The sequence below is a fragment of the Crinia signifera genome, chromosome 3 (assembly GCF_055691185.1).
Source record: "Crinia signifera chromosome 3, ASM5569118v1, whole genome shotgun sequence".
Classification (NCBI taxonomy): Eukaryota; Metazoa; Chordata; class Amphibia; order Anura; family Myobatrachidae; genus Crinia; species Crinia signifera.
The window spans coordinates 226460705-226582600 of NC_139219.1; the positions used below are offsets into that span (position 1 = coordinate 226460705).

General features: G+C 42.2%; 2 protein-coding genes across 2 annotated transcripts; one reads left to right on the forward strand and one right to left on the reverse strand.

The window, feature by feature from the left end:
* Positions 1-66786: 66786 nt before the first annotated feature.
* Positions 66787-96799, forward strand: OSTN (osteocrin). Its single transcript, XM_083174737.1, has 4 exons — positions 66787-66873; positions 72294-72508; positions 91251-91347; positions 94640-96799. The coding sequence occupies exons 1-3, from the start codon at positions 66787-66789 to the stop codon at positions 91333-91335; spliced, it is 387 nt and encodes a 128-aa protein (XP_083030863.1). The 3' UTR covers positions 91336-91347; positions 94640-96799.
* Positions 96800-106636: 9837 nt separating this feature from the next.
* On the reverse strand, positions 106637-120644 carry UTS2B (urotensin 2B). Its single transcript, XM_083174738.1, has 5 exons — positions 120513-120644; positions 113029-113130; positions 111773-111810; positions 109193-109286; positions 106637-107073 (listed from the first exon to the last, which is right to left on the reverse strand). Exons 1-5 carry the CDS (start codon positions 120613-120615, stop codon positions 107048-107050), a joined length of 363 nt encoding a protein of 120 aa, XP_083030864.1. The 5' UTR covers positions 120616-120644; the 3' UTR covers positions 106637-107047.
* Between the last annotated feature and the right edge of the window lie 1252 nt (positions 120645-121896).

Genomic DNA, 121896 nt, shown 5'->3' on the forward strand with positions numbered 1-121896 from the left:
CCCAGGATAGCTGTGCCCACAACATCCCCCCTAATGGCGCCCCTGCACAAATGCACTATTGGCTGTGGGAGTTCTGGTATATGAACCAAAGAGGCAAAGTGATTGGCATTCCAGACGTGGCAATAGAAGAGAGGGTGTGGATACTAACTACCCAAGCCACACAGAACCAGCTTAAACAGTAATGTACTTTGCTTGTTTTATAAAGGGGCATTGCCAGATCTCCTGGATTGCACCACATCCCCTGTTTATTGGGGCCTGGAAAGCTTTCTACAGTCCTGCATTCCAGTACAGTGTATGGGAGGTGGCCTGAAGAGAACAAGGTAAATAGGATGCTGTTTAGGGGGCTATTCTGGTTCATTCGCAAGGCTTTGAATGCACAGCCTTCCATGTTCACCAAACCCTGCCCGGCGAATGCTGGACTAACATAAACATCCATTCATAGCTTGTGGGTGAACACCCACATCATTCAATGGTCGCGGACCATCGAATGATGTGGAACGTGCACGCATATAGAAATGACTCTCAGGTCACTTAGATTTGTGTGCAACCTTTGGGACAGACACAGCGTCATGGTCAACGTCACGGGCCGATTACCATGGAAACACCCACCGTTTACATGGGAACACCCATGAAATACTGGGCGTTCCCATGGGTGTGACTATACACTGCCTGGTGCATGCGTCGTGGTCGCACACACCTGGCGTATACAAGTGCGCAGAAATTACCCTGCACATGCGCATCCGCCCTATTCGGTCCCCTTGAGAATGTTCTGGTTTGTGCTCACGGACCAGAATAACCCCCTTAATCTGAATAAACATATATACATTTTTTAATTCTGAAGCGTGGAGATTTAATTTAAAATCAAATAAAAATGTCACACAATTGTTTAAAAGCAGTTGTTTACCCAATAAACAAATTATTTGGATGACTAATTATTTTCGGTGACTTCTATATGTTTTTACATTTGTGAAGCTAGAAATACAGTATTTCCCATTGTACTTGAATCCTGAAAACAAAAATAGTTATCCTAATGGTAATATACAGCAATAAGAGATTGCTGTTCATTTTAGGCTTTCTGGAAAGTTATGTCTGGAAAACTGTTTAAATGACATTATAAAAGTGCAGACAATTCATAAATCTATTTAATCATCTCTGTGGAACTAATACAGTTTGGTGATCTTAAGGAATATCCTTCCTAGAAATATCTCATGGGTTTTAGCTGCTGAAACTATTTCCATCAACAAAAATGTTTTTTTTTTTTTTTTTCGAAGGAAAGAGTTTTGACAAAAAAATGCTCAGAAGCCGTGATTCAGAATTGGCACTAATGCAGTGAGGGCTATGAATTTTGTCGCAGACCCTCATACATCTCTACATACTACATCTCTACAGTGTCTAGGTCTACGTCGACAGTCAAAAGGTCGACAGGGTCCAAAGGTCGACAATGAAAAGGTCGTCAGGTCCAAAGGTCGACAATGAAAATGTTGACAGGGTCAAAAGGTCGACAATCAAAATGTCAACAGGGTCCAAAGGTCGACATGGTCAAAAGGTCGACATGGTCAAAAGGTCGACAGGGTCAAAAGGTCGATGTTCAAAAGGTTGACATGGGAATGGTCCACATAAGTTTTCCATATTTTATGTCTATGTCGACATAGGTTGACATGGACACTGTCTAAGTGCACCTCGCTGAGGTCGGCACACTATTATATTCTCCCTCCATGCTGTAGTGGATGATAGGGTATGAAATACCACCTGTCGGTACATGTCAGCTCAAAATTTTGTTAAAAAAGGCATGTCGACCTTTTTCATGTTGACCTTTTGACCATGTCACCCTTTTGACCATGTCACCCTTTTGACCATGTCACCCTTTTGGCTGTTGACCTATTGACCCTGTCAACCTTTTGATTGTCGACTTTTGGACCCTTTCGACCTTTTGACCCTGTTTACCTTTTCATTGTTGACCTTTGGCCCCTGTTAACCTTTTGACCCTGTCGACCTTTTGACTGTCGACCAATAGTGGTCGACCTTATGTCTGTCGACCAATAGTGGTCGACCTTATGTCTGTCGACCTAGAGACAATCTATCATGAGTCCAGATACCACAGCCGATGGACATTTCTACTGAGATGCCCAATCAGCTGCTGCGACAATCTGCTATGGTACACAAAGAGTCGCGCCATCGAGCGGGCAGGGCTGCCAATAGGAATTTTGGGGCCTGGGACTGATTTCCAGTCCAGGCCCCCCTCATCTCTCCCCCCCCCCTCCCTTCACTTACCACACTTACCCCATGCCTCCTGCTCCCTCATCCCCTCCTGCTGAACGCAGCAGGTCCCGAAGCACAGGCTTCTTCAATGCAGGATGCCTGCGACCAATTAAAATGCAGTACCGGCTGTTGAGCCAATCAGAGCTCATGTACTGGCAGCCACTTTAATTGGCTAACGGTACACAAGCTCTGATTGGCTCAAAAGCCAGTGTAGCATTTTAATTAACCACCGGTGTCCTGCATTGAAGATGCCTGTGCTTCGTTCAGTGCACAGAGGCAGTCGGGGGGTTGCGGTAGGCAAAATGAGCGTCCCACGGCATACAAAAAATGATGGGTATAGATTGACCATTGCGCTGGTCGTTGCTGGTGGAATACACAGGAAGGTATGGATCACCTTTCCATACAAGGGTGAAGTAGACAAAAAAAAAAGGTTTACCAGGGTTACCATACCCTGGTAAACCTTTTTTTTTTGTGGCCCACAGCATACCCCTATCAGCGGCCCTGCGAGCGTATCAGCTACACCATTGGACATTAGAGCAAACTTATGGTACAGTACATGGCCACCACTGCCAGTGGAACTGTGTCCCTGACACCGGTACATCCCTGACATGCCAGCCAACATGTGGAAAGCTACAGCCCAGGAACGATTGGATCTCAATGCAATTATGATATGCATCCACTGGGGAAAGCCATAGGGATACATACTACTGTATGTTTTACAAGCGTTCAACTCTGAATCAGTCATATGCAAAAAAAAATATTTTGCCATCCAGCTGCATTTTACACTAAACCTATAGACAATATTGTACATGATACAGGATGTTCCGCGATGGTATAAAGATGCCAGTGTTAAAGACGAACATACAGTTTTTCATAATGAGAGAACATTTCAAATGCAATATTCTTAAAGTACTCTGCCGACACATGTCGGCTAAAAAAAAAGTGAAAAACCCCATGTTGACCTTTTGACTGTTGACCTCAATCAATTGGTCCACACTGTTCCCCTCCCTTCCTCTCTACTTTATGCCACCCAACTGCTTTAGATTGTAAACCCCTATTGCCATTGTATGACATTGTATGACATACCCAACAGTTGTTACCGCTGCTAAACCCAATCCGCTCCTGAATTCGGTACGTAATGTGTGGCTGTACCCAAAAATGGAATCTTACAGTGCGCAGTTGCACCATACAGAAAAAGCAATTCATGTCTTTTATTTTACAGTTTGGTAGATGACCCTACTGACGTCAGCTAGGGAGGAAATACACTTTATTATTCAATCCATTATGTTTATTTTCCCCTGTACTTTTATTCTGAAGTGTTTACTCTTATTGAGATGGCAAAAGAAAGAATTGATACTTCTGAAAACTAGAAATTTTGCTGACATTTATAAATTATATTTAACTCTGATCATACACTATAACCCATGGTGATATTTACATTGCAGTCATGAACTACAATTACCGTGTATCCATAATGGCCCCTTTGTCTTCCTAATCAAAGCTATTTTATTTTCAGATCCTTTCATAATAATTATAGAATGATTATAAAATACTGGTAATAAAACATTCTGGCAGCTCAGGAAGCAATTCTTAATTACTTGGGATTACCACCTTGATGATTACCTCATTGTATGAAGTCACTCTGAAAATGAGACCTTTCTTAGAATGCCACACAGTCTCCATTCACTTATGTCTTGTTTGTAAAAGTGATCAGAAAGAACAACGCAGTGGCTGCATAGACAGGGAGTAGTTTAAACATGATAGGCTGGGTGTGCAGCTCAAGGGTCATGTGACTCGGGGACCCTATCAGATCTTGGGTTTGGCTGGTTAGCTGGGAATATCACCTCAGGAATGGGAGGAGTCTGCCTCTTTTTCCTGTGAAATCTCCCGCCCTCCCTCCCTCTTAAACAAGGTTCTTTAGGGTGGGGCTAATAGTTTTCTCTTCTTAATTGCGTTAGCTGTAGGCGGGAAAGAACGGCTTGTTGATAGGTTGTAAGATTTTCATTAAGTTATGTTTGCTGCGTATTGGTTGGTTGCGGTGCGCTCGCCTCTCATTGGCTTAGGCATTACGCTGTATCACCCGCCCGGGGACAGCGTCCCCATCCGGCTGGGTGGGGTAGTCATAGTAGTAGGAGGAGTGGATACCGTGTTGAGTTAGGCCAACCTACGTATGCTAGTTTGGGGTGGAGTTTAGTTTAATTTAGTTAAATAGCCGTTCTTTTCTGGGCCACCATTAAATTAATTAAATTAATTAAATTAATTAATTAAATAAAATAAAACATCAAAAATTAGCTTAAAGATTTACAAATAAATACAGCTAACAGCTTCTGCCAAACCTAAGTCTCCGAGTCTTCATTTCTATTAGAGTGTTAAGTTGATTGTCTTAAGGTATGCACGCCAATAAAGGCACACATCTGCCATTACAATGTTTAGGGAAATGATTTTACAGAACTGGCAAACAGTATGTTTCAATGTGGACATCAAGTACATATTGCTTAGATACTGAAGACGGGAAGGTTCTTTCCGTCATTTTGTTTCTGCTTCATATGTTCCTCTGGAGACTTGGATCTGTAATTTAGAAATATCTCTAGCTCTCTGGATGTTAATCATTTCATTTGATATACTGAAAAGTTGTGGAGAAATGACCACAATACTGTGCAGTCATTTATTTGTTAAATGAATGCATCACCACATTCTAAGAGCTGTAAAAAGAAAAAAAAATCTGTATTAGTTGCTCTTCATTGCCGTACAAGCATTCTACAAGTAAGGAGTTTCTTTTTTTTTTTTTTAAGTTATGGAAACTTTTGTTGTATATTTCTGAATTTACTAACTGTGTCCAGCTGTAATTATTCTCTAAATATTTATTGTGCAGAATCTCAGTTTTGTACATGATAAATATTTACAGCCTATGTGAGTCATGTCATCCTGCAACAGTTATACTGATACAGTATCTGTACATGTCTGCAATGTTTTTGTTGTCAAGGTTACGTTTTTCTTGACACTTGTTCGATTTCAATTATTTTTTGGCACATTTGACTGCTATTGGTACCAACCTAGCTTTCCCCTATTGCCACACTACAATTCCGATTGTGACTGATTTTGATGGCAAATTTAAGAATAAACTGGATTTGTGATGCTTAAACTGCATTCACTGGGACACTGGGGCAGATGTATTAAGCCTGGAGAAGAGATAAACTGGAGATAAAGTGGAGATAACATGGAAGGAGATAACGCACCAGCCAATCAGCTGTGTTTGAAATATGACAGTTGGGATCTGATTGGCTGGTGCGTTATCTCCTTCCACTTTATCTCCAGTTTATCTCTTCACCAGGCTTAATACATCTGCCCCAGTGTTCTCTATATGGTGGCTGGATAATGCAAATGTACTCACGGGAGGCTGATTTCCAGCAATCATTTTCCGCTATTGTTGTCTGTATTGAACAAAATCTGTATATTCTGCCATATGCAGAGTTGCATGTATCTTGCACCTTTATTGGCAGATTTGGCTAGCCATGGGCTGACTCGCTCGCCACGCTTCAGACACAGTGCCTTGCTACACTCAGCACACTATTTTACTCTCCCTCCATGCACTAGTGCAGGGATGGGGAACCTTTTTTGTGCCAAGGGCCGTTTGTATTGGGGAAAAAACCTTCAGGGGCAATATGTAAAAATTTCCCTTACAAATTGTCCTGCTGCAGCCGCCCCACACTCCGGCGGCTGCCGCTGAATAGGACTAACAGTCTCCAGCTGCTGTTGATTAAGAGGAATCTTGCGAGAACTACCGACCTCTCACAAGAATTCCCCTGTACTTGATTAACGGCAAAGCAGCCGGGCGGGTGGGAGGGCCACTCAGACCGGCTACGGGGCCGCATACGGCCCCCGGGCCTGAGGTTCCCCACCCCTGCATTAGTGGATGGAAAGACATGAAATAATGCTTGTCGGCACATGTCGGCTCCAAAAATAAGGTGAAAACCCCATGTTGACATTTTGACTGTCGACCTTCCCCTATTGTCCTAATGCTTGTGTGGACCTAATGACCCTTTTGACCTAAGCCCATGTTGACTTTTTGAGGGTGTCGAACGAAGGCCTGTTGACCTAGTGACATACTGTAATACCCAATAAATTAATTCAGTTAAGTGCTGGATATATAATTTTTTTTCATTGTAATAGTAATACCCATTACAAGAAGTTTGTGCTCTTTGGAAACACTGCTAAGCCCCAAGTAGTGCCACCTTTTCTTTCCCATCTCACCAGACACAACAAAATGTTCTATCATGGATGTTCTATCATGGTCAAGAAAAATATAAGAATAGCGTCCTAAGACGTTATTCTTCTCCTGGCGCTAATTACACTGATTTCAATAGGACATAGGTAAATTTAGATAAAATTGGCAATAATAGTGTTTGTGTCACGAGGTGGGTGTGTGGAATCAGTCGTGACTGGAGTGGTCGGATGGTGGATGTTGGATGATCACGATGATACTGTGAATGATGTACCGGAGTAGTGAATGACAGGAGCAGATCACACAGAGTGACAGTAACTTAAATATGCCCACTTGGCTAAATAAAACCCTGGGGATAACTGGAACTTAGAATAGCTTAATTGGCTTTTAACAGCAACTAGAAGTGAATAAATAACTTAAATAGGCCGACTTGGCAATATAACAGAATCCAGGGATGCTGGAACTAACTAAAGGCAACTGGCAACCGGATTATGGATAATGCGTTAATAGTGACCAAATCTGGATAGCGACTGGCACACTAAAATCGGATGATGGAGGATTCGCTGACAGAGGCTGGGATCCGGATAGAGCTGGATAACCCACAAAGAATTACTGTAACAGGAGAGCGATTACTGTGGCTGGGCTGGATAGTGAAGCCAGTAGCAGGGACTGTAGATCGGCTAAACCCGGTAGAGCAGGTGGTAGGTTCTGTAGCTGGACCGGAATTGGTGAACTGTAAAGTACTGTAGAGCTGACCGGAGAATAACCAGAAACTGGACCCCAGTTGGAGGACTGCACTGTAGCAACTGGTGAGAGTCTGGATACAGTTGAATGGCAGGATTACCGGAAGCTTTTCAGCAGAGACATAGCACACAACAAATATATATCTGGAGGCAGCTTTTAGCAGACAGGTCAGGAAAGGGGACTACAGCAGTGGTACCGATGGCAGCAGAAGTTAGTGGCAGCTAGAGCCAAACTGTCATGGATACCAGAGTAATGGCTGAAAACTGTGGAATGACCATACAGGGTGCCTGGTATCAGAACGTTATAGCTACTTTGCTTAGAGCAGCCTCTTAGCCCAGGAGCTGAATCTATAAACCCCTTGCCTTGCACTGATTGGACGAATAGCCAGGCAGCAACTGCAATAGCAGGAATGGACTCTGAATGGGATAATCAGTGCATAAGAGGAGAGCTAGCATGACTTCACCAAACAGGGAACCAAGGCGTTAATGGCTGATCAGAAGTTTCTGTGGCTAGCTAGGGTTCTCACAGGTGTGCAATTAGCAGCACACAGACTTTCACTGAATGTATGGCAGCAGAAGAGCAGGCTGGAATACCCTGAGAATACAGCAACTGGAGACAACATGCTTAACAAATATGCAGAAATAACTAGGTATGTGACAGTTTGACATAAACCGTGAATATTAATGGCTGTCCCTGCTGCGTGTGATTTCGGGATTGGCCGTCCCCACCAATAGGTGAAAAAAAGAAGAAAAAGGAATTGGGTTAGTTCACAGGGACTGGGAGAGAGCCAGTAATTGTAGAGACAAATAGGTATAAATAATGGTATAGATAACCGCTAGAAATAAGCAGGGGTGATTCCTACAGTGTGTGATCTTAGATAGATCTTAACAGGTTGTTGGTATTCACAGTATGAGGAGAAACCATGCATAGTAAGAAAACATTTATTAACACCACAAATAATTGCTCTACAAAGGCGATGAATAGCAATAATGAGTATAGTAATTACTTAATAACACATACATAAAATAATAAGATAGTAAATACAGACAGTGGGTTAATAAAAATAATTGATGTTGGTGGATAGCCACAGTGGTGTCCTTAATTGTGCTGATGCTGTTAAGAGGTAGTAAGCCGGCATCCTGGCAATTGCTTCAATTTAAAAAAAAAAACATTTGCAGGATGAAATTGCACTCACAGCACTGGGCACATGGATCGTAAATGCTTGTAAGGTACAGTAGATTGATGCATCGATCCTTCAAGGTCCATTCGTTGTCCAGATAGTTCCCTTTCACTTTATTATTTATTTATTAATTTATTTATTAACAGTTTCTTGTATAGCGCACACATATTACGCAGCACTTTACAGAGTAGAGCTTACAATCTATTACCTAACACATGTACATGCACAAACATTCACTTGGGTTAATTTTGTTGGAAGCCAATTAACCTACCAGTATATTTTTGGATTGTGTGTTAGAAACCGGAGTACCCGGAGTAAACCGATGCAAATACAAACTCCGCTTAGTTAGGGTCATGGTGGGAATGGAACCCATGACCTCTGCGCTGTGAGGCAGTAATACTAACCATTACACCGTCCGTGCTGCCCCTTTATGTGATCTTATGCTGTCCCTGCCACAATATATATTAAATTCCCATGGAAATTTAGCAATGACGTGGGTGCGGGGGGCAGGCAGCTGACTTCAGCAGATGTCAGCTGCCCGCCCACTTTCCACACAGGTCACCCGCAAACATAAAACATCACAGAGGTGTCTTAGGTCTGCGAGCGCTGTAGAAATCATCCGATGGTCGGCAACCAGCCTTTCGAGTCAACCAGAATAAGGTCCTAAATGTCATGAGGTCAGCAGCTGTATCAGAATTGCTTTGCACTTTATAAGGACTGGTACTGTAGCATCAAGCTTGTTTGCGTATGTGATGTCAGTATTTTTTTTTTGCAGAGAATGACAGATTTTTAAAACTTTAAATGTATTCATTACAAATGTATATTAAAATGATATACAGTAGCTATATCCGCACATCAAAAGACCACAGCATATTGTAACAGGGTAACACTATGCATAATCTTTTATTTTACATATGAAATTAGAGTAAAGTGTTTGGTTTTTATTTGATATGTTTCTTTTTCAGTGACCACCAGCACACTGGTTTGGCAATCTGGTATTTCTTTCAGGTGTGTTATGAGAATTTAAGATCTTTTCACTGATGAAAGAACCATCTTGTGAATCTTGTGTTTCCACTTTGGCTTTCAGCATTGATTTTGGCTATATTTTGTAATTGTTGCAACAAATAAATGTACATATGATTATTATTACTAATCAATTTGTCTACGGTATATCCCGACATATAAGTGAAATAAGAACCAGCTCTTTTCTCCCTTCCCGAGATACCACTTATGGGATGTTATTCCTCTATACCTCAGAGTACTAAGTTTAGTAAAACACATGCTTGCTCTCTAATTCCCTTAATTTATACCAACCCCTAAACAAAGGGTTACAATTTGGACTATAAAGACCCCGATAACCTGTTCTCTGCATCCACATATCGAAAAAGTCACTTATGTGTGACGAAACGTGTCTAGGAAGCTGAACAGGTCAATCATCCACCACTGGTGCTATACGGCTTATTATTTGATTGTCTTTATTATTTATTTACAGATATATATCTGCTATTTCGTTATAGGTTTTATTAAATATCCTAATTTCTACACATTGTTGCAAATTGTCGTTAAGTTACCACAAATGTGTTGCTCAAATGTGCAGTCTTTTTCCATAAATACAGCAGCTTCTCTCCCAGTTCAGGGGAACCCATACAGAGATTCCCACAGACAGCGGAAGTGAGCTAGAGTTTTGTGGACATCTCAGTCTGTAAATACCTTTTTAAATATATACCCTGGGATATCATTACCTAACTTTCTCTAAGCGCCTTAGTTTTAGTTTTTTTCTGTTGGACCTCTAAGATTTGGCACATTGCTTCTCCTTATCCCTGGAACTCTCTTCTTGAGCCCAACAGACTTTCTTCCTCTCTACAAAACTTCAAACAGGCTATCAAGTCATATTACTTCTTCTATTTCCGCCCTATGTCTTCATAAACCTCTGTTCTATGCTCACCGTGTAGACCAGGCATGTCTAAAGTCCAGCCCAGGGGCCAATTGCGGCTCGTGCTGTCCCTTCAAGCTGCCCGCAGGCTCCAGCCGGAAGCAGGCAGAGCATCAGAAGTAAGATGCACAGCACAGGATTCTAGAGCTGGGGCCCCGGCGAGCGCATCTTTACCTTGCTGGACTGCTGTCTGCAGCAGTGAGGAGGTGCCGGCCACCACTGTGAGATGTGTTTTGCATCTTTCAGGTGAGTATGCATCCAACCCCTGCTGTTACAATCGCATATCACCCTCCACTGTGATAACAGTGACAGCCGTGTGTGGGGAGGGGGGGGTGTCGGGGGCAGCAAGGGGCAGCTTACATGCGGGGCAGAGGTGGGTGGTGGCAGGAGCCCAAGCATCTGTCTCCTGTCCTTGATGTGCCAGCTTGGCCACTCCATCCTCTAGCTCACAAGAGGGGCTGGTAGACATGCATAGAAGGGGGATCAGGCAGGGGAATATAAAATGAAAGGAGGCAGTATGTGGAACATACAGTGAAGGAACAGCAGGCTGAGGGACACTCAGTGAATGGGGGCAGAGTGGGGGGCATACAGTGAAGGAGGGTCAGACTGGGGGACATACAGTTAATGGAGGCAGAGTGATGGACATTCACAGAAGGGGGCGATGGCTGGGGGAAATAGAGTGAATGGGGGCAGAGTGCGGTACATACAGTACAGTGAATGGGGGACATACAGTGAAGGAGGGGCAGGCTGTGGGACATACAGAGAAGGGGGTCAGACTGGGAATATACAGTGAAGGGGTAGAGTGGGGGACATACAGTGAATTGGGGGCAGGCTGTGGGACATACAGTGAAGGAGGTGCACACTGGGGAACATACAGTGAATTGGGGCACATTGGGGGACATACAGTGAATGGGGGCACACTGGGGGACATACAGTGAATGGGGCAGAGTGGGGGACATACAGTGAATGGGGGCACACTGAGGAAAATACAGAGAAGGGGGGGTCTGGCAGGGGAATATACAGTGAAGGGTCAGGCTGGGGGACATACAGTGACTAGGGGCAGAGTGATAAATGGTTCAAAGAATGTCAAGCTGAATGTTTTTTTCACCTCACCAAATTTGACCCTCTTTGCGAAAAGTTTGTACACCCCTGGTCTAGACAATTTGTGTCCCTCCTGTCTGTCCCTCCCCTTTAGAATGTAAACTCTCAGGAGCAGGGCCCTCTCCCCTCATGTGCTTCACCTCCTTTTAAGAAAACTATCTTATGCTGTGTACACACGGGGGAGATATATTGCTCAGCCATATATGGCTGAGCAATATATGGCTGAGCAATATATTGCTCAGTTTCTACTTTACATCAGCGACCAGAGATGGTCGCTGATGAAAAAGAAACTGCCGGGGGAGCCCGGCAGTGGTAATCAGCTGGTCGCAGGAGCATGTTCCTGCGACCAGTGATCACTACAGGGGTAAAAATGGGAGCGCGCACCCGGAGATATATCGCCGGTGCACACTCCCATTGCAGGCAATATGGTCGCTCAGCGACCATATTTCCCGCGATTTTGGACAAAATCGCCCCCGTGTGTACGCACCTTTATACTCCATAGTCCGTACAATGGCACAGGTTTTGCAACCTAAAGAATGTTCCCTAAGACTATGGTAGCATTTTGCACAATGCAATGGCTGTTTATGGCCTTGCCCATACCCCGATCTGCCAATATCACAATTTGCTATTTTTTGCAGATTTACATCTCATGCTGAATTGGCTCCATAGTGTGTATGTATATACAGTATATATGTGTGTAAAAGCTATATACTGTATATAGCTTTTATATAAACTTCAATAATAATTTAGCCCTCAAGTGACCAAGTGTCACAAAAATGACTTATGTGTACCTACCGAAAAATGTATTTAACATTAGAGAGAGCTGTCAGTATGAGTATGGGTCATTGGGTTGACCCATACTAGGTCAACATGCATGCGACCACTGAAGGGTGACACATGAAATATGTCAACACGGCTAATGTCAACAGGGTTAGAAGGTTGACACAAGCATTAAGTCAACAATATAAAGGTTGACATGAGTTTTTCAGGGGTTTTTTCCCCAAATGTCAACATAGTCGACATAGACACTGTTCAGCACACTATTCTATTCCCTCTCCACGCCCTAGTGGATGGTAGGGCATGCAATACCGCCTGTTGGCACATATTGGCAAAAAAAAAGGGAAAAACTCATGTCGACCTTTGACTGTTGACCTTTCCATTGTCGACCTAATGCTTGTGTTGACCTTCCAACCATGCTGCACTTAACCATGTTGACCTATTTCATGTGTTGACCTTCAGTGATCGACCTAGCGACCTTATCCCATCAGTGTTATCGAAGCCACTATTCAGCCTGTGAAGTAATCCAGCACTTCATTAGAGAGCCACAACACTGGTGTGATCCTGCAGTCTCAAAACTCCATCAGTTAGAGCTGAAGAACCTAATCACATTTCATATATAGGGTGAAATGATATAGGATGAGAGATTCAGAAAGTGAGAGATTTGGTAAGAAATCTCCAGTGTAAAACCAGTTTGATTTTGCAGTGTAAATGATTGCCTCTTTTAAAAAACTGGAGGTTTCTTACCAAATCTCTCACTTTCTGATTCTCTCATCCTAGTACATTTCACCCATAGTATCAAGCTGAACACTATAAAATGATATGATGGGAAATTAAAGGAAATGACAGCCATTGGCATATCTTTGTCCATCCTCACATAAACAATTTGTCATAACATTTTTAATAAAAATAAGTCCATCTAAATTTGAAGCGATATACCCCCCTCTTGTGGAAACCTATATACTGTATCATATGCTATAATGTTCATGTAATAATAATTTGGAATGTAATCAGTAGTCTGTTTATAGGATACAGAGTATTGTCAAGGTTACTGTTAGGAAAAACAATAGTTTCTGTTTTTTTATTTAGAGGATTAGAAGGTCATGGGGCAGTGGAAGATCCGATACTGTGTTTTTGGACAGATCAGTAATGCATCTTTGAATCAGATCCAAAATTGGTACTGTATGTACAGTATGTTGCATGTCTGTATATTTTTTTTTCCACAAATATGGTGACATTTAGTAATGTTAATGATACAACACAACTATTTGTGCACATACTATACACTCTTTGTACATGAGGTGGTACTTGTGTATTATAGCGGCGCCCCCGATTTCCATCGCGCAATGTTTTAATCGCATCGCATGCCATGCACCCGATGGCATGCGATGCGACGCGATTTCTGCCCCTATACGATGAAAGATTGTATAAGCACCCTAAAGGGTGCTTTTAAGCACCGTAATGGGTGCTTACAATGTTAAATGCACCCCCACGCCACCCCCCCCACTATAAACGTGAACCCGAACCGTGATGAGCGCAGCGAGCCCGCGAGGGGCGGCGGTATGCGTCCTCCGACCTTTTCATACCCCCACTATCCACGTCGGCGTGGAGTTGAGAATAGAAAGTGTGGCGAGCGCAGCAAACCACCGTGAACGAAGCATGGCAAGCGGACGCGGATACCTTCACAGGTATCGGAGTCCCCTTGCGGCCTTCACAGGTATCCGCGTCCCCGCTTCGGGCTCGGTGGCTCGCTGCGCTCGCCAAACTTTCTATTCTCAACTCCACGCCGACGTGGATAGTGGGGGTATGAAAAGGTCGGAGGACGCGTACCGCCGCCCCTCGCTGGCTCGCTGCGCTCGCCATGCTTCGGGTTCACGTTTATAGTGGGGGGGGTGGCGTGGGGTTGCATTTAACATTGTAAACACCCATTAGGGAGCTTATACAATGTTTAATCGCATTGCATCGCATTGTATGGCATTGTATGCCATATACAATGTCATACAATTTTAAAATTGTATGGCATTGTACAATATCGCGCGATATTGCGTCGCATCGCATACCATCGTATGCCTTATGGTATGCGATGGGCGCTGCCAAAATACACAAGTACCCATGAAACTTACAGCATATAATTTTGAAACAATATTATATATTACAATGTAATGTAATTAATATTACATACCCTAATTTCCCTATGCACAGAACCCACTCCCCCCGTATATTGACGAAAACATTAAAAAAAAACAATGGCTCCCGATGGTAAATAAAAAAATGTAGAGCCTGTGGCCCCTCACAGTTATACTGCACATTGGTGCCCACTGGAAAAAGTACATTCACCTCAAACAAGAAAACACGCACAATATTCACCCCAACAGAATAAAAAAAACATTGGCCCCTGAGAGAAATAAAGACACGTTATATATTACACTGCCCGGGATCACACAATTTCATATTGGCTGTGTATTCCTTCATGTTCCGACAGTAGTGGTGCCACCCTGGCAATATATCAGCATAGATGCCCATTGTTTTACACCAACATGATTCCTAATAAAAATTAATCAAAGACTGATACTCATCATGTTATATCATTTAGATTTGTAGATCACATCATACAAACAGAGAAATAACACATTACAATATAGTGGTAGATATCCCAAAAACAGGAGTGTTTCATTTTGAGAGCTTTTGGGGTAATGTGGGAAAGCAGACACATAGGGAGAAGTTTCTAGAAGCTCCTCATTCTCATTCTGGCGGAGACAGAGACTGAGCTTGCAGGCCTAATAACAGAGCTCCGTGCCAGTATTAGTTATATTAAGCTGAGCCAGGTTTTGTGATGGATAATAGGATGAGATGAATTTCTTGGGGGCCCAGCCAAGGGCCCCTTGGGATCTGACAGGACCTAGGAGAGCACCTAGGTTGCCTTGTGGAAAAGCCAGGTCTGGGTACCAGATGTTGACATGAAGGACATAAATAGACTGGCGTGGTACTGATCAACAGAATAATGATTACAGGTTGAGTATCCCTTATCCAAAATGCTCGGGACCAGGAGAATTTTGGATAAACGGATTATTCTGTATTTTGGAATATTTTAATTATGTATTTTGAAGTATCTTACCTTTTTGCTGTATAACTACATCAACTGCATAAAATAAACACAAACATATTTTATTTGTGCATAAAAACGAGGTTTCAAAACATGAAACAAAATTTGTATACTATCTCAGGCATTGAATTTGAATGCCAAGCAATCATTGTCTTGAACATATATATAGTGCCAGTTACATATATCATGTCCTCAGTAGTGCTGTTACAGATGTCCCCAGTAAGTTTTTAGCAAAAAAAAAACATTTATTTTTTCACTTTCTGGAATGTATGGTTTTCAGAATAATTTGGATAACGGATATTCGGATAAGGGATACTGAACCTGTAATAATAAACAGATATTTAATGCAATAAACTACATACTTTAATATGAAATGTTCAATAAACATATTAGATTCTATATCATAATATGATATGATAAAAGTAACAATCAAGTAGACCCATGCAAACCTATATCAGCAATGTAAGGATGTAATTCCCACATATCTGACAGCTTTTAAATACAATAGGTCCGCAAAGAAGAGTCCCTGTGTTCAAATTTAATACTATATTAGTACCATGTTTCCAGTTTTTCACCCAAAGATGGTAAATTGACTGATTAATGGCTGCTGAATTGTTACAGCTTGAGGTGTTCAGTTATGACCATCGAATTCCATCTATATACTGTACAAGCTGGTGATGGGTAGAGTAGGGGTAAGGAAATTGAAGATTAATGGCGGGATGTATTAAAATACATCGCCGCCCGCCGCGATGCCAGTGCATATGTACTAACATATGCGGTTGGCATTGCGATGCAGTGACGGAGACCCCCCGTGATACTGTGGTGTGCAGGGGGAAGTCTCCGTCATCTCCCTGCCGCCTGCCTCTCCCCTCACACCTGGGAGAGTTAAACAGGCTGTCCCCGGCGCCTCCTCCTCCCCCCTGCAGCCGGAAGGACGCCCGGCTGCTTTACTAGGGAAAGGAAGGGCTTACCTTCCAGGTCCAGGAGGACCTGGACTAAGGTAAGCCAGAGGGAGGGGGACAGGGGGGTCGGCGGGTTTGCGGCGGGTTTGTGGCGGAGGCATCGGGTGGTGAAAAGAAGCCCATAGGCTTCTATAGTTTATCTCCAGCCAAAGGTGGCGATACCCTACAATGTGGTATTGTGGCGGCGGCATTTTAATACATAGGAAAATGCAGTAAAATGAGGGTTTTACCGCATTTTCCCCTAAGTACATCCCCCCTAAGCGTTGATTCTGCCATCAGAAGTTTGTGACTCCAATTGTGGGCTTGAAAAATGTCTTATCGACTTGCCCAAAAGTCAAAATGGGACAAAGACCAAGCAATCCCTTATTGCCTTTCCCTGTGGGAGCCTGCAGTTTCCTCAGATATAGGGCCAGATGTGGAAAATTGGAGAGTAATAAACAACCAGCCAATCACCTCATATCTGTCATTTTTAAACCCAGCCTGTAACATTGCAGGTAGGAGCTGCTTGGCTGGTTGTTTATTACTATACATTTTATCACTTTTCGAAGCTTGATACATCTGGCCCAGAGACTGATGGTAGTGGGCATTGATGAGATTCCCTGTGGGCAAAAAATCTTGAATCTATGCAGCAGTGTTCCATGTATCATATAAAATAAACAATTAAAGTACCAATCTACTTGAATGCTGCTACACTGGACTTGTAATGGAAATAGAGTTACAAAAGCATCAAGTCTATACAATATTGCTACTACCAACACTAGGGTTTTCCAGCTAGCCAGGACCGGCGTTTGCCAGGAAGGACCTTGTGCTCAACCAAGGCTTCCTAGCACTGGGATGTATTCCCAAGAAAACTGGGCCTGGAAACAAATTGACCAACTACCACAAAAAAAGCAGATGGATTCTTTACACACCCTTGGGTGTGGGGTAATACATGTTTAATAATATAATAAATGTGTTTTATTAATGGCAAACTCCAGGCCCTAGCAAGTGCTGCTAAACCCAAATTTCATGAAATGCCAGGGTATGATAGTACAGGTTGGGTATCCCTTACCAGGCTGTCCCAAAACCAAAATATTCTGAAAACCATAGGTGCCAGGGATGCCGCTGAAGAGGAAGCCAATGGCTATCATGGATGAAAGGGAACACCATGGATGTTGGGGGACTGTCAGGAGACTGCCAGGGGACAAGGTGAGTATGTAAAGGTGAGTATGTAAAAAAAATATATTCTGAAATCTAGAACAATCCTTTATCCAAAATGCTCGTGGTCCCGAGCATTTCGGATAAAGGATACTCAACCTGACTACTATAATCAGGATGGACATCGACCATCAATGATCAGAAACCATTGATGAATTATGGCCAATGTTGAATACTTTTGCCATCAATCGGGGAGAACCAGATGGTTTCACTCCATCGATGACACAGCAAAACCAATGTTTTTTTTTGGGGGGGGGGTTTAAAAGTTTCTAAGTGATTTTCGCCGTCTCTCTCCGTGTAGCAATTCTCCATCTTTTCATGGAGAGCTGGAATGTGAACTTTTAAACTAAAAGTTTTTTTTTTTATTTTAGTGTCAAAAAATCAGGATTTTTTTTCTGTGAAGGGGCATGTTATTTTTATTCATGTGCTTATAGCACATGAATATATATTTAATTAAAAAAAATATATATATATATTTTTTTTTTTTTACACAGAGCAGCCAGCAGGGGGCCGGAGCTCTCGAGCCGCTCATTAGATATTCATATATTCACTGCATCCGATCATTACATATGCACGATCGGGTGCAGTGAATACTGGGTCCCCCGCTGGCTATAGGTTCAGGTTCCATCCAGAAATCTCTTACAAGTCAGAACCAACCTTGCAGCCAAAGCTTAGCCGGTTCCAGCCCAACATCTACGTTGATTAGCCAGCCCCAGCCCAGAATCCGTTGCTTAGCTGGTCTAAGACCAGTATCCGTGCCAGCTAACCAGTTCCAGGTCTACTCCAAAGCATTTCCAGTTCCAAATTCTGACACAGATGTATCATTATATTTGCAAAATATATCGGCATCTGCCGGGCTGCATAGACACTGGGCGGTAATCAATGTGAATACCGGCGACGTGCAGCGAATCCTGTTTAGGATTCGCTGCACATTCGCCATGGGTCGCCGCGTTCCGGAGCCTCGCCGGCTCCGGTATTCAACGAGTCAGGGGCTCGCTGCCCCTGACCGGCGAATATGAGCTCCTGCGGCGAACGCCGCAGGGAGCCTGAGGACGGTGGCAGGCAGGGAGATGGAAGTCTCCCTGCCTGCCCCACAACGTTTGTGGGGGGGAAGGTGGGCTCCCCGGGTGCCAGGCAGCACAGGCTGGCCCCCGGGGGTGCCAGCAGGGGACCGGGCATATTCACTACACCCGATCATGAATATGTAATGATCGGGTGAAGTGAATATATGAATATCTAATGAGCGGCTCGGCTCCGGCGCCCCCGGCTGGCTGGTCAGTGTAAAAGAAAATATATATATATTTTTTTAAATTAAATATATATTCATGTGCTTACAGCACATGAATAAAAATAGCATGCCCCTCCTCAGAATAAAATTCCTGATTTTTTGACACCAAATGTAAAAAACAAAACACTTTATTTTAAAAGTTCACATTCCACTTCACCATAAAAAGATAGCGATTGCTACTCGGTGAATCATGGCGAAAAAAACCTTCAAATGTATTCTCCATCTGGTCATTGAATAGGGTGATTCACCGTTTTAGTCAAAAATTCGCCAAACAGCACAAATTCGCCATAAAAACATGGCGAATCAGGCTAATTGAATACCGCCCACTATGATATATCTGTGATCAATGCTTTTCACAGACATACAGTATCATGTATCGGCTGTATGAAAGGTATATAAGCAAGTGTGTTGTGAGCATAACTGCACAGTACAATTCCTCTTATGTGTACATGGTCCTATTCCCAATACCCTTTTCCATTTATGGCACTTATAAGGGAGCTATTCTATCCGGAATTCTGAATCCCGGTCCGTTATCGGTTGAATCGTCAGTAACTGCGGGTTGGGATCATTTGGTCTACAGCATGATGGTTGACACTCATTAGATCGACACCATTAGGTTGACATGGGAAAAGGTCGCCATGGGAAAAGGTCAACATGGGAAAAGGTCGAAAGGTCATTCGTTCGACAGGTCATTAGTTTGACAGGTCATTAGTTCAACATTATCTATGTCAACAGACAAAAGGTCGACATGGGGGTTTTCGTAGTTTTTTTACCTGAATGTCAACACAGTTTCAAGTGCACCGCTATGCTCGCAATACGTCGGGCACGGTGCCTCGCTGCGCTCGGCACACTGTTTTATTCTCCCACCATGCCCTAGTGCAGGGGTGGCCAACCGGTCAGAGGCAAAGAGCCGAAAAAAATTTGTAGTCAAGCTAAAGAGCCGACAACATGCGCGCCAAAAAAGGGGCGTGGTCTATTTGCGTGGAAAATTTCCAGGCATACCACTAATCTAGAATAGGTGCGCGCCAGTTGTGTCCAGGTGTGCACCACTGGCGCAGTACCTCAAGAGCCCCCCTCCGTCACAACACCCCCCCTCGGAACTGTGCCTAGTGATAATAACGCCACTTTTTAAAGGCGTTGTGCAGAGTCAATTTGCGATAAGGCTGTCTAAAGAAGCCTCTTACAGCAGCTCCCTCCCCCTCCTCTCTCCCCTTTTGTGTTTGCAAATTTACCCAGGGGAATAGAGACCTTTCATAAGTTTTTTAGTTTAGTGTTAGCACTGCAGTCTGATTTATGAAGCTCTGTCTCTCCCCATTCCCCCTCCCTCCCTCCCACTCATCACTGCTGCCAGGGACAGGAATATACAGCAGGACTTGGGATCACAGGCAGAGTGATTCTACAATAAATGGGGACTTCTTATCTGTGCTCCGTGTCTTGCTTTATATTCCATTATATTCAGCAGTGACGAGGGGGAGGGAGGGGGGACGGGGAGAGACAGAGCTCACCTGCCCCAAACAAAGTGTAGTTTAATTTATAAAAATATATGAGGAGCATACCTTCTTCTCGCTCCCTTGCAGCTGACACAGCTCCTGCTGCTTTGATGAGGGAGACGCCGGCAGCCGTCTGCCCAGTGTGCGGACTATGCTGATAAGAAGAGAGCCCCGGGGGATGTCAGTGGCTGCTGCAGATTCGTGCAGCCAGGACAAGTAAGCAGCAGCCCCAGGGGTGTCAGTGCTGCCAGGACCCGTGTGCCAGCAACCATGGGAGGACACTAGGGTGGCCAATCCCGAGATCGGTATCGGCGGGATCCCGGGATTTGGCCCCAAAATTGCCGGGATTTGAATCCCGGGATTGGAGCTTCCAATCCCGGGATTTCGGGATTAGATTAGTCTAATGCTGGGCAGTGTCTGAGCACTCGCTCAGACGCTGCCAGGCTGCTTCGTTCTGTCCCCGATCATGCACAGCTCAGACGCGCAGCGTGATGTGGTCAGAGGTCACGCTGCGCGTCATACTGTGCAGCCAGTAAAGGCCCCCGCACCGCCGCTCCCTACTACCGGATGCTCTTCGCCGCTGCCTGTGACCAGAGACTCCCTGCCGCTGTGACTGTGTGTGGCCGGGAGAGGTCGGGCAGCGAGCGAGTTGTGACACCGGAGGTGTAGCGCTGCAGCCTGCGCAGTGTGACCCATTGGTCACGCTGCGCAGGCTGCAGTACTGAACCCGCTCGCCGCCCGACTTCTCCCGGCTGCACAGTCCAGTGACATACCGGCGCGTCACACCAGCAGCCTGCTTCCATTCTGCTGCCGCCTGCCCCTCTCAAAAGTAAGGCAATGTGGGAGAGAGGGGGGTGGTTTATTTAATGCCCAGTGATTTTCCTCCCCAAAAATGGCATGTGGATGCGCAATGCGCATATAGTGCTTGTCTGCACCTAGCTCCCAAGTAGGGATGCCAATCCCGGTATCCCAGGAATCCCGGGATTGAGCATTTTTCAATCCCGAATCCCGGGATTGAAAAAATGCTCCGGGATTGGCATCCCTAGAGGACACACAGCCTCCTTTCTTGTGCGGTCCCCCCTGTCTGTCCCATCAGTGCCCGGCATAAGCATAACATAACATCAAAGAAGAGCACCGCGGCTCTCTTCTTTGATGTACTTTGAACAGCGCATGCGCAGTACCTTAAAAATGCGAGATGGACCTGCAATAAAAGGCAGGGGAGGGGACAGGGGAGGCTTCCAGGAGCCGCAGTTAAACAGGGGGAGAGCCTCATGCGGCTCGAGAGCCGCGGGTTGGCCACCCCTGCCCTAGTGGATGGTAGGGCAGGAAATACCACCTGTTGGCACATGTCGGCTCAAAAAAGCCCTGTCAACCTTTTGACTGTCGACCTAGACATTGTCAAACTAATGACCTGTCGAACTAATGACCTTTCGACCTAGAACCATGTCGACCTTTTCCTATGTTGACCTAGACCCATGTCGACCTTTTCCCATGGTGACCTAATGGTGTCGACCTAATGACTGTCGACAATCATGCTGTAGACCAAATTACCATATCCCAGTAACTGCACAGCCTGTATTCAGTGTTCTGGCTGTCGAGTGTTGGAAGGACCACAGATCAAAGAAAACAGGCGAGGATTTTCAAAAAGTGTCCATGAATTTTGACTTTTTACTTTTTTAAAAGTTGGATCTGACACCCTTCAATGCTATCATTAATGGCAGCATTGAATAGGTGAGTGCCAATATTTCTGTGGCAGGAAATTTCAGCACAGATTGAGTATTTATATTTTATTATTATGTAACGTCAAAAATACAATAATGATTTTAGAATTGTGTCTAATGACCATGACAAGGGCTTTGGTACACAGTGCCTGCTCAGGGAGTATCACACATAATATCATTATATGGACTTACTGTACTCAGCAGCTGGAAATTATTTTAATATGTTGGCAACTATTAGCCAAGGAAACATAGAGCTAAACAATACATATATATATATATATATATATATATATATATATATATATATATATATATATATCTATATATATATATATATATATATATATATCCGTGTTATTATATCACACTCGGGTGAAGCTGTGGACTAACCACATTTTTATTTTCACAAACCATTTTTCTATAAAATTGTCCACATAATCCCTTAATATATGTAATTGTGTGATGCTTTAACATATGATCTGAAGTCATTCAGCACATGAAGCTCAGAGTAAATGGTAAAAGTGCAGGCATTGGCTGACCACAATTTAAAAATATCAGCACTATTATAAATATCAGAGGTATTACAGATATCAGCACTATTATACATATCAGGGGTATTACAGATATCAGCACTATTATACATATCAGGGTATTACAGATATCAGCACTATTATACATATCAGGGGTATTACAGATATCAGCACTATTATACATATCAGGGGTATTACAGATATCAGCACTATTATACATATCAGTGGTATTACAGATATCAGCACTATTATACATATCAGGGGTATTACAGATATCAGCACTATTATACATACAGTATCAGAGGTATTACAGATATCAGCACTATTATACATATCAGGGGTATTACAGATATCAGCACCATTATAAATATCAGAGGTATTACAGATATCAGCACTATTATACATATCAGGGGTATTACAGATATCAGCACTATTATACATATCAGTGGTATTACAGATATCAGCACTATTATACATATCAGGGGTATTACAGATATCAGCACTATTATACATACAGTATCAGAGGTATTACAGATATCAGCACTATTATACATATCAGGGGTATTACAGATATCAGCACCATTATAAATATCAGGGGTATTACAAATATCAGCACTATTATAAATATCAGAGGTATTACAAATATAAGCACTGTTATACATATTAGAGGTATTACAGATATCAGCACTATTATACATATCAGAGGTATTACAAATATCAGCGCTATTATAAATATCAGGGGTATTACAGATATCAGCACTATTATACATATCAGAGGTATTACAGATATCAGCACTATTATACATATCAGGGGTATTACAGATATCAGCACTATTATACATATCAGAGGTATTACAGATATCAGCACTATTATACATATCAGGGGTATTACAGATATCAGCACCATTATAAATATAAGAGGTATTACAAATATCAGCACTATTATAAATATCAGAGGTATTACAAAAATCCAGAGGCGGATCCAGGATAAAATACAGGGGGGGCACCATGATAAAAGAGGGTTTGGGTTTGTTAGTGGTGCCAGTATACATGCTAAGAGAGCTGCAGAGAGAGGGTGGGAATGGGATTAAAAATAGGCCCTGGCATTTAAAGTATGCAGACGCACCATGGAGACAAAAGTGAAGGACGTAGTTGTGCGCGCGCCGAAGGCACGCTCCGGGAAAGGGGGTGTGGCCACTCAACAGGGGGCGTGTCCTTGAGTGTAGTGTACCACACCATATACAACTTCTACACATTATGCAACAAAATACTAGACCCCATTATACTTGACCCTTACACATGATGCCAAATGAAATTAGCCAAAATTGTGTCAAAATTCACATAATGCCACACGGATTGAGCCAAAATTCACATAATGCCACACGGATTGAGCCAAAATTCACATAATAACACACGAATTGAGCCAAAATTCACATAATGCCAAATGGTTTGAGCATAAATTCACATAATGCCACATGGATTGAGCCAAAATTCATATAATGCTATACGGATTGAGCCAAAATTCACATAATGCCACACGGATTGAGACAAAATTCACATAATGCCACACGGATTGAACCAGAATTCAGATAATGCCACACAGATTAAGCCAAAATTCATAATACGTTTCATAAACAGGGACATTGTGCGCCAAAGGCGCGCATTAAACATTTACACCATAATGTCCATTACACGTTAAATTACACGCCATTATGTCCATTACGTATTATGCCAAACACCATAATGCCTATTATAAATTATGCTACATAAGTGCTGCTTATCTACATGCTCATTGCCAAGGGTTCCATGCTCAATGCCAGAGGTTCCATGCTCGTTGCCATGTGGGATTACATGCTCATTGCCAAGGGGGAATACATGCTTGCGGTAAATGGGGGACAGCCGCTGCCAGGCAGAAGTGACAGCCACTGACAGTGGCAGAGTATGGCTGTATTCAGAGCACTGCAGGTCCCGGCTATTTGAAATAATACCCCTTTCACACCAGAAAATGCATTCCCGGGTTAGTCCCTTTTACACCAGCCTAGACCCTGCATTTTCTGGTGTGAGGGGGAGAGAAAACCACCCCTCCCCCCCTTAACCAGTTTTCTCATTTAACAGGCTATATCTTCGGAACCAACTGACCCATTTACATGAGACAAGTATCATATTAAATAACTTTTGAGTGGGCTTTGAATGATTTTGGTCCCGTGAAACTGGTACATTTGGTTCCAGAGTAATCTGCCCTCAAAGAACAGGAACAGCCATGAAATGACATTTCAAAAATAAAAAAATCGGTTTACCCACAATATCTCTGGAACCGATTGACCGATATGGACCAGCCTGGTATCATATTGAAGGCCCAGCGATTTGGAATTGAATGAGATTAACTACAAGCTTCTGTGATGCTAAGGGGGGAACTGGCAGCCGTTACAACGTTACAGATTTGCCAGGCGATATCTCTGATTCTCAGGGGGCTAGAGACACAGGGCTGGGCTCATTGGAAAGCCCTGGTCCTCAGCTACAAAATGAAATGACAGGGCACATGCCTGGGTGCCAAACCCCCCCCCCCCCCCGAATCCGCCAATGCAAAAATCAGCACTATTATAAATATCAGGAATATTACAAATATCAGCACTATTATAAATATCAGGCGTATTAAAAGTAAACACCTTATTAGAAATGTCAGCCCTATTAGATGTAGTTTTGAAAATACATTAATGGAAGTATCAGCTCTTTTTGTTACCAGTACCAGAAGTATCAGCACTATTTGATGTATCAACGTTATTATTAAGATCAGTTCTATTAGAATTATTAGTGTTATTGGAAGTATAGAAACTGTTAGAAATATCAGCTCTATTAAAAAATGATCACAACTATTCGGAATATAAGTGTTATTAGAAATATCTCATACATACTGTAGAGCTCAATCCAGTTACTTGCAAGTCTGCTAATGTTTATTACAAGAAACTCGTAGACCTCACACGAACGCATAGACGTGAGAAATGCAAGATCCAATTGAAAATGCCAATTTGATGTAATCACGGAGAGGGGGTGCAGATTTTAGACAAATGCAAACTGGGCGAAGTGCATGCAAAAGTGAGATCTTCCTGGACTCCTAAAAAGGCCAACTTTGTTATCAGAATCAAAGTGAAGGCTGTTAGTGGGACTATGGCAATAATGGATTTAAAAGGTATCAAATGGCAGATTTGTGAATTTTGATGTTTTAAATACTGAAAAGCAATAATTTTTTGTTGAAATTAATACTTGTTATTGTTGGTCCAATGAAGCTAATTGAACATTTCCAAATGACTATCATTTAGAATTTATTAGAAGGGCAGAAGCAAGTCCTTAAAGAAAACATCTATTACAGTAGCTATTATCTCAAACTAGCAAAGCTTTGTCTCCCGTTTCCCAATTTTTGCCAACTATACAGTAACTCTAGGGAGATTTTTCTTTTGAAACTTGCAATCAATGTTTCATGATTTTATTGACTACATAATGATTATGGATTCACTTTATATTGTGCTAAAGTCTAGTGTATATAGTTACTTATCTAGCCAGCGGTCTAGGAACCAGCACTTTTAGAGGACACAAACCATAAAGAGTCAACACAAGTTTGTCAAACTAAAATTTGGACCTGCAAATGGCTAATTTATTCTGCCCATTACTTTTATTTTTCATTCATACATTGCTAGACCTTTTGGACATTAATGGATATAAGTTATCTGGAATTGTGAGACCATTGCTCTTGCTCCTCTTACTCCCAGTTCAACCCATTTAGACCTAGACCTAGATACTCCTATAAATTTACCAAGTAATAACAAGTTAGTGAGAGGGTAAGTGTAAGCCCACCTGCACTTTTAATTTGTTTTTTAAATTTAGTTAAAACATTTGAGTTATTTTTTATATAACATATTGAGTTGAATGAGCCTGATTTTGTGCTTCATAACACAATACTAAAGCTGTGTACACACTACCTTATAAATGCTGCAGATTCGCTAAATGCTCTGACGTAACAGATCAGTTATCAGATTGATGTACAAGTTCTTTCTGAGTGTGTACTTTCTTTTCCTCGCTTTTCCACTCTATAATGAGAACGAGAGGTTGGGAAAGATATAGCATGTACAGCACACCAGATCCTGACCACCCGATCTGACTTCAAAAGCTCTAATACGCATGCATACACCCTATCTAATTATGGATTGATTAGTTTGATAATTGGATATTGTTTACCTTACTTTATATGCAAAGGGAAATGAATGTATTAAAAAATCAGTGTATCTTTTGTATTATAGGATTGTGACATATAGGACAATAATAAGTTTACTTATAGACCTCTTTCTCCAAAAAGACTCAATGGGTCAGATGTATTATAGCGGCGCTTATCGTGCCGCTATAATACTTCCTGCTTCGCCTCATTAGCGAGGCAAAGCAAAGGCGAGGCAGGAAGGGACATCGACAAGATGTATTAACATCTTGTCTGCTGAAGCGGGGGAGTGCTAACTCCCGCCCTCCGGCAATGTCCCCTCCTGGAGATAGCGCATCAGTTTACACTGATGCGCTGTCTCCTGTCCCCCGGTCGGATCAACTGGGCATGCGCGGGATCTCGCTGCTCACTCGATATCCCCAGCGCAGCCCAGACCTAACAACAGGGACAGCGCTGCCTCAGTTTTGGTGGTGTTCAATTTATGTAGATTGTTTTTGATGTCTGTAAAGCACATTGGGGCAGATGTATGAAGTGTCGTTATGGGGGAGAAGGGGTATCAGCGCATGTTATGTGCACTGATACCGCTTCTCCCCATGTATGAGGGAGCCGGTGTGCACTAGGGCCCTTATTCTGATCGGTGCGGACTTTCCCGAATTATTTCGGTGCGGTCCGCACGCCACGCTGTGCGGCGGCGTGCGGGCTTCGTCCGTAGAAACGCCCACGTGTCCTCCGCATTCGGACGGACTCACTCTTTAAGAACAGGGCGTGTGTACGGACGACATACAAACCGTGCGTGTGCGGTGGAAACATACAGATTCTTGCACGGTCTTCCCGCACAAGCACGGTCTTACCGCGTCAGAACGTACGGGAAGCTGTCCGTACGCCCCGATGCGGAGTATTTACGCTCAATCCCACACTTTTTTACTGAGTACACACAGCGATCACATGACCCACTTAGGCAATTAGCCAACCTCCTGAAAAAGGGATTGTTATCAATTTCAATCAATTAAATGCTCATCTATACTGACCTACATTCCTACTACATTCATGACACACATTAACCCTTACAGCATGTGACCCTAACATACATCTAGATACACTATGTACATTTTGCTTCTTTTAAAGATTTTAAACAAGTTACACATATACTTTAGCATGTTAGAAAAAAACACTGACAACTTTGAACTTTAAATAACGATTTATTCAAAAATAACTGGCCCCAACCAAAAAATTAAAATTCCCCATCAATTATGCGGTCCATCTCCACAATCATTTGGCTCATCAGGCCTCTCAGTCTAAGGAGGGCCCCACGGCGACCCTCCTCTGCTTGGGCAGGCTCATCTGTGGAGGAAATTCAAAAATGACTAATGATATTCATGCATACATTTAACATAGTCAAACCTACTTTTTAAACATGCATTGTGACAGGTGTGTGTGTATATATATATTTATATATATATATATATATATATATATATATATATATATATACACACACATATCTAACTATATATATGAGACATACACCTATACATACATGCATACATACTACATGGAAAGCCTGATTTTGGCCCTCTACCCTTTACTCTGTCGAACACCTCACAGTCATACTGCTCCTTCTCAATCCAAACCCACCCATGACTAAGCTCTGAGAAGCATGTCACGCGCTGCACCAATCACAATTCGGCAAACAAAGTTCAGTGTCTCTTATATGATGGAGCCTGGCAGGGGAGTTACACAACTCTCAGGAATGCTCAGTACATTTGTGCAATCAAGCATGGCTTGCCTGCTGATGGTGTGCTCCAGAAATCATTGTCAGAATGCCAGTTAGGGAAAGCTGCAGCACTAACCCACTCACATGCTCAAAAGCATTACTAAGACCAAATACACACACAATTATGGTGCAAAACATACATGCAGGCCGCAGGGGGTGGTTAGCTAGAGGAGGGCCCAGGGGCACTGACCACTTGTTACTCCAGTCTAAGCCACGCCTGTCCATACTCCATTTATGCCATACTGAATCTAGTTTACAAAGATCATTCACCAGTAAACTCTACTTACCTATATGAGGCTACAGATTGTAGGCAAGCAGCAGGGACATGAAACACTTACATTAGCAAGTCATCCCTTTCTTCCAGGATACAGATTAACTACACAGGTTCAGTGGCACTTAAAATCGAGATGAAAGACTTCCTCACAACCTGTGTCATTAATATGTGTCCTGGCTGAAAGGGATGGTTTGCCCACCCTATCTAACCCCAAAGTGTGTCTGTTGCTATCCCGTTTGTTTTGTCATTTTATAGTATTGTAAAAATCAATTGAATCACCAGTGCTACATAGCAAATAGTACATGCCAAACGGATAAATTAATCCTTATGTATACATACCAATTCCGGCCGCCTGGACAACCTCATCGGCCTCCACCTCCTCCTCAGGGGCCTCCAATGCTCCATCCTCGGCCTCGATGACGTCCTCCTCGGGTGGCAGTGCCTCCACAGCCCACCCCTCGTCATCCTCAATTTCCTGGGCCCCCTCCTCCGGCCTCCCTTCCTGCGGCTGGTCCTCCAGGGCCACCGCTGCCTCCTCCTCCTCCATTTCCTGCGCCCCCTCCTCCGGGCTCCCTTCCTGGGGCAGGTCCTCGAGGGCCACCTCTGCCTCCTCCCGGGCCTGTCTTGCGCGAGCACGTGCTGTGTATGTGAAAAATCAAAAAAGTGGCAATTAGTGGTAATTACTATTAAGCCTTATCAAGCTATAAATGCAAAGGTTAGAAGTACAGATAATTGTACAGGCAAACAGCTCCTTAGTGGCCTTTACAAAACACAGCCTGTAACATGGCAGGTATGCTGTGACATTTGGCCCATTGTAAGCATCACAAGCATTAATCCTCCCCAATAACATATTTTATGACCATTACAGGGTGTCAAACAGGAAGTAGCACTCATATATTGTATGCCATGTTTAACTCATGGATCAGGCAGGTTACCTTATTGGTTGAAAAATGGTCATGTCAGCAATATTGTACAATTGGGCATTTAATGGGTAAACGCTTACATCGAGCAATGCTGGCCCGTATTTGCTGGAGCTTATCAGGCTGGCGCCGCCTAAAATCAGACCATCGCCGCTCCAGCTGTGCGATGGTCCTGCGCGCGAATATGCGCCTGCGGGCCGATGCATATGCCTGGCGCTTCTGCCGGTTTGTAATAAAAGGGCCGGCACGCCCCAGCCTGGTCTCCATAACGGAGACCAGAGTTCGCAGCTCCGCGGAAGAGAATGGGGCTGCTCTCCCATAGGCCGCCATCTTAGCAATGGCACAAATCAAACAATCATGTGCTGTCATTGGTTGATCAGAGTGATATTTGGTATTAACTTTATTGTTCATTTTTACACTAACAGCGTGTATGCGCCAGACCAGACGGCTAACCCATTGCATCGCACACCCATCCTAAACAGACAGTGTAAAATAAGATGGAAACACATTATATATAATCGATACCATCTACCAAACATGGGTAGAAGCACCAGGTGAAATAGTCTGCATCAGTAGACACTTACACCTAACTCCACAAGGTTCTAAACAGCTATTTTATAATGAAAGCTATGCAGCAGAAACATAGCAAATAGTGGCAGAGCTTTTACAAAAATTAGCCCATGCTGCCATGTGTACACTTACCTTCTACTGGCCCCTACTACAGAGGTGGAATGAAAAGTAGCTAGCATCCAACCTGAATTTGGAGTGCTTTCACATGTGATTTGGATGCTAGCACTGATTACTTGTGGCTAAGTGGTGGACTGGATTGACATATGGAATGGGTAGTGTCAGTTGTACTACATACCAAACAAGTGCACAGTACAGATGTACATTCAAATATACATTTCATGTGTGACCTCTGTTTTATTTTGTAATTGGTGTTGGAATCTGCATTTAGCTACTAAATCTGACTTACTCAGTTTTCCTGGTTTTTGAGAAATATTTTTCCACACCAAGGGGCGTCCCGTATGCGCCGCACGGTTGACGCTGGCGTACGGGACGCGGCCGTACGGAACGCAGGTTGCAGCTGATTAACGCCAATTACAGAAATAGTATTTAAAGTGGTCCTAGAAAGGCAAACAGTTGTTGCAAACATGGCTGGCTCAGAGTCAGAGGAAGAACAGGTGGTGCAGAACCTCTTGGCCCGCATGGAGTCCAACACCACCTATGTCCCCCTCAACCCAGAGCAGCCAGATGGGCCATCCACATCTGGCCAAGCTGCAGCTGGCCCATCCTCAGCATCAGCAGAATCATTGGGAACACAGCAGGTGGCTTCCCAACAGAGTAGCCAGGCCAGCACTTCAAGTACAGCAACCGGTGGCCGTGGCCGTGGCCGTGTCCGCAGTCGGGCAACAGAGGAACCAACCACAAGAAACATGGCATATGAACCGCAGGAGCTTGACATCCTGGTGACCCGGGCACGTGATTTGATAGAGTGCCCAGCGGTAAAGTTGACACACACAAGGAGATGGAAGATCTGGGAGGAGATAACGGCGGAGATTAATGCAGTGGCTCCACAAGTTCGTGAGACGGAGCACGTTAAGAAGAGGCAAGTACATGTGTTTTACATTTGAGCAGTCAAAGTCCAGTAATGTTTACATTCAATATTAGATGGAGTTGGTCAATGGGTGGTCACGTTGCTTGGAGGCACAGAAATGTTTGCCATGATATTGATTTGATAGTTATTGTAGGGTGACTGTGGTTATATCCTCTAAGGGTTGTTTTTCAAAAAGAATATAATGTAAGTTTGGTGTCAGGAGGCACATGTTGTATTATGTTTCACATTGCAATGGGTGCTACAGCAAACATGAGGAGTGACATGTATTAATATGTACACTTTGATTGCAGGTGGCACGACTTCAAAGGCAACCTCAAGAAGAAATTGACCGAGCGGTGGCAACACAGCCACACCTCTGGGGCTGGCCCCATGCCTGCCAAGCTGAAGCTCACCCCCCTGGAAGAGATTGCACAGTGCTGCATAGCAGTGGAGGAGGTCCGGGGGGTGAGCACTATAGACAGCGAGTCCCCAGCGGAAGTGATGGCTTCTACGCTTGAAGGTAATTATTTGCCAGGCCATAAGTAGATGTTTTGAATTTTGCATGGAATGTGTGGTAATTGGTATTTTCTCCTTCAACAGCATCCCCACCGCTTGGTCAAGAATCTCTTGAGGAGGTTGTGGAGTCTGTGCCACCTGGCCCCAGTAGCAGGCCCGTGCAGCAGCAGGCGCCAATGTCCGCGGCTGAATTGTCCACGTGGGGCCGTGTGCTAGACAGTATTGTGCAGCAGGGAGACTCGGCATTCGAGCGGGTGCGTAGGGCCGAGGAGGTGCTGCAGGGTTTGACCACCAGCCAGCAGAGTATCGCTGGGAGCCTGCAGGCTATGGCTGTCACCCAGCAATCCATTGCTGCTAGCCTGCAGGTGCTGGCTGATCAAGCCCTGCGGCAAAATGACCTCCTCCTCCGCCATAATGAGCTTATGGTGGAGCTAGTTACCAGCAATAGGGTCCTGATAGCATCCGTTTCGGGTGCATTAACAACATCATCACTCCCTGCTGCCAGAGGGGGAAGAACATCCCCCCCCCTCCCCAGCATGTGCTCCACGTGACCCTCCATCTGAGCGTGGCCGTGGGCGAGGCCGAAGAGCTGCTGCACGTGGCAAGGAGCCTGCCAGGGGCAAACGTGCTCGCAAATGAACTTGTGTCCCCATTAATCTCCACCGTTATGTCTTCCCAAATCTTCCATCGAGCTGTGTGTGTCAGCATCCGCTGTCAAATTCCGTGCCGAGGGTCACCACATTTCCCCGCGGTTCAAATGTCATGTTTGGTTCCCCTGTTGCCCTGTTTGGCCTAGCATTACTGTGTGCTGTACTTGAAGTGTTGTTGCTGTACTTTTGTTGTGAAGCCACCTGATGTGTTCCTAATGATTCTACTGTGGCTATTTTTTATATATTATTTAATTTTTGTCCTGTAATGGTACCATTTATTTTGTGATGGTTTTGCAAATATTTTCTTTGTTGATTTAATAAATGTTATTTTTGGCCCCAAAATGTCTGTATTAATTGATACATGCAGAAGTGACATGTGTATTAGTATTAGTAATATGAAGCTGTGTTCATTATTTGCAGTGTAAAAGTGTGTGCAAACTGCAGCATATATGTGTGTGTTTAGTAATGGTCCATTTAAGGTGCATTGCTTTCAATTGAAGCAGTGAGAAGCGTGTAATTTACAAGTAATGAGTAAATTAGGTGATTGTATTGTGTTCACCTGACATTGGTTGAGGTGCGTCCGTCCTGATTAGGCGTTCCGATTGCCTAGCGCATGACCGAGTGGTGTCCGCTAAGCAATACTAGCCTTTTGGACACCGCACATTTCTTCCCTTTTTGTGCTGTCCGAATGCACGCCCACCAAAATAAGTGTACTCCCCCGTGTCCGCCCATGTTTCCGCCCAGTTTAGCCCACTTTGAAACTACGCCCCTGTGTCATTCCGCATGACGCCCATAACACACCCATATTGGCCGACTGATTGCGGTGCACATTTCTGTACGGTATTAGTGAGAACAAGTACGGAGACCATACGTGGCACATGCGCATAGTGTTCCCCACGCATGCGCAGACGGCTAAAAAACGCGATCCGAAAGAATTCGGGAAAGTACGCACCGATCAGAATAAGGGCCTAAATGACAGGGGCACCGCTGACCATTCCAACCCTATAATACATCTGCCCCCAGTTGAGGTAGCCATCATTAGATGATGCAAAATGGGGTGGTTGCAGCATCTGAATGTTCAGAGTAGGATCTAAACAAAACCATCAGGTATATGTATTTTCATCTCATGTACAAGCGTACAAGATGAGGAAGCCATGTTGGGGGCACTACGAAATTCACACTGTGAGAGGTGAGCCATATAAGGGCCCAATGCAGATATAAGAGAAAACTGACACTTTTTAGTAGTATGATATACCCTGTATGGAAAGATCCAAGTAAAGTACATTCTGTCTGCGGAGTAATCATCCAAAATAACTATAACATAAAAAACAACCTTTACGCCTGTTTATTCCACATGTACAATTTGCTTATAGTATTCTGAATTGTACTTAAAAAAACAATTATAAAAAAAAAAAGAAAACTAATGGCAGCAATCAATATCAGTATAATGGGTGTACACATGGTTCGATTTACTTTCTATTAGACAGGGCCGGTGCTAGGGTGTCTGGCGCCCCCCTGCAAATTAAAATTTTGCGCCCTCCCTTCCATTACCCATAGAGGGATAACCCGTGCTACAAAACATTTTTTGTTCAAGTAGCTCTTCCCATTTGATTTGTTTTGTTACAGTATCCCTTTCACATGATTTTTAATGGTTGTGTCAGTATTTTGGAATAAAAATTGCATTTTACTATGAAGAGCCCCCCTATAAGTATATCCACCTCCAGATATAGACAGACAGACAGACAGACAGATAAATAGATAGATAGATAGATAGATAGATAGATAGATAGATAGATAGATAGATAGATAGATAGATAGATAGATAGAGGTAAATAGATATAGACAGAGAAAGATATAGACAGAGTTAGATATAGATATATACAGACAGAGATAGATATAGACAGAGAGAGATATACAGACAGACAGGGAGATATAGATATAGACAGACAGAGATACAGATATAGGTAGGCAGACAGACAGACAAAAACAAACTTAGAATCAGCCAGTTTCTCTCAAGTCGGGTTCCGGGCTGTCTCTCTCCACTGATAAGGGCAGAGCTCCACAGTGGGATCAGCAGGGGGCATCTAGTGGCTCCTGGCAGTACTGCAGTCAGCAGTAACTCCGGAGCTATCCTCTGCAGATCTCATCACGTCTTTGCCTTCATCGACCCTCACCGTTTGCTGCTTGCGAGACATCAGCGGTGGGTAAGTGCCTCATGTTGCCGGTGCCGCTGTCTGTCATGCATTAGGACAGGCAGCGGCAGCCAGCAGGAGCAGGGTGCAGAGCAGGGAGAGCGCCTCTACTGGCCAGCGCCTACCTGCTTTGCATCCCTCACTGAGCAGGTTCCTCTGGCCCTGCTATTAGATCTTGATTCGATTTCCTTTATGTGCCCTTTAGATTTCGCCTATTTAACTTCCTTTTAATACAGTCTTGTCTGCACAGTCTATTTTTCTATTCGATATAGATTTTCTATTAGATTTCAATTAGATTTACTTTTGGTCTCCTTTAAATTTGGCCTGTTCAACTTCCTTTCGATGTAGTCTTGCCTGCACAGTCTATTTTTCTATTCAATATAGACAAAATGGGTGCCCTCATCGTCATCAAATAAAGATTGAACACGGCTGGAAAACATTTGCTTTCTATTCGATTTTTACTATATAAGCAAAATCGAATAGAAAGTTAGTCAAAATCGATTAATTATTTTACATCCCGAAATGCAATCTTTTAAAGTTTATTTTCAAAGTACAGAGATGCATGTTTGTTTTTCCCAGTTCAAGAAACACTGATTTCCAACTTAACAGGAGCCACACCTAGCAGTCCCCTCCCTGTCATGTACCATAATTTAGGGTTTACTTTAGTTGAAGTTCAGATCTTAAGTTAACATGGCCACTAAAATTGAACTATGAGATCCAGATATTTTCTCATTGCCAGCAGCTGTTACTATGGGCACAAGCTATTGGAACAAACAGAGAGTAAAAGGGAGATTAGGATATTAAGATAATTGCAGTGCTACACTAGAAATATCAGTGAAACATAAACTAATTTAGAAATATGAGTATTTTGACTGGAGTCCTACACTGGGCCAGAAAACATTAATGCTTCAATCCAAATGTTCCTTTGAAACCACTTTTAATTCTTGGAAGTCATTTTATGAAAAACTGGGTGGTTTGGGAATAAGAAAAGTCAGTATACAAATCAGCATCTACTTCAATAAAATACATGTCAAAGATCCAGATGAAAAAAAAGAAAGGGAAAGAAAAATAGGCCACAATCGGAACTGTGACAAATGATGAGGTATTAGGATTTTATAGAAGTAACGTGTACAGTATATTCAGCTATTAGGATAAGTAGTCTCTTACTGCACAGCTTCAATTGTTTTCTCTAAGTGCACATTGATTCAATAAGTGATTGCTGCATATGTACCTTATATCATGTGATTTGTTTAAGGATACATTGGGAGAAATTTACTAAGATGTGTATTCTACTTCACTTGTGATGTTGCTATGGGCAACCAATCAGAATCTGCTTCTTATTTATTTAGCACCCTCTAGAAGATAATAGACAGGATCTGATTGGTTGCCCATAGCAACACCACATGTGAAGTAGAATACACATCTTAGTAAATTCCCCCCCATTATCTTCAAAGTAACCATTCCATCACTATAGGGACTATTTTCTAGTAAAAGGGTTGGTGTACATGGCATGTTTCTGTGCTGGTCCTTGTTAGAGGAACATTAGCAACTTGTTTCAGCGTACTAGTGCATATAATCATATATCCTATTTTTGTTAGGAGATTTAAAAAACCTGGAGGGTGATAAAGTGGAGAGAGATAAAGAGGTATATTTACTAAGCTGTGGAGAGAGACACAGGGGCTAATTCAGACCCATTCGGCCAGTTCAGAATAAAGACGCTGGCCGATGGTTGGCTGCAATGCGCACTGCCATGTTAGATGCTTGGTTTGAAAAAAGTCAGAAGCTGATTGGCTGGTACTGTATCTCTGCCCATTCTATCTCTCTCCAAGACTTAGTAAATAGAACCCAAAGTACCAACCAATCAGCTCTCAACTGTCATTTTCAAACATATCCTGTAACATGGCTTTAAAGAGCGGATTGGTACATTATCTCTCTCCTCTTTTAACTCACCAAGGCTTAGTACATATGCCCCTTAGTGACAGAAGCCCTTGGAGATAAATAAATAGATCTAACTACATGTTCAATATTGAATCTAGTGCCACAAGATGTACTCCCCCACTTTCTAGCTACTGAAATATCTAAATCTGCAAGGAAAAATATTATTTTATTGTTTTTACTCATTGTTAACCTTCTCATTGTGCATATGCTACATCTTGTCCACAACACTTAGGAATGTTCATGTTCTGCAAAGATCTGCCAAATTTATTGTCATGTGTAAAATTGACTCTGGATTTCCCTATGTAGTGACTGAGTTTATAGAACAATTACGCAAGTTGGCCAGTTTTTGTATAGTTAGTCATTTCTAAAGAAAAATGTGCAATGAAACATTTTAAAAAGCTGGCCAAATTACGTAACTGCTTTGGTTTTGCCAAAATGCTGTATTTTATACTTGTATTGCGGAATCCCAAACATTGCAATTGCATTGTATTACATTTCAATATTTCTTCAATAAACAATACAATAATACCATTTGTGAATATTATTCTGAAAAACTACAATTAAGGGTGTACTTTTTTTGGTTTGCTAAAAGCACTCTTGGAGACATCTGTAACAGCAGTACTGGGGACATGATATGTAACCGGCACTACTGGGGACATGATATGGAAACGGCACTACTGGAGACATGATATGGAACCAGCACTATGATGATGGGACAGGCACTACTGGGGACATGATATGGAACCGGCACTACTGGGGACATGATATAGAACCGGCACTACTGGAGACATGATATGGAACCGGCACTACTGGGGATATGATATGTAATTGGCACTACTGGGGGCATGATATGTAACTGGCACTACTGGGGATATGATATGTAACTGGCACTACTGGGGACATGAGATGTAACTGGCATTACTGGGAACTTGAGATGTAACTAGCACTACTGGGCACATGATATGTAACTGGCACTAATGGGGACATGATATAGAACCAGCACTACTGGGGACATGATATGGAACTGGCACTACTGGGGACATGATATAGAACCGGCACTACTGGGGACATGATATAGAACCAGCACTACTGGGAACATGATATGTATCCGCACTACTGGGTACATGATATAGAGCCAGCACTCCTGGGGACATGATATGGAACCGGCACTACTGGGGTCATGATATGTAACTGGCACTACTGGAGACATGATATGTAACCAGCACTACTATGTGACTAGCACTAAAGGGGATATGATATGTAACTGGCACTACTGGGGACATCTGTAACTGGCACTACTGGGACATGATTATGGAACCAGCACTACTGGGGACATGATATGGAACCGGCACTACTGGGGACATGATATGGAACTGGCACTACTGGGGGCATAATATGGAACTGGCATTACTGGGGACATGATATGGAACCGGCACTACTGGGGACATGATATAGAACCGGCACTACTATTTGACTATCACTAAAGGGGACATGATATGTAACTGTCACTACTGAGGACATGATATGTAACTAGCACTAAATATGTGTAAGAAAATGATTGCTTAGCATTCAAGTTCAGTACCTGAGATAGTACACATACATTGTTTCATGTTTTGAAACCTTGGCCCTACTCTGGTTGACTCAGTCCCATATGTGTTCGCATCGGGGGCCGATGTTTCTGTCCTGTGCATGAGCATAAGTGCTTATGCGCATGTGCAGGGTTCTGTGCGGGTGCCTTCAGAGACTTGCGGGCGTCTTCAGCTGCCCACCCCCGCATGTCTGTCACAGCCGTGTTAGCATGAGGATGCCCAGAGTTCTCATGGGACAGCCCATGAAATTCTGGGCATTCCCATATGCTAATGGACAAAGCCCGCTGCCACCCTGTGCCCCCTCTGCCCACAAGGATGGGTGCATGCAAAAGCATATGGGCTTGCAAATGGACCAGAATAAGGTCTTTATTGTGAGTTTATTTGTATTCCCACAAACTTTAATCAAGGGGGCTATTTAGCAAAGTTTGGAGAGAGGTTAATTCGAGAGATATAAAGTACAATACAAATAGCTCCTAATTGTCAATTTTTAAACAAAGAAACATATTTAACAAGTGATATTCTTGTTATCACTTGTTACTAATCTTAAATTATGCTCTAACCAATAAGCTCCTAGCTGTCATGTGTTTGAAAAATGATAGCTATGAGCTGATTGTTTGGTTTATTATTAAGATAAGTAATGAGTAATACCCGTAACATGGAAGTTATTAGCTGATTGATTAGTACTTTATCTCTCTCCAAGCTTAGATAAAACTCCCCCTAACTGTAAGCTCCATTGGGTCAGGGAGTGAAGGGAATATTCTCTATAGAGCGCTGCAAAGAAATGTGTCCCTATATAAATAAGTTTCAGGTTATTCTCTTTATTCAAACTTCAATATACGTCAGCTTAATTAAGAAAGTATTTAATTAGTCTTAATATTTCACTGATTATGTAAGTCATGCTAATTACACATGCACCAAGTGAGTAGACACATGTAAAAGTTACAATGAAGTAACACAACTTAAAGTGATTACAGATATCTAAACACAGCACATAGGGCCTTATTCTAGTTTACTATTAAGCCCCTTTCACATTGCAGTTTTAACACGGCATATTGCCGATTTTTAACTGCTTTAAAACGGTACCAGCTGCAATATAAAAGCTCCACAATCAATTTACCGGTTACAAAATACCGGTATTTTGAAACGTGTTAAAAGCAGGATCCTACACGTTTCAGAGCCGTTTTTCCTGCAGTCTGAACAGCTCAGAAACGGTATTTGCTACAAATGATAACCACACTTGATCCCCGCCCACAAGCATTTAAAAAACATTTAAAACGATATTGCACGGCTTTCTATGGGTAAAACGGGTTAAATTTGAAGGTACAAAAGCGGTATAGAAACTGCAATATACCATTACAGCATGCAATATGAAAGGGGTTTAAATGGCTTTTGACCCATTTAAAAAAAACGTTTACAAAAACGAGTTGAAGAAGGTTTTTGCAATGTGAAACCAGCTTTAGAGGCAAATTCCTTCTCAAGTGGACAAAACCATGTGCACTGCAGGTGGGGCAGATATAACATGTGCAGATAGAATTAGATTTGGGTGGGGTTTTTCTTCAAAGTGAGATCTATATTGCAGTGTAAAAATAAAGCAGTCAGTATTTTCCCTGCACAGAAACAAAATAACTCACCCAAATCTAATTCTATCTGCACCTGTTACATCTGCCCCCTGCAGTGCACATGGTTTTGTCCATCTGAGAAGGAATTTGCCTCTAACAGTGAACTAGAATAAGGCCCATAGTGTCAGATGTATTAAGCCTGGTGAAGTTGCAAGGTGATAATGCACAAGATAATAAACTCCTAACTGTCATTTTTCTAATTCAGCCTATAACTTGAAAGGTAGGATCTGACTGGCTGGTCCATTATCACATTCCACTTTATTACTTCACCAGGCTTAATACATCTTCTCCATTGTCTCTCTCCAATCAGTTAAAATAATTTAAGGTTTTACATTTTTATGGGACATACTATACAATTTATACAATCTTTGTAAAATATGTATGCCACCGCCCTCTAGTGGTATCAAAATCGAATCGATTTTCAACTATAATATATCCAAACCAAAATGGAGTCACTGTATTACAACACCACTTTTTGGCAGTGGAAGACTTAGTAGGATGGTAATTCTCTACTAATATCTTCATAGAATCCTCCATCAATAGATACTTTTGCACCAGTTTGACACTGTGCTCTTTATAATATCTTCACTAAGCAATTATACAGCAATTATACAGCATGCTAAGTAATACGATCACTATGACGAATAACAGTAATATTATAATATCTATAAATGGACAAGCAGAATGCTATAATTATCATTTAGCTTTGTGCTCAAATATTCATTTGTAAGAACACTATTTCCCCTTACCTTGAAATATGTTGCATTCCTCTCCCCTTTCGTCACCTCTTTTTAATGGGAGTACAAAAGTCTTTTATCATAGGAAATGCTCAGTGGGTAAAATGGTTGTAGCCTTGGGCTTTAACTCTGGGGACTAAATCAATTCTAGACACTATTTCACCTGAACCCTTATTAAACTTCACATGTTAATGGGCAGTGCACTACCTCACAAAATCTGTGAAAATTGCATGGATTTGTGTGTTAACAGAGCAGCAACGCCAAATAACCTCATAGTTATCAGGGATTTTTTCATCAGACATAGCCCCAAGGATCAATTAGCCAGTGGTAAATTTCCATGGCTAACTGAATTACCCATTATGGAGGAAATTTACCAATATGGATTCTTAAAAAATAGGTGTATTCGTAGGCAGAAATACACCTATTTTTTACACATTTGTATTTTCGGGATTTACTATCCCGAAAATACAACAATTCGTATTCCTAATGATGGGACATTCATATTTGTATTTACAAATAGGAATGTCTACACCATCGATAGGTTACGACAGGAATCACCATTCAAAAGAATGGTGGTTCCTGATTTACTGAGCAGCCGTATTGATAATACGGCTGCTAATTGGTGTAAAACAGGCACGCAAATACGACAGGAAAATACACCTTGTTGTTCCTGTCGTATTTGGCTTTAGCCTGCACGGATCAGTCAGATCCGTGCAGGCTTTAGTGTAAAAAAAAAAAAAGGAAAATTAAATAAATAAATAAAGGCTGAAAGAGCCAGGGCCGGTAGTTAAAAATCAGGGAACCCGACAAATAGGGGTTCCCTGATTTTAAAGCCAGCCCCAGGCTCGAGGTCCGGGGCTGGTTCCCAAAATACGGGGGACAAAATGACTAGGGGTCCCCCGTATTTTAAGAACCAGCCCCAGGCCAAACCAGCCAGCAGGGTAATGCCACAGCCGGGGGGAGACTTTTTATACAAGTCCCCCCAGCCAAAGCATTAACCCTACCGACCAGTCAGCCTGGCCAGGGGTCCTGGGGGAGTGGGGGACCCCCCCAATAAAGGGGTCCCTCCCTCCAGGACTTACCTGACCAGGCTGAAGCCTGGTACTGTCCTCGATGCCCCTGGGCGGTGGGCATCGAGCTGATCTTGGTGTAAAAAAAAAGATGAATAAACTATTGTTTTAAACTGTGGAACTATGAGTCCCAGCAAGCCTCCCCTGCAAGCTGGGACTTGGAGAACCACAAGTCACAGCCTGAGTGGCATTAAAGGGCCCGCTGGGTCTTGTAGTTCCACAGTAAAAAAAATAGTTAAATAAATACACACTGACACCTGAAAAATAAAAGTTTGATACATACATTACACACACACTGATACTTACCTATCTTGATCCCGTAGGTAGGTCCCAGAGTCTTGATCCGGTGCCTTGTCCTGGTTCCGGATCATGTCGTCATTTTTCACCATGTCGATCTTCATATCGGCATCAGGTCCGGGTCCGAAGAAATCCATGGTGGACCTGTGGAAGGAAATCCAACTCACCCAGGTCCTCCATGGAAGTTCTTCTGGCTTCGTCCGACGTAGTCCAGGGCTTCTTCCTTCTTCTTCCATCTTCTTGCTTCTTTTTCAAGCTGCCGGCAACTCCAGCAAGCTCCCCGACTGTCAGAGCCGCAGAGATCCTTCCTCCTCGGCGTCTGTACTCAGAATGAATTCTGGCCAATCAGGAGCCGACTTTCCTGGCTTTTTTTTATTTATTTATTTAATTTTCTATTTTTTTTTTACACCTTGCAGCCTGCACGGATCTGACTGATCCATGCAGACTGCCTCTACTAATTCTTATTAGCGGCCGTATATACGGCCAGCTAATACGAATGGTTACACCATTGGAGGGTTACAAAGCAGTCGTATCTGACTGCTTTGTACATTCCCCTCCGGAACACGACTTTGCATACGACTGAAACAGTCGTATGCAGTCGTATGGAAAATACTAATACGAATAACTAGGTTTTTCATATTAGTAAATTTCCCCCTATATGTCATTAATGATGAAAAGTCTTTTCTGATGTGTGACTTCTCCCGAAAAAGGGACATCACTTTAGCTGAAAATGCTAAATTGTTCTGCAATGACAATAATCAATCAATCAATTATTAAGAAATAAGACACATTTTAATGACTTTACATAAAGGAAGATGGAAAGTTTTGGACAAATGTATAGAGTCAGTAAATAACAAATGAACTCACTCAATCTGTAAGCAATTAATAAAGCTAGTTATTCTTTATATACTGTATTATGGAACCAGATAAGACATGAGCAGCGGTGGCTGTAATGTTGTATAGTATGTAATATATGTGCTAGATGCCTTACCTGGAGATCAGCAGTGCTGTGTTTCACTGAGCCGACACTGCACCTGTGACACAGCACTCATCTAGCTTGTCTTTCCACTATAATCCTGCCCCTGGACTCCCGTGAAACTAGCCAATGGGAACCTGGGGGCGGGCTTATACGGGAAGGAGAAGTCGAAAGCTGTGTGCCAGGTGCACAGTGCTACTGATCCCCAGGAACAAGCAGCCATCACATATATTACATACACAATTACATATATGTTTATATGTGTCAATCAGCCACCTCCCATGCACCTCCCGAGTCTTAAAAATAAACTTAATGCACATTATTAAACTAATAATATAATAAATAAACTAAAGAGCTAGCCATTTAATAAGGAACATAAAACACCTTTACACCATGACTACAGCACAATTATTGTCCCGGGTCAGCAACTGAAGGACAGGAGAACGTCACCAGGAGAGGCGAGAGGACGACAGGAGAGTTACTGCTGGTGCTCACTTAGCCCGGCGCCGGGACTGGGTGAGCAGCAGGAGGACGGTGCCGGGAGGCAGGTGGATGGTGGACAGGATGCAGCAACGGTGAGCTGCTGCTGCTCACCCAGCTCCATTCGCCCCACCTCATCACTTTAATCTGACATTTTTTTTTTAAGTCGGATTGAGATGGTCAGAAACAAACCAAAACCTGATGAATTTGGCACCATTTCTGACAAAAGCATGTGGATGGTTGGCTATTCCACCAATCCACATGCTTTCCAATAGGTCAGAGAATTCTGATCTGTTGGAAAAAAATGTAGTAGGTCAAATCATGGATTCAATTTAGATTCTCTGCACACTTGACACCTTCTGACATCAGTGCAACTGAGCAACATGGTGTATAGTTTCTTTACCTTTTCTTTTCCACTATCTCTAGCAATGCCGTTAGAAAATAATTAACCCTTTAATGGCTTTCTCATTGGGTATCATTTAAATCCAGTAGCAGCTAGCCCATTTGTTATACAGATGTTGCCCCTCTCATTTTTCTTCCTTAGGCCATGGCTCAGCATGACTAGCCATGGCTATCCTATTGTTCTCAGCTACAATACAATACATAGAACAATACAGTAGGGCAGTGCCGGATTAAAGCAGGGGCGGTAGGGGCGGTCGCCCCGGGGGCCCCCACACATCAGGGGCCCATGCCCCCCTCGTGCCACGGCTGCCTTACCCCTATGCTTAGCAGGGACCCGCACATCTTCTCTGCGATGCGGTCCAGGCTCCCCCCTTGCCTACAGCTGCTTTGGAAATGAACTATCATAAAATGTCCGCCCCATACAGCAGACAGTTCTGTGAAACTGTCTGCTGGCGGGGGCGGACATTTTGTGATGGACCATTTACATAGCAGAAGCAGGAGGGGAGCCGGGACCGCACAGAGAAGATCTACAGGTCCCTGCTGAGCGGAGGGGTAAAGCGGCACGAGGGAGGCATGGGCTAACTGGGGGAGGGTAGCTAGCTAACTGGGGGGGCGCGCGGCATCGTCGGCATGATCTGGGGGGGGGGCGGCATCGTTGGCATGATCTGTGGGGGGCCGCCACAAATTTGTTGTCCAGTGCCCCCACAGACCTTAATCCGGCCCTGCAGTAGGGGAATAGCAGATTAATCCTATTAATCACTTAATCCTATTAATCACTTAATCCTATTAAAGGAATAGATGAGAGTGGCTCCATCTGTACTGTCAACAATTGAATACAGAAAAATATGAGACTGTTCTGTAATTTAAAGAGGATATGGGAAAGCTCTGCACTTGAATCCCAGCAAGGTATATTCTTGTATACCTGACAGTATAGTGCTCACACAAACATTTCACATGTAACTAAATTAACTGAGACTTGTTTCAAAAGTTGCTGCAAGTTTAACCTATCCAAGATGGAGTCACTCTTTTTTACAAATCCCCCAAACTGCTAAAACACATTGAAATCTTACCCCTTTACTTCCCCCACTATCGTGAGCAGTACTCTATTCAAAAAATTGGTTAAGAAAGATCTACATTTTAACTGTAGGATGGAAACGCTTGTGGGCTCATGCTAATTATATGCATGTGCATCCAAAAATAACCTCTAAAAAGTTGTATCTAAATATAGCGCATGGCCATATGCTGAGTCAAACACATGATAAGGTGTATCCAACTTTGCACCAGTCACATGACGGTTTTATTTTACATTTATTTTGTTTGCTAGCAATGCTTTTGTATTAAATTTGATTAATTTTAAATGAATAATTATAGTCAACGTCTAACTTTTGTGTATGCAAGAAAACTACAAAAAAGGAATTGTAAAATGCAGTAAAAATACTTTAATAATTCAGCTTCAGAATGAATTCAGAATCAGATGCAGCATTTTGGTGCACCTTTAGCCATACGAGATCCTGACAGGCATTTACCCGACAGGCATTTACCCAACGTCGGGATCCCAACTGTCAAAACACAGACAGCCGGGTTCCCAACGGCCGTCGGCTATTTTCCCTCGTGGGGGTCCACGACCCCCATAGAGGGAGAATAGAATATCCCCGCAAGGGGCTTAGTTGCGCTCACCATGCTGTCTTGGTCCGGCCAGTCGGGATCCCGACATCGGGCTAATGACTGTTGGTATACTGACTGTCAGACCCCTGTACCACACCCTAGCCATACAGAACTTCAACCAATAAAATTAATACTTTTTAACACATATATGTATAGCTTTAGGTGATTTTTAACAATGTGTAATTTTCCGATCATGTGACTCTTTAATATATGTGTGCAATCTTCTCCTCAACTGACTCTTTGCTAATAGTGAGCAATCCTCAGTTTCTCTGCTCCTAAAACCCTTTACTACCCATGTGCAATCCAGCTCTCCTACACGAGACGCTCGATCGCCCCCTGGGAAACAAAGCCTTCCTCCAGACCCCGCCGTCGCCAACCACCGCCCTCAATGCCCCAAGTGCCCCCTAACCCTGCCCGTCTCCCTGAAGCGGAGACGAGCAGGGACAAGCAGCGTCCCCGCCAAGAGACTGGGTGCGCACGCGCGTCTCAGTTCAGTGAAGCCCCTGCCGCCGGCGCTCGCCAGCAGGGAGGGTCTGGCGAGCCCCGGCCAAGGATGGCAGGGGCTCCATCTGTATGACTCTTTGCTATGCATGTGCAATTTTTGCTTAACGTAATGCCAGCAATAGGCATGGAGTGGATTAAACATTCAATGCTGTGTGTGTGACCCTTGGGAAGCATGTGACTCAGGGATCCAATAGGGTTAAAGGGAATGGCAGAGTTAGCTGTGATATTAGGGCAGGAAAGGGAGGAGTCTTCCTCTCTTTCCTGCTGGATTTTCCCATTCTCCCTTCCCTCGGTTAATATTAGGGGTGTGGGTGTTTAATCGCATTGGCTGATAGGCGGGAAAGAACGCCATGTTAATAGTTTTAGCCTTTATTATCTAGTTATGCAACGTATATAGATTGTTTTTTGGTGCGCTCGCCTATTCATTGACTTTGGCCTCTCGCTCGATTACCCGCTCGGGGGCAGTGAAACCACCTGGGTGGGTAGTCAATGCAGTAGGTTGAGTGGATACCGCTTGGTAGGGTAGTTTTTGATTACGTCTGCTATGAGTGGGGGTGGAGTTTTAGTTAAGTAGCCGTTCTTTCTTGGCCACCATTATTTAATTAGTTTAAAATTGATAATAAATACGCTAACAATTTCTGCCAAACCTATGTCTGAGTCTTTATTTCAGGTTTATTTCAATAAGTTAAGTTATGTTTAAGGTTGAACATGCTAGAGGTACACATATAAGGTGCTAGGACGTTTATGTGCCTGTGATTTTTTTGGGGAGTATTCTATTACCCCAGTTAAAACTTTGGGAGTGTAAAGCAGAAGTTTTTCTATTTTTCCCAATGTTATTCAAATTTCTTTTATCGGCCCATCCTATTGGATAGCCCAATAAAAAGCCCTGCTCCTCATGAAAACCATACACAGGTTTAGTGAAACTTGTATGTATGTGCCCAGCCGCAAACCTGCTGCATTAGGGGATTATGCATCACCTGCACTATGCACTTTGTGTGTGTGTGGGGGGGGGGGACTGTTAATAAAGTTGCATGTGGGCCCTTATATTTGTCAAAATGCCCCTTGACCATGCCATAGCAATACATTTGCTGTATGACCTTTAGAGGCAATATGAAGCAAAGGGGGAACAAAGTTGGAAAAAAAAGGGAAATAACTAAAATCTATAATATTCAAGAGGAAAGGAAACTTAAATTATCAGTATTCTACAACCTGGAATGTTTCGAAGCTTTAAGTTATTTTAATCACTCTTTTAAAAATGGTATTAACTATACTGTATTGTTTTATACATGTACATCTAGAATCATAGTTCACTCTTTTATTGGGTAGCAGCAATTATAATTGTAAGATAGGATTATCTTGAATATTAATTATTACATTTAATAGGGCATGGTAGATAAATAGTCACAATATCTTATCGGTTGTCAGCATTACTAGTGTGGATTTATTAGTTCTTGAGCACCTACTAATAACTGTAAATATACAGTATATAGATGTGGCAACATCTAAGTGCATATAACTCTGCAAATATGATAAAGAGGTTTAGTTGCTATTCAGGCTAAGGGGGGTATTCAATGTCAGGGGTACGGCTGTCGAGCAAGCTCGACAGCCGTGCCGCTGTCCCATTCTCGCTTTGCTCGCCTGGAGCTCGGCAGTCGGGATTCAATGTCCCGGCCGCCGAGCTGCGAGAAGGGGGCGTGGCCGCTAGCTGAAGACGGAAATAGACGAGCTCCGGCCGCGAGCTCGCCTATTTCCGGCTTTTCTCGGCAGAACGAGCCCGACAGCTTGTGATGTCGGGCTCGTTCTGCGGAGAACCCCTGTTCAGTGCTGTCGGGGAAGACAGCATTGAATAGGGCCCTGCAGCCATCTCCCCCGTCGGGAGATGGCTGCGGGAGGTTAACCATCATTGAATACCTAGTGGGCAAGAATCTAAGATCCAAGTCATTTCCTATTTGCAAAACTGTGACAATGCATGATTGGAATTGTTGTTTCACAACACCTGGAGGGCCTGCTCTAGAAGATAGTAGACAGGATCTGATTGGTTGCCCATAGCAACATCACCTGTGAAGTAGAATACACATTTTAAAGTAAATTTGCCCCATATAATTTTATGGCAGCCAGTTATGGAGTTACCTAGTGGCTGTAAGTTCCCCTAATTATCTCTACATAACTCTTTAATTGATTGTTCAGCATGGCCAATTGTATGCTAGGGAGAACGTTGTCTGGAAATTTATTATAGATAAATATTTTAAGACTATCCACTTATAGGGCTACATAATCTTATCAGTGGTTCCTGATTTATTCTGAAAAAGGCAGGTGATTCTTTAAGAACCCATCATTGCTCAATTGCTAATAGCCCACTAATTGGTGATGATTGTTTCATAATTGAAGTTCATCTGTGATTATTTTGCAAATTTATAATAGTTCAATATACTCAAAAGAGGAGACTACCAGTGCAATTTTGCATCTTATCTGCAAACATCTCACTAATTTAAGGTTATTTGGAGATACTTGGTAATAGCATCCAATATTGTGAGCAGACGTCAGTTATTACTCAGCTCATGAGGAATGTATACTATTGCAACTTACGTTTTGGTCTTTATTACTGATTTGATACAAATGTGTCTTTTGAGCAACAAAGTATCTACAAATGATACAGTATGTGATTACTTTCCTGTAGATTTCGCAAAAATTGCCTTTCTCTCCTTTGCTTTCACCTAACTGATACAATTTTTGGGAAAGAAAGTATTATACTTTTTTCTCCCTGTGATAGGCGCTAATAAAACTGTGATACTTTTTTAAAAAAAAAATTTTATTTATCAAAATCTTAATTAAATGTTGTAGCAAGGATATTCTATTTATTGAGCAGCAGACTAAATGGTGCGATTGTGATCTCGCACCTAATCAGGTGTTGGGTGCACCTAAGTTTACCCCACCTGTCCAACCAAAAACCTTTTATATAGACTGCGCTTATATAGCAGGTGCACGTGGGCTGAATCAACAATCACTTACTAAATTATAAATAAATATATATTTATTAGTATGAATATATCAATATATAAAATTAAAGAGAATTTTATACACATTTATACATAAAAAACACATATAAACTAAACACAATAAAAATCGGTGGCCACCTAAAAATGATGAATAAATCAATAGTTAAATATTGCTTCACAAAAGGAAGCTTTCCTTGATAAAGATAGATATCGTTTTTCCAGTGGAAGAGGGGACAGTGTTAGCAGCCAATTTAGTAATTTCCAATCACCGCTTGTGGTTTTAATATGAAATTGTCCAGTGCACTTTAGATTAATCTCATACTCACAGGTTCCATATAGATGTAACGTTGGGCTGTAGCATAAATTAGCAGGGAGGCAGGAGAGTTGGTAAATCTACTTTAGTCTGTGACTCTCCGTTCTACACCCGCAAAGAACTCCGTCGCCGTGACACTGACCCAAAAACCGGCAGTTGAAGTCAGTCCAGACGCCGTGTCTCTCACACACGGCTGGGGTCACAGTCAGGCGTCAGGCTGGCCCGTGAAGCTGCAGAGTCGCGTCTCTCACCCGCTCTCTGTCAGCTGGAAAGTATGGATCTGCGGTCTCTGTTTCTGCTGCTGTTTGCGTACAGCTACAGAGTCGCGTCTCTCACCCGCTCTCTGTAAGCTGGAGGGAATCAATTTGTGTTGCTGTCAGCAGATATTGGCAGTGATTGTTGGCTGTTTAGAGGTCCCTTCTCTGGATGTAGACACCGGGCAGTTCTCCTCTAACGCGTTTCGCTCGGATTGGAGCTTTTTCATCTATATGGAACCTGTGAGTATGAGATTAATCTAAAGTGCACTGGACAATTTCATATTAAAACCACAAGCGGTGATTGGAAATTACTAAATTGGCTGCTAACACTGTCCCCTCTTCCACTGGAAAAACGATATCTATCTTTATCAAGGAAAGCTTCCTTTTGTGAAGCAATATTTAACTATTGATTTATTCATCATTTTTAGGTGGCCACCGATTTTTATTGTGTTTAGTTTATATGTGTTTTTTATGTATAAATGTGTATAAAATTCTCTTTAATTTTATATATTGATATATTCATACTAATAAATATATATTTATTTATAATTTAGTAAGTGATTGTTGATTCAGCCCACGTGCACCTGCTATATAAGCGCAGTCTATATAAAAGGTTTTCACCTAACTGAGCCTTTGCGGTTTGTGATTCCCACCAATACCACATCATTTTAAAATGTTGGACAAATTATTGGGCTGCAGCTGCACTTAAATATATGCTAATTATATAACTCATTCTATGGTTTTGTATAGGCAATAACAGCCTGTTTCTATATACAGTATACCTATATACTTTTCACTACACAGGTGATCATACCATTCCATTCTTTCTTCAGAATTTCAATGAATTCTCAAACAATTTGAATCCATTGAGGGTAATAATTTGAACCTATTGAGATATCAAAACCTTATATTTGTTGCTTGTTGTCTGTCTGTTTGTAATAAGAAAAAAATAATTTTAATGATATTTAAGTAAAAGTTACATTTGATTGCAAATCACATTTCAATAGAGTGCTCCGAGCAAAGAGTCTTCTTTTCTTCCCATGTTGAGAGACCTCATCACCCACCACTCATCTTGATTGATGGATCTCGGGGGAAGGCTACAGTGCTGTGCCACTAAACTATAATTTACTACATACACGAGTAACTAAGGGGGTAGAACTCCTATAAAATAGTTTTTATAAATTAATATTGGTCATTTGCCTCACATTCCCATCATTCCACCTGAAAAGACAGGCCGCAGCAGCAGTGTGACATCACACACAGCTGCTGCGACCCAAAACAAGGCTGAACAGGCTGGGGACTGCCCTTACGATGCAAGCGCTACGCATCTGTGGGATGCAATTGCAAAATTTAGCAGTCCCATACTGGGGAGGGACCCAGTATATGGGGCAGCCTTGACATCTGCTGGACGGCCCCCCACATGCTAGTGACAGCAGTTGCACTACTGCAAATCTTCACAAAACTAGAACTGATGCTGAATTATGTCTAGAGAGAGGATGCAATTTGTAGCTCAATAAAGGTGTTCCTTCATGCTGGGGATCAACTAAAGCTTTTTGTTAGTGTTCACCCCTCAGATGAATGGGCAGATGTTGGGAGTCAATCAGACTGGATATATACATATCTATAGATATGGTCAACATTTTAAAGCTTTTGTTTTAACAAATTTCAAACTTATTTTCATGGTGATAAGAAAGCAGATGTCTGTCGTAGAGGGGGTTGGAAGCAAGCTGAGGGAGCCTCATCATAAGCAATATTTTTTTATAGGAAGATCAGAAACATTAAATTGGAACTTACAGTAGGGTTTGGTTATCCACCCATAATATTAAGCAACCATCTTACATTAGGCTTTATAGGACAGCTAGAAAGTGAAGTCCTTCCTAAGTCAGATTTTCCAGCATATTTGATAATTCATAGAACCTTCTTTTATTAATTATTTAAATCAGCATTTTTTTCCTCTAAATTTTAGTCAAATGTCTCCAGGGAGAGTCACCAACATCAATCCACCTCCCTCTAACTGTTAGCGTATATGGTGTAACAAAAATATATTTTAGCAGCATAAAATTGCTTTGGCTTTCCTCGCTTAAAAGAATATCTGGACATAAAATAATCACTGTAAGTAAATAAAAAGCATAAAGCCACAATTCAGAATAAAGATTGACTCTAATACTTTTGTTTTACATCCAACAGCTAACCCATTTCCTGAGGTCTGGATATGTCAAGTGGAATGCAAGGGTAAAAATGAAATAAGCATTGTAATTACAGATTATTTACCATCAGGCACTGACACTGTTGAGATGTTTCCAGCTTATGCCACTGACACACTGCGGAGAGTTTTACAGCAAGTGACCTAGATCTACAAAAATACATATCAAATGCAATATTGATATGTGTAATCTGCATATTTGCTATTTTCCAAAACAAAGGTATAGATAAGACTTGCATGTATTGGGATTGCAGTAAAGGACCACTGATGCTGCCCAGCACATTATTTTACATTCCTGTTGTTATAGCGATCATCTGTAATAATAAGAATACAATAAAGGTAAATAGGATAGTGAGTTGCACAGAGGAAGTACAGTCTTAAAGATCAGTGGAAAATCTCTAAAAATGATGTAAGAGAAACCTAGGCAGGGATTTGAGTGAGGAGGCTGGAGCAGGGTCTATAAAATCCCTCACAACAAGCTCAAAAAGTGAGGATTAGACAGGAGGAGGAGGAGGAGACAGGAGTACACCAAACAGACACAAACTCTCAACCAGCTGAATTATTTGCAAGGTAAGCAGACAAGGGATAGGCAATATGCCAAATCATCTCCTATTCTTTATATATATCTATGAAACTTTATTTAAACAGTATACCTTATAAATTCAATATTTAAATGACATACTGTAGCATCTGTTATGGTCAAATAACATATGTTCTATTTAGGGAGGAAAGTAGCAGGTTGTAAGAGTAACCAAATACAGCTTGATAAGTAATAAGAAATGTGTTTTTAAACTGTTCAGGTATCAATAATAAACTATATAAAATGATCTATGGTGGTAACTTTAATTTCACATAAGGTTGAATTACACCACTATAAAAATTATGATTTTTATATTAGAGACAACTTCTCTATTTTTTGTTTTAATGTACATTGGTTTATATACAGGATCCTTTGTGTTGCTATGAAACCCTTTTTACTATACCATTTATTCTAAATACATTATAAATGCATATATGTAAGTTCAGATGTAATAGCGTTTGTAGAAACAGATTCATCCTGGTACTATGCTGTATTGTCTACGTGCTGGTCTAAAGTCTGTTCCTGGGAACTCACACAGGTGCCATTTGTGGTTCTTCATATATGTCAGGTAGTTAGATATAAATATCGTAAAAGAAAATCTAAATAGCTTTGTCTACATCCATTTCCTCAAAACAGTGGTTTATAAGACATCTTCACAATGAAATATGCATAAAGTTGCCCATACACGGTACAAATGCTGGGTGTGATGAGATGTGCGCTCTGGTCACAGATCTCATTGCACAGCTCTAAAAGTAGGTGCTGCAAATACTTTTTGTACTAGATCTCATCTCATTGCAATCTCTTTGCATTGCAAAACCTATGCAATGCAATGCGATGCGATCTAGTCCAAGTTGTATCCAATGATTGTACGTGTATGGACACCTTAAGACAAAAAAATCAAAGAGACCTACATCCTTTCATTCAAAATTATTCTAATATTGTGTTATAGTTTTATAGATATATCTACAGTATATCAGCATATGACTGTAAGCTCGTTAGAGCAGGGCCTTCTTCCATTTGTCTTTTCTACATAATTATGCTTACTACACACTGCAGGTATCTCATGAAAATGTATATACTGTATATATCTATACTCTTTTATCGTCCTGTCAATTTTATCCTCTTGTACAATGCTAAAGAACCTTTGTTTAGCATTAAACATAAAATACAATAAAACTAATATATAGCTGTCCGGGTTTAATAAATGTGAGACTCATGATTATAATGCTTTACCTTGTGCTGACTATACACAGGCATAGTTATCATCCACAGTCGTTACTGCTCAATCTGTTGTGTATGATCATAATTTACTCTCAGAAACAACTGCACATACTGTATGACAGAAGGGTACTTGTGAGTTATCCGGGCGTCCGATTTTTTGATTGTATGCCTTAAGTTAAGGCATACAATCAGATGCGATGCGATGCGATATCGCATCGCATCGCATCGCATCGCATGCGACCATCGGATGCGATGACCCGATTTTTCCATAGGAATCAATGTTAAAATGATTCCTATGGAAAAAGGGGTCCTTTTCATACCCCTACTATCCAAGTGGGCATGGAGTTGGATATAAACCTGTGGCGAGCGTAGCGAGCCACCGAGCCCGAAGCGTGGCGAGCGAAGCGAGCCCCGCGAGGGGACGGTATTCCGTGTCCCCTCGCGGGGCTCGCTACGCTCGCCACGCTTCGGGCTCGGTGGCTCGCTACGCTCGCCACAGGTTTATATCCAACTCCATGCCCACTTGGATAGTAGGGGTATGAAAAGGACCCTTTTTCCCATTGAATTCCATGTTAAAATGGACTCAGTCCATTTTAACATTGATTCCTATGGAAAAATCGGGTCATCGCATCGCATCGCATCGCATCGCATCCGATGGTCGCATGCGATGCGATGCGATGTCCCGATCCGACCCGATTTCAAAATCGGACGCCCGGATAACTCACAAGTACCGACAGAAGCATTCATAATGATTAGTTACATTAAAAAGAATAGGACAATTCAACATAACATTAAAAAACATTAAACTAAAAAATTGTAGTTTTAACTGTATTAGTAAACATTTGCATTTTCTTAAGATTCATAACTTATTACAAATAAAGAAACAAAAATAGGTGCTATGGTCGTAGGCACACTGTGATGCTGTCCTCCTGTTCACTTTTGTATAATTGCCCAGCACTTCGAAGACAGTTTGAAGTAAAGCTTAGTAAATTACAATGCCGACTGTTTTATATGTATATATATATATATATATATATATATATATATATATATATATATATGTGCTGGATGACTGGCACTCAGGTGAGGGAAGGTTTCAGCTGCCTTGGTGCACTGAACCCCTGGTCTCTCAGGTAATGCAAAGGGTGAAGTATAATTAAGCCTGATGAAAAGCGAGTAAAGCTTGAAACGTTGCTAACTGCAAGACCCTTGTGTCCGGTTGTCTCCTGTTATTGCTAAGTCCGACAAGTGCCTGCTATACTTCACCCTTTTTATATATATATATATATATATATATATATATATATATATGTAGAGGGTACCTCAATCCGCTCTCAGTGTATATATGAAGCAGCACCTCTGAGGGATCCCCTGTTAGACGGACCCTAAGTTTAGAAATGAGAAGAAAGATAGTTGAGAGTTGACAGATATAGACGACTGTTTATATTAAATATTTAATAAAAGAATGCCCTTCGGGCATAAAACTGTGTAAACTATTTTTCAATAGAATTCAGTAAACCATTAGTATAAGGTTCTTTACGAAGTTTGACGGTTGCGATCATCGAATTAGCATACGAGGCCTTTTACTCCAATTTGGTGATTGTAACCGTTAGACTTAAAAAACCTTATACCGATGCTTTACTGAATTCTATTGAAAACTTGTTTACACGGTTTTATGCCCAATGGGCATTCTTTTATTAAATATTTTATGTATACAGTTGTCTATATCTGTTAATTCTCAGCGCCCTCTGAAAGTATCTTTCTTCATATATATATATATATATATATATATATATATATATATATATACACACGGACACACGTACATACACAACCAAACAAAGGTGGTAAACTTTATTTTGACTTAAAACTTACATTTTATCTTTCATCTTCAAAGTGGAATTGCAGTAAGCAGAATCTATACCATTACCTAATGACACTAAATATTTTATAGTCATTTAAAATCATGATGTACAGTACCAAGTGTCAAATTACTTGCTACATCTTTAGAAAAGCATTGTTTATATGATCATTATAAGCTTATCTGGGTCTTAAGTTAAATGTCAATTAAACATGATTGACTAACAGAATAAACTCATAAGAAATTACTTTTCAACATGAGCCTATGGTAACTACAGTATTTATGTTATCTAAACAAAGCATTAGTCAATTAAGAGCAACTTTAAAATTGTATCAATTTAAATTTAAAATTGCATAAATGTGCAATGTGCTATATAGTAATTAGCTGTTCACTCTGTTTCCATCATCATTATTACATATACATTATTCAGAAATACCTGTGTACTACAAGGTATATATCAGATGTTGAGTCTATGACCTTAGATTACAGCAGACATGTTTGATGAACATAAATGAAGTACTGTAGAGTTCTTCGAACCTTATTTATTTAGGAGCTTGTAAAGTGTTATGACTTGTGTAGCAGCCAGATAAATATACAGTTACTATCATATCTTTTTAAGCAGCATGTAAAAATGTGCTAAAAATAATGATGATGGCACATTGCACATTTATGTTTACTACACTACAGGTAATGCAGGTAACACAGTTCAATATTTGCCTATCAGCCAGTGCTGCCGTGGATTTAAAAAAAAAAAATGACCTTTTGATCATGAGCTATTCTAGCTGCTGGACAACAATAGAATCCAATATGTACATATTCTTACCTCGCATATAATATGTTGATATTCAAAACAAAATGATCATTATACAATTCACTACAGCCTCCCATTATTAGTCATAATACACCCGCCAAATGTAATAGGGTGTGAAAATCAAAAAGTTAGAGATTTTGAGAGAGTTTTTCAATTTTTTTTTTCTAAAAAACTGCAATCATTTACATGGAAAAAACAGGTTGATTTTGCCATGTAAATTAATTATTACTTAAGAAAAATAAGGAAAAACTTTCACAAAATATCTCACTTTCTCATTCTCACAACCTATTACATTTGGCTCTATACAGTGTGAGAACTATAAAGCATTTACATTTGTACTACAGGTGTAGATATATAGGTGTGTGTGTGTGTGTGTGTGTGTGTGTGTGTGTGTGTACTATTAATCCCACTTGAAGCAAAAGCTTTGAAAGCTAGTCTGCTACCTTCTGTGTTTGCGCATGTGTGAGGAAGAGATGTAGTTTCACTCTCTGCCAGCAGATGGCGGTGTTTCGTAGACTCACGGAAACGAGACATATACATAGATAAGTGTTGATGTAATTTCTAAAAATTGTTTTGTGTAAAGAATATCATACATTCAGGTCTAAAATATTATAGACATTAAAACCCTTCTCAGAGATCTGTGACCTGTATGAGAGCATTTTACAATGATCTACTAGTACTAAGATGTGAGAACACTAATCGAATTTCATAGCAGAACTGGATGTTTCAAAGAGATGTGGCACTAGATTAAAAAATCTTCAAGGCTGGCTTTTAATTCACAATTTTTCGTAATGCCATTCCTAACCGTACTTGTAGACTCCACATCAAGCATATTTTCTAGACTGATGATAAGTCTGGGATGACTGTTTTCTGGATTTCACTAGACCTGGGAACACTTTAGGAAAATTCTGTGGGCAAAACATACACAATTTTAAATTCCCCATTATAAAAGCTTTTCAAATAAATTAAAATAAATATGTACTATAGGACTTGATTAGTTTTATACAGTATTTATGTCCTATAATGAATAGTAATGAAAGTGCGCCAAAAGCTCAAAGGATTTCATTTTTTTGTTCATTTGTTTTTCATTTAGTAATTTTGTTGCCTTTTGCCTATTTAAACAAACTCCATTTCCAGAAATGCGGCTGCTATAGTTATATTAATTTATTATTTATTTACTTATTTACAGTTTCTTATAGAGAGCAGCAGATTCTGTTGTGCTTTACAATTGTAGACAGGTATAGAACAAACTGGGTAACAACAGACAGACTTGGAGGTAGGAGGGCCCTGCTGCAAGCTTACAATCTATAGGGACATAGGAGAGAAACACAAGGACAGGCATCAGTAATAGCATAGCAGTCCCACCAAGTTACAAGTCCAGAAGGGAAGCTATATAATACATAAGTGCCTCAGAGGGTTATGCATGTAGAACTTAAATATGATAGGCTTGCCTGAAGAGGTGAGTTTTCAGGGAACGTTTCAATGTTTGGAGACTAGTGGAGAGTCTTATTGTGCGTGGAAGGGCATTCCATAGGGTAGGATCAGCCCAATGAAAGTCCTGTAATAGTGAATGGGAGCTAGTGATCCATGAAGAAGAGAGACGCAAATCTTGCGCAGAGCAGAGTGGCCAAAATGGGAATTAATGAATATTAACTAATATTGGTGTTATTCAAAGATTTTATATGATTTACAAAAGCATGACAATAAATGTATGTGATGCAATTAAACCTAGGCTTATTAGATAAGGATATCATCTCTCCCATTACATGCTCTTTCCAGGATATATAACTTTAACATACCACTTGATGTACTGTACACTTAAAGAAATACTTTAATTGCTAACATCAGTCTTAAAATCTCACTAAGGGCCAGATTTACTAAGCTTGCAAAGTGATAAAGTGGAGAATGAGAAAGTACCAACCAACCAGCTCCTATTTTTTTAAACCCAGGCACATGGGAGTTAGTAGCTGATTGGCTGGTACTTTATCACTCTACACTTTATCTCTTTGTCCCCTATGCAGGACACAACACCGCATTTTCTGCCTTTTTTTTGACATTTAGTATATGATTAAATATTCAACATTATTAGCATCATACATTAAATATGCAGTGTGAGATATTGCCTTACTTATGCAAACTGACAAAGAACAAGTTAAAGAAAGCCACAACATTTAACTCTTTGGAGGTTTAGTCATTTTTTTCTGATTTCCAGGCAGGGGAAACAAATGTTCTGTGGTCTGTTCAAGTCACCCTGACTCACTCCTTTACAGTAAATGGAAATATGGGGGGTTTAAACATGGAAGGGGCTTTCTAATGTCTTTACATTTCTAATAGAAAATGGTGAGTATTGTAATAGGAATTTCTATTATACTTGTTTTAACAAGTCATTTAATCAAAATGATTAGCCAATTCGTGATTTCTGGAAAGCCTTTATTATTTGTTCTTGCCAGGATACTGTTGTGCAGTTAATATGACTGACCCGTGAATAACAGCATTTTGTTTTTTGAATACTTGTATATAAACCAATTTGCTGCGAATTTAACAGCTTTGCGAGTCAATTTAACGCTGCCCGTCACACGAACAAATGCCCGCCGCACGCATGGCGATTTCCCCCACATGCATGCAAATGGATGTTTTGCATAAAAATCTATTCACAGCTTATGTGCGGGAGTTAATCATTCAATGGTCGAGCATCACTGGCAAATTACCATGGGAACACCCAGGGGAGCGATTCACCCAGATTGAGCGTCTCCCCCTAAATCACTTATAATCACAACAATTAACCCAGATATGAGGGATTCTAATGCCCAGACCTCCACATCCTGTTTTCAATCAATTTAAAAGTGCCCTCACTTCGGTGTCTATTTTCCAAAATGGTATACTTTGTTGGGCCAAAATAGTTTTGCTAAAAACCTTAAGCCTTTAATTCAAACTAGTAAAATTAAAAAATAAATGAATGACACTGATTTAGGAATTTGACAGCGCCAAAGCAAGATCACCACAGGAGAGAGAAAACATCAGCAGCAAAGCTAATGATAAGTTTTGTTTTACTCGTGAATTTTTATGACAATAGAAAAATCACTTATTGTTCACTTTAAAGTAATATGTCACCTGATCAGTTAACTTTTTGATTTGCTGCTCCAGTCTGACGTATTTGTGCATTTGTTACCTAGATAGACAGTTCATGCTTCTGCACTGCAAATGGAGGCCCAGACTTCAGCCTTCAGTTCCACATACTAGAAAAAAAAATGAATTAATAAATATAGAATAAAATATTTAATAAAAATATAACAGTGTTTTTATAGATTTTTTGCAATGTTTATAGATCCCCCCCTTCATTCTCCCAGATCTTCAGTCCTGCCTGCTGCAGCTGAACGCTACACATGCACAGATCAGCCAGAGAGTGTTTGACCCTAGCCTATTAACTGTCAACCTAGACATTGTCATCCATCTGGATACCAAAGCCTCAGATCATTTTGTGTAGGAAGATGAGACCATCAGACGCACATCGGTTGATTATTGACTTATTGAGCAACTCTTGGTCGCACAGCATGGGAGTCATGTTTACTGCTTATGGAATTGCAGTTGCTAACTGTGACATGATCGTGAAACAGTTGCAACACACTTACTTTTGACTTGCCAATCTCCGGTTACCTCCTACAAGCATTTCCCGACAGTCAGTCACTTTATAAATAAATCCAAGACCATTGCGGCATTTTGTGCTGTGCAGCTTAGATACATATGTGGTACCAAAAATCTCTCCACTATGTACATGAACATTGCATCCACCTCTGAATCATTTCCTGTATGCAGAGAATGATAATACTTTCTTAACAAATCTGATCTTTAGGGACAAATGTAATAGGTGGGAGGTCTCCTAAGAAGCCAAGCTTTCGGCGAGGTAGCAGTCACATATGAAGTGCCAATTTTAATTAAGGCAATACAGGCCATTTAAATAGACACAGGGTTTACCCCATGACTAATTGCTGATGCTGGAGGTATTCAATTAACATTGCATACCATACGCATAAATCTCTGCACTTAGTATTACCTGTACGAAAACCAAGAAAATTAGGTCATACACGTAAATAAATAAAACATATATGAAAGCAGTGGGTTTCCAAACATATGTCTCAGTTTTCCAGCACGGGAATTGAATATTTAATTGAAAAGACAACACAATATGTTAAATGCCGTTCTACATGTTATGGTACAATATACTTATATTTAGCAACGATTACAACATTTCCCATAAAACGTAAGTTTGTTTATTTTTTGGTAGGGGATGATTCATTTTACCGTTCTTACATATCATACATACATTCCTACATTACATCATAAACAAACACATACACGCATCTCATAACACATAATAATGCTTACCTCCTGCTTAACATCTGTTTATCAGACTCCAGTTATACAGTGGGGATCATAGCTGGCAGCAGAAGTACTGCCTGCAGACAGAATACTGGGTATAATTCAGCACGGATTGCTATTTATAGAATTTTCAGTCCAACCGATTATTGAATGACTGCGCCTATGCAGAATTCACAATGCCCAGGCACGCACGCATACTGTATTGTGAATTAATTTCTATACACATAGTCGCAGTTTATTTGATAGGAAGCCAGTGTTTACGGGTAGTAATCGGAGCATGGCATTTTCTGGGTGTGTTTTTGAAAACGCAGGCATGCCAAGGTGTTTTTGAGGAGGATCTCTGACTTCAGCAATGAGCAATTCCAGCCTGGTTCATTAGCAGATTAGTGGAAGCCTTGGACTAGCACAGATGGAAAAAAAACTCTTCAATGTTTTGATTTTTGCAAATGGATCATTTTATGGATCACTTATTCGTTCTTTTTGGACTGACAATTTTTTATTGCATCAATTTATTTTAACTAATTAGCAATCCATGCTAAATTAGGCCCTTTATATGTTATAATGACTTGAAGACGTAAACGTACAGATGAAGCGCCTCTGATTGTTGCGGGTCCTGGCCATTCTATGATTGTCCTGGCGCCTCTGATTGTTGCGGGTCTACCCGCCATCAGATGGAAGGGAGCCCACCACCGCCCTCCACCGCCCTTCACCGCCACTCCGCCGCTCTCTATCTCTGGCCGCAGCCCCCTGCACCCCCTAACCCTGCCCGTCTCCCTGAAGCGGACACGGGCAGGATTCCTCTCCCCGGCACCGAGTGATGGGGACGTGCAAGCGTGTGAGACGCTCGCACGTCCCAGTCAGATTGAGTGCCTCTCTGCCAACTCTCACCAGTGCAGGGAATCTGGCGATTGTATATACAATCATATGGGGTAAAGGTTTTAACATTTTACATTTTGAACCTAGAGCATCATGTTTTATCATTAACTTCAAAGTCATCCATAGGACAGCAGGTTATCGTAATGTTCATGTTTATTATGCCTCGTTATGGCAGAAATATGTTCACTTGCCTCTTTTCTTGCATCTCTGTTTAAGTTGGACACTCAACAAAGGCTTGACACGTTGTAAACTATGGTTAGAAGCCATAAATATGTCTAGTTCTTAAACAGTACACATAATCTAGTATAAAGTGCGCGGGAGAAAAATCCTGCTATCTGATGTCCTACAATTATGATCAGACTTGTAATATTAAACACTAAAAACAATACTTGGAAGAGAGATAATATGATGCTCTGTTTCCTGCAATCTAAAAGGATGACACTTGTACATATGTACAGTATCTACATGTCTGCATTGATTATTGAACGTCTTTGTCTTTTTTATGTCTTCCCTATAGAAATATAAATAAGTAGAGAAAAAAGAGAAAAACCTACTAAATGAGGCCTAATCTGTTTTACAGTTACAAAACATATTTGCACATTTGTTAATTGTCAGCCTGGAGCCATTCAATTAGGGCTCGCTACCCTGCATGGTAAGCCCCAGAGGGTGCACTTAACACTGACTTTTCCTTGCAGCCTCAGGAGCTTTGAATAGAGATCTGAGTTAAATGCTCTCTCTGTGGCTTGATGCACAGGGTAACTCATAGATTCCTGCACTTAATATGGAATCTCTGGGTTACCGCACATTACCCGTGAGTTTACCACCTGGGGAAAATACGGAAAGATTAAATACGTCCTGGGCACTAAACCCAAAGCTTTACACATGCAGTAAACACCACAGGTGATTAAACCTGCCCCTTAATGGTGAAGTTAATGCAAATGCAGTGGTCATACAGGTGTTAATCACCCTGGGATTTGAAGTTCATGATATGTATCTACATACAGTATACCTCTTACCTAATAGTGGAAGGTTGTATACTATAGTCAGAGGACATTAAAAGAGGATCAGCAAATGATATTTTCCGGAAGACAAATGTTAAGTCCACATACTGTAGACTGATACATTTCACCAAGCCAAGACATTGCTCATTGGTTTATATGAGTACGGAATAATAAGGTTATACATATAAGCACAGCAAAGGAGTCAGGAGAGGTTACAAGTTAGGATCTCCCCAAAAATACCAAAAATAGCCATGAAGTCTAAAAATATGTTTCCCCCTAAATCACCTTCAACCTCAGCATTTTGTTTTGGGCGCCAGGGTGAGGAAATTGGAGACAGTAAATGTTACCACTTCCAACTTCTGCACGTGTCTAATTTCAACCGCTTAATCAAGTGTCTTTTGTAAGTCAGGTGCTAGGGTTTATTTTTGCTAGTATACCATATCCTATTTTTAGAAATCCAGTCTTTTGAATGAATAAACCCAAGCAAGCACATTAAGCCATATTAAATGTGTGTATTTAGGCTGCCCGTTTATTTATACATCCTCACATCCAAATAATCAGGATGTGGTTATTGAAGGGGCGATAAAGACTCTTTATACTTCTACATGCATACAGTTATGATATAACCCTATTCATGGTTACTCTATTGTAGGATTGATGGGGACCTGAGTAAGAATCAGACACACCAGAACTACATAAGGCACTCTTTTATATGGAATTAAGATGGTAATACATAAAGAAAGAATACAGGTTAATATTTCACATGCAACAACTTTAGTTAAGTTGAGCAATTAGTTTATTTTGTATCAAAAAACATTTCAATTACTGGGGCAGATGTATTAAGCTTTAACAAGAGATAAATCCAAGGGTATTAAGGAGAGATAAACATCCAGCCAATCACCTTCTAACTGCCATGTTACAGGCTGTGTTTGAAAAAAGTCAGTAAGGAGCTGATTGGCTGGACGTTTACCTCTCTTTATCACCCTTGCATTTATCTCTTGTTAAGGCTTAATACATCTGCCCCTCTATCTGTTATAAAGTTATCATTTATACAATGTTATATCCATTTATAGATCTGTATTATGTCTATGACATACTTGCCTACTGTATCACAGGTATGAACAGAAGAAACGGATGTGACTTAATGATGTCTCATTTGCATTATCATTTGGGAGAGGAAAGGCATACACTGATTTTAATGTTAACATCATGTCCCTGAACGTCAGTGTTCACTGAAGGGCAAGGCAGGACTTACATGATTCCTATAATAGTGGGGGTTATTCTGGTTCTCTACTTCTGGCAAATTCCTTCTCAAATGGAGAAAAACATGTGCACTGCAGGTGCGATAGATGTTACTTGTGCAGAGAGAGTTAGATTTTCCCTTCATACATGGGGGAGAAGCGGTATCAGTGCACATAACGGTCATACATCTTCCCCAATGTCAGCTCAAACCTATTTGTGCTGGCATTGTTACCTCCTAACATCAGGTAACATAACATCATTGTATGGTGATGTTACAGTATGTTACCTGTATGTGATGTTATGTTATTAATTATATAGCAATCCTATATAATAAAAGGCTAACGCTGCCCCTTTTGTATGCTGGCGACCACTAGAGGGCATATGACAGACCAATTCAAGCATTATTCCATTCAGGAGTTCACAGCGACAAACCCTGATATTACTGTTATGTTGTTCTGTCTTTCAGGCAGGCTAGTAATTAGTCTGGTATAAATATTAAAATAGGATGCTGATAATCTTCCCATAACAATGCTCACACATACTTTATACATATGATTAATTATTGAATTATTTTACATGTACTAATGTTATACCCAAATTGTTAAACAGTGAGGACAAGATACAATAATATAACAAGCTTTATTTAACTGTACTTTATTGATACATTAGACAATTTTTGAAATGTTCCTTTCATATGTATACTCTGTGTGCCTTTTTTTCAGTGCTTCTGCTTCAATAAATAAATAATAAAAAAATAGGATGCTGATGATGAGGATGATAAGAATAGCAGGAAGCTATTGTTAGTATCAGTTATTTGAAAAAATATAGCAGTTACGCCCAGGGATATTTACAGGATTAGCACATGTTTAAGTTAAAGTATGGGATATGTCATATTAAATTATAAAGGTACAGTTAGCCTTTAATTGCCTTTCCCTTGATTTAATATCTGGGGGGAAATGATATAGGATGAGAGATTCAGAAAGTGAGAGATTTGATAAGAAATCTGCAGGTTTTTTTTAAGCGGCAATCATTTACACTGCAAAACCAGTTTGATTTTGCTGTGTAATTGATTGCCGCTTTAAAACAACTGGAGATTTCTTACCAAATCTCTGTTTCTGAATCTCTCATCCTATTAAATTTCACCCCTGGTGTCTCTTCTATGGACACCAAAACCCACATGTACTACACTGAGAATCTCAAAAAAAGATTAATATTAGAACACTTGATATATGAATTCTATATAAAATTCTATTTCATCTAATGAAGACATTTTTTACATAACTCAGCTTTGGAACTACAGGCAAAAATAGTTGGAGAAAAGCACCAGTCAATACAACTATACCGCAGTCTGCTAAAAAAAGTTAAAAGCTTGGAGCTTGGGAGAGAGTTAATGCAGCACTACAGTGACCCACTTATTGGGGAGAATTCACTTCAGAACTTTTACCATTCTTTACAGTATATAAAGATTTGTTATGTTTCCTCACTTTTTTCATCTCTACTGTTTAATTGTATACAAACTTGTCTGTTTACATTAAAGTACAATTTTAGAGTTGCACAAAGGAAATTATTTCCATAAGATATCTCCTGCAATTACAGTAGCTGGGGACCTTGGTGCCCCAAAAAGCAGAGGATGGGCCTTAACAGGAAAAGCAATCTCATGCCACAAATAAGAGCCCGAGGCCTGTGATCACCTTGTGTGTTCATTGGACAAACAGCTGATCACAGTGGCCCAATCCATGCATAGATTTATCTGCATATGGCAAAAGAAAGCTGTACAGGGGCAGGCACATCGCAGTGAGCCTTGTGATTACGCCAGCTGAATCAGAATCAGCTGTATTGGCCAGTTATATTGCGTATACTAGGAATTTGATATTGATTCCTGAGCAACCAGGGCCGGCGCCACCACTAGGCAGTTTACGGCATTTGGGTAGGGCACCGGCCACTGGAGGGCAGTACTGAGCAACCCAGGAGAGATGGAAGAAAGCTGCAGCAGGCTACCAGGTCCCAGGATGGAATTCATCCCAGCAGGTGAGCCGTATGCCCATAGCCCCCAAATGTGAATTAGAGGGTTTGGAGCAGTTGTATTGTTAATAAATATGCCTGAAATGTGGATTCAAAGCCAGGAACTAATTAAAATGACTAGACTATATTTTTCCTTGTTTAAACCACTGATGACTTTATATTTACATTATATTCCCATTCCTTACGATGTACAGTATATTGTCTATGTAGTATTTGGTTTTCAAGGACTGTTTCTTATTTCCTCCCAATCATCTTAGATTGCAAGCTTCTATAAGTATAATTCATTTTACACTTGCAATGTTTTTGTTCGGATTATGTCATACTGTTTTTAACAAGTTTACTGACTTCATACTTTAAGGAGCTTCAGAAAATGTAAATACATCTTAAATCATTTTGAAGGTAATAAATCAAAGATATAAACATGGTGTTATCTTTCTGATCTGGGGGGAGATTCTCTAAGAATCTCCGCCCCCCTTCGCCGCCCATCGCATTTATAATTATCGCATATGTTCTAACATATGCGATAATTATAGCAAAGGACAGCTCTTGCGTTAAGAGCTGTCCTTTGCGGTGAGAGTCGCCGGGTCCCAGCAGGTCCCGGCGGCTCCCCCCTCCCTCACACACCCGGCGCTGCTGCTGCTGCGCCGGGCTCTCCTCCTCCCTGCACCCGGAAGAGGATCAGTGCAGGGAGGAGGTCACAGGTCCAGGCAGCACAGAGCTGTGCTGCCCGGACACAGGTGAGGGGGGAGGGGGCGATGCGGGGGGTCGGCGCGGGGCGGCGGTGGGATGCGGTAGAAGCCCATTGGCTTCTATGGGGCATCACCAGATTTTTCTGGCGATGCCCCCCGCCGCATTAACCCGGCTGCGGATGCTTGCAGCATCCCAAAATGCGGCAAAAACTCAGATAACAGGGTTTTTACCGCATTTCTTGCTTAGAGAATCTCCCCCACAAGCTGTTGAAATTATACTAATTCACTATACAAGTTTAGAAATAATGAGTTACATTATTGTGCTGTGTGTAAAACTTTTTGGATGTGCATATTATGACCATTGCTATGTGATATCTTGTAATATATTATATACTGTGTATACATGGATTAATGTCTGTTTTACAGATGCTGGAATGGAGCAGTTTGAGTGTTTACCTTTTCCTTGCTGTTGCACTATTGGAGTTGACGGGTTACCCTGAGGCTTCTGCAGAGGTAGGGGAGTAAGTACTGTAGAATCATTTTATTTACAAAAACATGTGTGCAAACTGCAGAATTCTTGGGGCCCCATACACTGATATTTCTGGGGGCCCCACCCCCTTAAGCACTAGTAGTTGTGTGGAGCAGGGAGGGATGGTGGGCATATTGGTGGCAAGAAGCCCATATAATGGCTGCCCCCAGGGCAGACAGTCTCACTTCTGAACTGACAGCTACTACACATTATGCCACACCGTAATATAAAGAAAAAAAGAAAGAATATGATACAGCGCTCGGATTTCTCAGAATTTTTTTTTTTTACAAATACCAGTTATGAAATTTCAATGTACATTTAATAAATAAAACATCATATATAATACATTTCATGAAAAGAGAATTCTCCTGAAAAAAAATAAAATAAGGGTACTTGTTTCCTAGCACGGCCACACCGATTTGCATCGGGGTGATCGTGTCGGAAAAATTGCGTTGGTCGCATCGCATGTGACCAAATCGCATGCGATGCGACCGTCGCGATCGACCCAATTTTTACATTGAATCAAACGTGAATAGGGCCCCTGGGACCCTATTTTACATTGGATTCAATGTAAAGTATTCCCCAGACCCCCAATTTTACCCCCTCAACGCCACCCCACGATTGATGCCAACCCGAAGCGTGGCGAGCGCAGCGAGCCCGCGAGGGGCGGCGGTGCGCGTCCTCCGACCTTTTCATACCCCTACTATCCACGTCGGCGTGGAGTTGAGAATATAAAGTGTGGCGAGCGCAGTGAACCACCGAGCCCAAAGCGTGGCGAGCGCAGCGAGTGTGGCGAGGGGATGCGTATAACTTCACAGGTATACGCGTCCCCTTGCGGGGCTCGCTGCGCTCGCCACGCTTTGGGCTCGGTGGTTTGCTGCGCTCACCACACTTTCTATTCTCAACTCCACGCCGACGTGGATAGTAGGGGTATGAAAAGGTCGGAGGACGCGCACCGCCGCCCCTCGCGGGCTCGCTGCGCTCGCCACGCTTTGGGTTGGCGTCAATCGTGGGGTGACACTCACAATGGGGTTGCATAACCCATGACGGGGCCATATACAATGTGAAATGGGTCATATTGGCCCATTTCACATTGTTCCCTATGTGAAATGGACTTAATCAAGTCCATCTCATCTTGTGCCATTATAATGGCACAAGACCGACGCGATGCTCCCGATTTCAATGTTAAAAATATTTTAACATTGAAGCCTATGGCAAAATTGGGGGCATCGCGTTGGTCGCGTCGGGGGCCATGTTAAGGCACGCGACCGACGCGATGCCCCCGATTTTGCCTTTGCCGGCAAAATGGACCTGATTTCAAAGGAAATCGGGTCCATCGCGGGCATCGTGTACTTTAACGTTAAGGTACACGATGCCCGAGATTGTGGCCGTGCCAGGAAACAAGTACCAAAATAAGAATACAAACATTTTTGGTTTAAAAATCTATATATATGGGCCAATTTGTTCCAGTTAGCATGGGGATATCGTGGAGAGATTGGATTAAATGTCCATGGTACCTGTAAATGTATGATTACCAGATGGTTGAGGTCTCCTAGCTGGAGATGATAGGAAAAGTCCCGGTGATTACCCAGTAAGCAGATCCAATGTCACTCAATGATGGAAGTGGGCAGGCTTTATGGTATGCAAATACCTGGCTGGAGTCCTGCAGAGTGGTCTTCAGAAGTGGGATCCAAGGATATACTGTAGGTGCAAAACTGGTCCGGTGAAGTCTGGTATGATTGTTCAAGGTAACAAGTAGGTATCTCTCCAAATGCAAGTGGGAACAGAAAGGCTGGGGCTCTGCCTCAACGCGTTTCGGCGTGTTCACATGCCTTCATCAGGAGCTGAGATGTTTAGTGTGGTCAGGGTTATCCCTTAAATACCCTCATGCATATATATATATATATATATGTATATATATATATATCAGAGATGATGTGAGCGGCACTCGGAGACTGATACCAACAACCAGTGGCGTGGTAAATGTGCTGAACTTTAATAATGTTTCGAGGCACGTAGCCCCTTCATCAGATGACCATTTCAGAGCGGCAGGGGGGTACGGCAGCGGCCGGGTTTCTTGCTGCGGTGGCAGGTATTCTTGATTGTGTCTGCTCTCAGAGATGGTCGCTGATGAAAGGGAACCTCTGCCGGGGGGGAGCAGCAGAGGTAATCAGCTCCTGCAACCAGCGATCATAAGGGGGCTAAAAATGGGAGCGCGCACCCGGCGATTTATCGCTGGTGCGCACTCCAATCACTGGCAATATGGTCGCCTGCGACCATATTTCCAGCGATTTCATCCCCTATTGCCCCCGTGTGTACACAGCATTGGTGTGATATCTCTAAATTTTAGCTAGGCTTTGGATGGGTCTTAGGCAAAAAATAGTTCACACACATCAACATGCTCAAATAAACTAGTGCAGGCATGTCCAACGTTGGCCCTCCAGATGTTGTGAAACTACACATCCCAGCATGCTTTGCCACAGTTTTGCTATTAGAGAATGCTAAAACTATTGCAAAGTATGCTGGGATGTGTAGTTTCACAACATCTGGAGGGCCAACGTTGGACATGCCTGAACTAGTGCATTGAGGTGCAATTTTGTTGTGATTTGGGTGTGAACTGGTGCAACTTTGCAAAGACTATAAACGATAAGACGATAAAAATGTTAGTTGGAGGATTTTTTTGGACCTATGATGATTTGTCGCAATTTGGAGTGTGAATTCATACTTGAGATGCAACTTCCATATAAGTTCATTCTTAGTAAATTTGCTAATTTATTAATACATGGAAAATCTACCAAATGTGACCTTTAGTAAATTTCCTTCCTAAAGTAAATTTACTAAGATGGGAGTTCTATTTTACATGGGATGTTGCTATGGGCAACCAATCAGAATCTACTTATTTATATAGCACCTTTTAGAAGATAAGCAATAGTATCTGATTGGTTGCCCAGTAAATCTTAGTAAATTTCCCCCTAGAGTAGACTGATCCTGGTTGCTGTGTACCTTTGCAGCTGGAAAACATGAGAATTGAGGATTTTTGGTGTTGTCATTCGGGTGATGGTTATGTGAATTATAATATTATACACAATTAGATGGTTTGTATTGAGGATTGTGGGCTATCATTCTGCTCCCTTGGTTTATGTGTCCTTGCTCGAGTGCAGAAATCTCCCACTCTATATAGTGGCCATTTCTTAAGGGTTGTGTACATTATTACACAATATTATTTAAGCTAAAATATGTGTCTAATAGGTAAAGAAAGAAGGGGTCAAAGATGCTATACAATGTAAGTGACTTCAAAACATACAGAGAAAGCTACCACTGGAGGAGAGGGACCGCTGCTGAAAGATCTAGAGCCTGACGCATGCACATCAGACATGTGCAAAAGCCTGTCTTCTATTGGTTGCATCAGTTGCAGCCCATAGAAGGAAGCTAGCTCTCTGCTAATCGCAGGCTGGTCTTGCAGTCCCAGAGGGAAAAATCACCTCCCAATGGTGGTAGTGATTGTGACTGGCAGGTAAGAGGTCCATTAGGAAGTCACTGCCAGAAACAGTGCAGCCACTGCAGTCTCGTGAATCTGTCTGGAGCATTTTACTTGCGGGAAAATCTGCAACTTCAGAGAAACAAAAAGTTTATAGTGTGTTATTGTGCCTCTTTAGTCCACTAAGTGCAATCAGTGAAATACTGTTGCCTCGTTACACATTTTAAGTCCGTCTGTCAGATGCTGCGCAAATGTTTGGTCTCAGATGAGAATTTCAACTGATAGCAACCCATCTGGCCCATATTGTCCACCCTGCCCCCCTCCCTTCTGATCTCCTCTCCAGCTCCCAGGAGAGTATGCAATCTTCCCTTCTATGGTTGCCTAGGCATGGATCATGAGGTTCAGTTTGCTGTGTGTCAAGTCATCACGGCTTATACTGTAAAACATAATATGGGTGAACCAGGGGCATGACGCTATGAATTCTTTCATCGTGGCCAGACTCTGTGTGTTGCTGCAATTCCTAGATACCCATAGCATATGGCCATGATGACATGATTCATATTGAATCGTGTTATTTTATAGGATCAGTTAACCATAGAAGAAAAGACTGCATGCAGGACATCATTCACAGATTGATGGAATGTTCATGTTATAGGCAGGGGAGTTATTGTTTGCTTCTAGACATGTGTCTTAATTACAGTACTGTATACTACACATGTGCTGCAATGTTCCTGTACAATGGTCTTGTGACAATACTTACTTTGGTGGCTTGTTACATAAACATCAGCCACAATCAATCCTCATTCTTTCATGTGAGGTACATAAACAGAACAAACACTTCATTCCCTCAGAAGAACTGCTAAAATGCAGTTGTATCATCTTGATTAGACTACTGCAATGTCTTCTGTCAGCAAAAGAATGACCCACTTTCAAAGCACTACATGAACCAGGGTCCAAGGTACCTAAAGCAGCTCCCATATGATCCCATATCGCCATGCTCAGTTACTACGATCTGTAGATGAAGGACTTTTATCAGTACCTGGAATCTCCTGTAATTCATCTGTCGGTCAAGCATTTAGCCATACAGCTATTGAACTTGCTTGCCCATTCAGTTTAAGAGTCTCCCACTTTGGAGTGCTTAAAAAACAGACTCAAGACTTTCCTGTTTATCCAAGCATTTCAATACTTAATATGTTGTCCACACTCTCTGTATTTTATGAAATTTCTGTACTTAAATTTTTTCAGTACTGTATTATGTTCATTCTGTTACATTTACATTTTTACAACGTGATCAATCTATGTGTCTATCGTATGTAATATTGATTACAGTGATTTTTGACAGAATATACAGAACACTACATTTTTTTGATGCTTATATATATAAATAGCAGGATATCACATTAGTTGCTGCTTCAGGCAGTACACTTGTATATGCTGAATACCTTGTCTGCTCAGCAAGCTGCAATCACAGGTCTTCTTGCAGTGCACTATGGGATTTATTTAATAAAATGGGAGTTCTATTGAAGAGGGGATGTTGATATGAGCAACCAATCAGAATCTACTTATTATTTATTTAGCACCTTCTAGATCAGTGATGGCTAACCTTGACACTCCAGATGTTGTTGAACTACATATCCCACCATGCCCTGCATCAGTTTTAGCTTGGCCAAATAGCAAAATTGTAGCAGGGCATGCTGGGAAGTGTAGTTCAACAACATCTGGAGTGTCAAGGTTAGCCATCACTGTTCTAGATGATAATAGAGTGAATGTGATTGGTTGCCTATGGGAACATCCCATCCCCAACAGAACTCCTATCTTAGTAAATAAACTCCGATGTATACAACTATACAGCTTTCCTCTCGTTCTCTTCTGCAATCTGACCCAGTACATTACTAAACATCTTCTAAATTGCATTTTGTTGCACAGAGGTTTGAGTCTCCGATTGTTTTGGGGGTTGGACAACGTTCAGTTTCGAGTGAAGAGAAGTCAGCGGATTTAGCAGCGAAACTCCTGCTTTTGGACGAACTTGTCTCACTGGAAAATGATGTGATTGAGACCAAAAAGAAAAGAAGCTTCCCAGGCTTTGGGTCTCCTCTAGACAGGATTTCTGCAGGTACCATTGAAATAAAGGGAAAACAAAGGTAAATTATTGAATTCCAAATGCATGCATATGATTTACAGACTATTACATGATTAAATATAAAATATTCAACAAACAGGATAGACTCCTCCTACATGCATTTGCAAGATATGACTGCTGCCCTGAGGTGTTATGCTTGCCGCTAGGCACGGTGGGTGGATACCCGGGAACAGGGAACGGGAGGTCAGGCGTGAGCCCGCAGCCGGGACCGCCGGTTAGGACGGCCACAGCGAACCCTATACTAACTCTGTTGAGTTCCCCGGGCAGATGACCAATCCCTGCGGGAACTAGGCTTCACCTGTGGCCGCCGCGTTCGAAGGAGCGAGTTAGGCCCGCTCCAACCCCGATGCAGCTAGGTCTAGGAAGGGACAAAGGAAAAGCGATCGTCCGGGGTAACTCAAAAGGACCAACTAACTACCGGGCCTAACTGAAATAAAGCCCCTGTCTGCCGGCACCAGGCCAAAAACGGGAATACGACCCAGTCGCAGACACAAGGAGAACGAGACGGGGAATCTCCACAGGACTACAACAATGCAGGATAGCGACTCCCCAGAACCCCCAATAAGGAGTGAATAGGTAGGGAATGCCCTGCCTAGGACAGATAGCTAAAGGGAAGCGAGGATCAGAGCAAGGGTGAACGATGGAACGAATGACGGTCTGAATGAGGCCCACGGCGAGGCAGGTCCAATGCCCCAGCAGGGGAGCTGAACCCAAATGAGCACAGTCAGAAAGTAAAAGGAGCTCGGAGGCTCAACAGAAATAAACCAGGCTCCAGGGGAGCACTTACTAGACCTCAGGTACACCAGCAGAGTGGAACAGGAAGCAGGAGACACGAGGAGGTGCAGGTATCCAGCTGGAACAGGTCGGGAGACCGGAGATCCCCTGAGAGGGATGCAGGAACCAGGGCAGCGCTGGGATACCCCCAGGGACCGGGCAGGCGTAAGGGAACGCTATAACCGGCGTCTGTGCCCAGCAGACGCCGGCTATTTATTCAAACTTTGGCGCCGCCTGCGTGACGTCAGGCGCGCCGTGTGTGTGCTGCTGCTGGGCGGAAGTCGGGAGCGTTGCCTAGCAACGCCCCGACGCTCAGTATGAGACTGAGGCTTGGAACGCTGCCGAGCAGCAGCGTCACCAGCCTCGCGGCCCTGCTCCCCATCCGCCGACCGTCCAGGTGCTGAGGACACCGGACGGCGGCGTGCGACAGTACCCCCCCCTTGAGGAAGGGTTAACAAACCCTTACCCCCAGGTTTATCAGGAAACTCTCGAAAGAAAATTCTTTTGAGATTGGGCGCATGAAGATCCCTGTCAGGAACCCATGACCTCTCCTCTGGGCCAAAACCTCTCCAGTGTACCAAAAATTGCAAAGAACCTCTCACAAATTTGGAGTCCAGAATTCTCTCTACCGGGAACTCCTTTTGTCCCTGCACCATCACCGGGGAGGTTCCAGTGTCACTCCTGCGAGGAAACTTTTGAGAAAAGAACACCGGTTTGAGCAGAGAGGCATGGAAAGTATTGGCTATCCTTAGCGATTTGGGTAGAGATAGGCGAAAGGCTACCGGATTTACCCTCTTGATGATCTGAAAGGGACCAATAAATCGAGGCCCCAGCCTCGCTGAAGGTTGATGAAGTTTGATGTTCCGGGTCGAAAGCCAGACCCAGTCACCAACCTTAAAACGACAAGGACGTCTGGACCTGTCTGCCGATACCTTCTCCCTTAATGCGGCCTCCTTGAGAGCAACATGAATACCTCTCCAAATGACTCTAAGTCGAGAGGCCACAGGAGAACCCGAACTGGACGCTTCAGGACCTAGAGAGTTGGCTCGAGGATGAAATCCATATACTGCGAAGAACGGAGAAGTCCTGGAGGCTGAATGATGAGCATTATTATACGCAAACTCCGCCAGCGGTAAGAAGCTTGCCCAATCGTTCTGTAATTTGGACACAAAGCATCTCAGATATTGCTTGAGTGATTGGTTCAATCGCTCAGTTTGTCCATTGGACTGAGGATGGAAAGCCGAAGTTAGACTGGTCTTAACTTTCAACGCTGTGCAGAAGAGCCTCCAAAACTGCGCCACAAATTGTGGACCGCGATCAGAAACAATATCTGAGGGTAGACCGTGCAACCTAAAAATATGCTGCAAGAACAGAGCTACCAACTCCCTGGCTGAAGGCAATTGTTTCAGAGCCACAAAGTGCGCCATTTTAGAAAACCTGTCTATAACGACCCACACCACCTGACAGTGAGCGGATACAGGTAGTCCCACAATAAAATCCATGGCCAAGTGTGACCAGGGTCTGACAGGAACGGATAAGGGGATCAGTTCCCCGATGGGCCGGGACCTAGGGACCTTATGCTGAGCACAACTTTGACAGGATAATACAAATTCCCTGGTATCTTGTGACATACCAGGCCACCAAGCGACACGGGAAAGAAGTTTCAAGGTTTTGAAGACTCCTGGATGCCCGGCCAGTTTGGAATCATGAAACTCTGAAAGGACCCTGCGTCTAAGCGATGGAGGAACATACAACTTGTTGGTGGGGGTTTGGGCTGGCGCCTGACTCTGCGCTTGACGGATGAGACCTTCCAGAGTCTGTTGGGCTCCAGCATGGATACAAGACTTAGGCACGATGGAAGTCTTGCTGGCTTTGTCATCGTATTGAGGAAGAAAACATCGAGACAGTGCGTCAGCTCTGATGTTCTTCGAGCCCGGTCTATAAGAGATTACAAAGTTAAAGCGCATAAAAAACAGCGCCCACCGAGCCTGTCGAGCGTTCAGCCTCTTAGCTGTCTCAATATATTGCAGATTCTTGTGATCCGTGAGAACGAGAATCTGATGAATTGCTCCTTCCAACCAATGACGCCACTCATCAAAGGCCCACTTGATGGCCAACAATTCCCTGTTCCCAACATCATAGTTGGCCTCTGCCTGTGAAAATTTCCTGGACATATACGCACAGGGGTGTAAATACAGTGATTCCGGATCCCTTTGGGACAACACTGCTCCCGCCCCTACCTCGGAGGCGTCCACTTCCACAACGAAGGGAAGGTCAGGATCAGGATGTTTCAGAACAGGGGCCGAAACAAACGCCTGTTTCAAGGATTCAAAGGCCTGTTCCACCTGAGGAGACCATTGAGATGGATCAGCACCTTTTTTGGTTAAAGCCACCAATGGTGCAACAATGGAAGAAAAGGAATCAATGAAACGTCTATAATAATTGGCAAAGCCAAGAAAACGTTGGATTGCCTTTAAACTGGTAGGACGGGCCCAATCCACCACGGCTTGAAGCTTCTTAGGGTCCATTTGAAAACCCTGAGAAGAAATAATGTAACCCAGGAAAGAAACTTGTGTGACTTCGAACTCACACTTCTCAATTTTGGCAAATAACTGATTCTCTCTCAGTTTTTGCAGGACCTGCCGAACCTGACTTCTATGTGATCTCAAATCTTGTGAAAAAATCAAGATGTCGTCTAAATAAACGACTACGAATTGGCCCAAAAAATCACGAAGGACATCATTGATAAAGTCCTGAAAAACAGCGGGCGCATTAGAGAGGCCAAAGGGCATCACCAAATATTCATAATGTCCCGTCTGAGTACTGAAGGCTGTTTTCCACTCGTCACCTTCCTTGATCCTAATGAGATTATAAGCACCTCTGAGATCGATTTTAGAAAAAATCGTAGCGGATCGTAACTGGTCAAAAAGTACTGTAATCAAAGGAAGGGGATAGGTGTTTTTCACCGTGATTTTATTTAGGGCACGAAAATCAATACAAGGCCTTAAGGAACCATCCTTCTTGGCCACAAAGAAAAACCCTGCGCTGAGAGGGGACTTTGACGGGCGGATAAACCCCTTCTTGAGACTCTCCTGTACGTATTCATCCATCGCCTTTGTCTCCGGGATAGATAACGCGTACAATCTACCTTTGGGCAAAGGAGCATTGGGAATTATCTTGATGGCACAATCGTACGGACGATGAGGCGGAAGACTGTCAGCTTTCCCCTTCGAAAATACGTCCGCAAAGTCTTGATAAGGGGAAGGGATCTCGGAGAGGGAGGCCAAGGCCACCAAGGCTGAAGTATGAAGACAATGCTGCTTACAGTAAGGACTCCAATGGGCTATCTGCGCCGCACTCCAGTCAATAATGGGATTATGTTTGACTAACCAAGGATATCCCAAAACTATGGGAACGAGAGGACAAGAAGTTAACAAAAATGAAATATGCTCCCTATGAAATAAACCGACCGTCATCGAGACTGAGGGAGTCTGAAAAGAAACTGCCCCATTGGACAAGATATTCCCATCCAAACCTCGAAGAGTGACGGGGCCCTGGAGTTTCAAATGAGGAATACCCAGTCTCTGGGCCAAACTGATATCAAGGAAATTTCCGGCTGCACCGCTATCAATAAATGCAGTGCCGGAAAATGTATCTTCCTGAAAAGAAATGCTACATGGCACCAATACCGAATCGTGAGAGGAAAATAATTGTAGGCCTAAGTGAACCCTCTCCTCGTTCACTTGGCCAAGGCTTTTACTGGCCTATTGGGACAGTTCTTAAGGATATGTCCTTTAATACCGCAATATAAACAAAGACCTGAAGTCAACCTACGATTTCTCTCCTCCGGAGAGATACGAGTCACACCAATTTGCATGGGCTCATCAACCTCCTCTGGAACTAGAGGAACATAGGGAAGAGAGCGAGCTTGGACGCCCCGCTCCGACCTCCGTTCCCGGAGACGACGGTCAATCTTTATCGCCAGTTCCATCAGTTTATCAAGGGAACTAGGTACGGGGTACTGGATAAGGCTATCCTTGATGATGTCGGACAGGCCACAGCGAAACTGACTCCGTAAAGCGGGGTCATTCCATCCGCAATCATTCGACCAACGGCGGAACTCAGTACAGTATACTTCGGCCGGGTCTCTCCCTTGTTTAAGGGCTCGGAGATGAGTCTCCGCGGAAGCCTCTCTATCAGGGTCATCGTACAGCAAACCTAATGAACTAAAAAAGTTGTCAACCGAGGATAGGGTCGGACTGTCAGAAGGAAGTCCAAAAGCCCATGTCTGGGGGTCCCCCTGTAATAAAGACATCACCAGGCCTACTCGCTGAGACTCGGAACCGGATGACCGGGGTCGAAGTCGAAAATACAATTTACAACTCTCTCTAAAGTTGAAAAAAGCCCTCCGATCCCCAGAGAATCGATCGGGTAGGTTAACCTTTGGCTCCGACACCCCTGACTCAGGAGGACGCACCCTCTGCTCCTGGGAGGCTACCTTGAGGGACAGATCCCGGACCATTTGGGTTAACCCTTGGAGTTGATCTGAGAATGTCTGAGGAGTAGGATTCATAGTATTCCCACGGTAATTCTAAACAAGGAGTTGTTATATAAACCTTCTTTATATAACCTGTTTGGCCGGTTATAATGTTATGCTTGCCGCTAGGCACGGTGGGTGGATACCCGGGAACAGGGAACGGGAGGTCAGGCGTGAGCCCGCAGCCGGGACCGCCGGTTAGGACGGCCACAGCGAACCCTATACTAACTCTGTTGAGTTCCCCGGGCAGATGACCAATCCCTGCGGGAACTAGGCTTCACCTGTGGCCGCCGCGTTCGAAGGAGCGAGTTAGGCCCGCTCCAACCCCGATGCAGCTAGGTCTAGGAAGGGACAAAGGAAAAGCGATCGTCCGGGGTAACTCAAAAGGACCAACTAACTACCGGGCCTAACTGAAATAAAGCCCCTGTCTGCCGGCACCAGGCCAAAAACGGGAATACGACCCAGTCGCAGACACAAGGAGAACGAGACGGGGAATCTCCACAGGACTACAACAATGCAGGATAGCGACTCCCCAGAACCCCCAATAAGGAGTGAATAGGTAGGGAATGCCCTGCCTAGGACAGATAGCTAAAGGGAAGCGAGGATCAGAGCAAGGGTGAACGATGGAACGAATGACGGTCTGAATGAGGCCCACGGCGAGGCAGGTCCAATGCCCCAGCAGGGGAGCTGAACCCAAATGAGCACAGTCAGAAAGTAAAAGGAGCTCGGAGGCTCAACAGAAATAAACCAGGCTCCAGGGGAGCACTTACTAGACCTCAGGTACACCAGCAGAGTGGAACAGGAAGCAGGAGACACGAGGAGGTGCAGGTATCCAGCTGGAACAGGTCGGGAGACCGGAGATCCCCTGAGAGGGATGCAGGAACCAGGGCAGCGCTGGGATACCCCCAGGGACCGGGCAGGCGTAAGGGAACGCTATAACCGGCGTCTGTGCCCAGCAGACGCCGGCTATTTATTCAAACTTTGGCGCCGCCTGCGTGACGTCAGGCGCGCCGTGTGTGTGCTGCTGCTGGGCGGAAGTCGGGAGCGTTGCCTAGCAACGCCCCGACGCTCAGTATGAGACTGAGGCTTGGAACGCTGCCGAGCAGCAGCGTCACCAGCCTCGCGGCCCTGCTCCCCATCCGCCGACCGTCCAGGTGCTGAGGACACCGGACGGCGGCGTGCGACATGAGGATTGTGATGATCACAATTTGCAATGTTGTAAGGCAGCAGTCTCTGTTTTTATTCAATTTAGATGCCATGCATCAGGATCGAATCAATATCGAATGCATCTTTCTTCGATTCGATTTTGCTTATTTAAGCAAAAACAAACACAAAAATAGACCACATGGAACCGTGTGTACGGGGCATTATACAGTACTGTACATGTATTCCTGGTAGTGTAATAAATATTATTAGTACTGCACATATGTTTTTCTGGATCATTGCTAGCTTCTTGTAAGTTATGTTCTGAAGAAGCAATGTTTACTTACAGATATATACAATCATATTAGTCTAATACCAATAACACTAATTAGTTTGATGCTCATTGTATAATTCTGCAATGATTCACTCCCATTCTTTCCCTGCCATGTACAATGCAAATTGCTTCTGAATGCTCTATATACATATGACACTCCTGTCACTGTTCAGGAACACTTTTATATAATGCCATGGTAGTCCCTCCTCCATTAATAATTTAGTAACGCACTGCTGTCCTCACCTCTTCCCACGGTTATTCTCTTTCCATCATAGTGAGAGGAGGAGACCACTGTATATAGTAATACAGCCATGGGTGTAGGTACAGGAGACAACAGAAGGCAGCCCTGAAGGGGGGAAACTGACCTCTATTGTTCCAGGTTCTGCTTTATGTACTCCAGAGCAAGAATAAGCAGAGAGCCCAGATGGCATGTGCCGTGGTCCTCCTTTCTGATTGGGTACCGCTGGGGTGATAGACATGAAAGTGAAGGGTAAAGGTGATCTCCAAGAGGCCAGGCCCATCCCACCAATCTACAAGAGGCCAGGCCCCTCCCACAGCAGTCACCACCTACGGACAGAGACTTACTCTTTTGTTAACTACCCATTCTCTTGTGCAAGGGGCACAGACAGAGCACAGGAGGCCCATGACCCCTTACCAGATGACTTGAGCTGGGCCCCTGTACAAGATCAAGCCCAGGTATTTAGTACAACCCACTCCCACCCCTGCATCTCAGCACCCAAGGAGAGAGTGCCTGAGTGCTGCAGGGATGGGTTTGATAGTAAATGCAATTGGAGGAGGGGCACCAACAACTGTGTTGCCTTGGGCTCCTAGAATGAAATTCTGGGTGACATTCTATGGGATGAGATAATCTGATAATTTTATCGCAAAAACGTCCGTTTTCGCACTTTTTCCCTAATTCGCATATTTAATGAGATGCGAAAATCGGCAAAAAGTGCGGTTTTGCCGCGAAATCGCACTTTTTAGAAGTGCGATTTTTAGTTTTCGCCAGAACTCGCATCCAGATGTTTTCACATTGAAAAGTATACAATTCGCATATTTAATGAGATGCGAATTTGAAAAATGTGTCCAAAAATCTCAAAAAAATCCGACCAGGTTCTGATATGCGATTTGGCCAGAACCCTGCACAGATCATAGAGATCTGTGCATGGCCCTGTGTTAAAAAATGTGGAAACGTGTTTTTTGACAAAAAAAATTGCGTGGGGTCCCCCCTCCTGAGCATAACCAGCCCCGGGCTCATTGAGCTGGGGCTGGTTCCAAAAATACGGGGGACAAAAAGCATAGGGGTCCCCCGTATTTCTGAAACCAGCCCCGGACTCTTGGACCGGTCCTGGTTCCAAAAATACGGGGGACAAAAAATCTGGGGGTCCCCCGTATTTTGAAACCAGCACCGGGCCCCAACAGCCCTCGGTGTCATGCCACAGCCGGGGGACACTTTTTATATAAGGTTCCCCGGCCGAAACATGAGCACCGTGGCTGGTCAGCCTTGGACGGGGTACCTGGAGGAGTGGGGACCCCCCATAAAGGGGGGTCCCCCCCCCAGGCTTCACCCGTCCAGGGCTGAAGCCTGGGCTGTCACCGGCGTCCGTGGCCAGTGGACGCCGGCCTGATAGTGTTAAATCTTCCATACATAACATTGCTTGATACAGAAGAGCTACAAGTGCCAGCAGACCTCCCCCGCATGCTGGGACTTGGAGAACCACAAGTCCCAGCATGCGGGGCATTAATGGGCCCGCTGGGACTTGTAGTCCACCTGTAAAAAGAATGTTAAAAAAACACACACACAGAGAAGTAAAACTTTATTACACACACACACACACCTCACTTTTACACCCACATACTCACCGATCCAGGATCCAGCGCTGGTCTCCCTTCTGCTGCAGAGCCGGCTACCCCCGCACTGACAGTGGGGACAACCGGCTCTCTCCAATGCCGCTAACAGCCTATGTAGCGCTGTCCCAGCGCTACAGAGCGTGATTGGCCGATTCGTCTCCATGGAGACGCATAGCTCAGCCCTGATTGGCTGAGCTATGCGTCTCCATGGAGACGCATAAGCCAAAGACGCTCTCAGCCTCTGTAGCGCTGGGACAGCGCTACATAGGCTGTTAGCGACATCGGAGAGAGCCGGTTGTCCCAGACTCCCCGCTGTCAGTGTGGGGGTAACCGGCTCTGCAGCAGAAGGGAGACCAGCGCTGGATCCTGGATTGGTGAGTATGTGGGTGTAAAAGTGAGGTGTGTGTGTGTGTAATAAAGTTTTACTTCTCTGTGTGTGTGTTTTTTTTAACATTCTTTTTACAGGTGGACTACAAGTCCCAGCGGGCCCATTAATGCCCCGCATGCTGGGACTTGTGGTTCTCCAAGTCCCAGCATGCGGGGGAGGTCTGCTGGCACTTGTAGTTCTTCTGTATCAAGCAATGCTATGTATGGAAGATTTAACACTATCAGGCCGGCGTCCACTGGCCACGGACGCCGGTGACAGCCCCGGGCTTCAGCCCTGGATGGGTGAAGCCTGGGGGGGGGACCCCTTTATGGGGGGGTCCCCACTCCTCCAGGTACCCCGTCCAAGGCTGACCAGCCACGGTGCTCATGTTTCGGCCGGGGGACCTTATATAAAAAGTGTCCCCCGGCTGTGGCATGACACCGAGGGCTGTTGGAGCCCGGTGCTGGTTTCAAAATACGGGGGACCCCCAGATTTTTTGTCCCCCGTATTTTTGGAACCAGGACCGGTCCAAGAGTCCGGGGCTGGTTTCAGAAATACGGGGGACCCCTATGCTTTTTGTCCCCCGTATTTTTGGAACCAGCCCCAGCTCAATGAGCCCGGGGCTGTTTATGCTCAGGAGGGGGGACCCCATGCCAATTTTTTTTTTTTTGATGAACAAAAAATCGCACATTTCCTTAAATTCGCACATTTTCATGCCTAAAATTCGCACATTATCGCACCTAATCGCACTTTTCATTCTGGAATTCGCACCTCATTAAATATGCGAATTCGCGGCAAAAATGCGATATTAAAAAAGTGCGATAATGGGCGATTTTGAAAGTGCGAAAAAATCTCATCCCATAGAATGTCACCCTACGTCTCTGAAACAGCAGGTGAGATCTCAAGTGTGAACAAAGGCAGGAGGTTAAAATTAACAGCGGTGACTTGTGTCCATACATGCTAGAGCTTTTTGGGATAGGTAAGGAGCGGTCTCCATAGGACAATTGCAGTGGAAGGCATACAGTATGTCTTTTTCTTAACTTCACTCTGAATTCCATATCCAAAATTAATATATTGCCATTACTTAGAGCTTATGGAGCCCACACACGCACCGATCCCAGCGTGCGTTGTGGGCTTAACTAGCACACATAGCATCGCATCGTATGCCTTGTGCATACGATGTGCATGCGATGCGATGCTATGCTAGAAAAAGCTAGTACAAAAAGTATGTGCAGCACATAATTTTTGTACTATACGATGAGGTGCCGCGGGAGCGCGTACCCCATCATACAGCATCACACCGCCGGCAACGGTGCGTGTGTGGGCTCCTTAAGACCTTCTTAACACCCACATTTTTTCCCAAGTTGCTTTACTCCACTATTAAAAGGATGATACTGGTGCTTGGGCCTCAAAATGAATCTCTTTTATTTATTCCCCATAAGAATAGTTTGTCTCATCTTAAAGGTTGTTGGGAGGAAGATCTTGGCCAGCAACAGGACAAGAGAGAGGGAAGACTTTGGGCAGTCTGCAAAAAACTACCCCTACAGTTCTCTTCCAACAGATTCAGGGGTAGATGTATGAAGCAGTGATAAAAGAGGAGAAGTGAGCCAGGGGAGAAGTTGCTCATTGGACGAATGGGTCTGAATCGGCCCGTTTATCTCTCTCTGAGCCATGATACATATGGCTGTATATGTTTTCCAGGCATGTTGTCTGCTCTGTACACAGTTTGCAGGAGATAAAAGCTAATATATAATTTTGAACATCATATATATCGTGACCTCAGAGTTGCAATTAGATTGCAGCCCATTTGTTTCTGCTGTTCTTGCTTTAGAACAGATTAATAGTTTGTTTTAAGATTTATTTTGTATAGTCCATTCTGCAATAGATTCCACTTCTACAGCTATCCATTCCCCAGAAGTATAGCACATCTTCAGGACATCTGCTTTCTTCATGGCACCATCAGGAAACGTTTGCATACCTTAATGCTGACATCATTTCTGTGCTTTGATTCATGTCGTTCCCACAGATATGACCAGTGCAGGAAAAACATTTATTCATGTCAATGTTTGTATGTCTATTTTCTTTAACTATCAAATTCGTATCATAACTTTCTGTTTCTACTGAATACTAGAACTTTCCTGTATTAAAGCCCTTTTTATGTGCTTTACTGTATTTGCAAATGGTACACTTTATGAAAAAAGCATTATACAAAGCTAAATTTTCAAACCATGGTAGTCTGGCAGAATGATTTGAAAAGCCTAAAGGATAAGTGTAGTTATGAAGTTTTGCCACAAGAGGGAGCCAATGAACAACTGTTTGTGTCTCTGTTATTTATAAACCGATTGTGAATTTGATATCCTACTACTGTGTTTTCTCAGTGCTGGAAATGCACTGATTACTGTACATTGTTGGTGAACACATGAACTTAACTGAAAATGCAAGTGATAATAGCAGGTATCACTTTGCTTCCAAACATTTGCATGAAAAAAAGCTTTTGAAAACTCTGTCCCAGGCACCTACAGAATAGCAAATGCATGCAGTAATTGTTATATTTAGAGTACATCCCTAAGTGATATTCTTGCATATTGGCTCAGCCAGACTGCAATGGGATAAGTATTTAGTGGAAAATGTGTGTTGTGTAAACTGCAATGTATAAAGGAGGCCCAATTAAAAATAAATAACAGCTGGTTTCTATTAGAAAAATTAGATGCAGTTTTAAAAACACCAAATAGAGATAGTCCAGATTAATACGATTATACCGACTGCCCAACTCATAGTGCAGTGAATAAATTAGTGGTGGTGCTATTTGTATATTAATTGCACTAAACAAGATGGGTGTAATAAACAATACAACTAGCAAGCAGAATTTAGGATAAGACCTGTGTGGGCGCAATGCCGCCTGAGAGTCTGTACTTTACCCGGTTATCACCTAATAACCAACAAGAATATCAAACATACAACATAGGGAATTTCCAAGTCTCTGGCGCAATACTTGAAAACGGTGAGTCTAAAGATCTTCAGAAGTCTTCACAGTTCTCAAGGGAATTTCTCAAAAGATAAAGAAAGGAGATATCAGTAATGATACTGACTGATCTAATATCACAGATGGATCACAAGGAGAAGATGGATAGATGGGCGTACCCCACTCACGGTAAGTAGGTCTGTGTATAGGCACGTAGCGGTTTCTTGTCTTTATCTCTCCTTCTTTCTTCCTTTTTTCTTTTTTCTCTTTTTTCTTCTGATTTTCTTCTTTTTTCCTTATTTTCTTAAACCGGGAGTTTTTCCACTCAGTGAGTTATGTGGAAAATGTGGGAGTAAAGAATCAGGTTAGTGCGTTGACCAAAAATTTCTCTAAACACCCCGTGCAGATAGGAAGTGGTGATGATCGTACCTTACTCACCCAAAAGAAGAGCAAGATACTTATATAAAGGTATCTTTGTAAGATGTAACTTATATTATCCAAAGGAAAAACATGGGAGTGCGTACAGCACTTACGTGGCTGTATGGTAAGTGTCCACCCATAGCGTGTACTTGACTTGGGATATGGTTCCGATATCACCGTCGGGACCAATTTTTCTCAATTGGAGTGTACATGAGTGAATGAAAATAATAGAATATTAATAAGTGAAATTTATCTAATATCTTATTGCCTCTATATAAAGAGGGTAGATAAAGGGTGTTTTGTGCTTTCAGGATAGATAGAGGTACTGGTGTCGTACCGTGACTCACACTGTGATGTGTGGAGAGATTCCCAGAAAGGTTTCTTTAGAGAGGGAGGATTTCACCACTTATAGTGTTCATATGTATTAATCACATATATACCCCAGATTTATTCAGTGAATTGGAGATATGTGTACCAAAACTTACAATGAAGTAAGTATTTTACCACCTATAGCGGTTTCTTTTGCTCAGGATGGAGTTCCCCAAAGTATTCTTAGCCAAAAGGAGCTTTTTTTTCTTTTTAAAAAGTTCTTTATTGTACATAGGAAAAAATGTATAAAAAATCCTCCATCCCAACAATGGAAGGATCAGGTACAAGTCCCAAATATAGCAGCAAGATGTCCACAGTAGTCCCAGAAAAAATATACACAAAAATAAAAAAAATGTTAAAAAGTTAAAAAATACATACAGTAAGTCCAAAATTGTCCGGAAATGGATGAAGAAGGTGATGGCTGCTCACTCTCCACAGAACTAGTCTAATGACTAGTTCTGTGGAGAGTGAGCAGCCATCACCTTCTTCATCCATTTCCGGACAATTTTGGACTTACTGTATGTATTTTTTAACTTTTTAACATTTTTTTATTTTTTTGTATATTTTTTCTGGGACTACTGTGGACATCTTGCTGCTATATTTGGGACTTGTACCTGATCCTTCCATTGTTGGGATGGAGGATTTTTTATACATTTTTTCCTATGTACAATAAAGAACTTTTTAAAAAGAAAAAAAGCTCCTTTTGGCTAAGAATACTTTGCGGAACTCCATCCTGAGCAAAAGAAACCGCTATAGGTGGTAAAATACTTACTTCATTGTAAGTTTTGGTACGCATATCTCCAATTCACTGAATAAATCTGGGGTATATATGTGATTAATACATATGAACACTATAAGCGGTGAAATCCTCCCTCTCTAAAGAAACCTTTCTGGGAATCTCTCCACACATCACAGTGTGAGTCACAGTACAACACCAGTACCTCTATCTATCCTGAAAGCACAAAACACCCTTTACCTACCCTCTTTATATAGAGGCAATAAGATATTAGATAAATTTCACTTATTAATATTCTATTATTTTCATTCACTCATGTACACTCCAATTGAGAAAAATTGGTCCCGACGGTGATATCGGAACCAAATCCCAAGTCAAGTACACGCTACAGGTGGACACTTACCATACAGCCACGTAAGTGCGGTACGCACTCCCATGTTTTTCCTTTGGATAATATAAGTTACATCTTACAAAGATACCTTTATATAAGTATCTTGCTCTTCTTTTGGGTGAGTAAGGTACGATCATCACCACTTCATATCTGCACGGGGTGTTTAGAGAAATTTTTGGTCAACGCTCTAACCTGATTCTTTACTCCCACATTTTCCACATAACTCACTGAGTGGAAAAACTCCCGGTTTAAGAAAATAAGGAAAAAAGAAGAAAATCAGAAGAAAAAAGAGAAAAAAAGAAAAAAGGAAGAAAGAAGGAGAGATAAAGACAAGAAACCGCTACGTGCCTATACACAGACCTACTTACCGTGAGTGGGGTACGCCCATCTATCCATCTTCTCCTTGTGATCCATCTGTGATATTAGATCAGTCAGTATCATTACTGATATCTCCTTTCTTTATCTTTTGAGAAATTCCCTTGAGAACTGGGAAGATTCTGAAGATCTTTAGACTCACCGTTTTCAAGTATTGCGCCAGAGACTTGGAAATTCCCTATGTTGTATGTTTGAAGATGGGTGTAATAACTACCCTTATAGCTGCTTTTTTTTTTTTTACGTCCAGAGAGGAAAAATTGGATGCACTTGGATGATGGGGCCAAACAGACATGTCATTAGGCCTTTAGGCCTTGCTCACAGCACAGAGAAACATCCATGATTTGTAGTGAGGGGGCAGAGCCTAATGATTCAGGACATTTAGCCTCGCTCCTTCACACAGCCCTGTTATTATCCCAGTATCCTGCTCAGCATCACTAGGAAGCAGACAGGATGTGGGAGAGCATATTTTGAGGCTGGGGAGTGCTGCCCCAAAAATCATAAGTCTGTTGTAAATCCAGTTCTACCACTGGTTCCTTTTTGCAGGGCACTGTTAATAATTCTTGCTGTCTTTTTAATTTAAATAATATGCAAATTCTTAGATAATATTCTTAAATAATATAGGGTCAATGCAAGTGCATGGGAATTTAAAGCCCCACCATATACAAAGTCACTCCCTGTGGCTTGCCAACACTACTCCCACAGCCTAAGACCCAGCAGAATTGCTCAGACTGTTATGTTTGCTTTTATTAGCTTTCTCATCTCTCCTACACTGTCAGCACAATTCAGCAGTGAACAGGAAACTAATGCTATTAGCTTCTATTATTTGCTGAGGGGCTGCCAAGGCTGAGAGTGGGAGAATAAAACTAGCTGCTATCACCTGGAAATGGTCCAATGGGTAATGAAGAAACCTTCTATATTTCCCAGAAGGAGTTTGTCAGAATTCCAGAGATACCCGTGAATAATTCTATTTTATCAATTGGAATTAGCACAACTGGCATGGAATCTAACACATCGGGGGTTGTCAATTGGGACCCAGTTAGGATTCAGTGTGCCTGATACACAGGACTGGTCCACTGAGGCACAGGTGAAATCCACAGTTGTCCCCACTGCCTGTGGGCCCCAACCCCTCAGACTGTGCACTTGCATTATACTGTATAACTTGTTACTCTATTATTGGATCAGTTACCTGGTAGAGCAGGAAAATGGATGAACATGGCTACTTGGTTGGATTCTATAGAAGCTACACCAAGAAACCCCTCCTGCCAATCAAATTTAGTGATTGTGTTCACATATTTATATGGGCCGAGCCACCATAGGATCCATGTTGTCTGCAGGTTATGTCCTCTGTAATGGTTGACCAAGTCTCTTAAGCATGGGTCCCTACTGCTAAATTCCGCCTGTGGGCCCTTCATGCTCCTGTTCGGCACTGCTGATACAGAGGCCACAACCCCAAACAAGTGCAGAAGACCTGGTACAAAGGACTGATGTAAATATTCCAAGTGATAAAATATAAGTGTAGGAATAACCATAGTCAGATTCGGGAGGTAATGCATTGCACAAAATGGGAGGTCAGAACAAATTGGGTTGAAAAATGTCTAATCAGTCAGACAGGAGAGTCTGTGATGGTGATGGAAACTAGGTGATGGAAACTAGGGAAATTACCGAATACTCTGGTAACGTCATGGTCCCAAAGGGATGCTTATATAGATTGGCTCATTCGTATTTGCGACAGCTCTGGCATCAGTGGTCAAATGATGCCAGAGAATAAATCCATGTGTCTGTCCCTGGTCAGGCTGGAGTCACACACTTCTCCCTGTGCTTTCTACAGGCTATGGAGGAATGTTTACTGCACATAATACAGAATAAAAGCTTTATTAAACATAGAAACCCAGTGACCTCCTCCTCTCTAGCCCCACTTCCCCTTCTGGGTGCAAGGAGGAGGAGGAGGCGGAGCCTGCTCCACAGCAGCATCAGCAGCCAGGTAAGAGAGGAGGGGGAGCTGCTGGGGACCCGCTGCCATAACCAGGCACATCGCAAAAGACAGCTCTTAACGCAAGAGCTATTCTTTGCGATAATTAGCGCATATGTTAGTGCATATTCGATAATTATCTATGTGGTAGCCAGCGATGTGCGGTGGACTGGGGCTGTGGATGTTAGTGCATCCTGCCCTCAATCTATTATCTATTCTCTTCTATAAGGTCTAGATAAATGATAAGTAGAACCTGATTGGTTGCTATGGGCAATATCCCCACTCCTGTAAACTCACAGTTTAATAAATATACCCCTAAGAAGTTTTTTAATGAAAACGTGTGGGAGGTAATTCTGTAAAATAAGTGCTACTTTATCAGAGTAAGAGTGTCCTTTGAATTCTTACAACGTGGTTCTGGAGTTACAGTATCCTGGTATGCAGTGTGCATAGTTTACCAGGGAAACATTGCCAGCAAGTTGGAATATCTCGCTTGCCACACTGCATGCCAATAGAGACATTCATTTGGCTGGCAGCACATCATGGAATGTGGCCTAATATATAATATGATACAGGCATTGTTTTGGTAAAGAAATACTGAATGGTACAGTCAGGGCTTAAAGTGGTTGTGCAGAGGTGGGGGAACTCATTTCTCTATGCCACCTAATTACACCCCTCCACTCCGGCCAGGGGTAGGGTATTTGTCATCCCCCTGCAAACTAGAATGCTTTTCTGTGAGAATTACTGTGCAGGGCCAATGTGGAGGTTAAAATGGTCCACCTCACCATTAAAGGTGGTGGAACGTTCCACCCAGTTCCCTCTCACCCCTGGGTACAGTAGAGTCTGTTTATTAAAGGTAAATGCCAAGTTGCTGGTGAAAGTGCTTGGATTACCTATTTAAAAAAAAAATTGTGATGTCTTGGTATATTACTAATTATTTAATTTATGTATTTTCATATATGATGTATTCAGAAAATCCTTCATGTAGCTTTTACTGTAAGCTTCCAACATTTATAGTCAGATTGAATTTCACTTTAGTTTGTTTTAGTTTTGCTGAAATAAAAGGTAAATTGAAATGTTTTAGCATACATGCCAAATTTAATGATTTTGGCAGGTCAGTCCAATTTTGGGGACTGTTTCACTGTCCAACACACAGGCATAATTTATCCACTGTGTGTGGGGGGGCAGTTGGGAGCCCTTCTCTCACTCACTGCTCTGCTTGGGAGAGCAGCTGTGTATAGATGCTGTGTGACAGGAGAGAAGGATGGGGGCATGCCTGCATCTCATAGAGCGGTGCAGTGGCAGAAATTGGGTGTGGGCTCACAGTATGTGTCATTGGGCGGAATGGTCTAACATCCACACTCCAACTCCGCCCCCTTTGCCGCCCATCGCATACATAATTATCGGTGTCTGTACTTCGACTGTCGGGATTCCGACCGCCGGGATTTTGGCCGCATCCCTCTAGTAGTGCTGCCATAGTGTGTGTGTATAGTGGTGATTCAGGGATGTGGCAATGGATGACGGCAAGGCTTTACAGTGGTTTTTATTACAGGGAAATATTTAAATCTTTAAATTCTACACCAAGGCCGGCTTTACTTAAGCTGATGAATGAATGAGCTCCTTTGATGGTTTTAGAATGCAGAATAAGTAAGTGATAGAAATCATAAAACAAAGCTTTTATTTAAATGAGAAAATCTATGTTTTAACCCTTTGAGTGACAACATCGCTGTGAGAGATGTGCAAAATGTCCGCTAAAAATGCCAGCGTCGCTCACATTTGTTATATAACTTCAAATAAAAAAATTTGTGCAAAAATGATTATGTTTCCTTATATAATAAAGGTTATTATGAATAAATGCTTAACATTTTTACACATATTTTTCACACTTGACACTCAAAGGGTTAAGAATGGTGTCACACTACTGCCATTAATTACCTAAGGACACACTTCAGTGGAAATGCATGACACTAAGCACATTGAAGCACGTGTCAATACAGATAAAGTATGCTGGTGATGAATGGATGCAAGCGATTGTCAGTTATTGGCACGCTGGTACTAAGCTGAAATAAGGAAAGCATAATTCTGGTGTTAAGCTTTTGCGTAGTGTATAAATGAGGTCTGGGGTTGGTAATAGGATTCGGAGGATCGCTCCTAGGCTGGACAGTGTGACCTTTGTCTGTGTCCATGTGTGACCTCAGGTCACACAGGGTAGACCTAACACTGGTAAGTATCACTCCGACTTCTGCTGCAGTGATACTGATCACAGGTACAGCTGTTTTACAGACCAGTTGGCCAACACCATAGAAATATTGCTCTTGTGCTTGAGTATTTACTGGTGCAGTTTTCAGCAAGTTGGACACATGATTGGGGCCTCAAATAGGCTTCTTTGTAGCTATCTACAAATAAAATTCTGTACATTCATAAAAAGTTACAGCTATGAAATATGGCACATGACAAACAGTAGAAAATAAAACTTTGTATTACTGACTATTATCTCATTTTTTTTGTGTGTTTGCAGAAAAGTGGTGGATCTTCCAAAAAGGAAATTTGGGATTCCTATTGATCGGATTGGCATGAACCGTCTAGCTAATACTAGAGGTTAACACATTTATATAGTGAGTTACACAAATGTTTTCTGTTAACTCCTTACAACAAACAGGCAGAGCATACTTACCGACTTTTGTTTTCTCCTCTCCGGGAGAAGCCCGAGAGGAGACCCGATACTAGCATATCATGGGGGCGGGGTGGGCAGATGTCATCAAGCCCCGCCCCCATGACAGTCAACTTAATTTGCGGGTCTGTGAATTGGGGGAGGGGCAAAATGTTGCAAAAAGATGTAATTTGCGTAATTCTACCCCGTCCCCTCGCCGTGGACCCGTGAAAAACTGTAATTTTGTGCAGCATGGAAGGGGGGGGGGGGTGGGAGGGGGACCCAATTTTCGGGAGCCTCCCGCCAATTCCGTGAGGGTAGGCAAGCCTGATGTCAGAGTGATAGTCTTGTTATCACACATTATATGATAAACACTGCTCCAGCCAATTGTCTCCTGTCCTTTTCTAACACATGACAGCTGGAAACTAAGCAAAGCAGCAAGTAACAGGGTGACTCCCAACTGCCCCCCACCATGGGACGATGTTGCCCATGGGTGGGACAGTGGAAAAGTCACACACAAAACATGAATGTCCTGTGGAAATCATGACAGTTGGTAGCAGGGGTGTTAGAAGTTTTTTTTTTTGTGGGGGGACAAGATAAAATCTCAGGTCCATTGTACCCATACAGAACTTTATGGAGCAGCTGGGAGTTATTGGCCCCTCGTACACATTACACATGGTAAAGCCCCTTGTTAACATTATGCCAGGTAAAGCCCATAATACATATTATTCCAGGTAGAGTTACTTATACTCATTATGCCTAGGTACATCCCTTTTAACACATTTCGCCATGTAGAGCCACCATTAATCATTACGCCATGCAGAGTCTATTGTACACATTACACCAGGTAGAGCCCCTAAATACACATTACGCCAGGTAGAGCCTGTAAATACACATTACATCAGGTAGAGCCACCATTACACATTATGCCATGTAAATCCCCATTACACATTACACCAGGTAGATTTACCAAAGCTCAGGCTAGAGATGTGAACGAGGTCCCACCATGGAGATACCAATGCCAGAAAATGTTAAGTGTCCTCCTTCTTCCTGCATCCGTTTTTTGATACTGCTCAGGGCTCCACCTCCTGTAGACTATGTGAATCCTATAATGCATAGAGACACAGCCAGACCTGCAGCCAACAAGTAGGAGGCGCTGATCTCCACATTGCCGTTGCTGCTGCCTGTCAGACTTAGGGATGGCCCAGTAGCTTCTCAGACACACAATAGATCTTAAGGGGACCGAATGAATCGGAATGACCCCCCTAAGTTATTAACAAACCACTACGCCCATTGTATTCTTATGTATCTTATCTGTGTGAATTCCATTTGTCTTAATGTACTCTCCTCTGCTCAACGTGATTCATATGAAGCCTATCAATATCACAAGTTTCATTCAACCTTTTCCTCTGAACATCCACTGAAGCATGTAGTGCACAGCCAATATGGACTTTGGTAGGACTCCACACTGCACAAACAAGAGCAACCATTACCATACTGCTCAATTACATTGTAAGACATGGGGCCTGGCGTATAAAGCTGAGTAAATGATTGACAGACAATGGGGAGGTACCATTTTAAAATTGTGATTTAAATTTAAAATCTCTTGGTTCTCATCCTACCTCTCTAACCGCTCCTTTAGTGTTCGTTTCTCTGATTCTACCTCCTCTTCGCTACCTCTTTCAGTTGGAGTACCTCAGGGTTCAGTTTTAGGTCCCTTGCTTTTCTCAATCTATACCTCATCTCTTGGCAAACTAATCAGCTCCTTTGGATTTCAGTATCATCTGTATGCGGATGATACTCAGCTCTACCTATCCTCCCCGGACCTGTCCCCATCTGTATTGAGCCGTGTCTCTGAATGCCTTTCTGCTGTTTCATCCTGGATGTCATCTCGGCACCTCAAACTTAATATCTCAAAAACAGAATTAATTATATTTCCGCCAATAAATAGTAGTTACCAACCTGATATCTCTATCGCTGTTGAGAAGATGACAATCACTCCTACCTCTCAAGCTCGCTGCCTAGGTGTTATCCTTGACTCAGAACTTTCCTTTGTACCCCACATTCAATCTGTCTCAAAATCATGCCACATGCACCTAAAAAACATATTTAAAATTCGCCCTTACCTTACACAAGACACTGCAAAAACTCTAATCCATGCTCTCATCATCTCACGCATTGATTATTGCAATAGTCTCCTTATTGGCCTTCCCCAATACAGACTCTCACCACTACAGTCCATAATGAATGCAGCTGCAAGGCTAATCTTCCTAGCCAGACGTTCATCGTCTGCAAAGCTACTCTGTCAGTCACTTCATTGGTTACCTGTATTCTACCGTATTCAATACAAAATTCTTTTACTTACACACAAAGCCATAAACCAAACTACACCAACATACATATCCTCTCTTATCTCAAAATATCATCCAACACGACCTCTACGCTCCTCCCAAGATCTGCGTCTCTCATCCACACTCATTACCCGCTCCCATTCCCGACTGCAGGACTTTCTTCGGGCTGCACCCACTCTGTGGAATGCCCTCCCAAGCACAATAAGACTCTCCTCCAGTCTCCAAACCTATAAGCGTTCCCTGAAGACTCATCTCTTCAGGCAAGCTTATCAAATTCCAGAACCAGTCATAGAACCTTGCGTTCTGGTGGAATCGATGCAATAAAGAATACAGTATCTATCCTTATGTATCAATGCCTATTTCCCTATAGATTGTAAGCTTGCGAGCAGGGCCCTCCTACATTTTGACTGTCTGTAAATACCCTGTTTTGTTTCACTGTCTGCTATTGTAAAGCGCAACGGAATATGCTGCGCTATATAAGAAACTGTTAATAAATAAATAAAATAAATAATTTAAATAATGTAGGGGTTGATGTCACAAGCAGTGAAAAGAGTGGAGAAGTGGACCAGTGGAAAGACTTCCCATAGCAACCAATCAACATCTACCTATCATTTTATTGAATGTATTTGATAAATACTTTCATGAAGCTTATTTGTTGCTATGGGAAACATTTCCACTGGTCCTCTTCTCCACTCTATTCACAACTTGATGCATCTGCCCTGTAATCTCCATGTCTGTCACCATTTGTAGATGGAAATTGGGTTAATGAGTAGCGTCCTGAAAGGATAGATGACCTTAGCTTTATAATGGAAGTAGGAACCACATTTTGTGCTATTCATACAGCACATTTTGTAGTTAGAACATGAGGGGACATATTTTCATGACCTGTGTTTTTATTTTCTGCAGGTACTTCTTCCTGGATGATAGATGATACATTGCAGACGCCACCAAAATTCTGCTAATACCAGCCAGAGCTCCATGGCCTGATTACCGTTACAATGATTAATGAATTGACCATCTATAAATCAATTTCACATCCACTGTCAAAACAATAATAGATTCTATTCATCAGATCAGAACTTTCACAGCCAGGGTGCTCCTGGGCATCTATGAGCTACCGTGCTGCCTGGTGACCTAAACACTGTGTTTCATTATGATCAAATATCAACATATGTGATTCAATTGGAATAGAAAGTATATCCCCCATTCAATATGTATGCCATTGTAATAATGTATGTTATTGCCTGCCAATGCACTCCAGGCCCCTCTACACACAGCGCCACATTCACTCATGTATATAACAGAAGACACTTAGCTAGCTTAGATGCAGAAACACTGTTTTCATGGGGTGTGACAATGATTTTCCATTTATTTAAACACTTTTTCTAAAACAAATTTAAATTTTGCAGTAACCGAGAGACACGATAGTGAGGTACAAACTGTGGATTTTCTATTTCTAATATGAATAGTATGTGATGGTCCTCTTGTGCAGGACTGTTTTGCCTCTCTTAACTTACAGTATGTAACCCACATTTCTGATTTGCATTTGCCTCCCTGCATATTAAGTCTGTATAAATAGGACTCCTTCTAACAAAGATATGTTTCACAGCAGCTGGTGAATCAAAGGTCTAGTGGATTACTATATTAAAATTCCCATTTCTAACCCAGATGGTTGTGTGTACAAGTAGCGGTACTTGTGTATTAGCAGGGCGCCCACTAAGCTATTTGCTTAGTGGGCTATTCTGCGTAGTGAAATCCCATCATATGGCACGTTTTCTTGGCATGCTATGTGACATGACGCAATGCGATCTCACTAGTCAATTTATTCACTGCACCCTGACCGCCGATTGCATCGCATCACACACAAAATCGGTGGCTGTTTACGCTCGCCACGCTTTATAAAATCAACTCCACGCTGACTTGGATAGTGGGGGTATGAAAAGGTCGGGAAGACGCGGGGCTCGCTGCGCTCGCCACGCTTTGGGGTGGCGTGGATAGTGGGGGTGTGCATGGGTGCTTTTAAAATTAAGTACCATCACATCTCATCGCATGGGTGCTTATACAATGAAAAATCGCATCGCACCGCCAATGGCATGCGATGCGATGCAATTTTCCTACGGCGCCGTACGTAAGTAAATTGGGCGCCCTGCAAATACACAAGTACCCAAGTAGCAGAATAGGGATATGTACAGTAAGACAATCCATATAAAATACTTGCATATTGCTTATTGTCCCATATACAGGTAACCATAAAAATATTGTATTTGTCCATACAAAAGGAAATAACAGATGAAGATAACCAATCTGGTGTGCAGATATAAATACATATTCATGTGTATAAATGAAAGTATGAACATCCTATGTAATGACAGCAACTTGTGGACATGCTGCTGATAAGTCACTGTGACATGATGGGATTTATTTACTAAGATGGAAGAACTATTGAAGATGGTATGTTTCTGAGGGCAATCAATCAGATTCTATCTATAATCTTATAAAATATGCTAAACAAATAAGTAGAATTGGTTTCTGTGGGTAACATCCAATCTTCAATAGAACTTTGATGACCCTGTACGAAGTATAGAAGCTTTTATCTAGTTGCCTCAAAAAAAAAATGAAATAAGAACAGTTTCAGGAGCATCACTCGCAAGGCAGCCAACGGCTACTTTTAAGAGGATGGAAATTGTTAAGCTGGGTACAAATTAGATAACATTGCAAACAATGTGAGGTTGTCAGTGATTTCCACTGAACTCCGTGACAAACAATATATAGTAGTGCATACACTCTGAGTCAATTGGCACATTCAGGAGTATAGTGGTCATTGACTGTATCCTTAGCTTGAGCTGTCTGCATAGGCGACATCGCCGTAGAGGAGGACATTGAAGCGTGCATCATTATTTACATAGTATATACTCACTGGAAGATATACACAAAAATGTACAGTAGATCTTAGATGTCATTATCGTACATTTTGTTTAAAATATATCTAGTGCAGTGATGGCTAAACTTGACACTCCAGCTGTTGTTGAACTACACATCCCAGCATGTCCTGCTACAGTTTTACTATTTGGCCATGCTAAAACTGATGCAGGGCATGCTGGGATGTGTACTTCAACAACAGGAGTGTCAAGGTTAGCCATCACTGATCTAGTGTGTACTCACCTTTAGCCACATTACAATATTTCCGTGTGATTGGTCAGGGACTCGGGTAGGCAGTTCCTGCCAGAGTGAACATACAGTATGTTTCATGATGTGTGGTTTGGCCATTGAATATTACAATTGCTATCTAAGTTTGTGTACTCTTTAAATAATGCCTAGTTATGTTAGCAGGATGTACTTGGCAAAGAGACAAGTGCGGTCATTACTGATTACTCATTTCTAATTGTATGTAGCAGTTGGGCTTTTACTCTGGTTGTATTATTGATGTTGAATTTTCCAAACTGTGTTTCCAGTACACTTTAAATGCAGTTTATGCTCTAGAAACATAATAATACAATATTTGGGTTCACTCAGGGTGGAGTTGCGTTAAAAGATTAAATTACTAATACATTTACTTAATTATGAATTATAGATATGTAATGGAAAATATGACAAAGATCATAAGTTCCATTTTGTAACATTTTTGACAATACAAATAGATCTAATTGCCTCAAATTATGTACATATGTGTCTTATTATAACAATAATACTTTATGCACGACTTGTTCTAGATATAACAATAGGAGGCAGAACCCGGGGTGGCTAGACTTTGCATGTGGAGTGGCTGGACCACATAAACATATTACATTGATCTTTGTTTGTATGATCTATAGGGTCACTGGCTTTAATCAGCAGGAGTCAAACATGTTCATGTTTATTTTGTTGTTGTTGCTGAGCTGTTTAATCCATGACATTACTAAAACTTCTCTGAGCTTTTTATGCTTGGAAATATGGCAATGTAACTCACGGAATTCTATTTTAAACCTTTAATAATTAAAGAACAATAAGCATCTAGGAAATCTAGGATAATTTCTTACAGATTATTAGTCACTGGGATCTAAACCCAATATTAGGCCTTAAGTACAATTTGGCCACCTACAGATCCAACAGCTCAGTAGTTTGAAAGCACATCTGGATCCCATTGGGGCCCAGTAGGGTAATTGCGGGCCTCTATACACAGAGATCACAGTCACTAGCTAACAATATGTACAGCTGGCCTTTGAATCATCACCTTTGGAGGTTGGTGTAACCCACTCCATTGGGCCACATCTAATACAAATAAAAAAAACATTCCTGCACTTCCAATCTACCTGTGTAATATAATCCAAACACAGAGGGGGAAATTTACTAAGATGTGTATTCTACTTTACATGTGATGTTGTTATGGGCAACCAATCAGATCCTGTCTACTATCTTTTAAAGCAGGGGTGGCCAAACCGGTCCTCGAGATCTACCAACGGTCCACATTTTCCAGGTTACCTAGCTGGTGCACAGCTGTAGTCATTACTAACTGTCACATTTTAAAACCTGCTGCATTCATTCCTACTAGAGATCCACAGGTTGCCTGGAAATCATGCACCGTTGGTAGATCTTGAGGACAGGTTTGGTCCCCCCTGTTCTAGAGGGTGCTAAATAAATAAGAAGTAGATTCTGATTGGTTGCCCATAGCAACATCACTTGTGAAGTAGAATATACATCTTAGTAAATTTCCCCCAGAGCTTCTTATGCCCCATACACACAATTTGTTTTGGTCTATTTTTCTATACAGTTTTGCTTATATAAGCAAAATCAAAGGAAATCAAACGCATTCCCGGTGTGCTGTCCCACAGCATCGAAATCAAATAGAAAAATAGACTGTACAGGCAAGATTATATAGTACAGATCTATACTATATAGTCCAAAACTAATGCGTTTGCCTTGCCCTGTCATTTGATCACGATTGAATCTCAATTCAATCCCGATCGAATCAGGATGGAATAGCAATGCAATCGCACCGTAGATGCACCTCTAGTTCTAGATTGGCCAAGTTAGCAAGATCCCCTTTTAGCGATAAGATGATCTCTGTCAGTGGCGTAAGTTCGTCCCAGTTGCCCAGAGGCAAGATAAATATTGGCGCCCTCACACACAGCACCTAATATAAATATATTGTGTTTAAAATAAAGAGAATGCGACATCTTTGGTCCTGCTAAGAGGAGGAGTCAGCCACAGAAGGGATTTCAATGGCTTTCAATGAACTGATTCAAACTTGCAGGGGAGGAGAGGCGCCCCCTTGGGAGCAGGAGCCTGGCGGCAGATGCCTCCATTGCCTCTCAGAGTTACGCCTCTGATCTCTGTTAACATGGACCTACTGTATAGCGCATTCAGGTTTTCTAAACCTAATGAGAGCTTGTTCATAGTAAACCATAAAGAAGAGGCAAATTTATTAAAGATTCTAAAAATAAAAAAGAGGTGATGTTACTCATAGCAAGCAATCAGATTCTGTCTATCATTTTTCTATTGCATCCTATAAAATTATAGACAGAATTTGATTGGTTGGTTACATCACCTCTTTTCATTTTTATAAAGGGATACAGAGTAATACAAAAAATAATAATGAAGGGATGTGCTTCTAATAATGTATCTAAAAACACCTATAATGGGATAAAAGTAACATAACCGCCTGCGACGTTTGGCAAGTGGCATGATATTGGAGATTTACCCAATACTATATATTAAAATCAGCAATTTTCTTTAAACTCCGAAACAACCACTTGCCACAACTCAAAGGCCTTTACATATGGCCCATAGGGAATTGTGTAGCTTATTTGGTCTTCATGTTTTATTTTAATTTGCCAGGCAGCTTTTATGCATACACATCATTATCACTTCTTCCCTCTGCTCTTTTGGAGAGTAGAATTATATATGGGTTCTTCTGATATACAGTACATAACATTTCAAAACATATTTAATTACTTATTCCACATCAGGAACAAAACGTAGCTAGTTATTTTTGGTACTAATCTTTTTTAGACACTCATTTCTGCAGAATGCTAGGTGATAGATATATTATTAATGTTTAACCACTACATTTTGGTGTATGTAACAGATTTGTAGATTTGTATTTACTCCAATCCTGTAGAATGCTGTATTCCTTTGTCCTATTATATCAATGGGCGGGATGCACTAAGCCTCAAATTTGATAAAATGGAGAGTGATAAACAGCCAGCTAATCAGATCTTACCAGCCATATCACAGACTGTGTTTGAAAAATATCAGGCAGGAGCTGATTGGTTGGTTGTTTATCACTCTCCATTTTATCACTTTTGAAGCTTAGTGCATCTGGCTCAATATCTGCTATTAAGAGGGTTTTGACACTGGCACATTGCAGGACAATGTAGTTCAACCATGTAATATATGAGTAGACCACCCCCTACAGTGATATTTAGTAAACGACTGTACAGTCCTCCACTGAGAATATTAATAATTTCATATTAAAGCTGCACTACCAACTAGCAGTTGGTGGGAGTGCCGTTCATCAGGACATTTGAGACATACAGGCATGTATTCAATGCCGGTGCGAGCGGCCGGCGAGGGGGTTAAACTGCGAGGATCACAGAAAACCAGTGATCCTCGCAGTTTAACCCCCGCGCCGGCCGCTCGCACTATGCAACGTTCCGGGGGAATCCTCGCAGTCACAGAACGGCGAGGATTCCCCTAAACTGCGAGAGCCGCGGCTAGTGCAGCAAACTCGCTGTAATTAGCCTCGGCTCTCGCAGCTTTTGGAGGCACATTCGCAAATTCCCCTCGCTCAAAAAACGGAGCGAGGGGGAATTTGCGTATTAGGGGGGTCAGTTGAATACTGACAGGGTGAGCGGTGACTGCGAGCAAAAAGTCCTGCTCGCAGTCACTGCTCGCCCACGGCATTGAATATATGCCACTGACTGACTGGCCGGGTGATACTGAGGGAGTGTGGCCAAATCCAGTGTGACAACTCCCTTTCCAGAAAAAAAAAGATAAAAATATACTATACTGTGCTCAAAAGAATTCCCAGGCCCCCCACAGACCTGAGCTTGATTGAGAGGGGTGCTCTCAATCAAGCTCGGGTCTGTATCCTTGGTACTCCCCCGCCAACTCTCAGTCTGATCCTGGAAAATACATTTTCAGGTAGAATACACCAATCCTTTTTGTTCACCACTATGTCCAGGGCTGTACCTGGGAATTTAGGGGCAGATTTATTAAGCTTGGTGAAGTGATAAAGTGTCTGGTTTTTATCACTGGCCCATCAGCTCCTAACTGTGAAGTTACAGGCTTGGTTTGAAACCAGACACTTTATCACATCACAAGCTTAATAAATCTACCCCTCAGTTCCCACAGGATTCTCCACCTTCATATTACTTTAATTTATTGGCTTGTGTGTTTTCCTGTCATATATTTATATCATTGGCCAAATTTGTCTGTTTGTTTGCCTAGGAAATGACACACACCTACAATTGTATTACAGGTTGAGTATCCCTTATCCAAAATGCTTGGGACCAGGAGAATTTTGGATAATGGATTATTCCGTATTTCGGAATATTTTAATATTTCAATGATGTATCTTGAGGTATCTTGCATTTATGTTGTACATATACATCAAACACTTGAAATAAACCCAATTATATTTTATTTGTGCATAAAACAAGGTTTCGAAACATGAAACAAAGTTTGTGTACAATCTCAGGCACTGAATTTAAATGGCAAGCAATCATTGTCTTGCACATATATAATGGCAGTTACATATCATTCCCTCAGTAGTGCTGTTACAGATGTCCCCAGTAAGTTTTTAGCAAAAAAAAAAGTTTTGTTCACTTTCTGGAATGTATGGTTTTCAGAATAATTCGGATAACGGATATTCGGATACGGGATACTCAACCTGTATTTGTGAAATAAAAATAAGTAGGGCATTTGTTAAGGCAATCCATATTAGAAACTGGTCTTAACATTAAAGCAATGAATTCTTCATTTTGCAATGAGGAATGGGCAAAAACTAAATTGAAATAATTGGAAGATGGAAAAGTACAGTGCATTTTAGCATACAATTCACTTTTATGCTCAATTCAAGTAAAGTTTAAATTAATTTTCAGGTTTACCTCTACCACCTTTATGTTTTGTTCTGCCACTTCATTTATTTAGTTTATTATAAGAAGTGGTGAATCCAGGGGTGGGGCTGAAGCACAGTTCAAAATTCAAATAGTGGAGCCACAGCAACTGCTAGTGAGTCAGTATGGTAGTCAGTAGGAATGGCAGTTGATGTGGCTCCCCTATTTGATTTTTGAATTGAGCTGCTGCCCACCCTCTTGTGCCTTCCCTGATTATAAGCCTAGTATTTTTTTATATTGAATTTATTTTATTGAATGAATTCACATTACATATATCAATTACATTTGAATACCACTGCTATATCATCACAGTCATAATAATTAGAGCAGTTACTTGTTGGCAGTATAATGAATGAGCATTGTTCTCTTCATTTTCTATATGTATGTCAGATGTACTATTACACCTCTTCTGTCTTTTATTACTGTTAAACGCCACAACATATTTTCATTTGAAATAAAATGTAATCATGGGAATTGTTTTGTGTGTGTGTTTGTGTCCTTTTTCATGTATTTCTTAAACTAGAAAATAGTGGTCTGCTTACTCTTACTTCACACAATCAGTATAGGCATAGAAGTAGTTTGTTGCTAAACCACAAGGAGACCACACAAGACCCACATATTGCTCTGTTCTCTTTAATCTTTTTATTTTCAGTAGAAATGTAGAACACATGTAACTATTGTTCTTAAAAAAGACATCCAAAACCTACCTTTCAATGGTCTTTTTGACAATTTTGAAGACAAGTACAAGGGTTTCAGGGGGGGGGGGGGGGGCAGGGACACAGGCAGCACAACCTGCCCCAGGGAGAGCTGTCAGGGGCTCTGTGGAGGCCGATTTGGCCAAAAAACTGTGAATCTGTGTTCTGCATCACAAAAGAAGCCAATGTTAAAGGGTAATTTCATTCAAGGTTGGACTGACCAACAGAGGTGGGCACCAGGGCCGGATTAAGGGGGTGGGTCACAGGGGGTCAGTACCCCTGGGACCCCTCTATCTAGGGGCCCCCTGTGGTTGGCATGTATTTTTTTTAGCTAAAGGTTTTGTGCATGGGAGTGGGGTAGTACTGCAGCTTCACCTATCTGCCAATGTGACAATCCCCCCCCCCCCCCCACACCTGCAGTTACTCATTGACCAAGGTTATACTGCCTTTACTCTGTGTTTTGACAGTGTAATATTCTCCCGTGCAGTTTGCGACCAGTAATAAAGTGGGAGGGAGCCCCCTTTTTAAAGTGCCCTAGGCCCCCCGAAGTCTTAATCCGGCCTTGGTGGGTACCACTGCTTGAAAGCACACCTCTTTCTCTAGGGTTACATTTCAAGACTGTGCACTTATATAAGTATACATATGTTACATTACATTGCACATGACTATGGTGTATTTTCTGCAATTCATTGTTGTTATTAATCTGATACATTATCATGCATGCACTTGCAGTATTAATCAAGGGGCCTAGACAATGATGTAATGGTTGGCCAAGCCTCTATGATGGCTAGCAACACCAACTTAGCATGGGCCCCTAACACTGCATTGCCCTGGTGTGCCGCAAATGCCCCAGTCTGATTCCATCCATCAATAATATATGTAATAAAGCTCATAATGCAAATACAGTACATGATAATAATGATTATGTACATATATCTCAAGATGTATACTTGCAGATATGGATGCTGTGTCCTAGATTGCTGGTTGGATCACTAGAGCTGCTTGTAATAGACGCTTCCTGCTGCATTACAAGGAAGAAGCAGTAATAGCAACTCCGACTGCACCTGAATGACCCCCTGAAGCTGGGTACACAAAAAAGCCCCATACACACTAGCCAATAAGTGCATTTAACATTTTGTCCATCAGAACTGTTGGATAATCATTTGTCCAGTGCGGAAGGCCGGTAGCAGTGGGGGTCAAAGGAGATGTCATGCCCAAGGCTTGGACGGAACCAGAAGCCACGGGCATAGGGACTGACTAAGGAGAGGACTCTGGGAACCTTGATGCATTTACCAGAATATGGTACTTAGTAGGATTGCCCAAGGGCATGACCAGAATGGAGGAAGCAGGTAGGTATAATACAAAGTCTTTATTAAACATGCAGGATGGTACAGAGCGGGGAAAAGACTTGCAATCTGTACCTTGAATATACTGACTGCAGTAACGTAAAAATATCAGACGTCATTGGAATGGCATGAGATGCATATACATCGATGGTCAGAGGCAATGAGTGCAGTGTAAAGAATGATGCAGTTCTTATTGAAGGTATTAACTGTGAAGCACAATAAACTGGAGAATGCATTACTGTGACTACCAATGGAGTTGGTTCAGGAAGGATGATGAACATCGATGGAAGTGATTATCAATGATGGAACACAGATGATGCTTGAAACGATGATGAACGATTGTCACTGGAGACTAGCTGGGAACGAGCCCGAAGCATGGCGAGCGCAGCGAGCCCCGCGAAGGGACACGGATTACTTTACATGTATTCTGCGTCCCCTCGCTGGGCTCGCTGCGTTCGCCACGCTTCGGGCTTGGTGGCTCGCTGCGCTCGCCACACTATATAAAATCAACTACATACGTAGTTGGATAGTGGAGGTATGAAATCACCCATGAGTGACTATACAATTAAAAATCGTGTCTTTACAATGAAAAATTGCATTGCATGAATTGTATGTCACTATATTGCATGTGATGCGATGCGATGTAATACAATGAAAAATCGGGCGCCCAGATATTACACAAGTACCTGGCAATCATACATTACCAGGGAAGTCCAGGAGCAGAGCATTTTCTCCCTGAAGGAGAGGGTCAGGTAGACAACCATGGGTTAATTGATAAGAAAGGTGTGTCACCACAGTTGATGGTAATCATACATTAAGGGGAAGTCCAGAAACAGAGCAATGTGTCTCTCCTGGAGAGGGTCATGTTGGGAGGTATGCATACCTCCCAACATGACCCTCTCCAGGAGGGACACAATGCTCTCTTCTTGGACTTTCCTCTTGATTTAGGATTACCTGTGTTGAAACACCTTTCTGAGCAATTAACCTGTTTAAAATAGCTTGCGGCAATCATAAATCAAGAGGGATGTCCAGAAACAGAGCATTGTGTCCCTCCTGGAGAGGGTCATGTTGGGAGGTATGCGCATGCTTGTGGCCTATGATAATGGTGGTGGCATGGAAGCCACAGGAGACTGGAGCTGACAGGCAGACACAACAGGCAGGGATTGCTGCAGCGTTAGGTAGCCTCTGGAGAGATTTTAGATCAAAGAATATATGTCTTATTACCTGGATCATGACAGGGGATACCCGTAGGCCTCGACCAGACCCCAAGGTTTTAATGGGCTGTAAGAATTGCTGTGGCAGGGCTGCACCTAGCAATGGTATATAAAGGTGCCGGACGTTCAGCCAGCCAAAGGCCCATCTGAATTCTTGAAAGGGACCTTTCTCTGATTCCCCTACTGGTAACCCACCTGGACCTGGTCCCCTGTCTGGCAACCCATACTCTGTGATATTTTCACCAAGAACTAGCAGGAACTCAGTTCCTGAACCTATTATTAAATATGACATAATCGGGAAGCCAGTTCCTGAACCTGTCTTGGTCCAAAATATACTTTCCACAAAAAAAGTTTTATTTGAAAGTTAATTTTGAGTGTCTTCTTTTCTAAATAAATAAATAATTAATTGATAGATAGATGGATAGATAGCTAATTATATATACACACACACACACACACACACACACACACACACATATATATATATATATACATATATATATATATATATATATATATATATATATATATACACACAGTGCTATTTTTCAGCAGGAACCAGCAGGAACTCAGTTCCTTAACCTCTAATTAAATATGACATCATCAGGAACTGAAAATGTACTTTTCATAAGATAAGTTTTATTTTAAAGTCACCTGTGAGTGCCTTTGTTTCTAAATACAATATATACATCTATCTCTCCCTCCCTATCTCTATTTTATATATTTTTTTTATTTAATTGATCCACCCCCAGACCTGGAGTTCCTGAAAATGTTTTTCCAGAAAAATAGTACTGTATATTTATATATATATTACATATAAATGGCTCTGCCCCCAGACACAGTTCCTGAACCAATTTTTCCAGAAAAATAGTACTGCCCATAGTGACACACAATGCACACAGCCGCATGATGCACATTGCTGCGCTCTACCATCTCCTCATCGTTATTACATTGCATAGTGAATATTATCTATTTTATTTATAATAATAAAAAAGACATTCAATATGTAATGTATTAAAAATCCATTCCTCAAGGGTGGCAGAGTTGAGGGGGGGGGGGGGGCAGCAGATATATTAGTGTACGGGGCCCCAAGATTTCTGTTGTCGGCCCTGCTAGTGTATACAATAGTGATCATTCTAGCACGCTATCTTTGAAAACCCATGCAGTTCCTCTTCCCTGCCTGGGGTGTCGCTGTCTGCTGTGGTGTTTCTACCACAGGTCTGGTTTGCATATCAGTGCTGATAAACAGACCACACTGCTAGAAGCACTACAGCAGACAGCGACACCCCAGGCAGGGAAGAGGAACTGCATGGGTTTTCAAATATGGCGAGTGCTAGAATGAACACTATACAAGGTAGGCTTCATAAAATGCATCCGTTCTTTCTACGTCAAACACACAGCCTCTGAAGTAACAGAAGCAGAATTCCTAGTAATGAATATTAGAACAATTTCAATAAATATAATTAATACATTTTTATTGAACCAAGAAAACAAAAATATTTTTTCACTTAATTAGTAATATTGTAGAGAATAATATACAGGTACATGGCTATGTCTTAAACGAGAACCAGCCTACAAAATTACACAAGCTGATTGGCTGGTACTTTATCTCTGACAACTTGTTTGATACATCCCCTTCATAGACTCCTAACGACAACAGTGGGTAATATAACTGCAGCTGATGTTTGGAAACACAGTAATAAATTCAGATCATAAATTCTAATAGATGATCGATTATTTTTAATGCATTGCAAATCCCACAAAGCTTGGTGAAATCAGTAGCTCAGTAATGTCATGTGTAGCTTTCTACTCAGATAAACACCAATATACACAATTTAATGACAAACAGTGCTTAAAAAAATAACTTCACGGTTCTTGATTGATGTTGATTTTTCCTTTGGTCTATATGACAAGCGGTTCGATACAAATTACAATGAATACACTCTCTGCTCTCCGATATTCTTCACACACAATATTTCCAAAAACAAGCTGTGAAAAGACAGAATGGTACAGGGAAATTAGGGAACGTCTGCACAAAAATGAAGAAATGCGTGAAAACAATAATATACAAATGTTCATAGATACAGCTTGCTAAAGATAGTAATTGAGGTGTTTTAAGTGCCAGTTTGGGGCCCAGTCGGTTAATGGGACCCAAAATATCAAACTCGTTTCAGCAAGATTAAATGTAAGGAGAAAAGGAATTTAAGATTAATAAAATTGGGGCATATGTCTGGTAATATTTCCAAGATACTTTGAGTATGATTATTATTGTGCATATTTATACAGAAACATAGCAGCAATAAATGTGGCGTGTGTATCCATGGCTTGACTACTGTCCTAACCAAGTGGGAGACAATAAAATAAGTAAATCTGTCCCTGGCTGCAGACCAAATAGCCAATATATTAATAGGGGAAGCAACATTGCAGAACATGCACATTTCTCTCTATATTGCCCCATGAGTGACAATGGTGAGGGGGCATGGCCCCAGGAAAACACTATCTTACACCCCAGTTTTGCAACATACACATTCAATAACCAACATAGGAAAAAAATCCCAAATCATGTTCCTTACATTATTTTTAATTTTTTACTTCTTATAGTAATGTCCGTTACACAATATGCCACACACAGTTATGCCCCTTACAAAATTTGCCTTCAATCAATATGCACAACACCATAATGCCCCTTATAGATTATACACCACACTGTAATGTCCCTTACACAATATGCCATACACCATAATGTTCATTATAGAATATGTCACACACTATAATGTCCCTTACACATTATGCACCACACTTTAATGCCTCTTACACAAATGCCACACACCATAATGCCCCTTACACATTATTCCACAAACTGCAATGTCCCTTATAACATTAAGTACCCTTTTGCCTTATTACTGGATGCCCCACATAATAGTGCCTCTTACACCATATTATGCCCTAAAGGTTTTCCCCTCACACCATGACATCATATTTTGCCCCCGACAGTAATGCCTTGATACCATATTATGCCACACACCGTAATTCCCCCTTTTCTATATTATGTCCCACACAGTAATGCCACATTAAAAAATATGCCACACAGTAAAGCTAAATCCTTTGTGCTTGTTGTCAGGGGTGTCTTGCTGCCTCCATCTTAGTGACTGTGGTCATGTGGATCACCGCATCTTCCCCAGTGCATCAGTGGCCCCAGCACTTCCAGGTACCGCTGTTCGTGTTACTAGAGGTACTACTGGTCCTCTAGCATTTTGGGAGGAAAATCTTTCAACAGTATTCCATGTGGATGGCCAGACCACATTGAAATCTGCTGCAAGGACTGCATGGACATCTGCTGCATAGATACTGGCCACAGGAACCATATGATTGCATGGTTCACCTGGCACTAGAACCTGCTCTGCCTGTGGTTTGCTGTCATTTTCAGACAGCATATTGGCACTAGGGAAGCCAATTCCAGGGCATTTTTTCAATTCTGGAATTCAGGATTTAAAATTGCCCAATCCTGGGATACCCGGGATTGGCTTCCCCAACAAAAAAAATGCCCCGGGCAGCTGTGAGGCTGGTGGAAACTCTGGGACCCAGGCTGGGGAGTGTTGCTGAGGTGCGTCTGGCGGGCAGCTGGAGCAGTACTGGGGAGCAACACATTGAGGCTGTGGGCAGGGGAGCGGAGTGACTGTTCGGCTTTCGATGCCTGACCTCTGACCATCATGCTGCGCAGAGCTGCATCGGGAACAGCTGGGCAGCATCTAAGCGAGTGCTCGGATGCTGCATGGCATTAGACTGTGCATGTGTAGTCTAATCCCTAAATCCCGGGATTGAAAGCCCAGCGTTTTTGGAGCCAAATTCCGTGATCCCGCCGATCCCTATTTCGGGATTGGCTACCCTAGTTGGCACGGTGGCACAGTGGTTGCCATTTAATTTAATTTACGTGGAGTTTGTACCACCTCAGATTCCTCCCACACTCAATACAACAGATACTTGTATGTTATTTTTCTATCTTGATACAATATAGGTATAGCTGTGTGACTGTTGATTTGGTCAAATGAGACACAGAAAACACCCAAGTAACCATATAGGTTCAATAATCATTTATGGCAATGCATACCTCGTTTCTTTGGGTGTGATGGTGACAGCCTGTCTATGGCATATGACATATCTCCAGTCTTATCTTCCAAAAGCTGTTCTTTAAGTTTTTCCAGCTGTGTCAGATAAACAATACATTAGCATTACACATATACTAGTTACCAGTCCATCAAAATTATGGAACAACAAAGCAGTAATGTCAGTGCCAGTGGCTTTGCGCGCCCGAGTGGAGTAACACACTTTACTTGCTTTGTCGGGCTCCATCTAGTAGGGCCCTATGGGGGAAAGCACAGATGGATTTAACTATCGAACACATAAAATGAGTAAAATTGCATGCATACTAGTATAGCGTTCACTGTGCTAGATTAGATTCACTAGTAACTATGTCTCAGTGAGAGTAAGAATATTTTAAAGGAGACATACTGTACAAAGAGAAAATCTTGTCAGCAGCATTACAGGAAGACCTGTTGTACATTTATTTGTCTTGAAGAAGCCAAGAGCTGTACCTAAAGGTTGGAGCTGAGAATGTTTATGGACATCATAAAGCTATTATAAGACATTTGTATTGCCTTTTCATCTGTCACAGTGGGGGTCATTCTGGTTCACTCGCATTATAGCAAGATAAGCACATGCGTATCTCCCCTTTACGAATGTCTTCGGCGACTTCCATTGTCCCGAGTCATTCATAAGGATCGGGGTGGGTGCTTGGCGGGGGAGGACAGCAGCGGGGACGGGCATCCTCCATTTATTTATTTATTTATTTACAGTTTCTTATATAGCGCAGCAGATTCTGTTGCGCTTTACAATAGTAGACAGTGATAAAACAAACTGGGTAACAACAGACGGACTTGGAGGTAGGAGAGCCCTGCTGCAAGCTTATGGAAATGCACAGCATTTTATGGGTGTCCCCATGAAAACGCTGGGCTTTCAAGAAGGTACGTGGACGGGATGATGTCACAAGACGTCAGCCGCCCACCCTGTCTTCATCCCAGCTCTTGCAAATAAAAGTAAATTCCCACTGACTTTTATTTGCGAAACTAGGAAAAATCATTCGATGGTCAGCGACCAATAAATGATTTCTCCTGCAGCAGAGGCATGGGAGGGGATGTGTCTTTGTTACACGTCCCCTTGCATGTTAATGAGGGGGAAATGCAGGCCAGCTTCTCATGTGCTCAGTAAGCTACGTTGTGTGCAGCTTACTGAGCAAACCAGAATCGGACCCTGTATCACTAATATATTGCACTAGGAGGAACTGTTTTCTTCATTTTCCAGAATTGACACCTTCAGTATATGAACTGTCTGATATTTTTTGGAACTTGCCACCTCTAGACTATGGTGTGCATTCTCCTAAGAGCATATATACCTCTAGGTTCTGGGTCACACAGACAGACTAAGGGGGTCATTCTAATTTATTCAATCCCCCGTGTGTTCTCATGGGGGACCGATGTTTTGCATCTGCGCATCCGCAGACGTATTTCTGCACATGTACAGACGCAGGGAGTAAGCGGGCATAGCAAACTACGTGAGAAGGAAAAGAGGTTTTATAAGCAGCGCTAACAGTGAAAAACAGCCAATAAATTCATAAAAATAACAATTTATTACACAATAAAACAATATAAAAAAAATATATAAATATATAAATGGACAAGAGGGTGGGCAAGGTGTTGGAAGGACCAAGGGTGGTGGGGGACCAATGTTATATAAACCTGCACTGATCCAATGGAGGAAGTCCTGATGGAATGAAGTCCAGAGTCGAATAATTTCCCGGGTGTCGCTGGAGGGATCGGTCCTGAAGGATGTTTTGATGCCGGACCAATCTTAAACCTCAACCAGTGATGCGATCAATCGTCCCGATAGTGGTCTGTAGCATCCAAATAGGGTGAAGGTGGAAAACCAAATGGTTCAATGGTGATCAGATGAATGAGCAGGTGATGGTTCAATTCAGCAACCAAAGTCCAGGGGGGGGGGGGCATCAATGCGTTTCGCTGGGTCTAAATGCCACCTTGATAAAGCTGGCATTTAGACCCAGTGACACCCGGGAAATTATTCAACTCTGGACTGCATTCCATCAGGACTTCCTCCATTGGATCAGTGCAGGTTTATATAACATTGGATTGACCACTCCCTTACTTAAGCAGCTGCTATAAGAAGACAACTTTGGTATAAGCGCTCAATTTTTTAACTTCGGTTACATTTTCGGTTCGCCACCCCACTTGCACATAGCAGTGTGGCGCGGGGGGGTGTGGCGGCGGGGACACAGCCCATGGGAACGCCCAGCATTTCATTTGCATCAGCAGATGTCAGCTGCCTGCCTGCTGCCCGCACAGGGAGCTTGCAGATCAGAGACACCATAGAGGTGTCTCTGATCTGCAAGGGCTGGAGAAATCATTTGATGGTCGCCGACCATCAAATTATTTGTCCCCTGCACCCAAGGCTGAGAATGGATGATTATACAAATCATCCATTGGCAGCCGTGTGGGGGATCACGGGTGTGAGGGGGGGGGGGGGCAGCGGCACAGCATGCAGCATTTAGTCCACAACAATGCTGCAAATTTCGCAGCGTTGCGTGTGGACCAGAATAAGGTCCAAAATTATGACTTACCTGTTCCAGTTGCTCTAACTTGCTCTCCAGTTCCATCTCTACAAATATACCCAACAATAGACAATATTTAGAATCATTAATTGCTTCTTGTTAGTAGAACTATGGCATAGGTAAGAGTTTATTCAACAATCTACCAACAACATTAAATATTAATGTGATCATTTTAAGTTGCATGCAAATTTAGGAAATGCAATATGTGGGGACATAAAAAGTTACACTTCTAACGCAATCCTGACTTTCCATTTTCAGTGGATGTGTGATGCAATAAAAAAAATTGATAATGACAACTTAAGGTTTCTTTTGTGAGTGTTACTTATTATCGTCCTTATTCAATATGAGTCACAGAAGTGTGAAAGTCGCAGTCAGATGATTTGTGTACTTCTGTGCATGCGTAGTGCACATGTAGGAAGAACAAAGTATGATCACATCCCAGAAGGATATGTTCAGGGCTGGTGCCACCACTAGGCAGCTTTAGGCATTTGCCTAGGGCGCCAACTATTGCAGGGCGGAAGTTGGAGCAGGGACTCTGCTGGATGGGATGGAGGTGAGTGGTGTAGCTCCCCCCCGTGTCGCTCCCCCTCATACCCTCCCCGCCCCCACGTGGAGGGAGCACCCACACACCTCACACCTGCGTGCTTGATACTGCAGCAGCAGCCCGGCACCCCCGTCTCCCGGCCGCATCAAGTACCTGGCAGCAGCAGCGGGGAGAGAGGCCCAGAAGCAGCGGCAGCCCTGCACCCTTGTCTTCCGTCCCAGCCGCATCAAACGCCCAGGGGGGGGGAGGAGAGGCCCGGCAGCAGCCCGACAACCCCGTCTCCCACCCCTGTTGCGGCCACATCGATCCCCCGTCCCCTGGAGCGGGTGAGCGCCGGGGCACCCCGCGCGCCTGGGGTGCTCCGGTACCCTGCACCGGCCCTGTATATGTTCACAGTTTGTGGGTTAATGAGGGGGGCAGCAACGGGATGGTGGGTGACGTAGCATTTACGGGCATGGTCCTGACAAAGAGGCATATCTGGCCTGTTTTTGGGCACTTGTGCAATGTCACACAGTAAAAAACATGGCAAAGATGCCCCTACCTTCACAGCCAAGCTGCACAGATAGTCAACCCTAATCACTAGGATCATGGCAATGCTAATAGATTACCATGCAGTATTCATATCAGTGACTACTAACATTTACCTTTGTGTATCTTATTGTTTTTGTGTCTTTTTCATACCTGTAGTTTAATTTTTATTTGTGTGGTGGGATCTCCTTACCCATATGTGAGGGTCTTCTTAGGGGTAGGTGTTTATTTAAGAGGAACGTGAGGAGCATGTCTTGGGGATTCAAATCTTCTTTCTCTGTAAACAGTTCATTATCTGTATGAATCAAAAGAAAATGACAATGATTAAAACTAACACATTTTTGTTCATTTCCAATATTTTTGTTAAATTATCCTTAGTTTGAAAATGAAATGTGAAGAAAAATGGATACTTATTTAGTACCTGGGCGCCCAATTTACATACGTACGCTTGCGCAAGGAAATCGCATGCGATGCGATCTCAGTAGTTTATATGGATGGAGTATGGATGGACGTTTGTCCGTTACCGTAGCTATGCTTTCAGAATAAGCTTAAGCTACGGAAATAGCAGTCAGAGCTTGCGTAAGTGTTCCGGTTACTGTCAGAATCATTCTGAGCTGATAAGCTGACAGTGATGGCTACTTCTCTGAGTTCTCCAAATGTGACAGAGGTGACAGGCGTGGCAGGTCAACAACTGACCATGTTCACCTTGCCTAATTCTGAGGAGGAGGCTGTGCTGTTTATTTCAGCGACACGAGTTGCTGCCCGTCACACAGAATTGTCCAATGCGTCTGTCCATGAAGGAAAGCATGTGGTGCAGCCACATAAAGTCATGCAGGAAAAAGGTCAGTCTGCGAGCGGCCCACTGGTTCCCGGGGTGATGGTTACCCTTCGTGACCCTGGTCCTGTTCATATACTCATGGGCTGAGGAGATGAACAGTGTGCTGTACTGCGAAAGGGAACATGTCCATAAAAACAACTGTGCAGTACAACAGTTTAATGAGGGAGGCATGTGCAATGGATCTGCTGTCCCAGCCGCAGAGGCAAATTGGCAGCCTTGGCATGGTGGTGGAGGTTGACGAAAGCCTCTTCGCCAAGAGAAAAAAACATGTGGGGAGGATGCTGCCTCAGCAATGGGTTTTTGGTGGGATCTGAAGGGAGACAGGTGCCTGCTTTCTAACTGCAGTGGAAAGGAAAGACGCCACTACGCTGATGGCTGCGATAAACTCACATGTGGCACCCGGATCTATCATATACTCTGATTGCTGGAGGGCATACCGTACAGACCAACTCAAGCAGGCAGGTTATGAACATGCAAGGGTCAATCCTCAATAAAAATGTATTGACCCAGAATCAGGGGTCCACACCCAAAACATAGAGCGGATGTGGGAAGCCTGCAAATGGAGGAACAAACGGCACAGAGGAACCTCCAGGCAACATTTGCAATCATACCTCCAAGAATTTATGTGGAGGAAGAGTTTGGGCGCTGCCAATCCTTTTGGACGTATTCTTTACGCTCTGACACTCCTACCAAAGGTGAATTCACTGCCTTCACAGCAACTGATTTTTTTTTCTTTCTTCTTTCATTATCATTATTGTTACTTATCTTGATTATTATTATCTTTATATGTCATTAATTGTTGTCTTTCATTGATTAATCATTACTAAGTAAATTTATAGTTTACCTTTAACACATGTCCTCATTACTGTGTCAGATGTATTGTATGGCTGGTGTGAATGTGTTCCTAAAAACCCCCAACTATCCACGCCACCCCAAAGGCGAGCGGCGGCAGAACGCGTCCTCCTGAACTTTTCACACCCCCACTATCCTGATTTAACTTTTACAATATTTCTAGAGTCAGCCCCATTCTCATCATTGATCCTACCAAAACTCTCATCTACGTACTTCTGATTTTCTGCCTGAACTACCGCAACCAACTCCCTACTCACCTTCTTTTCACCTGCTATTCACTTTTCAATCTATATGTAATTCTGCTGCTCATCTCAATTATCTCAACTGCCACCCTTTGTAGGCCTTACCCCTCTACTAACTACACCACTGCTTCACCATCCATCACTGTACAATTCATACTCCTCACCCTCACATATAAAGCTCTAAATTATTCACTCCCACCTACTTCTACAACCTTATATGTTTCCCACTCCCTCCCATCCAATCGACTCCACCACTGACCACTTTATCACTTTATCTCTGGTTCCCTCCTCTTATTCTTACATCCAAGAGATCTGCTGTTCTGCTCCACTGCTCTGCAACTTACGTCATCTGTCAAACTCTCTTCCAGGAGCTACACATTCAAATGGGCCATTTACTTCACTCCTCTGGCCAATACTTCAATCCTCTGACCCCTTTTGCTAGGTCCATCCTTCGGTTATGCTTTTATTTACAGACTGTAAGCCCTTAGAAACAGGGCCATACTCCTCATTCTCTATTCCTTGTATTAATTCTATTACCTATTTTCTGCTGTGTCCTATGTCCCTTCAGAAATTTTTCATTACTTGCTTTATTTGCACCATCAAAATAAAAGATAATGAGAATAATTATGGGGGTTATGGCATGTGTGACACAAAGTGTGTCTTGCTGCTTAAAATAGGCATTTTACATCTGTACATGACTACTAGACTAATTTTTTTATATTTACGGTTATATCAACAGTCATTTGGGTTATATTAATGACTTGTGTCTTGTTATGAGTGAAGACATTGATGAGGGAAGAAAAAGTAGTGTCCGTGTAACGAAAGTACATTATGGGTCAGATGGTGTAAATAAAACCTCTGAAGACTGGGACACAGACACATATGTCGCTGTCAGTAGACAGGAAATGTGTGGGTGCTAGACTCTACTGCTTTTCACAAAATGATGATGATGACAAAAAGTCACATATAAAGAGGTTTCAGCATGTAATTTTGCCAATTCTTCGTAGTTTGCACATTGTGTCTTTTTTCAAACACAATTTATGCATATGGTTTAATCACAAATTGTGTCCAGCAACCCCCAAATCTTTGATGTTCGTAATACATTATACATTAACAGTATAGGATATTGGGCAAAGAGTCATACATTATGTATTCTATTGTACAGTAGATGCTAATTATGCCCTAATGACAGACTGGTTATTAATTTACTCAAGGGCAGACACCCATCAGGAGGATTCCAGTTGCCAAAATGTCATGTTTTCAAATTGGTCCATATGCTACATTGATTTAATTTTTTCACTGCTTTAAATAAATATTATATATAGTGTGTGTATCTCTCTCCCTTACACCCCATGTGTTATTCTGTCACTTACTCTTTATTTGTATGTCCACCTTATCTCTCTGCTTTACCCACATTAGACAGACTCCAGGAAACTTGGTCTGATTTAAGTTACTACATTGTATTTTCTGGGCTACCATAGCCCATTGCTCATACTGATCTGCAGATATTATTGTCAGTCTTTCTTTCTATAATATGTCCTAATGAACTATATCCCTCTCCTGGAGACAGCATCTACAGATGGAGCGCCTTTCATTCTTGCCCAGGGATCGCCAGAATCTGTCCGCTGGCGATCGCCGGTGCAGAGGCGCTCCATCTGACTGGGACGCGTGTGCGTCTCACACGCACGCGCTTCCCAGTTTCCCATCGGCGGGGGAACAGGAACCCTGTCCGTCTCCGCTTCAGGGAGACGGACAGGGTTAGGGAGGGGGGGGGTGCGGCTAGGCGGCGGAGACCCGGGGCGACTGTCGGTGAGGCGACGGGGACCCGGGGGGAGCCCCGTTGTAAGGGGACGTGCGCGCATCATAGTATCATTATTATTTATATAGTGCATGTATATTCCATAGAGTCTGTGTCCCATCTATATTCCCTATCACATGTACACATATGATACGGATAATATTTTTGTCAGAAACCAAGTAACCTACCAATACTGTGAACATAATTGGAATGTGGAAGGAAACTGAAGTTCCAGGAGGAAATCCACTCCTAAACTCCACACAGTTAGGGCTTTTGTGAGAATAAAACCAGGACCAACCATACAACTAAGGCTTTACATGCATTTCATACTTTCCTAATAATGGATATATTTAAAGCAATAGAAAAATACTCCTGAAGTCTAATGTATCTATTCATGAAGCAGTGAAAAGAGTGGTGAAGTGAGCAAGTGGAGAAGTCGCCTTTAGCTACCAATCAGCTTTGAGGTAACATCTATGCTTTCTATAAAATTATACATATGAGCTGATAGGTTGCTATACTATGCAACATCTCCACAGGCACACTTTACTCATTTCACTGCTTCATGAATAGACCAATAAAACTTTTGGTTGTAATGTGCAGTTCTTTAATTCTAGTATGAAGAGTAATGTTGGGTACACACTACCAGATTCCCACAGTCGCCTATATTGTTAACTATATTTATGGTGCTGCGGGAGAATGATATTGACCGGTATATCGGCAAGAGTTTACATTCATTATCATTCTCCCACTATATTGGTGGTGGCAGGAATCGGCTAGTGTGTGCCACCCGCTCTGTACATGCAGTCGCTGAAATATGAAGATATTGTCATAACTGCATGTACAGACGACAGGGGGGTTGTCAATGATCCACAGCTGTGTGCATCGTTATATTGACTGTACACACTGGACAATATATACTCGATATTGTCAATGATATTGTCCATATAGTTGATGAAATATCACCCAGTGTGCACCAGCTTTAGGCAGGTCCTGGAGCTATATTAAGAAAGTGGCGTGCGGTGGGGTGAGGCAGGTGAGGCACAGCCAAGATGCCTTGTGCATTTAATGTTTGTTCCTTATGTTATGTGTATTAGCAAAAGATTATGAAGTCAGTTTGTCTGCCTTATTGCTGTCAAAATCTTTTAGCTAGGAGCAGAACATTGATGTAATTTCTATTAAGAAATATTTCTAAAATGGTGTGTTTTTAGCTCAGCATTCCTTAATTTGTTAAGATAGGTAGGGTTATTTACAAATATTGCACCAAAATAAAAGTGTGCAACAAATGTTATCAACCAGGCATCAATTAGCTGTTATCTGACTGTTGTATGTTAAGTGTGCAACGGAGGCACGTCCCATTGCCTGGTACAGTTTATTATAAATGCAAATTAGTGCAAATTACCTTGTTAAGAGGCAAGACACAATCTCTTGCCATTCCCAATAATCATATGCTATTAAGACCTAAATACTGCTTATTTGCTACTAGTTTTTGATCAGCTTACTTTGGGCTAAGCAGCCACACACCCAAGACATACTAAGAATCTATATAGCAGACGATAAACAGTGTCAGCCTTTTCCCGAGAACATCTGTCATTTACAGATTACATGAACTGTTGTCCTAACTTGCTGTATCTCAGATTAGCTACATTTCATATGGATGTACAAAAGACTCCACTCACTCCAGTCACTTGACTGCCAACATTAGCCAACACGAACCATGGTGATACAGCGCATAGCTTATATATTTCACATTGTTAGTGTCAGAAAGTTTATCACGTTTCCTCTTTACAGTATTTACATATAAATGCAGCGCGCTGTTGTATAGTAAGGCATATATTGTTGTAGTTGATTTAAATTAAACAAGAATACAGTAAGATATACACACATCATTACAAAGGTGCCCAATAATTGAACACTGATCGATAGTTTAATTTTGTTAATTGCTTGGCAATCTTTAGACATAAATATACTGTATGAGTGAGCAAAAAACATAAGATGAATTGTTTTATGCAGCGATAAGCCAATTATACAATTCTTCTCTCAGATCTGCAAGGTGAGTGTTTTACCCTAATTCATCTTTCAGATATTTAATTTATGATTTATAATCATTGGGAAGCTATCAGCTGTATAAGTGCAAAGTAACATAGAAACATAGAATTTTGACGGCAGATAAGAACCATTTGGCCCATCTAGTCTGCCCCTTTTTATCCTTCAAGTAATCTCAACTCTTTTTGATCCTTACTTCTTTGTAAGGATATTCATATGCCTATCCAAAGCATGTTTAAATTGTTCTCCTGTCTTAGCCTCTACCACCTCTGATGGGAGGCTATTCCACTTATCCACTACCCTTTCTGTGAAGTAATTTTTTCTAACATTTCCCCTGAACCTACCTCCCTCCAGTTTCAGTGCATGTCCTCGTGTTCTATTACTTCTTTTCCTTTGAAGAAAATATCCCTCCTGTACTATGTTAAAACCCTTGATACAGTATATTTGAAGATTTCTATCATGTCCCCTCTTTCCCTTCTCTGCTCCAAACTATACATGTTAAGATCTTTTAGTCTATCCAGGTAAGTTTTAGTTGCCCTTCTTTGTACAGTCTCTAATGTATGTATATCCTTCAGAAGATATGGTCTCCAGAACTGGACACAGTATTCCAGATGAGGCCATACCAATGACCTATACAGTGGTATTATGACTTATTTTTTTCTGATACTGATTCCTCTCCCTATGCAACCAAGCATCTAACTTCCCTTCCTCATTGCTTTGCTACATTGCTTTCCTATCTTTAAGTCACTTGAAATAGTGACTCCTAGATCCCTTTCCTTCTCAGTAGTTTCCATTATAGTACCCTTGATACTATATTGAGCTTTTGGGTTTTTGAGTCCCAAGTGCATAATTTTGCATTTTTAGCATTAAACTGTAGTTGCCATGCTCTTGACCAATTCTCAAGTTTACTTAGATCATCAGTCATTTGATTTACCCCTCCTGGTGTGTCTACTCTGTTGCATATCTTTGTGTCATCTGCAAAAAGGCATACTTTCCCTTCAATACCATTTGCAATGTCACTAACAAAGATATTAAAAAGCACTGGTCCAAGTACAGATCCCTGGGGTACTCCACTGGTAACATGTCCCTCCATAGTATGTAACATTTGTAAGTGATAAGAGGCTGTCACATGCTTACAAAATGCTAGGAAAGAGATTTTGAGAAGATGGAACCATATCATCATTTCTAGTTAAATAAATAATTGCAGATAAGTAAATAAACAAGTAAAAATTGCTTTGGAATAAGTTCTATAAGTTCAATAACTAAGGACAAAGGGTAAATGTATGAATCAGGGATAAGAGTTGCTTTGAATAATAGTATGCAACTGTTAAATGTTACTTTAATACTGATGGTTACCATGGGTAACTTCTCCACTTCTTATCACTGCTTTATACATTTACCCCTAGAGCAGGCATGTCCATACTATGGCCCTCCAGCTGTTGTAAATCTACAAGTCCCATTATGCCTTGCCACAGTTTTAGGGAATAAAAAATCTATGGCAATGCATGCTGGGATGTGCAGTTTCACAACAGCTGGAGGGCCATAGTTTGGACATGTCTGCCCTAGAGTGTCAAGCTCATACTGTAAGTGTACAGTAGTTAAATGTATCTGAACTAAAGTATAAGTCAATGATCGGAAAAAATCGGAGGTTTAACTAGTCAGAAAAACAACATTAAGGAAAATGAAACACGTACATCATATAAACACAGCTAATTAATAAGCAATATGTGCTATTTAAGTTTTTGTTTCCGCATTTAATTTTTAAATGCATGCAAAAAGTTATGTTTTGTATCTATAAAGTACTTGTACAGTCTTAGTACTTGGAAATATCCAAAAGGCTTCAATATGGCAGAAGTATACCATGACAGCCTCTATTACCGTACTATGCAATATGAAATATTTACCTTGGACTAAATATGGCTTCCCTTGAGCTGATTGCATGGAGATCATAAACAGGAAAGTTAATGTCCCAAGGCACAGATGTACTGATGTGGTTTTATCCATCATGTTGGATAAATCCTCTGGTTGATGGAGCTGCTCTCTGCAAACCTGGGATTTGAATGCAATCTCTCCCAGGTCAGCTTACTTTTAAATGGTTCCAGGAGTCGTGTCATATTCAAAAACTCCCAATGAAAATCATTCATCCTGTCAATGGTATTCAATTCTTGGAAAACTGACAAATGAACTGCGTGGATTTCTTGACGTCAAACCTAGATCAATCTATCCAGAATATGACCAATAAAATGAGAGCCGGAATACACATGGTAAATACAAATTAGCAACTGGTTGAAAACTCTTTGTAATTTATCGTTGTATTTTCAAGCTCTCATTTTAATTACGCTGAGATCTTTGTAATGAATGCCACAATGGAGGCTCAAGAGTCACTAATGAAATTGATTTAGGTCCCAGATCTTTAAGACGACTTCTATAGTTCATAGCATGATGCTGTGGGATTAGTTCAGAGAGGAAGATGATAAAACAGGGAGTGGAGAAAGATTGAAGACAAATATGAAATTCATCAAAGAGACATAGCAGGTCTTCAGAAATGTCAGGAGAACTTGTAATGCATTGTGTTTCTTAAGACAGCACAAGGCAGAAATTGACCAGTGGTTTGATTAATTTTAGATGAATGAATGTCCACCGCTGATCATGACTCCAGGTGTGACTCCTCTTCCCTTTGATTTTCTACAGCTATCTGTCATTGTCACATTTCTCATTTTCTCTGCCAAAGTTTCTAATCTAGAAGAAGATGAACCAATTTTTTGTCTGAATTCCTTGCGTGTTTCAAATTGTTTGCATGTAACGGTTTTTTCTGTTGTTGCTGTTGTTTCAAAATGGTGCTTATATTAGTCACATACAGTATATAAAGGTATTAGTCTGATTCAGAATTGCAAACAAATCCATTTTGTAGGGGAATCCTGTGATTTTTTTCAACATTGCACATGCTTTGTAGCCCGGCAACTTTGAGCAACTTCAAGCCATACTCTTTTCAGTCCACTTGCAGCTGAGTGGATAGATTCACATAGCGTAAGTGTCCTGAGGTCATACATAGGCCTGTAGGTTGAATTGTGGGCTGTTAAGTTGATATAGAGATCTATAATGTAATTCCATTTTCCAAGTATCCAATGCCGCCACAACTCTAGCTGACTTCAGCGTGTGCAACTTTGAGAATGTTTCTAACGCATCAGTCTGTCCTCTTTAGATTGTAAGCTGTCATTAGCAGTGATCTATTTCCCTTTGTGTTTTTGTATGCTACCATCTCATCCATCCAGGTTTAAAATGACGAGT

Coding starts and splice junctions, on each gene's coding strand:
- OSTN (XM_083174737.1), top strand. CDS start 66,787: ATGCTGGAATGGAGCAGTTTGAGTGTTTACCTTTTCCTTGCTGTTGCA. Junction 66,874..72,293: donor ACCCTGAGGCTTCTGCAGAG/GTAGGGGAGTAA, acceptor TTTGTTGCACAG/AGGTTTGAGTCTCCGATTGT. Junction 72,509..91,250: donor GAAATAAAGGGAAAACAAAG/GTAAATTATTGA, acceptor GTGTGTTTGCAG/AAAAGTGGTGGATCTTCCAA.
- UTS2B (XM_083174738.1), bottom strand. CDS start 120,615: ATGATGGATAAAACCACATCAGTACATCTGTGCCTTGGGACATTAACT. Junction 111,811..113,028: donor AAGAAGACCCTCACATATGG/GTAAGGAGATCC, acceptor GTATATTTGTAG/AGATGGAACTGGAGAGCAAG. Junction 107,074..109,192: donor ATCACACCCAAAGAAACGAG/GTATGCATTGCC, acceptor GTCTTTTCACAG/CTTGTTTTTGGAAATATTGT.